Source organism: Cololabis saira, chromosome 2 (assembly GCF_033807715.1).
Source record: "Cololabis saira isolate AMF1-May2022 chromosome 2, fColSai1.1, whole genome shotgun sequence".
NCBI lineage: Eukaryota > Metazoa > Chordata > Actinopteri > Beloniformes > Belonidae > Cololabis > Cololabis saira.
In genome coordinates this window covers 46,910,056-47,054,234 of record NC_084588.1, presented here as the reverse complement: position 1 = coordinate 47,054,234, position 144,179 = coordinate 46,910,056, and the positions used below count along the sequence as shown (strand labels likewise).

Genomic DNA, 144,179 nt, shown 5'->3' with positions numbered 1-144,179 from the left:
TTGTTGTGGGGTCTGTGTGTTGATGTGTGTGTGGAGGAGTGAATGTGTCTAGATATCTACAGGACTGTCTCAGAATATTAGAATATTGTGATAAAGTTCTTTATTTTATGTAATGCAATTAAAAAAACAAAAATGTCATACATTCTGGATTCATTTTTATTAGGGCCCGAGCACTTGCAGTGCGAAGGCCCTATTGTATTTGCAGGAATTTTTATTATTATTTTCCTGACAAAAGGAAGGCCTTTTTTGCCCCCCTAAACATGCCCAAAAAGTCACCAAATTTTGCACCCAAGTCAGGCCTGGCGAAAAATTTGATATTTAATGGTTTGCATTAATGGGCGTGGCAAAATGGCTCAACAGCGCCCCCTTGAAAACTTTGTGCCTCAAGCCCCACGATACGGTTTGACGTACATGGACGAAAATCGGTACACACCTGTATCATGGGACAACTTAAAGAAAAGTCTCTTGGCGTCATGCCCGAAACCGAACAGGAAGTCGGCCATTTTGAATTAGTTGTGTCATTTTGGCGAAATTTATGCCATTCCTTCGAAAGTTAATTCAGCCCGAACCGTAACGTGCACCCAAGTGTGTTATACATCAAAATGTGCGTCTCCATCCTGCGACTACACGCATTACTTTTCTCTTTCAAAAGCGTTACCGTGGCGACGCTAGACGCCAAAAAGCGCGGCCACCCTTCATCTGGTTGGTTCAGACAGAAAAAACTTTGCGCCTCAAGCCCCATAATACGGTTTGATGTACATGAACGAAAATTGGTACACTCCTGTATCATGTCGCAACTAAAAGAAAAGTCTCTTGGCGCCATGGCCGAAACCGAACAGGAAGTCGGCCATTTTGAACATTCTGAATTAATTGCGTAATTTTGGAGCAATATATGCCATTCCTTCGAGAGTTAATTCAGCCCAAACCGTATCGTGAACCCAGATGTGTTACACATCAAAATGTGCGTCTCCATCCTGCGACTACACGCATTACTTTTCTCTTTCAAAAGTGTTACCGTGGCGACGCTAGACGCCAACAAGCGGACCCCCCCTTCATCTGATTGGTCCATATTTGATAGTTCCCCAAAAGGCACCAAATTTGGCATGCAAGCCAGGCCTGGCGATAAATTTGATCTTTCATGGTTTGCATTAATGGGCGTGGCAAAATGGCTCAACAGCGCCCCCTAGAAAACTTTGTGCCTCAAGCCCCACAATACGGTTTGACGTACATGCACGAGAATCGCTACACACCTGTATCATGGCACAACTAAAAGAAAAGTCTCTTGGCGCCATGGGCGAAACCGAACAGGAAGTCGGCCATTTTGAATACATTGTGTCATTTTGGCGAAATTTATGCCATTCCTTCGGCAGTTAATTCAGCCCGAACCGTAACGTGCACCCAGGTGTGTTATACATCAAAATGTGCGTCTACATCCTGCGACACCACGCATTACTTTTCTCTTTCAAAAGTGTTAACGTGGCGACGCTAGACGCCAAAAGGCGCGCCCCCCCTTCATGTGATTGGTCCATATTTGATAGTTCTCCAAAAGTCACCAAATTTTGCATGCAAGCCAGGCTTGGCGATAAATTTGATATTTCATGGTTTGCATTAATGGGCGTGGCCTAACGGCTCAACAGCGCCCCCTAGAATACTTTTTTCTGCTATAACGTTTTAATGGTTTGACATAGGAAGTCGTGGGTGGTGTCATGGGACTCTGTAATGAGTCCTTAAGCTTCGTTGGCCTTAATTAGCCCCGCCCCTTCTTCTGATTGGTTGTCCCTTTTTTCTGCTATCTCTTGTACATACTCTTTTTCTACTTTTTATATTGCTCTTTTTATTATTTAATTATTTATTGGTTATTTCTATTTTACATTTTTTGTATAAAGCGTGTGTGTGTTTTGGCTGCTGCACGACTGAATTTCTCCTCTGGGAGATCAATAAAGTCGTCTATTCTATTCTATTCTATTCTATTCTATTCATTACAAATCAACTGAAATATTGCAAGCCTTTTATTATTTTATTATTGCTGATTATGGTTTACAGTTTAAGATTAAGATTCCCAGAATATTCTAATTTTTTGAGATACAGTAGGATATTTGAGTTTTCTTTAGAAAAAATAGGAAAACTACTGGTCTGATACTCTTCTCTTGAACATCCTTGAGAAGAATCCCCTCTTTTTCTTCTTTGCAGGAAGCTCTTGGAGTTCTGTTTGTTTGTTCTCCAAGCATTCGTTAATTTCACTGATAAGATTTTTCCCCTTCTTCAAGTCCAGCTTCCTCTCCAGCCATTCATCCATCTCGTTCTTAACTCGCAGCTTCTTCTCTTCCAAAACTGCTTTTTGACGGTTGACGTGCTGCAGCAGCGTCTCCTCCTTCGTCTGGAGGCGTTGAAGCGCTTCCATCCTTTCAATCTGCACCTCGTTCATTTGTCTTTCCTCTTGGTCTAATGTCTCCATCTGATTTTCCAGTCGTTCCTTGTCATCCCTCAGTTTTTTCATCTGTGGCTTCAGACTATTGTTTATTAATTTTAATTGTTTCGGGAATTCCTCCAATTTTAGATTGGATTGTTCTCTTAGAGATTTCTCCATCTCCAAGGTTTTCTTCTCATCTTCCACACGTTTCATTTCCTCCTTTAAATGTAAGGATTCCTGCATCAGCGTTTCCTTCTCTGTCTGGAGGTCTTGAATTTCAATCTTCATCTCATTCATTTGTCTTTTCTCTTGTTCCAATTTCTTCCTGTCTTTTTCCCTGTCATCCCTCAGTTTTTTAATCTGTGGCTGCAGTCTTTTCTTTACTAATGTTAATAGTTTTAGATTGGATTGTTCTCTTAGAGATTTCTCCATCTCCAGGGTTTTGTTTTCTTCTTCCAATTGTTTCATTTTCTTCTCCAAATTGAAGATCTGCTGCAGCATCTCTGTTTTCTCTCTCTGGAATTCTTGAAGACCTTTATCCATTTTAATCTTCATCTCACTGATTCTCTGTTCTGTTTGCATTTCTATTTCTCTCTGATGTTTCTTATTTGATTTCACAAGTTCATCTTTCTCCAGGTCCAATCTTGTTTTCTGCTCCATCAAAGCCGTTCTCTCCTTCTCATTCTCCCGTTTAGTTTCTTCCATATCCCTTTCGGATTTTTCTCTTATCTCAACTTTTTCCTCCTCCAAGTTGAAGATCTGCTGCAGCAGCATTTCCTTCTCTGTCTGTAGTTCTTGGAGACCTTTATCCATTTTAATCATAGTCTCGTTGATTTCTCTTTTCTCCTGTTCCAATGTTTCCCTGTCTTTTTCCAGTTTTTCCCTGTCATCCCTCAGTTTTTTCATCTTTGTCGGCAGTCTATTCTTTACCAATGTTAATTGTTTCGTTAATTCCTCCAATTCTAGATTTGATTGTTCTCTTAGAGATTTCTCCATCTCCAAGGTTTTGTTTTCTTCTTCCAATTGTTTCATTTTCTTCTCTAAATTGAAGATCTGCTGCAGCATCTCTTCCTTCTCTCTCTTTAGTTCTTGGAGACCATTATCCATTTTAATCTTTGTCTCGTTGATTTCTCTTTTCTCCTGTTCCAATGTCTCCCTGTCTTTTTCCAGTTTTTCCTTGTCATCCCTCAGTTTTTTCATCTGTGGCGGCAGTCTATTCTTTACCAATGTTAATTGATTTGTTAATTCCTCCAATTTTAGATTTGATTGTTCCCTTAGAGATTTCTCCATCTCCAAAGTTTTCTTCTCATCTTCCACAAGTTTCTTTTCCTCCTTTAATTGTAAGGATTGCTGCATCAGCGTTTCCTTCTCTGTCCGGAGGTGTTTAAGGTCTACTTCTATTTCTCTCTGATGCTTTTTATTTGATTTCACAAGTGCATCTTTCTCCAGGTCCAATCTTGTTTTCTGCTCCATCAAAGCCGTTCTCTCCTTCTCATTCTCCCGTTTACTTTCTTCCATATCCCTTTCGGATGTTTCTATTATCTCAACTTTTTCCTCCTCCAAGTAAAACATCTGCTGCAGCAGCATTTCCTTCTCCGTCTGTAGTTCTTGGAGACCTTTATCCATTTCAATCTTTGTCTCATTCATTTGTCTTTTCTCCAGCTCTAATGTCTCCCTCTCCTTTTCCAGAGTTTTCTTGTCATCCTCCACTTTTCTTGCCTGCAGCTGCAGATGATTATTTTCTAATTTCAATTGTTGCTTGGCTTCCTCCACGTTTACCTCGGATTGCTCTGTTATAGATTTCTGCATCTCCAAAGTTTTCTTCTCTTCTTCCAGGAGATTTTGTTGTTCTTTTAATTGTAAGGATTGCTGCAGCAGCGTTTCCTTCTCTGTCTGAAGTGCTTGAAGAGTTTTCTCATTTTGAATCTTCATCTCATTCATTTGTCTTTTCTCCTGTTCCAGTTTCTCCCTCTCCTCTTCCAGCTGTTTCCTGTCATCATCCAGACTATTCTTTATTAATGTAAAATATTTGATGTTTTCCTCCAGTTTTCCATGCTGCTGCAGCAGCATTTCCTCCTCCGTCTGGAGGTGTCGAAAGCCTTCCTTCATTTCAATCTTCATCTCATTCATTTGTCTTTTCTCCTGTTGCAATGTCTCCCTCTCCTCTTCCAGCTGTTTCCTGTTATAATCCAGACTATTCTTTATTAATGTTAATTGTTTCGAGAATACCTCCAATATTAGATTGGATTGTTCTCTTAGAGATTTCTCCGTCTCCAAGGTTTTGTTTTCTTCTTCAGATTGTTTCATTTTCTTCTCTAAATTGAAGATCTGCTGCAGCATCTCCGTCTTCTCTCTCTGGAATTCTTGAAGACCTTCCTCCATTTGAATCTTCATCTCACTGATTCTCTGTTCTGTTTGCATTTCTATTTCTCTCTGATGTTTTTTATTTGATTTCACAAGTTCATCTTTCTCGAAGTCCAATCTTGTTATCAGCTGCATCAAATCCATTTTCTCTTGGTCATTCTCCCGTTTAATTTGTTCTATATCTCTTTTTGTCTCTTCTAGTTGATGTTTTTCCTCCCAGTCGGTGAATTGCTGCTGCAGCTTCTTTATCTTTCCCTCTAGTTCTTCACGGATTTCCTCCATTTCTGTTTTCAAGACTTTTGTTGCTTCTATTTCCAATTGTTTCCCGTCCTCTTTTATTGATTTCTTATCTCCCTCTATAGTTTTTCCTTCTTGCTGAAGCCTCTTTTCCTCGTTTTGCTCCATTTCCGTTTCAATTCCACAATTAAACAATTCCAATTCGAAGTCCGGATTGAAATCTGAATCCCAGTCCAGATTGTCTTGGTCCATCAAATAAATGTGTTCTCTGTCATTTGGTGGATTGCAGCTTGGATTCTTGTTTTGAACGTCAATGGGGGGATCGTAAGAGGAGAAGTACCTAACCTCTTCAAGTGGGGTCTTAAATGACACCTGTTTCTTCAGCTTCTTTTTCTGTGACTTAGTTTTCTTATAATTTTCTTCAATTTCTCCCTCAATAAAGTCCAACTCACTTTTCTCCAGATCCAGTTCTTGGAAACTGGATTCCTGGTCTTCCCTTTGCACGTCCAAGTTCCACTTTGATGATTGCAGTGTTTCTATTTCTCTCTCATGTTTTTTATTTGATTTCACAAGTTCATCTTTCTCCAGGTCCAATCTTGTTTTCTGCTCCATCAAATCCATTTTCCCTTCGTCATTCTCCTGTTTAATTTGTTCAATATCTCTTTTTGTCTCTTCCAGTAATTGATGTTTTTCCTGCTGCTGCAGCTTCTTTTTCTTTCCCTCTAGTTCTTCACGGATTTCCTCCAGTTCTGTTTTCAAGACTTTTGTTGCTTCTAGTTCCAATTGTTTCCCGTCCTCTTTTATTGATTTCTTATCTCCCTCTATAGTTTTTCCTTCTTGCTGAAGCCTCTTTTCCTTGTTTTGCTCCATTTCCGTTTCAATTCCAGAATCAGAGAATTCCAATTTGAATCCCAGATTTAAATCTTCATCAGAGTCCAGGTTCACCAAATAAATGGAATCCAGTTCTTGGAAACTGGATTCCAGGTCTTCCCTTTGCCCGTCCAAGTTCCACTTCGATGATTGCAGCGTTTCTATTTCTCCCTCATGTTTTTTATTTGATTTCACAAGTTCATCTTTCTCGAGGTCCAATCTTGTTTTCTGCTCCATCAAAGCAGTTCTCTCCTTCTCATTCTCCCGTTTAGTTTCTTCCATATCTCTTTCTGATGTTTCTATAATCTTATTTTTTTCCTCCTCCAAGTTGAAGATCTGCTGCAGCAGCGTTTCCTTCTCCGTCTGTAGTTCTTGGAAACCTTTATCCGTTTTAATCATTGTCTCGTTGATTTCTCTTTTCTCCAATTGCAATTTTTCCTTTTGCTCCTCCAGTTGTTTCTCGTCATTCTCCATTTCTTTGGAGAATGCCAATTTGAAGTCCAGATTTAAATCTGAATCCAAGTCCACCAAATAAATGTGTTCTCTGTCATTTGGTGGATTGCAGCTTGGATTCTTGTTTTGAACTTCAATGGGGGGATCGTCAGAGGTGAAATACGTAACCTCTTCAAGTGGGGTCTTAAATGACCGCTTTTTTCTCAGATTTAGTCTGGAAGTCATTTCTGTAGTCAAATTAATACGTTACTTTGTCTTGCAGAATAATAATAATTATTATTATTATGAATCCGTTACTGTGTCTTGCAGAATAATAATAATAATTATTATTGTTATTAATACTTTACTTAGTCTCTCAGAATAATAATAATTAGTATTATTGTTATGAATACGTTATTTTGTCTTGCAGAATAATAATAATAATTATTATTATTGTTATTAATCCGTTACTTTGTCTTGCAGAATAATAATAATTATTATTATTATTGTTATTAATCCGTTACTTTGTCTTGCAGAAGTGTGTCACTAGTTCTAGCTCCTCAAAGGAATGATTCTGAAGGGAAAAATCACCGTATTTATACGATGGTGCGATGATGTCACCCCGCGTCATTCTTTGAAGTTTAACGTTCTACAACGGTCGCCATGGCAACCAACGTCGCCGCCATATTGGATATGGCAAGACTGCGCTGTAAACTAATACAAGTAAAGTCCCACCCAGAGGCGGATCTATGGAGTGGCTATACTTGCGCTCAAGCCACGAATGTTTTTCCAAAAAACTAAACAAAACAAAAAAAATCGTCTGGTCTAAATGTTCAATTCGGGCGCATGCGCAGCGCAAACACCAGCGGCAGGTGAAGCGGTCGCTCTGAGCGCATGCGCAGACCGCTGCCGGTGTTCTGTCGATTTCTGCTGCTTCGTCTAAAAATGCTACCGCCGCATAAACCAGTAGCGTCTATCTGTCGAGTTTTGCTACCCTATCAGAAAATACTCCCTAATGGTTTTCTACCTTTGTAGAGCTACAATTTTACTGTGTTTTACTCCCTAAACCACTTCCTTGTCCTTTGCCAGGCCGTCATTGTAAATAAGAATGTTCTTAATGACCTGCCTGGTTAAATAAAGGAGAATGACTGAATGAATATCAAATAAAGCGATATCATTGGTTTTTTTTCCTCTTTGTCGTATAATGTTCACAAAATGTAATGCAATTAATGTCATGGGTCATGTATTTTGAAGGATCAAATACTCAACATCCCATATTATCAACTTTAAATCAATATTTCAGGGGTAGCAAAATTTGATAGTCCAGTAACATCCTATCAAATAATGCTCCCGTCACTTAATGCATTCATTCAGGTAAGATACTAATCACCTCACTGCCACTGCAGGATGAATCTCAGCATTCTCATACATCAATTCATCCATTTTAAATCAATATTTCAGGGGTAGCATAATTTGATAGTCCAGTAACATCCTATCAAATAATGTTCCTGTCACTTAATGCATTCAGGGCACGGGAAGCATCTAAAATGATCTCTGCTGGCCGATACTGCACCGCAAAATATCTAAAATTATCTAAATATCTTAAAATATTTGCCTGCGCCCAGAGGTGTCAAGTAACGAAGTACAAATACTTTGTTACCTTACTTAAGTAGAAATTTTGGTTATCTATACTTCACTGGAGTAATTATTTTTCAGACAACTTTTTACTTTTACTCCTTACATTTTCACGCAATTATCTGTACTTTTTACACCTTACATTTTAAAAACAGCCTCGTTACTCTATTTCATTTCGGCCTTTAAATAAAAACTATCCAGTTAAATTGCTCCATCCGGATAGAGTGAATTTGGTTGTGGTTGTTTCAGATGTTCTTGTCCAGTTTTGTTCTTACATCCGTTCCCTCAGATTCCTGCAACTAAACTTGGATGTACATTCCAATAAAGGTTAGGATAAATGATAACATGCCTCTGAAGTTTGGAAGCATATGAGGAACTTGAATATAGTTCCTCATATGCTTCCATACTGAAGTTTGACTTTTTGCACCTTTTTGGCTTTTCTCCTTAATGGCTTTTTCCCCCTTACATTACTTTTACTTTTATACTTTAAGAAGTTTTGAAACCAGTACTTTTATACTTTTAATTGAGTAAAACACTTGAGTTGATACTTCAACTTCTACAGGAGTATTTTTAAACTCTAGTATCTATACTTCTACCTGAGTAATGAATGTGAATACTTTTGACACCTCTGCCTGCGCCCAAATTGAAAATTTTTTAATTTCACCGTGCCGCGCTGTGACGACATCTCGGCGCGTCCAATAGGAGAGAAGGTGGTGGAAGGTGAAAAAAACTTGCAGGTTGTAGATCAGAGAGGATCAAGATGGAAGAAAAAATAATGACGGCTGTGAGTCCGTGTGAGGAGCTGTGGGATACAAGATGCAGGCCTGTTGTGACCTCAATAAAAAGGAACAAAAGTGGAGAGAAATCTCCTACAATTTGGGCATACCAGGTGTAAAGGACTCCAGTTCATAAAAGTTTACAGTTAAAAATTCATGTTTCTATTGTTATGCTGCTTTTATTTTGTTATATTCTTTCAACACGGAAGTGCTTTTATTTTGAAGAGACAGAAAACTAAACTGATGAAAAAGGAATGTAAACAGTAAAACGGTTCACGGTAAAACGGTCAAACATATAGGAATACAAAGACAATTAAAGCTGCGAGCAGCGATGAACGGGCCCTCGCACTCACGGCCACCGCCCCCATAAGCATATCAGACATGACACCACCCATGACTTTCTATATCAAACCATTTAAAAGTTATAGCAGAAAATAGGGACAACCAATCAGAAGAAAGGGCGGGGCTAATTCAGGCCAATGAAGCTCAAGGACTCAATACCGAGTCCGATGACACCACCCACGAGTCTTTATGTCAAACCATTCAAAAGTTATGGCAGAGAAAAGTTTTCTAGGGGGCGCTGTTGAGCCATTTTGCCACGCCCATTAATGCAAACCATGAAATATCACATTTTTCGCCAGGCCTGGTTTGCATGCCAAATTTGGTAATTTTTGGGGCACGTTTAATAATTAATAATAATAATTCATTTTATTTAGCGGCGCCTTTCAAGTCACCCAAGGTCACCTTACAGAATAAAACAAAAACAAAAATACAATAGAAATACAAATACAGGAAATACAATAGAAATACAATAGAAATTATAATACATACACATATACAATGGACAACCGAGGTGCAACAGTACAGATAACGCGACAGTATGGTGGAAAGTAGTGTGTGGTGACCGGTCAAAGTGAATGGGCAAGTTTAAACAGGTGAGTCTTGAGTTGCGTTTTGAATGTGGTGATGGAGTCTATTTGTCTTATGTGTGGGGGGAGGGAGTTCCAGAGTCTGGGTGCCGTACAACTGAAAGCTCAGGCACCCATGCTGCTAAGGTGTGAGGTGGGAGTGGAAAGAAGTCCAGCAGAGGTTGAGCGGAGGGTACGGGAGGGGGTGTATTCTTAAGTCACAGAGGTAGGTGGGGGCTAGGTTGTGAAGAGCTTTGTGGGTGAGGAGGAGGTTTTTGTAAATGATACGGTATTGGACTGGGAGCCAGTGGAGTTGGATAAGGACGGGGGTGATGTGGTCAGATGACTTGATGCGGGTGATGATTCGGGCGGCCGAGTTCTGAATGAGTTGCAGTTTGTCGGTGAGTTTGGTTGGGAGGCCAGTGAGGAGAGCATTACAGTAATCGATACGGGATGTGACGAATGAGTGGACCAGAATTTCGGTGCTGGATTGGGACATTGCTGGACGGAGTCTGGAGATGTTGCGGAGGTGGAAGAATGCAGTCTGGGTGATGTTGTGGATGTGAGGTGCAAATGAGAGTGTATTGTCCAGAATGACGCCGAGACTCTTGACGTGGGGGGAAAAGGGTACCGGGAAGCCGTCGATGATGATGGGAGGGGCGGGAGAGGGTTGTGACTTGGTGAGGGTGGATTTGGAGCCGATGAGAAGAGCCTCAGTTTTATTGCCGTTGAGTTTTAGGAAGTTATTGCTCATCCAGGTATTGATGTCGTGTAGGCAGGTGGTGAGGGAAGCGGGAGGAATGGCAGCGGTGGGGTTGGACGAGATATATATCTGAGTGTCATCGGCGTAAGTGTGAAAATGGACCCCATGGTGACGGAGAATTGAACCTAGGGGTAGGAGGTAGATGGTGAAGAGAAGTGGACCCAGTACTGACCCCTGGGGGACACCCATTGTGACACCCGTGCACCCGGATTTATGGTTCTTTAGTTGGACAAACTGTTGACGGTCAGTGAGGTAAGATGAAAGCCAGGAGAGTGCAACACCAGTGATCCCAATGCAAGCCAGGAGGTCCAGGAGTATTGGGTGAGAAATGGTGTCGAAAGCTACGCTGAGGTCCAGGAGGATGAGGATGGTGAGTAGGCCAGAGTCAGCTGCACAGAGGAGGTCGTTAGTGATTTTAACCAGGGCTGTTTCAGTGCTGTGATTGGGGCGGAAACCGGATTGGAAGGGTTCGTGGAGGTTATTTAAATTGAGGTGGGACTGTAATTGTGCTGCTACCACCTTTTCCAGAGTTTTGGAGATGAAGGGAAGGTTGGAGATGGGCCTGTAGTGATTGAGGTCAGATGGGTCTGCACCTGGTTTTTTTAGGGTGGGTGTGATGGCAGCTAGTTTGAGGATTGGGGGAACGGTTCCAGTGGTGAGGGAAGAATTAATTATTTTGGTAATCATAGGGGAAATGGATGGCAGACATGCTTTGACAAGCAGGGTGGGGAGGGGATCAAGCTGACAGGTGGTGGTTTTGGCTTTACGAATTAGTTCTGAGATGGTGTGTTCTGATACCGGAGTGAAATTGGTGAGAGGACTGGAGAGGGGTTGGTTGGTGGTGGTTATCCATGGTGGGTCATTTGTGGAAGAGCGTGTTGAGGCCAGTTGGTGGTGAATGATGTTGATTTTGGAGCTGAAGAAGTCCAGGAAGGCGGTGCACTGGTCAGTGGAGATGTCTGGAGGGAGGGTTTTTGGAGGCTGAAGTAAGCGGTTGACGGTTGAAAAAAGGACTCTATTGTTTCCTGTGGCAGAATTAATGAGGTTGGAGTAATACGATGATTTGGCAGTATTAAGAGCGTTTTTGTAGAGCTGAAGGTGATCGGAGTACATTTGGATGTGCACAGTGAGTCTGGTCCTTTTGTAGAGTCGCTCCAGTTGACGGCCTGTGGATTTGAGCTGGTGGAGGTCAGGGGTGAACCAGGGGGCAGAGTGGGTAAATGAAACTGAGCGGGTTTTAAGTGGAGCCAGGGCAGTGAGAGAGGAGGAGAGACAGTTATTGTAGTGTTGTACCAGATCGGCAGGGGAGGGGGATGAGGGGGGATTGGGGAAGGAGCTGATAAGGGTAGAGAGATCTGTGGGGTTGATGTGTTTGATGTTTCTGAAGGAGATGATCCGTTGTTCTTTGACTTTGTGCAAATGGGTGTGGATGTCATAAAGTATGGCTTTGTGGTCCGAGATGGGGAAGTCCATGATAGTGAGGTTGGCGGGAGTTATGTCTGTGCAGCAGATTAAATCGAGGATGTGACCTTTGCTATGTGTTGCGAGGTTGACGTGTTGTGTGATACCAAGGCAGTTCAGGAGTGATGTGAAGTCGTTTGCTAGGGTGCAGGATGGGTCGTCAATATGAATGTTGAAATCACCGTGGAGGATAACACGGAGGATTTAGGGGGAAAAAAGGCCCTCATTTCGTCAGAAGAAAGAAAGAAAGAAAGAAAGAAAGAAAGAAAGAAAGAAAGAAAGAAAGAAAGAAAGAAAGAAAGAAAGAAAGAAAGAAAGAAAGAAAGAAAGAAAGAAAGAAAGAAAGAAAGAATTCCTACAGATGCACTGTAAGTGCTTGGGCCCTAATAAACGGAAAAGGAAGGACAAAAAGGGGAGCGTTAGCTCCAGTCGAGAGGGCAACAAGGTAGTTTATTTCATTTATTTGTCTGTCAGTTTGAGTTTGTGAGAAGTTTTGGTACCAACGTAGTTTAAGTTAACTGTTATTGTATAGTTTTCTTTATTTTATGCAGCTCTTACGTTGGTCTAACGGTGGTTTATGGATCCCAGAAACGCGTAATAAACTACATGATGAGACCATCAGTCCAGACTTGCTTTGATTTCGACTGGGATGCTACACAATATATATCCCCCCTCACAAAAATAATACAAATAGAGAAACATATTTTCTTATCAACAAAGCACATTTTACATAAGCATATTTAAACATTTTCAAGTAACAAAATATTTGAACCATTTTTCAGATTTTTTCAGTTATTTTATTGCCTGAAAAATGGTTCAAATATATTCCGTTATTTATTACCCCTCCAAACCCACCCCTCGGACCTAAGAGTTTGATGAAAACAATTAAGAATTAATAATAAGGAAAAGAGACAAAAAATATAATACAACAATAAAAAACAAACAAACAAAAAGGACAAAATAAAACAAAAGCAAAATATGATAATATCAAAAACTGGACAAGGATAGCTGCAACAAGGTATTCTATATCAATTTTAAATACATCTCTCAAGTTTGGCTTTAATATGATCTGCTGCCATAAACCAAAATAACATATTTAGTTGTTTTGCATTCTGGATTTGGGCTGTAGATATTTCCAGATAGATAATATCAAGAAAAGTCAAACACCAATGATGTTAAGCGTGTGGTGGTTTCCATCTCACTGCAATTATCTTTTTTGCTGCTGTAACAACAGCAAGTAAGATTTGTTTTTGACATAGTGAAGCATTAATTTCAAATTTCTAGTGACTAATATGTACAACAAATCTTTTAATGCCTTTAACCTTTTGAGTAGTTGAGTTTTTATTTCAGAAATGTTTCTGTGGAGAGGAAACAACACTTCACGCTGCGGCTGCTTGTTTCTGAGCAGAGTAAAGTGTCGAAGGGGTGAAACTATGGAACCGCCTGGATGAGGAACTAAAAAAAAGTAGCTCAATTTACAAATTAAAAAAAAATGATAAATCTAAAATAATAGATAAATATAGAACACTAATATAAATTAAAGCTGCAAGCAGCGATGAACGGGCCCTCGCACTCACAGCCACCGCCCCCCATAAGCATATCAGAAATGACACCACCCACGACTTCCTATGTCAAATCATTCAAAAGTTATAGCAGAAAAAAGGGACAACCAATCAGAAGAAGGGGCGGGGCTAATTCAAGCCAATGAAGGTCAAGGACTCCATACAGAGTCTGATGACACCACCCACGACTCTCTATGTGAAACCATTCAAAAGTTATAGCAGGAAATAGGGACAACCAATCAAAAGAAGGGGTGGGGCTAATTTTCACTAATTATGGTCAAGGACTCAATACCGAGTCCCATGACACCACCCACGACTCTTTATGTCATACCATTCAAAAGTTATGGCAGAGAAAAGTTTTCCAGGTGGCGCTGTTGAGCCATTTTGCCACGCCCATTAATGCAAACCATTAAATATCAAATTTATTGCCAGGCCTGGCTTGCATGCAAAATTTGATGACTTTTGGAGAACTATCAAATATGAACCAATCAGATGAAGGGGGGCGCGCTTTTTGGCGTCTAGCATCGCCACGGTAACACTTTTGAAAGAGAAAAGTAATGCGTGTAGTCGCTGGGTGGAGACGCACATTTTGATGTAAAACACACCTGGGTGCACGTTACGGTTTGGGCGGTATTAATTGCCGAAGGAATGGCATAAATTGCGCCAAAATTACACAATTAATTCAAAATGGCCGACTTCCTGTTCAGTTTCGGCCATGGCGCCAAGAGACTTTTCTTTAAGTTGCGACATGATACAGGTGTGTACCGATTTTCGTGCATGTACGTCAAACCGTATTGTGGGGCTTGAGGCACAAAGTTTTCCAGGTGGCGCTGTTGAGCCATTTTGCCACGCCCATTAATGCAAACCATTAAATATCAAATTTATCGCCAGGCCTGGCTTGCATGCCAAATTTGGTGCCTTTTGGGGAACTATCAAATATGGACCAATCAGATGAAGGGGGGTGCGCTTTTTGGCGTCTAGCGTCGCCACGGTAACACTTTTGAAAGAGAAAAGTAATGCCCGTAGTCGCAGGATGGAGACGCATATTTTGATGTATAACACACCTGGGTGCACGTTACGGTTCGGGCCGTATTAATTCTCGAAGGAATGGCATATATTGCTCCAAAATTACGTGATTAATTCAGAATGTTCAAAATGGCCGACTTCCTGTTCGGTTTCGGCCATAGCGCCAAGAGACTTTTCTTTAAGTTGCGACATGATACAGGTGTGTACCGATTTTCGTTCATGTACGTCAAACCGTATTATGGGGCTTGAGGCGCAAAGTTTTTTCTGTCTGAACGAATCAGATGAAGGGTGGGCGCGCTTTTTGGCGTCTAGCGTCGCCCCGGTAACGCTTTTGAAAGAGAAAAGTAATGCGTGTTGTTGCAGGATGGAGACGCACATTTTGATGTATAACACACTTGGGGGCACATTACGGTTCGGGCCGTATTAACTGCCGAAGGAATGGCATAAATTGCGCCAAAGTGACACGATTAATTCAAAATGGCCGACTTCCTGTTCGGTTTCGGCCATGTCGCCAAGAGACTTTTCTTTAAGTTGTGTACTGATACAGGTGTGTAGCGATTTTCGTGCATGTACGTCAAACCGTATTGTGGGGCTTGAGGCACAAAGTTTTCCGGGGGGCGCTGTTGAGCCATTTTGCCACGCCCATTAAAGTAAACCATTAAATATCAAATTTTTCGCCAGGCCTGACTTGCATGCAAAATTTGGTGACTTTTTGGGCACGTTTAGGGGGGCAAAAAGGCCCTCCTTTCGTCAGAAGAAAGAAAGAAAGAAAGAAAGAAAGAAAAATTCCTACAGATACAATAGGGCCTTCGCACTGAAGGTGCTCGGGCCCTAATTATCTTCATATTAAATTATGCAACTTTCCTCCTGCAGCTGTCCTCAATCGTGAGTGACCACATTTATTTTCTTCTCTTCTTTGTTCATTTTCTTTGTTTTGTTCGTTCGTTTCGTTTTCTTCTTATTAGCATCTTTTTTTTTCTGTAGTCTGCCTTTTGTTGAAAAGGATTGGCAAAATAAGCCATGAGGCTTCAGCTTATACCTTTTTAGTCAAAAAAAAATGACCTGTGTGTATACATATACAGTGTGTGTATGCAAACATCTTAAAATGTAAATAACCAAAACAAAAAAAATAAACTAAGCTAACTAATCTCATCACCTTTTTAGTCTCTCTCGGTGCAAAATAACAGTAATTCCCCCCTTTTCTTTTTTTTTAACAATCTTCCCTACAAAGTACTGCTTCTTACCTTATGTCATTCAATGTTATATGAGTTTAAAAAGGTCTCCAATGTAAACAAGTGTAATGCTTTCTTGGAATAATGCCTTTTAGTTGACTTTGTATCAGCAAATCTGTACTGTCATGAAACTGTACCTGATCCTATGCAATTCTTCTAATAAATTATTCAATCAATCAATCAATCAAGCTAAGCTAAGCTAAAGAGGATGAGGATGAAACCTCTTCTCATCCTTCCATCGCCAGAAACAAACACGTGAGTGAAGAACCCGGGTTGCCAGATCCTGCAGTTTCCAGTCTAAAGTTCTGCAAAACTCCCCCAAAACACACAAACAGCCCAAAAACACACAAACAGCCCCCATTACAAGTTGATTTTTAGGTTTGAAAACAGGTTATGAAACACTCAGAGTCTGATATTCATCTTTTTAGAATAATGTTTCTTCATTATTGCTCATTAACAGAAAATACATCTTTTAATTTGTACAAACATTCTTTAAAACACAAGAATCTTCAAATGTCTTTAAATGAACCGGAAAGTCGGGCTCGTCTTTGTTCAACTGGACTCCTGGACGTTTCAGGTACAGAAACTATTTTATCTTTTATCTAATGACTGAGTGCAGATGTGCAGATGTTCTGGTCCGTTTGCTCGCTGGACGGATGGAACTACTCCGTCTCCACTCGGCCCTGGAGCAGAAGTAGACGCTTCTCCAGGGTTTACGCCTTCAAACGACGTGGTTTAAACAGCGTTTCTGGTCCGTGGAGGGATGAAGACGTCAGAGGAGCAGCTTTAACGGACCGGAGACATCGGAGTGGGAGGAACCTCAGCCTGGTTCTGATGGATGTTTTCCCAGGGGTCGGTCGTTCGGGCCGTAGAACCACAAACACTCAAAACATTTGTGTGTGCCAATTATTAGATTTGTGAGTACCGTATTTTCCACACTATAAGGCGCACCTGTAAGCCTTTAATTTTCTAAAAAAACGGCAGTGCGCCTTATATATGATCATTACGGTCATTTCTGTTACTGTAGTCAGGGGGATTGTGGGTAATGTAGTTGGTTTTGCTGAAGTAAAGGTGCTAAAAACGTCAGGAATCGTCACAGAGCTGGTTTTTATTTTGTTAATAAAGTTTGACATACGTTACTTTTTATTCTTGTTTTTTTTTGCATTTGCTGTAGGATTTTGTAGCATTTCCTGTAGCAGCTCCATAGGGTAGATACGTAACTCAACCCCAGCCACTATAGTACGGTATTTTAACATATATTTAGTGCGCCTTATAGTGCAGAAAATACTAGGGGCGTAACAATATATCGTGCCACGAAATTTCGCGATACAAAAACGTCACAATACGTGTCGTGGAGGTGACAACCTGTATCGCGATATTGGGTTATTAATATTAATCTATTGTGTTGATTAGAAACGCGCATCCGACCGCGACCGCGCGGACCAAAATCTTACTCCGCTCAGAAGAAAGTAGTCCCGTTTTGCGGTCCTGTTTTGAGCTCTGAACCTTTACTTATTTAAGTCTGGTGTAGAGTTAAGCCTTACCTTATTAAATTAAACCTTTTTGGGGTCGTGAGTAGGATAAACACGGGGAAACTTCTGCTGAGTTCCAGTGTACTTCAATGTCCGCTCAACAGCGTAGGATTTTAGAACATCAACACAGCACCTAGTGCCGTACTGTGGCGTATCACTCCGCCCAATCTAAAACATACTAACAACTGATATACTGACTAGTGTAATTATAGTCCCTGATTTACAGAATATAAAGAATATATTTATAAAATAATGAACCCTGAATTACCAAAATAACCTTCTTAACAAAAATAAATATCCTCTTACACTTATAAGGTGAGCAAGAATCAATCTTTTTTATGATGTAAAATTGTATGTATTTATTTACTTGTATTTATTTATTCAATTTTAGTAAAATCATACATGAGAGAAACTATTCAGTTTGTGGCTAAATATTTTTACTTCTATGAAACTGAAGATACATAATGCAAACCTGACATTTACTTTTAGTTCAGTTTGTGGAAAATGGTTGGCCTGGCTTTCTCTTTAAAACTTAAACAGTTAGAAAGCATTACAAACTGTAACAATAAGGCAAACGCACAGCATTGTTTTGTATTTTGTGTCTTTCAAATAAAAGACAATTTTTCCAGTCATATATCCCTCTATCAAGGTTGTTAAAAAATACTGCTATAATATCGTATCGTATCGTTATCGTGACCTCAATATCGTGTATCGTACCGTATCGTGAGATTAGTGTATCGTTACACCCCTAGAAAATACGGTAACTTGCTGGAAGTTACACACAAAACTATAATTATGAATTAAAAAAGCCTCCTACACACAAATGGTTAAATACACACCAATCCCACAAAGCTGCAGATACGTAGAAATGGTTTTGAGACTCTTTTCCTCCAAAAAGCCTCACAGATTCTTCCTACATGGTGCGTTTAAGGACTGGTGGAAAGCTGGGACATCTGAAGCAACGACACAAACGTTCACTCATTCACATGCACACATGAGCAGAGCTGTGCACTAACACACTTATTTTATCAGGAATTAATATATTTCATCCAGCAAACTGACATTTTTGCTAATTTGACTTGCGTTTTTTCCTGAACTAAATGTTTCTACCTGAACTAAATGTTTCTACCTGAACTAAATGTTTTTACCTGAACTAAATGTTTTTTCCTGAACTAAATGTTTCTACCTGAACTAAATTTTTCTACCTGAACTAAATGTTTTTTCCTGAACTAAATGTTTCTACCTGAACTAAATGTTTTTTCCTGAACTAAATGTTTTTTCCTGAACTAAATGTTTCTACCTGAACTAAATTTTTCTACCTGAACTAAATGTTTTAACCTGAACTAAATGTTTCTACCTGAACTAAATGTTTCTACCTGAACTAAATGTTTTAACCTGAACTAAATGTTTCTACCTGAACTGCTCATGTGAAACACGTAACTGATGGTTGAGGAGCTGGATGGTCCAAACGATTTAATTTGCTACATTGATCCAACGCAAAATAATTAAAACCTGTGCTTATTAATCACAAAACACAGTTTAAACATTATGACCAAGTCCGCTCCGACCCGGTGTGTCAGTGTTCACCACAGACAGACTGCAGCTTCACCAGGACCAACGATGATGGTTGATGTTGATCCAGGACCGACCTGGTTAAGGAGCATCAAACTCACTCTTATCTACACGGAAATAACACTAAAATATAAAGAAGGCTTCCCAAAGAAGGAAACTGAAGATGTGCAGCTATATATAGATATATGTAGACTATATGCACTTTGTTCCCTCCAGTTCTGCAGCTTTAGCCCCGCCCACTGCAGGCGTCGACAGCAGCAGCTTCCAGTGTGAATGTTCCATAATGGGAGGTAACCAAGTATCAGGGAAATAACTCAGATGACCCAGCTTTCCACCAGTCCTTAAACGCACCATTTAGGACGAATCTGTGAGACTTCTTGGAGGAAAAGAGTCTCAAAACCATTTGATTGTGTGTGACCCTGCACGTGTATTTAATTATTTGTGTGTTTAGGAGGCCTTTTGAATTCCTAATTATTGTTTTGTCAGTAACTTTGAGCAACTTCTGCACACAAATGTTTTGAGAGGATTTTCTCTCCGTATATCGTATTAAGTCGGCGTCCCAACACACAGTGCCTAGATGGTTCTGCAGAAACAACATTTGGTCCCTTTTCAGCCAAAAAAACCCTCCGATCGGCTACAATGCCGTCATGGCGTCTTTCAGCTCCTGCAGGACCTCGGCGCCGCTGCTCCAGGGCACCACCCTGGCCCTGAGGGGGGCGCCGTCCTGGGCCCCCTGCTTGTTCTGCTGGTCCTGCTGGTCCTGGACCTCCTGCCGGGCCAGCAGCTTCTCCAGGGAGTAGCCGCGGCGCGGCAGGGCCACGTCGTGGCCCCGCAGGGCCGCCGTGGGGCAGAGGTCGTTCCCGCCGTCGCCCACGTACAGCACCCGCCCGTAGCCGGTGCCGGCGGCGGCCCGACGGGCCAAGAACTCCTCCAGAACCGCCCGCTTGCACAGGTTGACGGGGCAGGAGGGGCAGGCGTGGTCGTGGTGGGGCCGAACCTCCAGGGCCCCCGAGGGCCCGAACTCCGCCGGGTTGGTGAACACCTACACGAAAATAAGTTCCTGGGGTCAATAATTGATTATAAACTTTGCTGGAAATCACATACAATTAAAGCTGCAAGCAGTGATGAACAGGCTCTCACGCGTGCAATATTCACCAATAAAGGTCAAGGACTTGAAACTAAGTCCGATGACACCACCCAGGGGCGGGGCTAATTTGCACCAATTAAGGTGAAGGAGTCAATACCGAGTTCGATGACACCACCCACGACTCTGTATGTCAAACCATTCAAAAGTTATGGCAGAAAATAGGAACTATCAAATATGGACCAATCAGATGAAGGGGGGCACGCTTTTTGGCGTCTATCTTCGCCATGGTAACGCTTTTGAAAGAGAAAAGTAATGCACATTGTCGCAGGATCGAGACGCACATTTTGATGTATAACACACCTGGGTGCACGTTACGGTTCGGGCAAAGAAGCGGCCAAAGAAATGGCATAAATTGCGCCAAAATTACCCGATTAATTCCAAATGGCCGACTTCCTGTTCGGTTTGGGCCATGGCGCCAAGAGACTTTTCTTTAAGTTGCGACATGATACAGGTGTGTACCGATTTTCGTGCATGTAGGTCAAACCGTATTGTGGGGCTTGAGGCACAAAGTTTTCTAGGGGGCGCTGTTGAGTCGTTAGGCCACGCCCATTATTTCAAACCATGAAATATCAAATTTTTCGCCAGGCCTGGCTTGCGTGCAAAATTTGGTGACTTTTGGGGCACGTTTAGGGGGAAAAAAGGCCCTCGTTTCGTCGGCAGAAGGAAAAAAAAAAAAAAAACGAGAAAAACGAGAAAAGTTCCTACAGATACAATAGGGCCTTCGCACTGTCAGTGCTTGGGCACTAATAAAGACTATTCATTCATTCATTCATTCATTCATTCATTCATTCATTCATTCATTCACCTGGTCCACGGCGGACCCCAGCCCGGCCGCCGCCAGGATCCAGTGGATGAAGACAGAGTTGGAGTCGGAGACGACGATGCAGTCGACGGCGTTCTTGTTCTGGGCGATGAAGCTCAGCAGCTCCGGCATGCCGGCCGTGAAGGGGATGGTTTCCATGACGACGCGGATCTGCTCGGCGCTGACCCGCTGCTCTCCTGGGGGGGAAACCAGAAACCAGACCCGGAGGGTTGCAGGTTCAAACGCTCGGGCGACAAGACGGTCGCCGCGACGACGCCTCACCGATGTGGCTCATCACGCGGCCCATGAACTCCGTCCAGTGGCCCTTTCTGTACGAGAGCCTCACAGAGTCGGGGAGGGTCTCGCCGGGGAGGCACCTGGAACAGAAACACGATAACACATGAATAAACCTGGAGGGGCTGCTAGAGGGGTCGGTGTCAGGACCGGTCATGGTCTCCAGGCCACTTTTCTCTGGTCCTGGTCTCGGTCTCGGGTCTCTGGGTCTCTCCAGGTCTCGGACAACTGAGGCCTCGTTTACACGGAGCAAAAACGGTGGCGTTTTCATGCGTTTTTGGCCGTTCATTTACACGAAAACGAAGCTCAAAGTCACCTGGTGATCATTTCTGAAAACTCCGGCCAAAGTGGAGATTTGCAAAACCTCCGTCTTCACGTTTGCTTGTAAACGGAGGGAAACGGACATTTAGGCTTCAGAACGTCACAATATGCAACAGAAACGTCACCAGCGTCATGTGTGTGACCTGTGTTTACAATTTGTTTGGCCACCGTCAATATTTTCTTGTATTTTACCTGTTTTATATTCTAAAGTCACACTTAAAAGTAACTCCACTTCTCTGTCACTCCAAATGAAAGACTCTCGTTCCGTCTTGGAAGTAACTGGCAGTCAAGGCTGATTTATGGTTCCGCGTTACACCAACGCAGAGCCTACGGCATAGGGTACGCGGCGACACGCACCGTACGTAGGCTACGCCGTCGATTTAACGCGGAACCATATTATTCAGACTTCACACGTGTCATTTGTTGACGTTTTTTCCAGGATTCTGATTGGCTAGCATGACTTTATCTTCTCGTTACACTGCCCCCTGTAGGTTTGGCTGCTCATAGCACCTTAACAGCATATTCATGCGGGTTTGTGTAAACAAGGATATTTTTCAAAACGTAGAGGGGGAAATATCCGTTTTTGTAAATACCCGGCTATGTGTAAACGTGGCCTGAGAGTCCATTGCACCAAGGTGACAGAATCTGGTATCAGCAGTTCTTCCTCTGGTTCATTTCTTTCTTTCTTCTTCCGGCTCTCGGTGAAGGCGGACGCTTTTCTCCTCCCTCTCCCTCCCTATCTGCCCTGCTGCTGCGTTTGTCTTGTCTTTTAGAGCTTCTCTTTTTCACATCCTCCGAAACTCTCTACAATCATGGAGTTGGTTAACTGGTCTCTCAGTGCAATTGACCAAATTTTCTCGACGAGAAGTCGGGGGACAAGGGAGCCCTCCTGCCCTGACGTTTGCTGCTGGATATATGATGGACTCCTGGAAGACGTGGAGGATCGTGTTTCTGTCCAGACTGTCGGTGGAGGATGTTGAAGATGCTTCATAACTGGATTAATGATAACAGAATTTCTGCTTTTTGGAGCTGGCAGTTACCTGGGATATGGACTAATTCGGAAGTCGTAGACAGCTATTCTGTCCTTTCAGAGCTGCCTGACGGCTGAAGGAATCAGCTGTCACCAACACTCAAACGTTGGGGAGCAAAATCTCAAGCTGGATGTGATTCTTGAACAGAATCGCAGACTAGCTGCGGTTTTGGAACTCATTGGCGGGATGGAAAAGACCTTGGAGAAGTTGGAAGCTCGGCTTGGTGGGAATTGACCACAAATTAGTCTGTTTGGAATCGCCATGGAGACGAACCAGAGACTTGAGGCAGACGGATCATTACTGGAGTGGAGTCTGACCCAAATACAGTCATTGATACTTCAATCTGATGTTGGGGAAAATGTTGAAAGACCAAAAACACAAAAAACAAATATGTCAGGAGCCGCAAAAAATGAAAAGTTTTGTATCAGCCTTAGAATGAAGGCAACACATGCTCCATGTATCTATATTAATTATAACTGGGGGAAGATTTATTTTTTCATTATGCACTTCGAGAAAAAAGTCTAAATGTCAAGAAAAAATTAAAAACTTTGAGATTAATGTTGAATTACAATCTTGAGAAAAAAGTCAAAATGTTGAGAAAAAAGTCGAAATGTCGAGATTAAAAAGGAAAGGAAAAATGAAGAAAAAAAGAGAAAAAAGGAAAAAGAAGAAAAAAAGGAGAAAAAGAGAAAGAAAAGGAGAAAAAAGGAAAAAAGTCAAATATTTTTGAAAAAGCTCCAGGAGCCACTAGGGCGGCGCTAAAGAGCAGCGGGTTGCCGACCCCCGGTCTAGTCACAACCTCCCATCTCCCTGGAGCAGGGGTCACCAATCCTGGTCCTCGAGGGCTGGTGTCCTGCATGTTTTAGAGTTTTCTCTGCTTTAACACTCCTAATTCTAATTAATCATCGTCATCAGCTTGTCATTGAGGTCTGCACAATTATCTTAATGACACAGTCACTTTTATCACGGTGCAATGAAGCAGTGAAACATGTAAAACATGCAGGACACCGGCCCTCGAGGACCAGGATTGGCGACTCCTGCCCTGGAGGAAAACAAGACGCTCTGCTCCCACTACCCCCCCCAGGACTCCTGTGGACCTGATCAGAGCTGTACCGAGCTGATAACAGCCCCCCCCCCCAACAGTCACCAGGTTGCAGTCGCCACACATATCTGATCTCAGCTGATGGATGGAAACATTTCTAGTGAGTTCAACATCATCATCCACTTCTCTGTTATTGAGCTGCAGTTGAAAACAAGCTCATATGGAAACTAGCTGAACCAGGATGATGTTCTACAATCACGCAGGATCAGGAAATAACCAGGTTTGGTTCTGGAGCTGAACTAGTCCTGGTCCTGGTCTGGGTTTAGGTGGTCCGGACTACAAGTCTAGCTTTTATAAATATCTGTTTTTGACCGGTTACGTACTTGATGACCCAGGTGTCGCTGTTGTCGTCCACCAGCGTGTGGTCGAAGTCAAACACCATCAAAACCCTCATTTTCAGCAGGTTTCACCTGAGAAGAAAAGAATAAAAGATAATTATGTTAAATACCTTAATCAGTTACTTTATTAATTAATCTTATTATTATTAATGATCTTATGTTTCTGTTTCGTTTTTGTCTATTGTACTTGTTAGTCTGTATCTTTGTGTTTTGCTTTGTGTTTTTCTACTAAAACAGGTTTATCTGGGTCTCAGTGAGATTTGACCTGTATGAATAATGGTTAATAAATACATAAATAGCAAGTTTCTACTGATCTAAAACTTTAAAAACTCTTCCCAACTTCAAACTTCAATGAATGGTTCATTATTTATATATGCCGATTCAATGCACCTCCTTCAGTCCTACTTCACTCTCTAGTTTTGCATTTCAATACATAAGTATTAGTGAATTAAATGATGTTTTTGGGATTATTATTCATTTATAGAGGAAGTTTGGTGTGGCTTTACCTGAACAGGTGACAGTTTAGACGAGACTGGTGAGGAACGACGGATTACCTCTGGAGGACGAACAAAACTGTAACAATAATAGCAATGATAATAGTAATATTAATAATCATAACAATAATTATAACATTAATAATAACAATAACAGAGGTGTATAATCCAGGTGCCATAAAGTAAAAATCCTGTCCAGCAGTTGTTTAAACCAAATACTGAACCAGCTCCTCTGCAGGTAGATGGTCCTTATTGAAAACACCTGTTAGTTAGTTAGTTAGTTAGTTCAAGGCAACAAGCAAGAAACACATTTTACAATTTGACTGAAAAAGGCTCAGGCAGAAGCAGCTTATTAATGCTACTATACAACTGAAGCTACACAATACATGGTGTTAAGGATGAAGAAAAAAAAAAGAAGAAAAAAAAAACAAACATAATATATACTAGGGCTGGGCGATATATTGAGATTTTAATATATATCGATATATTTTCAAACGCGATATGGTACGAGACAATATCGTTTATATCGATATAGCTTTTTTTTATGATTTTGATATAGCTTATTTTGTGACAAATTGACTTGAATGTTTTATTTGAGATTTGCACAAATGTTTTGTTATTTGCACAACTGTCAACCTCAGTGGAAAAGTCTGCCTGTTACTGTCTACATTGTATTAATTGTACAGTGTATTTTAATTTAATTGTTATGCAGGAAAGGGATATTTGTTTTATTTTATTCAAGAAGCATTTTTATTCTATACTGTATATGCAGGCAGTTTATTTTTATTTCATTTGTTTTATACATTTTGATATTGTGCAGACCTCTGTTAATAAAGGAACCTGTGTGACATTTGGCACGTGGCTTTGTATTAAAACTGACAGAGCTAATAGAGATGCTATGCTATAATGCTTTGGGGGAAACCCCAATTATGTCACAGAAAAAATATCGATATATATCGAGTATCGCCATTTAGCTAGAAAATATTGAGATATGACTTTTGGTCCATATCGCCCAGCCCTAATATATACATATACTGTACATACACTTGCATACATACATGTACACACATAGATACATATACACACACACATTCATGTCTCTTTTCCCCTTTTTTCAATTACAGCCATAACTCCCAAATATAAATGCACATAATGATTTTTTGAACATAACAAAGGAAGTTTATTGCTTAAGTTTGAGATCAACACTATTCCACAGCTGGACCCCTTCAAAAGAAATACATCTTTTAACTTATTTTATCGCTTTTGGTAAAAAAATCTGCATCCATCTCAGACGCTGTGAAAAACTGTCTGCTAGTGTTTTATTTTTTGATTTGCATTGTTTTATAATAAACCAAGACTCTAAACTTCAGAATATGATAATTTAAAAATAATGGATTAGTATGATCATAATATCCTGCTTTATTTATGATGCATATAGCTCGTTTTTGTAGTAAAACTATTTGATCAGTTATGGTTTTAAACGTAGATCCCCTTAGTTCCACACAGTAAGTTAAATAAGGAAGTATCAGTGAACAGTAAATTAATTATAAACTTTTATGATTTAGCATGTCTTTGGTTTTGTAAATGATTGCTATTGATTTTGAGATTTTCCCCTTTACATATTCAACATGTTTTTTCCAGTTAAACGTTCTAAATGTACATTCTGATCCAGAAACACAGCAGGGTTTTTACTTTATGTCATCTGAACTAAACACCTCTGCAAAAAACAACCAATTTCCCATGTTGCAAACAGCAGGAATTGCTGAAGTCTTGTCTTCACATGTTTCTTCAGAGGGTTGGAACAACTGCTGGACATGTTCTTTACTTTATGTCACCTGGATTAAACACCTCTGAACATTAATAATAACAGTAATGGCCCGGTTTCCCAGATCAGTTAAGTAGCTCTTAACAGCGAAAGACTTCTTTCACAGGCTCTTTAAGAAGGTTTGAAAGAAGTCTTTCGCTGTTAAGAGCTACTTAACTGATCTGGGAAACCGGGCCAATGTGTGTAAATGTGTAAACAGGCTGAAGTTCCAACTCACCGCTCAGCTGGATCAGCTGCTCCGTCTTCTTCTCCCCCCGTTTCTCTGCAGACACGAACCTGAGCTGGACTCACTACCGCCACCTGCTGCCGCCCGGTGGACGTGCAAGGAATTACGTCTATATAACCGCTAGTGTAATATTCACCCTGTGTTCACTCTGAAATTACAGAGCGTATCCTGACATTTGGCTTTTACTACAAAGACAATAGTACAAACATGAATAAGGGAAAATGAATGTAAACTGTACTTTGCGTCTCTTAAACTTATGTGTGAAAAAAATGATATTGTCAAATTTTATTTATACACTTCTCATAGCTTAAGTCAGTAAATGCATCTTTTTTTTCTCTCAACCCCCCCAAGTGTTGAATATCTGTGGATAATTGATTTTTTTGTTCCATGTGCCCTTAATTGTACACCCTACAGAAATTTGTTTAATCAGAATCAGAAAAAGCTTTATTGCCAGGTCAGACCTGTTTGAAAATAGTTTGAAAAAAAAAAAAGTGTAGTACTCACGTGTTCACTCTGACTCATGTTTCTGTTTTAAAAAACCCAATAAATATAGATTGACAAAAACAAATGATGCTGGTTGTTGCAGGTCGACTGTGGAGCTAAAACAATGTCAAAACACATCACAATTTATAATGTATTCTGTTTTTTTTTACTTTTTTGTAGTCTTTTTTAACATGCATGTTCGAAATAAAATCTTCAAATCAAAATCAAATCAAACTGTCATTGCATGATCATTTTTATGTCTAACTCTTATTTGTTGTTATTTTTATCTTTCTATTTTTCATTTGTTCTTACCATATCTATGTTTTTTACTGCTGTGAAGCAGTAATACACACTGTCACATTCACCTGCAGCTGCCACACTGTGATGGTTGTACTGTAAATTAGAGCTGCTCTATGATTCACAGTCACAACAGTGTGTGTGGTATGACCTACGACTCAGTGCAGTAATTTTACCTTTTTATATTCAACATTGCACCTAAATGTTTCTATATGATCCTTTTTATCTTTCATTTTTATTTGCTATTATTGATTATTTCTCTATTTCTCATTGTTCTTAACATGTCTATATTCCTACTGGGAAGCACTTTGAGCTGCAATTCTTGTATGAAAGATGCTATACAAATAAAGTTTATTATTATTATTATTAATTCAATTCCATTTTATTTATATTGCGTCTATTACAATATAATTATTACATAAACATAAGAAGCTACTGTCTGTATCATTAAAAAAGAATCAGGTTATCGGTTAAAATTATCCTACTTGATTTGACATGGCATTCATTCATTTCTCATGTAAAACGACCAACTATACAGTTTGACTTCAAATAAGATGTCTTGTTTCTATTTTTTTGTATGACCACTGTTGGGTTTCTTTTTTTGGTCTTATTACTTGTATAATGTGTTTGTTTGTTTTTTTGTATGTTTGTTTGTTTCATTTGTTGTATTATTTCCTGTTTTGAGGGTTTGTTTTCATGTTTCTGTTTTAAAAAACTCAATAAATATGCATTGAAGAAGAAAACTGATGCTACCTAATGCAGCTCTACTGTCGTTGCAGCGAGCGGCCACCAGGTGTCGGTGTGGCGCATGCGCAGCCGCCACAGAGACACCAGCGAAGAAGAAGCTTCAGTTCCTGCTTGTCTGAAACAACAAGAGAAAAACAGCTTGGTGTTTTTTCTCAGCGGGTTTTCTCTTCTCAACAGAATCATGTTTAAGGGTCTGGGGACGTGGCTGGGCTTCGAGAACCAGGCCTACAGCAGGGAGGACTGCGCAGGCGCGGAGCTGCAGCAGGAAGAGAAGGTGGTGGAGGCTCAAAATGAAGTAAACAAACAACAATCAGCTGATCTGGAACAACAAACACCTGATCCGGACCAGAACACTCCTGGGGAGAGGGAGCAGCACTCACCTGGAGGGATGGACGGACCTGAGGACGGCAGAGGACTGGGGGGTGAGTGGGACAACATTACAGTGTCTGGATGGTGGTTGTTGTTGTTCAGTCTCCACATCTGTTTGTAACTGTTTCCGGGGCTGATGTGACCGAGAATGGTAGTCCAGACCTCCTAAACCCAGACCAAGATCAAAACACTAAACTGTAATTAAACACATACTCAGATTCACCAAAACATGAAATCAGATGCAAAATATGAATAGTTTAGAAAACTGTAACATGAACCAGAGGAAGAACTGATGATACCAGACTCTGTCACCTTGGTAACGGAGTCTCAATGATCCGAGACCGAGAGACCCCAGACAAAACCGAGACCAAAGACTGTCGAGACCAGAGACTGTCAGGGTTTGACACTTCCCCCCAGTTTGAGTTTCAGTTCTGTCCCTCCTGTGTCCCATCTGCCCTGATTGTCTGCAACTGTGTCTCGTCGTGTCTCGTTATCCCCTCAGTATATCTGGTCTTGTCATTCCTTTGTTCCCTGTTGGTCCGTACTGTTTCCACCTCCATGTCTCCTCGTAGTTTTTGTCCTTCACGTTCCTGGTTTTTTGTTGATCCTGCCACGCAGCGCTTTGTTTTTGCCTTTTTGTAAATAAACCTTTTTTGTTGTGAACTCCTGGCTCCTGCTCTCCTGCGTTTGGGTCCTTAACTAAACCGAATCATAAGAGAACAGACCGACCGGGAACAAAGGAATGACAAGACCAGATATACACAGGGGATAACGAGACACGACGAGACACAGGTGCAGACACAATCAGGGCAGATGGGACACAGGAGGGACAGAACTGAAACTCAAACTGGGGGGAAGTGTCAAACCCTGACAAAACCAAGACCAAAGACTGTCGAGACCAAAACAAGACCAAGACCACAGAAAAGTGTTCTCGAGACCGGTCTTGAGACCTACAAGTGTAACGTAACCATCATTCTCTCCCTCCTCCCGCTCCAAGGTTACATCTTCAGCTTCGCCTCCAGCGCCACCAAGAAGATCTCGGACTCGATGGTGGAAACGGCTCAGAGCATCAAGAAGACGGTGGAGGAGGGGAAGATCGACGGCATCATCGACAAGGCATGCTGCTCTTCTGGTTCTGCCACAGCGACGAGTGTTTCCCGCCTTCGGGGGCATTCCTCTGCTGGGTGGCTGTTGTCATGACGACAGATGTTGGGCTGAAACCCTCCAGGTTGTCACTGTGTCTGTGTCTGTTTGCAGACGTTCCTCGGAGACTTCCAGAAGGAGCAGGAGAAGTTTGTTCAGGAGAAGAAGTCGAAACGATCAGGTAAAATCAGAAATCACATGTTACACTCTTGTCAGGTGTTACGTCACCTCCTGCAAGGTGTTACTGGGTCTTCCCCGGGGTCTCCTCCCGGAGGGACATGCCTGGAACACCTCCCTAGGGAGGATCCATCCGATACAGATGCCCAAGCCACCTCAGCTGACTCCTCTCAACGTGAAGGAGCAGCGGCTCGACTCCGAGCTCCTCCCGGGTGACCGAACTCCTCACCCTATCTCTAAGGGAGCGTCCAGCCACCCTGCGGAGGAAACTCATCTCGGCCGCTTGTATCCGCGATCTTGTCCTTTCGGTCACTACCCAAAGTTCATGACCATAGGTGAGGGTAGGGGCGTAGATTAACCGGTAAATCGAGAGCTTCGCCTTTCGACTCAGCTCCCTCTTCACCACAACGGTCCGGTACATCGACCGCATAACTGCGGACGCTGCACCGATCCGTCTGTCAATCTCCCGCTCCATCGTTCCCTCACTCGTGAACAAGACCCCGAGATACTTGAACTTCTCCACCCGGAGAAGGAACTTTCCCGGTGGAGAACCATGGCCTCGGTCTTGGAGGTGCTGATTCTCATCTCTGCCGCGTCGCACTCGGCCGCAAACCGCCCCAGCACATGCTGGAGGTCCCGGTCTGATGAAGCCAACAGGACAACATCATCTGCAAAAAGCAGAGATGAAATCCTGAGGTTCCCAAACCGGATCCCCTCCGGCCCCTGGCTGCGCCTAGAAATCCTGTCCATAGAGATTATGAACAATCCCACCCTCCCCCCTAACAGAATGGTACAAGGAACACGGTCAAATGCCTTCTCCAGATCCACAAAGCACATGTAGACTGGTTGGGTAAATTCCCATGAACCCTCGAGCACCCTGCGGAGGGTATAGAGCTGGTCCAGTGTTCCACGACCGGGACGAAAACCGCATTGTACCTCTTGAAACCGTCCGACGATGTCCCCAGTCGAGGTCAACAGCTCCCCACCCGCATCATAAACGGTGCCGGCAGAGTACTGCTTCCCCCTTCTGAGGCGCCGAACGGTCCGCCAGAATTTCCTCGAGCCCGACCGGAAGTCTTCCTCCATGGCCTCATCGAACTCCTCCTAGAACGACAGTCCGGTACACCGACCACATAACTGTGGACGCTGCACCAATCCATCTGTCAATCTCCCGCTCCATCTTACCTTCACTCGTGAACAAAACCCCGAGATACTTGAACTCCTCACCCTGAGGCAGGACTTCTCCACCCACCTGCCATCGTCATAAGACATGTTTATCTTTCAAACTGAGGAGAATGTGGCGTTGATCAGAAGCGTCAGAGTCGTGGGACCTGGACAGACGATACAGTGACGTTATGAGCTCGTATCAGCTGGTGAACAGGCGGCTCCAGAGTCGGACCAAGGCATAAGCGAACTTAGCACCTACTTAGGGCCCCTTGACCACTAGGGGGCCCCCAAGAGTTAAAAAAATAAATAAATATATACAATTATTTTTACATAAATACACATATTGACAAGATACTGTTTATATAAGTTGAGTGAGTTTAATTATAGTTCTAGTTTTTGTAGTATTTTGTTGTTGCACATTGCTGTTGCAGTTTATTTAAAACCAAAAATAAAGTAGATCACGTGTTTACAGTAAATGGTTTATAAATGATCTATGTGATTGTTTTGTATATTTTAGTCGGCCTACACTTAGACGACACTCAGTATCACACTTAGTACTATATCAATTAAATATTAGGTGTAAATCAACTCCAGGCCGCTCTTGTAGCTGAATTTACTCCCATTTCAGATTAAAAACCATAGATGGTAAAAACCTGCCAGGCTGACAGTAGGATGATGGAAACAACACTGCTGCAACTGTGACCTTTGACCTTTGACCTGTTGCTTCTCTGTGTGGCCAGTAGGGGCAGTTGCTGACTTTGATCAATATTAATTGAAAGATTTTTCTACGAGTTTGTTAATCTGTTGTAGCAAGTAAGAACAAAAAGATACATCTTATATCTAGTTTTACAAGTGTATTTGTATGGAGTATCAGGGCCAGGCAGGAGAAATAATATTTTAGAGGAGAAGATTTTTTTTTATTGTGCACTTCGAGAAAAAAGTTTCAATGTTGAGAAAAAAGCCGAAATGTAGAGATTAATGTTGAAATACAATTTCAAGAATAAAGTGGAAATTTCGTGAATAAATTCGAAATTTCGCCTTTTTTCTCAACATTTCAACATTAATCCTGACATTTCGACTTTTTTCTCGACATTTCAACTTTTTTCTCGAAGTGCACAATAAAAAAAAATCTTCCTCCTCTAAAATACTATTTAAATTTTTTTCCTGCCTGGCCCTAATACTCTTCCGTAGCTTCCATGGTCTTAATCCCTGTGGATTACAATCTAACTACAAAAAAAAGTCCTTACATCTAGTTTTACAAGTGTATTTGTAATGACAGGGAAGAACATGAAATAAGTTTATAGTGGGTGTGTGAATGATCATAATCAGTATTATTGATTATTAAACGTGTGCATGTGTGTGCAGAAGCAGCGGTTCCTCCGTGGGTCGGATACAACGAGGAGGAAACCATCCAGCAGCAGATCCTGGCTCTGTCTGCCGTAAGCTGCTCCTTCTTCACCCCCCTAAAGCTGAGTCTGTCCCCGTCACTGCTGTCCCGTTTGAGACGTGTCCTCTGTCCCGCCACTGCAGGACAAGAGGAACTTCCTGCGTGACCCCCCGGCCGGAGTGCAGTTCCACTTCGACATGGAGACCATGTGTCCTCTGGCGGCCGTGATGCTGGAGGAGGATCAGCTGCTCAACCGCATGCGCTTCGACCTCGTTCCTAAGATGTGAGACGGTGTTTCTGTTCTACCATGTCCAAACATCAAACATTTACCAGCTTAAAAACTAATATAAGAACAGGATTTTCACAAGGCACAAAGAGGAAGGGCTTTAGCCTTTAGGGGCCTACAGATAAGATTATTGGATGAACGTTTATATTCATGTACAGACTGGGCAGCTATGTATGTGTGTATATATTTGATTTTATTTGATTTGATTTGAAGATTTATTTCGAACATGCATGTTAAAAAAAGAGTACAAAAAAGTAAACAAACGCCCAGCTTTTAGTTGTGTTACTATGTATGTATGTAATAATAGAAGTAATTATAATGCATAGTATTAAATTATCAGTACTTTACTATAATAAAATAGACAGCAATGATATAACAATATACTTGAATAACTATAGAAGAGTAGATATGCTATATATATATATTATATATATACTAGTTCATATATTTACCTTCAATTATATACATAAAAATGACTATAAATCTATATATTGACATATCTACATATAACTATAAATCAATATATATTAATAGAGGTATAGATATATAAATACTGTACGTATAATTTTAATCAATATATCTATATACATATGTACATATAACATATCTATATCCATAATATAAATCAATATATCTATATATATTAATACATGTACATATCTATATATATATATACAGTATATGTGTGTATGTAGATATATATAGATATAGAGCAGGTGGAGTTAATATAGAGATAGTATGGTGTAAATAAGTACATTTATATAAACATTTATATGGGCATGTGTGTATAAATATATAGAAATACTCAACTATGTGTATGTATGTATAAGTAAGTGTGTGAGTATAATTATAGTATAGTTATTTGTTATAAACACTTGTTAATAAATGATTAGTGGGGGTAGGATTAAATAAGTTTACACTTCTTCCTACTCCTTTTTGCACATGTAAATTAAGATATTAAGTGTTAAAGGATGAAGTTATTTGTATTTCTTTGGTTTTGTTTTCTTATCTTCTCATTTAATTGTTGTCTTTTTACATGTACAAAATCAATCCCTCCCTGTGGATCTGAGCGGTTCTGACGGTGTTGTGTGTTCAGGGTGAAGGAGGACGTGTTCTGGAGGAACTACTTCTACCGGGTTTCTCTCATCAAGCAGTCGGCCCAGCTGACGGCGCTGGCGGCCCAACAACAACAACAACAACAACAACACCAGCAGGACCAGGGCGACGCCGTGGACAACGTCTCACCCGAGGACGTCGTCCTGACCGGTACGTTGGGGTTAGAGGATCTACGGGAAACACGGCAAACAGGTACATGAAGGGGGTTAAAGCCTCGGCTGAAGGCCGCAGCGGGTCCTTAAAAAGTCTTAAAGGGGACCTATTATGACATGTAATACCTATTTTAAACAGGCCTTGAAGGTTTTAAAAACAAGCTTTTGATTGTTTTTGCTAAATAAATTAGAAATTCAGCCTCTAAACCATGTCTTTATCTTCCCATTCTCTAACCTCATTATCTATGCAGGAGTCTGAGTGGGCGGGGCTATGATAATGAGGCTCTGTGCTGATTGGCTGCCTGAATGACATGTAGCAGAGGGAGGGCACAAAGCCTCGCTCTGGCAGAAGAGCAGCGGCTGCGTACACTATTAAACCGTGTCATAACTGCATGCGATGCGAGCGTCAGCGACAAAATCAACTCCATTGCTTTATTTTCTATTGGACTGTCCTAACTGGCCGCAGCGACGCGGCGCCGTTTTGAGCTGAACATTTGTCGGACGCCCTGCTTCTATTTTCTTCCTGTCGCTCGCGTTGAAAGCCGGTTGAAAGCGCTGTTGGAAACAGTCACGGATGAGGAACGGCTGATCCAGTTAGTTGAAATGAGAAGTTATCTCTATGATTCCTCCTCATTTCACTACAAAAACCTCAATAAAGTGGCAGCTGCTCAGGGAGATGGACAGAGAGACGATGTCACGCAGTGCGACGCGATAGTCAGACGCTCTCATGCAGTTACACGGTTTTATAGTTGTGGGCGTGGTTTGCATTTTGGTTCCGTAAAGACGGGAGCAGAATCTGAACGGCTCGTAGATCCACATGACACTGGACGGCTCATCCGGGCGGCTGTACAGACACTGCAGAATTTGGTTGCTTTCCTCCTTCTCTGAGTTGGCAGACTGAGGGGAGACCACTTTATATATGATAAAGCAACAAAAAACCTGTTTTTCAGAATAGGTCCCCTTTAAATTACATTTTCCTAAAATAAAGCCTTTAAATGTCGTAATTTGTCTTAAATCTCCATCCAAGGGTCTTAATTCTTGAATCTTAATTTTAGAATTAATTTATCCAGTCGTCATTAAAAAGTTCTCTTACATTTTGAAAAGGGAAAAGAGAAATAAATGTGTTTACAGGTCGTTAGTCAGGGTTGCCAGGTTGGGCGGGTTTCAGCCCAATTGAGCTTCATTTGACTTTGGGCTGAAAAATCTAGGACTGGGCGGGTTGATAAAGTCTGGGCTGCTTTTCCTGGTTTTTACTAAATATTTAGGAGAAATTATGAACAAAAAAGTTTCCATTACGGCAGAGAAAAGTAGAAACGCACACAATAAACTCATTGATATTATATTTGCTTTAATCTACTCAATTTATTTGTAGTCTTTGTTTGGAGCCTGAACTTTTTTTGGCTTCATTTGCTTATGACTTAATAATAATAACAAAACATGAAAATGTTTTAAAAATATATTTAAAAACACAGCATATAAAAGATATATTTAGCTATAAGCTTTCTTAAAAAGGTGAGTTTTCACGGTTTTAACATAGAGACAGTATATGTATATGATTCGGGCTGGTTTTTCATTATTTCGGCTTTTACATCTTCAGGTTTTACATGGCGTTTGGGCTGGAATCTGTCAGATCTGGCAACCTCGACCTCAGCGCTGGATTTCTTAGTGACTCGTCTTTTTGGTCTTAAATTTAGTTTGAAGATGGGATTAAAAAGTCTTAAATTTACCTCGGTCAAACCTGTAGACGCCCTGATTAATAGTTGCAGCCAGAGGTTTACATTTTGATCAGAAGTCAAACTTTTCTTCTCTGCGATTGTAAAGTTGAGGAAGCTGTTAGGATTTCTGAGCCTTAATAAAAGCCAGATTACAGTTTGCAGATGCTCGTTGGGACAGAGATCTGTCGGATATTTGTTTTTAATTCCCAACAGGAAGTTATGTTGCAGACAAACATGAAACCGGAACTTGCTGAAAGATGTTTTGCATGTTCAGAGTTCACCGTGTTCATGGGAGAGTTTGTTGCCTGGCAACAGCTGTAGTGATGACATCACAGCAGCATCGGCTGGTAACGCCGGTGAACTCTGACCTCAGGGGTGGAAACAGCCGAGAATATCCTGGACAGTCCCAGAATTACACCGTCTCTTGTTAACATCCCCGCAGGAACCAGGCTGCTACAACTCTGACGTCTTAACAAATATTAAAGCGCCAGAATTTCCAGTGTGAAATTCTTCCTGGCAGGAAAACGTCTAAAACAACACAGATGCTTCAAAAATTATAGTTTCACCACCGCTTTCTCCACCTTTTCCAGTCCAGTCCATGTTTTATTGGTTCAAAAAGTTAGACTCGATTATTATACCTTTTTTAATTTGGAGTTATAAAACTGTTAAAAATCTCTAAAAAAAAAAACACCCATCAAAGCCAAAGAATAAGATAAGATAAGCAAGTTTATTTGCTATTGTACGTTATAGGTGCGGATGTTGATCCTTATCTGTGGAGCCGCTGCGGGGAAAGACACACAAACATGTCACTTTCAGCCTTATTTCTCTGTTGATTGTTTCCTACTTGAGGTTTCCACCCAGAAAACATCTAAGACTAAAACTTTAAGAAAAACAGGATGGGACCTATCAGTTTGGTTTTTTTTTACTTTTTCTTTGTTATGAAAATTCTGTCAACAATTAGTTTCAGGTTTTACATTTTCCAAAGCAATTATTCTCATATCAATGTCCTTATTGTCCAGTGGTGACGGTTGTGTCCTCTGTGCTCTAGAATCTGTCCATTTTTCCTAAAGTTGTGTCTCTTGTAATCGTAGTTTATACGTCATTTTTTACCGCGTACCAGTGGACGTCGCCCACCAGCAAACCTCCAGATTAGTAGCAACTTGTCTCAAAGGCCAGATAAAAAAAAAAATGATTCAAAGAAAACAGTCAATGCTGGATCTTATAAAGTCATAAAAGTCATTCTAGAAATGTTTCAGGTGATGTTATTAAGTGTTATCTGTTGCCATGGATACCAACCCAAACCCGGCGCTCGGTGGTGTGTGGTTGATTTGATTTGATTTATTTTGTACATGTAAAAGACAAAAATTAAAGAGGAGATAAGAAAACAAAACGAAACAAAGAATTTCATACTTTAACACTTAATATCTTAATATTTACATGTGCAAAAAGGAGTAGGAAGAAGTGTAAACTTATTTAATCGTACCCCCATTCACTAATCATTCTTAAACTATACTATAATTATACTCACACACTTACCTATACATACATACACATAGTTGAATATTTCTATATATTTGTACACACATGCCCTCATAAATATTGATATAAATATATGTATTTACACCACACTATCTCTATATTAACTCCATCTGCTATATATATATATATATATATATATATGTGTGTGTGTGTGAATATGTATGTAAGTAGATATAGATATACACATGCATACATACACATATAATAATAATTAGCTGCCCATTTCTGTACATAAATATAAACAAATCTACCCATTCACCCGCTAAAGCCCTTCCTCTGTGTACTTTGTGAAAATCATGTTTTTATATTTGTTTTTAAACTGGTTAACGTTGTCTCGTGATCTGAGGACTAACTTGTCTTATTTCTTTGCAGATATCAGACCAAAGACGCCCCCGGTGTCCATCGCTGACAAGCAGAAGGTGAGAACAGGCAGGTTTCCACCTGTCAATCATCCAGGGGTTCAAACATCTGTCTCTAGGTGCTACGGAGCAGCAGCAGCAGCTGCGCTAACTGGCCAGTAGGGGGCGCCAGGGCGCCGCTCCCATCACATTAGAAAAAGGAGAATGAAAAATAAAATAAAAAACATGCCGTAAGATGCATATAATGATTAAAAGAAGGTGTTATTTCAGCCTCTGGGTGACTGTCAACAGTAATTAAATGCTGTTTAAATATTTATTTGGTTCCAAAATGTTTTTTATTTTATTTTATTTACTTCTGGAAGTAAAGGGCGCCGGTCAAACAGAATCCAGTGTAAACTCTCCAACATTTGATAAACACGTGACCTGAGGATCTTTTGAATGGTTTAATTAGATTGGTCAAGAAATGCAGTCGTGTCCCAGAAACTCAGTAATCAGCAATAAACTACGCTAAAAATGAAATCTCCTTAGTTCAGTGTCTAAAACACATAAATATTCTGATTACATCTGTCAATTTATCCCCTCGTACTTGTCAATATGATTTTCCTTCCTTATTTGTTATTTAAATACAAATTTTTCATTTATTTATTTATTTTTATATTCATTTAATTATTTTCTTTCTTTCCCTTTATGCAATCTCAATTTAATAGGAGGTGTAATTGTTCTCTCAATTGGATGTACTTATGTTTACATCTGAGTTTGTCATTGTTCTTGTTAAATAAAGTAATTAAAAAACAAACAAAAAAAGTTATCAGCAACGAATCAGCGATCAGCATCGTGACTCGTATGTTGTTTTAATCTAATGTGATTAATGGACAATTCATCCCCGCCCTTTTTAGAAAATCAAACTAAACGACACAAACCAGAGTTTGTTTTAAATAGATTAAATAACACTTGCTTTTGAAATAATATTTGTTGATCAAATATGTGAGAGAAAGGAATGTTATCTTTTCAAATACGGTAATATAAATTCCAGACAGAACAATGGAAATGTTCATGTTTTTCTTCTCTGTAATGTGTAAAATAAACTGAACCCAAACCAGGAAGAAAAAAAACAATAAAAAATACCAGTGGACTTGTTGAAACGTTAAACCCCGACTTTATGTCCAGTTTTCTTTTCCACTGCAGCAGAACTGAACTGCTTCACTAAAACTTAGGACCAATAAGCCATTATTGTTGGATGGTTACATTTTTCTAAATTAAAAGACCAAAATATTATTTTCTACCTTTCTTTTTTCCCCGTTGTACCAAGCTGGAACCTAACCGTGTTTGTTTAGTTTAGTTTAGTTTATTCGTCCTTTCAATTTCCACAACACAAATAAGCCAAAGTACACGTGTAAGTCGCCAGTCGTTTTTATACAAAACTATTACATATATCATTACATATATCATTTAAATACAGTATGAAGAGTTGGGGGCCCAGGATAGATCCCTGTGGAACCCCGCAGGTTTCCCTCAGCAAGTCAGAGTTGACATTGTTGAGTTGTACATATTGTTGTCTATTTTCAAGATAGCTGCAGAGCCAGGAATGTGCTATACCTCTTATGACATATCTTTCAAGTTTATTCATCAGTAGTTTGTGATTTATTGTATCAAAAGCCTTTTTTAGGTCTATGACCCCAACCGTGTAATCCTTGTTGTCTATTGCTGTTGATATTTGTTCTGTTAGCTCCATCACTGCCATTGCTGTTGATCTATTAGATCTAAATCCATATTGGCAGTTACTTAATATGTTAGATTTTTCAATCTAATCGTATTACAAAGAGTTTTTCCAATATTTTAGAAAACTGTGATAATAGAAAGATTGGTCTGTAATTGGAAAACAGGTGCTTATCTCCATCTTTGTATATTTGGGATGACCTTTGCTATTTTCATTGAGTTATTCTCTAATATTCTTTACTAGCGCCATATCAATATCAGTTGAGTCAGTAGACTTTTTATTCATGAATTTACGAACATTAACAAGTTCGCTTATTTCAATCTTTTTCAGAAAAATTGTATTTTCATTTGTGTTAATGATGTCCTCCTGTACAGTAGAGGAGATGGAGTAGATGCAGTAGAGGCTCTACTCCATCTTTATTGGTAGGATTGTCTATTTGCTTTGACAGTGATGCCAAGTTCAATTGCGCCTCCCAAAACTTGTGGGCCAAACCAGCAGGAAGTGAAGCAGCTCTGAGTCTGTTTGCTCCAAAAGCTCCAAATGTGAAGCTTTAATCTCTGATGAGACTCTAAAACGTTTGATCCATCTTTTATCTGGAGGTTTTCCCTCTTTCCTGAGGAATAAAGCTGGTTGTTTTCCTGGGATGTTCCTTTTAAAAGAGTTTTAAAAGAGTTTTAAAGGAGTTTTAAAGGAGTTTTAAAGGAGTTTTAAAGGAGTTTAAAATAGTTTTAAAGGAGTTTAAAATAGTTTAAAAGAGTTTAAAGAGTTTTAAAGGAGTTTTTTGTCCTGAGATGTTCCTCTGAGACAGATATTAGACTCTTCTCCCCGTGTGACCCCCAGTCCCCCCCTGAGGACGAGGAGGACATGTCCACGAGTCCCGGCGTCTCCGAGTTCGTGAGCGACGCCTTCGACCCGACCGGCATCAACCAGGAGGACCTGAGGAAGGAGATGGAGCAGCTGGTGCTGGACCAGAAGGGCGGCGGCCCCCCCGAGTCCCCCCCCGACGGTGAGTCTCCTTCACTTCTCTTCTGCTTTTAATACCATCCAACCCCATATTTTAATAGAAAGACTTTTAGACCAATTTAATCTGGGCAAAAACCTTGTGGGCTGAACTTTTTAGCTGATAAGACACAAGAGTGCGGGTCAACGGGGTCAACGGGGTCAACGGGGTCAACGGTGACGTCTGACCAGATCTGAATCCCCGCTGGATCCCCTCAAAGCTGTCCTTCCCCCTCTTTAGTTTTGGATTCTCTACACTAATACGTGCCAGAGCAGCAGGGAGGACAGATTCAACTTTAAATATGCAGATGACGGGGCACGGTGGGGCAGCTGGTAGTGCAGCCGTCTCACAGCAAGAAGGTCCTGGGTTTGATTCCCGCCGGGGGACGCTGTGGGCGCTGAAGTGCGTGTTAGTTCCCCCATGACTTCAGTGCCCACACCATGGGTGGGGTTGGAGAAAGGATCTTTCTGTGTGGAGTTTGCATGTTCTCCCCGTGTTCCCTTGGGTAGCTAATGGGAGCTTCCCTCACAAAAACATGCACACAGTCCTGGGCTATACTGCCCCCTCTGGCCAACCGATGAGATGGGGTGGGGAGGATCCGGCTGGAATAACGTGATCCTTCCACGCGCTACGTCCGGCCGGAGAATCCCCACCCTGTCTGGTGAAAAGATGCGGCCTGCTCACTCCTCAGGTTAAGGAGGAGACCTGAGCTCAGTGTAGGGCCCTCCTGGGGTTGGTAGAGGATGGCAATGCCCAGGACTGTCAGGTAGGAGCACTGAGTGATAAAATGGGTAAAAGATTAGACAGGCCTTGGTCTAATCGTCCTTCCTTCAAAGAAATATCTCAAAAACAAGTTTTAAAGAGTTTAAAGAGTTTTAAAAGAGTTTAAAGGACTTTTAAAGGTGTTTAAAGAGTTTTAAAGAGTTTAAAAAGAATTTAAAGGACTTTTAAAGGTGTTTAAAGAGTTTTAAAGAGTTTAAAGAGAGTTTAAAACTGCGTTTATAAACATGTTTTAGCGTGCATGCATATACAGCCACTGCATTACTAAACTTTCCAAGCTATAGGGACTGCTGTGGTGTTTGGGCAGATATCTAAGATTGGAACACTAAAAGGCCAATGTCGCTTGGCTCTAAACACAGTGTTCAGTGTCCTATTGGCAGGACATCCTGTGTACCAATATTATAAGGAATTGACCTCATTAATATTCTGAAATGCATCTGTCATTTGTCTTTGTTTGACTGATTCTACATACAATCTCCCCTGCAGTTTTAGTAAAAAAAAAAAAAAAAAAAAAAAAAGTTTAAAGGACTTTTAAAGAGTTTTAAAGAAGTTTAAAAGAGTTTAAAAAGAGTTTTAAAGAGTTTAAAGAGTCCTGTGTTACCCCCCTAATTGGTCCCTGTGTTCTGATTGATTAGTTCCTGTGTTTGTGTCCCCCCCCCCCTAAAGACGAGTCTGCTGACTGGGAGAAGGAGCTGCAGCAGGAGCTGCAGGAGTACGAGGTGGTGACGGAGTCGGACCACAAGGACGAGCAGTGGGACCAGGAGATCGAGAAGATGCTGCAGGACGAGAGCTAGGGGGGTTTTCTGAGAGGGGGCTTGTCGCCACGGCAACGGCCTCGTCGTCACGGCAACGGCCCTGTGACGTCAGCAGCACCGGAGATGATGAAGGAGGAGAAAACGGTCCAGGCTCCACACACTAGTGATTACTACTTTCCTAATTAGTAACTTTCCTTCCAGCCTCTGTGTTTTGATGGGAGCGGCTTCTCGAGGGGAGGGGGGGCAGCAGATACTGGGGGGGGATCTGGTCTCATCTGGTCTCGGTTCCAGTTGTTCCAGCTGCTTGTACAGTCTTGTCTTCACCAGACAGTAAATCCAGTTCTATGTAAATAAAGATTGTCTAAACACGTCGCTGTAACTCCAACTCCTCCTTCACCGTCAGCCGGAATATTCTGCATTTCTCTGCTTTGTTTGTTTGACATGCACACAACACACAAATGAACACTTAATACATAACAGACACACATTATACATGACAAACAAAACAATAATAGACACAACTCCCTTAGTCACAAACAACACAGAGGATAAAACTAAATCACCATCATTCTCAGACATAAATACATAGAAATTAAATCAAATAAAACACCTTCATAAACAAAACCTGCCTGAAATGACCTTATCTTAGAATTCTTGATCACTTTTCACCTTTATTGTGAAAGGGTTTACACTTCCTGTAATTCTATTCAAACTTCATTCTGTTCCTTCTAAATGTCAAATCATAATTCATTATATTTTAAAAGATATTGTTTCAGCTGAATCTTAAAACCAATCTTTGCTACATGAGAAAAATGAACTGTATAGAGTTCCAGCCAACCATGGCTCTGGAAAATGTACTTTAGTTAAGCTTTATTTACTTAACTTTCTTTAACAAATAACCTCTTTATGCAGCTTATAAGTTATACGTTGTGTTTTTGTCTGATTTTAATTGAAAGACCCGGAACGTCGTCTTGTTTCCAGCTCGTCTTCCAGCTCAGATAAGACAGGAAGTAGAGGAAGTAAATGTTTGCTAGTTCAGTAATTTCCTCTCTGATGTGGATCCAGAAACTTCCCGTCATCAGGAGGACGAGCCGTCTGTTCTTCACTTCTTCAGGGGGGGGTTTAGACTTTATTGATCCCTTCGGGAGGTTCCCTCCATCTCACTCAGCACTGTCGTATACAAGAACCAAGAAAGGAGAAATAAAACCCCCCAAAAAACAAACACAAAGAAAAATAGAAAAAAAGATAAATAGAATTATATGAATAGAAAAGAATTTTTTTTAAAAATGGAAAAAAATATATGTGTGTGCATGTACCGGAAACATGTATAATATAACATATATAATAATATACATATATACTTATATATAGAATATGTATGTAAGGCAAGGCAAGTTTATTTGTAGAGCACAATTCAACACAATGTCATTCAAAGTGCTTTACATCAACATTAACAGCGCCAAATCACAATTAAACATTAAATAAAAAAATAACATGAAATAAAATGGTAAGAAAAGAGGTAAAATAATAAAAAGCACAAGTTGTTAAAAAGTAAGGGCAGTAGAGTACAGCAGGTACATCTCATTCTTACAATGGCAAGAATTACGTTTCTATACGGTCAAAACGTACAAAGACTGGGTCAAATACAGTATAGTATATAGTATAATACACTATTACAGTATACATTACATACAAAATATATATGTATGTATATATATATATGATATATACAATATATAACAATTAAATATATAAGTAATACAAAAGCCAAAAAGACAGATCGTATGATAGCAAAGTAAAAATTGCAATATATAATTTACTCAGAATGCTATAGTTATATAATAGTAGTATAATATAATATGATTCATGTTTTCTGTACACCAGAATATCTGTTATGAAAATATTACACAAAGTTATTATTGCATAAAGTTATTATTGCACAGTCCGGTTTGTTGTTGGTCAGACTGTAGTCGTCATCAAGTCCCTTCAGGAAAACGTGAGGGAAAATAAAAGAACAGAAATTAATCTCCTTTAAAGGTTTAGCTCCTCCCCTTCTATCTTTCTTTGATTGGTATCATCTGTGTTTTTCATAGAGGATATTTGTATATTATTTTAGAGTCCTAGATGATGTTAAAAGTTAGAAGAAGTGCATCTTACTGGTCTTTCCTCGTTCTGACGCCCGTCGTTGGTCACCTGCGGTTAAGAAACCAGTTTCAGTGTCCAGGAGGTTTATGGGTCACATGGTTCCAGCGGAAGGACCGAAACGGGCCTGAAACGGGTCAGCAGGTCACGATAAGGGCCAATCCCAATACACCCCCTTCTTTCTACCACTACCCCTAAAAAAGAAGCCAGAGATTTTAGGGCACTTGAAATCTTCCCAGGGCCCTGTCCCAATACTCCCCCTACTCCTACTTTTCAACACCACCCCTAAATTTTGCGTGCTACGTCACTGTGTGGTTTACGTTCGGGTACGTAAGCGACTGCGTAGTTACGTTTGCACATACGTCACACCATATCAGGAAGTTTTAATTTCCGCTGTAGCGCTGTTAATATGCCATTTTATTAAGTTTTAATATTTTTTCAGGCGTAAAAGTAACCGTTAAGATCCCCAACCTGGGCTCAGTTTATCCAAATAACGCCTGTTTGATCCGATGTTTTCGGAGAAGCAGCAGCCTGGAGCAGCAGCAGCTCACGGCCGACCCAACCTGTGCCGTCGTCCGGGGGGAGAAACCTGCAGCTCTGTGGAGAATTACCGCTGGCTGAAATAAATCATTTAGGAAAATAAATGTTGGTTTAATAGATGAAATCTAACAGTTGTAGCCTGTTAAGAAATTTGCTCAGAAAATTTCTGGATGATGATGCCTGCCGGCTCGGGAGCTGATTTATGGTTCCGCGTTAAATCGACGCAGAGCCTACGGCGTAGGGTACAGCGTACGGCGCGCGTCGCCGCGTAACCTACGCCGTAGGCTCTGCGTTGGTGTAACGCGGAACCATAAATCAGCCTTTATTTTGGCGAGATTTGAAAAAGACTTTGCAACAACGGGCAAGCGAGTGATTATATACATTCACTGAGTGAATATTATGAAAGTAAAATATATATTTCTCACTAGAAATGTAATCAAAGCGCATTTTTATGCAGAAACTAACTCAAAATATTGATTTTTTTCACTAAAAAATAAGAATTGTCCGCCATGTTTTTTTTTTGATTCAGTCTGCAAATGACAAGGAAAAGCATTCTGGGAAATGTTTCTGGCCCAGATTCATACACACTACCCCTCGTTTTCAGCACTCCCCCTAGATGAAAAGAGGAATTGGGACACCACTACCCTCACGGGAACGCGGAAAATTTAGGGGTAGTGATGAAAAGTAGGGGTAGTGGGAGTATTGGGATAGGGCCTAAAACATCTCAGGAAGGAGAAGCTGAAGGAGAAGCTGCAGGAGAAGCTGCAGGAGGTCAGGTAAAGCTTCCTGCAGCCACCAGGTGGTGCCAGCAGGGCTCTGCCAGGCCTCATGGGTTTGGTTCATTTTTAAGGAGGTTGAACTTGTAAAACCTTGTTTTCGGGTGTAACAGAAGAAAGAAAAGAGGAAACAATAAGTGTGAGAAGTTTTTAAACCAAACTAACAGCTGTTTGCTTCTGAGTTCACGAGGACACGTCTACGTCATGGAGCTCCTTCGCTTGGAGAGTTTGTAGGATCGTTTTCTGATAAATACACATGGAAGAAGTTTATTTTCCTTGCTTTTTACTTTCCACAGAAAACTTTGACATAATTTAACGTTATAATCCCAAATTACCGACAGCTGTTAATTCTCTTTATATAGTAGAAAAAATTAACTGTCAGGGTTTGACATTTCATGTTGACATTTCCTGTTTTATTTTGAAGGCCGTGTCTTTGTGTTTGAGTTCTGGTTTGACCTTCCCTTGTTCCCATCTGCCCTGATTGTCTGCACCTGTGTCTCGTTATCCCTTGTGTATATCTGCTCTTGTCTTTCCTCTGCTCCCTGCTGGTCCGTGCTGTTTCTACCTCCATGTTTTTCCCATCAGGTCTTGTCATAGTTTTGGATTCTTGTTCACAGTTTGGTTTTTGTATCCTGCTTAGCAGAGTTTTTGGTTTTGTTTTTAAGTTAATAAATCACAGTTTTTGAGAACTCCTGCCTCCTGCTCTCCTGCATCTGGGTCCTCATTACAACCTCCCTGACATACACTGCTTTTGTCTTACGTCGTCGGTAATATTTCCATAATGATACAATTTATCCATAACCACCCTTATCCCATTTTACACACTTTTTGTTTCAACACTAGGATATCTGAATGACACCAGGGAGTTAAGCTTCATAATGGCCGCGGTTACATTAATTAATTATTCTGAATTAAATATTTCAGAATTAAACTATTTTCCTTCGAGTTTAAATGGAAATAGTAATTCCGAATTGAGGTTTATATGGAAAAAACGCTTGATCGGCTTTATCCAATTCCTCTTACTGTAAGGTCTGGGGGTTGGGAAGGTTCTGATTGGATAGGGGGCGGACCGGAAGATATGTCTACCGGAAGAAAAACAAACTTAGCCGCTACAACTTTGAAAAGCTCACAATTTTGATGTTTCCTGCCATCTTTTCTTTTAATTATTTCCAGGTCCTCCAAGCTATTTATTAAATAAATGGTCTCTGCTCTTGACCAGCGTTTACTGCGTGCTGCCATCTAGAAACTTTGTTTGGAAAACCAGCCCAGCGTGGAATATAAGCGTCATGGAGACAGACGGTCGAGAGAACGAGCAGAACGAAAGACCGGAATTAATTTAAAGCGGAATGAGTGTATACATGATCGCAGAATTATTCTATTCGGATTTAAAATCGGAATAAACCAGCCACTTACTTCGGAATTAAGTTTAATTCGGAATGGCCATTTTCATTTGGAATTAGGTGTTTACATGGTCATTTTTACTCATTTTAAATCTGATTTAATTCTAATTCTGAATTAAAGAGGAATTAAACTTCCCATGTAAACGCACTCTATGATACCAGAGAGTTAAGCTTCATAGGATCAGCTCTCACTTTCAGACCAACTTCACTCCTCAGATCCGAGGTGGCAACGAGGGCGGCGCTCAGACGGGGAAAAGGAAAAACAAAAGCGTTTGCGGGGGTGAATCAGCCCGTGTGGAATGAAGGCCCTCATGTTTAGCTAGCAGAGAGTCTGTAATCAACCAGACGACACGTGTATTTGCTCATGGGCCCCCGGCCAGACGGGCAGGCGTGTCCCAGCATGCACCTGGAATGTCCCCAGGACTCCGGCGATGGGAACGAATCGCAGGATAAACTCATCTACATTCATTCATTATGTAGATTTGTGTTACGTTGTCCTTTTAGAACACATCGTTTTATGTTTGATTCATTGAACTGGTTGCAACCCAAATCTAGACGGCAATTTCACTGGCTTCACTTCCTTTTTAAATGTGTTCATTTTCACTGTCCTCCATATTTAAAAGAACTCGTGATTCTATATAACTCTCCATACTCACAAAAAGAGAATTTTCCTTTTCTCTTTGTTCCTAGAATTTCAAAAGAGGTTGGTAAAAGATCATTTTATTTTAAAGCTCCATCAGATTGGAATAATCTTCCTCTCTTTTTGTGTTCTATTACCTCTTTTCATTGTTTTAAGTTGTCATTATACTCTCATCTTAAAACAAATTGCCTATCTTATTAATTTATTTCTGTATTTTTTGTCCTTTTTTTCTCTTTTTGTCTTCTCTCTGTTATGTTATGTTCATTTCATTGTTCCGGTTATTCAGTTTGTCTATTTTGTAACTAGACTTATGTGGTAGGGGTTGTTTTATGTCATGTATGTCTGTACTGTAATGTGATGGATTGTAATGTATGTTTTCTTGGGACCCCCTTCACATCTCAAGGGACAAATCCTTTAATACATTCTGAAACCTGCAAGAGCTGATCGATACGTGGATCAATACATGTATTGATGCCCCCCCCCCCCCTGAGGGTTAGACCTTTGTTTCTCATCCATATTCACACACACTCTTCACACACACACTTCACACACTTGACAGCTTCACAGCGAGGGTCCTCCGGCTGGTCTCCGCGGTAACCACGGCAACGGAGCCCGGCCTATTGTCGGTGCGTGATGCAGGTTTAATAGTGTTTTAATAATGCATGGAGGTCGACCTGTGTGTGTGTGTGTGTGTGTGTGTTTTGTGTGTGTGTGTGTGTGTGTGTGTGTGTGTGTGTGTGTGTGCGTGTGTGCGTGTGTGCGTGTGTGCGTGTGTGCGTGTGTGTGTGTGTGTGTGTGTTGTGGGGGTGGAACTGCTGCAGGTGGAGCAGACGAGGGGAAACAAAGCTTTTATATTTGCACCTCCTGAGAACATGAGGGGGTTAGTGTTGTTTCTGTCAGTCTGTTTCCATTTTAGTTTCAGTCCAGTCTTCGGGTCCAGCTATCATTTTAGTTTTTATTAGTTTTAGTCACATTTTCCTTTTAATCGTGTCAAGTTTCAGTCGACTAAAAGTCTGAGATTTTAGTCTTTTAGTTTAGTCTTATTTTAGTCAGAATTGTCCAGAACCATTTTAGTCTAGTTTTAGCCAAACCCATTTTACAATTCAAACAAGGTTATTGTCACACTGTGGTGATGTTGTCTTGTCTTGGGTTTGTTTTGTCCTGTCATTTCTTGTTTTATTTTGAAAAGTAATTCTCCTCTCGTTTCAGAAAAGATAAGATAAAGGATAAGAAACAAATCACACATAGTAAGCCATATGTTCCTCGTGACGCGTGATGTTTTGTTTGTAAATTTTCTACCATAGCTTAAATTCATAGCCCTTTGGTATTTCCTCGTTAAAGAGTGTTTTTTTTGTTTGTTAACTTACAGTATATGCTAGCTTAGATTGATAGTTCTTGGTTTTTTCCTCTTTAAGAGTGATTTGTCTTTGTAGCCAAATTATTTTATATAGGCAGTTTTGTGTTTTCTTGTTTCTTTTTATTAGTTATTTTTCCCTTCTCTTGGAGTGTTTATTGTTCTCTCTATCGTCAGAGTTTAGAGTCTAGTTTTGTTTATAGCCATTTGTTTGTCCCTCGGTCCGAGGTCTCCGGTGAATTCAATGAAAGCCTTTTGTGATGTCTAACATCTCTGCTTTGAGTCTTGGCCTGACAGTTATCTTATCATTATCTTATTATTATACCAAGTTCTGTGTGAATACTGGATTCTGATTGGCTGGCTAGATAACCAGTTTGTTCAAATTGCCTGATAACTTTAATATCATTACACTGGATCAACTGCCAGGTGGTAACCACGGCAACGGAGATTCAGAGAAGAAGAGCCGGCTACCACAGGACGGCGACTTGAGTGATTTTGAAATTTCTTTTAATTTATTTGGTGAATTTAACAATTTTGATGACTGGGATGCAGAAGAGGAGAGAAAAGAAAATAGCTGAGCGGACTAGAATATCTCTATATCATATTATAATATATAAGGAAACTGAGTTATGGCTTGTTAAAAAACTTACCAGGTTCCAACGGCTGCAGACGAGAGATTAAATAGTCGCTCAGCCGCTCAGCTGTGGCTTGTTATAAAAACTAATGATTTCAACTGAAAACACATTAAAACATGAATAACTAATTTAATATTTATGTTTTTTGGTAAGTGACTGTGGTATAAGCGGGATAATGCCCTTCAAGGTGACATTAACATAAATATATGGACGACGCGGGGGCGGGAACCGTCCGACGCGTCCGACTTATCTTATCGTTACCTTATAGACTCAAGAATACATTCTTTCCAGATAGACTCTCATTTGGGTTTACAACACATTTATTTTTCCACATTTCTCCCCATCTTTTTCTTTTTCAACAACACATTGGGTTTTCTTTTCCACATCTATGTAGGAAAGTGTATCCAAAGATGGATCTTCTTCTTCTCCCCCCCCTCGGCCATCGGCCCCTTTCTCCATGGAACTTTGTTTTTAATTGAGGTTGACTCTGGTTCTGGATTCACGTTACATCTCAAACCTGCACCTTTTCCCCCCGCAGCCTGAAACCTTCCACCAGGGAGCTGATGTACTTGGTCCTGCTGTGATGGGAGATGGCAGACGTCCTCCCAGCAGCCTCTCTGGTGCGACGCTGTGGTCGAGTCTCTGCTGCTCGAGGGTGAAAACACGGCGGCCGTTAATCTTCCTGCTGTTTCTGTGCGTAACTCTGGTTCCGGTCCGTGTTCGTACCCGCGCGTTTGTCCTCGCCGCGGTCACATCTCTCCTCTACCAGACACGGATCGTGCTCTTCTCACCAAAAGATGTCACGGGTTTTGGTTTCTGCAGATATCGGGTTTCTCTTATGTGTCGTCTCTATTTTTATTATTGAACTTGAGGTTTTCTGTTGAGCTGAGTCTGGCCTCGGCTTCCTTCCTGTCTCGTCTTCTTCTCGCCGCCGCGACCCTGTAATTGAGCCGAACTCCCATCAGCCCCTGCGTGTGCAGCCGTAATCCCGTTCCTTCTCCTGCCGGTCCGTCTGTTGTTCTACTCCACGGTTCCCGCCCCTCCTTTTTATTATTTTACCTCTTTTCTTATCATTAGGGCCCGAGCACTGACAGTGCAAAGGCCCTATTGTATCTGTAGGAATTTTTTTTTCCTCCTTCTTCCGACAAATTTAGGGCCTTTTTTTCCCCTAAACGTGCCCCAAAAGTCACCAAATTTTGCACCAAGCCAGGCCTGGTGATAAATTAGATATTTAAGGGTTTGCATCAATGGGCGTGGCCTAATGGCTCAACAGCGCCCCCTAGAAAACTTTGTGCCTCAAGCCCCACAATACGGTTTGACGTACATGCACGAAAACCAGTACACACCTGTATCATCTTGCAACTTAAAGAAAAGTCTCTTGGCGCCATGGCCGAAACCCAACAGGAAGTCGGCCATTTTGAATTAATCGTGTAATTTGGCGCAATTTATGCCATTCCTTCAGTAGTTAATACGGCCTGAACCGTAACGTGCACCCAGGTGTGTTATACATCAAAATGTGCGTCTAGATCCTGCGAATATGCGCATTACTTTTCTCAGTCAAAAGCGTTACCGTGGTGGCGATAGACGCCAAAAAGCGTCTATAGTCTAAGCGTGATAGTTCCTACTTTCTGCCATAACTTTTAAATGGTTTGACAGTGGCTGTGTCCCAATTCAGGGGCTGCATCCTTCTGAGGACGCGGTCTTCGTAGGCCACACCTTCGAAGACCGTGAAGGCCTTACCGAAGGCTGGACGGACGCTAGTGAAATGAGACGGTCTAGCCTGTGGGATAAACAGACAGCAAGATAGACAGAAAGAAAGAAAGAAAGAAAACACGATAGATAGAAAAGAAAGAAAGAACCAAAAAAAAAAAGAAATGGAGCCAGTTTTGTTTTTGTTTTTTTTATTTTTTATTTTGTTGGAGGAGGAAGAGAGGCGTGTCCGCTGGCGCCGACGGAAATATTATATTTTTCTGAAAAAATTTGAATCTGAAAATATTTTTCTGGAAATAAATATTTTTCTGACTGTGCGCAATGAATCTTGGGATATGGTGGGCCGCGGAGGATACAACGACGGATCCTTCAAACAGCGGGAAAAGAAGGCTGCATTTGTGGGCTGCATTTGAAGGAGCCTTCGAAATGGGACAGCCTTCGGCGCCGCTGTGATGTAATCGGCCTTCAAATCCAGCCCTCGAAGGACGCAGCCCCTGAATTGGGACACAGTGATAGAGACTCATGGGTGGTGTCGTCGGACTTAGTTTTGAGTCCTTGACCTTTATTGGTGAAAATTGCACGCACGAGGGCCCGTTCATTGCTGCTTGCAGCTTTAATTTAATTTGTTATTTAAGCGTACTCTTAAATTAAATACTTATGATTTTTGAAAACCGTGCGAAGTTATGGATCACTTCACAACACTTTATTAATTTGTCCCTTGAAGGGCGATTAGGTTTGTAGCAGATATAATCATTCAGCACATTCATCATACAGCCACGTTCAGATATAAAAACATACATGATGCCAGCAGAGAAAAACTACATCAGGTGCACGAGTTCATAGAAAACAGAACACAAGGAGGGAGAAACAATAAAAAGGGAGACTTTTTCAACAGCACAGGTGGCAGCATGGACCAGGTTCTAAACCACAATCACCTCCTCTTCTCTGCAGCGTTCAAAGCATTAATGGAGAAAGAGAGGCACAAAGGGACATTTGTATCTATTTCTTGTAGCTGGAGGAACAGTTATGAAGGCCAGAGGGAAGAAGCTTATATTCTTGGTTAAGAGGGTGAGGATCATTCCTGCGAATGGACTTTGCTTTCTTAAAGACCTGAGAGTTAAACATTTGGTCCAGACTGCTGAACTTCACCCCAGCAACTTTAGAAGCAACACACACAATTATTCTCCCCAGGGAGTTTCTTTCCTTGCTGGCAAGATTTCCGTACCAACAAATGATACAAAATGAAATAACAGATTAAATAAAAGCACTATTAAACGTTTTCATCAGGGTTTTGTCTACCTGGAACTTAGCAAGCTTCCTCAGACAAAAGCGTCGTTGTTGACCTTTTTTGCAAAGCAAAGTATCACAATTCACATCAAATTTGGTTTGGTTTCCCACCACCTTGTTTCTCATCTGAGTTACAGCCCCGTATTATCAGCTCTGCTTAACGATGTGATTGTTATTATGAGAGATTATCCTTCAGCAGCTGCTTTAGATGCAACCCTGTAAATATTCTTTAATTTCTTTGAGAAAAACTTCAGAAAAACCTCAGAAAAACTTCTGAAAAACTTCTAAAAACTTCAGAAAACGTCCCGTCTGACGGGAGATTGCAGCGTTTCCTGCCCTTTGCCCCGTCACGCCTTTAATGGCTCATCTATTGAGGACGGAGGTGGAGGAGGGTGAGATAACAGATGAGTGTTTACTCCCACTCTTCTTCTGTTCTTCCCTTTCTCTCTCTCTGTTCGCTGTCTGCTCTCTCTCTCTCTCTCTCTCTCTCTCTCTCTCTGTTTCAGGTCAGCGGTCGTTGTGGTGTTTTATGGTGCGTGTGTGTGTGTCGTCTCCATCACACCTGCAGGTACAGTCGGCCCTTTATTAGCCAACCGCCAGAGCCTGCACACACACACACAAACACACACACACACACACGCTGGCACGCACGCACGCACGCACGCACGCACGCACGCACGCACGCACGCACGCACGCACGCACGCGCGCACACACACGCACACACACACACACACACACGCACACACACACACACACACACACGCACGCACACACACACACACACACACACACACACACACACACACACACACGCACACACACACTGGCGGTTGAAGAGTAAACACAGTAAAAGCTGAACCAGGAACCAGGAACCTGAAGAGTTTCAGACCCAGGGCCTGTGTTGAAAAGATCGATTTTCCGATTCTAAATCGATTCTCATATCAATTCCTAAAAATCCATTCATATGTCTAAACATCGATTGAACTTTTTTTTTTTTTCTTTTTTTTTTTTTTTTTATTCTGAATGACAATTTTTTATTATTATTATTAAATTGTTTTTATTAGTTTTTTCAATAAAGCAAAAACATACATACAAACAAGACTACAAATGGACAATACAGTAAAACCCTTGAAATCCATTAAAAATAAAAATAAAATAAAAGGTACTAGACGACAGACAGACAATAAAAATAAAATAAAAATAAAAAATAATATTTTCATGTTGCGTTGCGCTTAAGCAGATCTACATTTGTCATACCGAATTGGTTGAATTTACGAGAATGGTAACTCACACTTGAGCCCCTTCAGCCTGGAATTTGTAACTGAAATAATCCAGAAACGGCTGCCAAACTTTATAAAACTTCTGGATTGAGCCCCTGGTGGAATATTTGATCCTCTCCAATTTTAGGTGAGCCATTACGTCACCGACCCATCTTCGATGTGACGGGGGAACCGCTGATTTCCAGTTGAACAGAATTAGGCGTCGGGCCAACAGGGAGGAGAAAGCTATAGCATCAGATTGGGGGACAGATACTGTTATTTCACCAGGGACCACTCCAAACACAGCAACAAAGGGGCAAGGGCTGATCTCCCTGCCACAGATGTAGGAGAAGGTCTCAAAAACGGAACACCAGAATTGTGATAATGATGGACATGACCAGAACATATGGTTGAGAGTGGCTGGAGCCTGGTGGCATCTGTAACAATTTGGATCCACATCTGGGTAAATTTCGGCCAATCTACTTTTGGAGAAATGTAGTCTATGGAGCACTTTGAATTGAAGCAGCCCGTGCCTGATACAAACAGAGGATGAATGAATTCGTTTAATTGCCAATTGCCAAGAATCGTCCGGAATCTCAATCCCCATATCCTCACTCCACGACTCCCTGATACGATCCAGAGATGGGGATGCCATCTCCTGAATCTCACTATAAAGCATGCTCACCAGCCCTTTTTGATGCGGGTCTAGCTCCAACCACTCATCAAGCCAACCATCAGCATGGAGTAGGGGAAATGTAGCAACATATTTCTTAACAAAATCCCGTGCTTGTAAGTACCTGAAAAAATGTGAGCGAGGAATGTCATATTCCTCTATCAGTTGATCAAAGGACATAAATGACCCATCTTTAAACATATCCCTCACCCGCTTTAACCCCTTCCTAGCCCATAATTGGAACGCCGTGTCCATAAGTGAAGGTGGGAAAAGGGCATTAGATATTAACGGGAGACAAGATAGAGCTTCCCTATATCTGAAGTGCGTCCTAAACTGCGCCCAGATACGGAGTGAGCCACTCACTAAAGGGTTATTCGTGCGGCGTTTTTTACTGAGTGGAAGTGGAGCACAGATCAGAGAAGACAACGACACAGGATGAGCGGAGTGTTGTTCCATGTCAACCCATACCATCCTCCCACCCCCATATGATGCAGCCATCCAATATGTCAGTTTATGAATGTTTGCCGCCCAGTAGTATTGTAGAAAATTTGGTAGTGCTAAACCCCCATCCTCCTTCCGTCTCTCTAAGAATGACCTTCTAATACGCGGTGTGGTCTTATTCCAAATAAAGGTTGAGATGTATTTGTCTAGCTCTTTGAAAAAGGATTTTGGTATGAAAACGGGCACAGTTTGAAATAAAAATAGGAACCTAGGCATAATTGTCATCTTGACTGAGTTAACCCTGCCGGCCAACGACAGGGGTAACGTCGACCAACGCGCCAGGTCCTGTTTAGCCTTTTGCAGGGCTGGCTTAAAGTTCGATTTAAACAGGTCTCCATATTTCCGAGTCACATTCACCCCAAGGTATGTGAAAGAGTCAGAGACTACCTTTAGTGGAAATGACCCGAGTGACAACTTCTGAGCCAGCTCATTGGCAGGAAACAATAAGCTCTTTGGGAGGTTAATTTTGTAGCCTGAGAATCTGCCAAATTTGGAGATAATACCTAACGCCTTTGGGATGGAAACAAAAGGGTCAGACAGATACAAGATCAGGTCATCTGCATAGAGTGATAATTTATGTACTTGGCCGCCCCTAGTAATACCAGCGAGATCCTCATCAGCCCTCAGGGCAACTGCCAATGGCTCAATGGCGAGGTCGAACAACAGGGGGCTCAGTCCACAACCTTGTCTGGTGCCTCTACCTATCTGAAAGTAGTTGGAAATCAACTTATTAGTGCAAACCGAGGCCTGTGGTGAAGCGTACAAGACTCTGATCCATGATAGAAAAATGGGGCCAAACCCGAACCTCTCCAGGGCCGTGAAAAGAAATTTGTATTCAATTCTATCAAAGGCCTTGTGATTGAATTTTTTTTTCATCACTACATTACAAGTTTTAGTATTCTTTTGTTTATGCCGAAAAAAGGAATGTTTTGTTGGACACAAGAATAACTACTACCATGTTTTTGCCTTTAAATATGTTTAAAGGTATGAAAACATTAGTTTTCAGTTATAATTGCATAAATTGTTTATATTTTTTTTACTATTCTGTCTTGGGGTTACATTTACATAAAATGCTAAAAAAAAAAAAAATTCTCATAAATGGGGATCGTCGGTGTCTAAAGCCTCTTTCTTCTTAATACTAATAATAATAATCCTCTTCTTCTCCTTTGGGGTTTTCCCTTCAGGGGTTGCCACAGCGAGTCAGTTTCCTCCAATCTGAGCTTGTCTTCTGCATCCTCTTCTCTTACCCCGACTACCTTCATGTCTTTCACTACATCTATAAACCTCCTCTCTGGTTCCTCTGGGCCTCCTGTCCGGCAGTTCAAAACTCAGCATCCTTCTACCAATATATTCACTCTCTCTCCTCTGGACATGAACCATCTCAGTCTGGCCTCCCTGACTTTATCTCCAAAGCCTCTAACATGTGCTGTCACTCTGATGTCCTCATTCCCGATCCTGTCCAATCAGGTCACTCCTATAGAAAACCTCAGCATCTTCATCTCTGCTTCCTCCAGCTCTGCTTCCTGTCTTTTCCTCAGTGACACTGTCTCTAGCTCAGCGGTCGGCAACCCAAAATGTTTTAGAGCCATATAGGACCAAAAACACAAAAAACAAATATGTCTGGAGCCACAAAAAATTAAAAGTCTTGTATCAGCCTTAGAATGAAGACAGCACATGCTGCATGTTTCTATATTAGTTATAACTGAGGGAAGTTTTTTTTTTCATTATGCACTTCGAGAAAGTCCAAATGTCGAGAAAAAATTTGAAATGTCGAGAAAAAAGTTGAAATGTTGAGAAAAAAGTCGAAATGTCGAGATTAATGTTGAAATACAATCTCGAGAAAAAAGTCGAAATGTCGAGAAAAAATTCTAAATTACGAGAAAAAGTCGAAATGTCAGGATTAAAAAGGAAAGGAAAAAGGAAGAAAAAAGAGAAAAAGGAAAAAAGAAGAAAAAAGAAAAAAGTTAAAAAAAGAAGAAAAAAAGAAAAAAGAGGAAAAAAGGAAAAAAGGAGAAAAAGAGAAAAAAGGAAAAAAATAAAAAAAATAAAAGAAGAAAAGACAAATAAAAGGTCAAACATTTTTGAAAAAGCTCCAGGAGCCACTAGGGTGGCGCTAAAGAGCTGCATGCGGCTCTAGAGCTGCGGGTTGCCGACCCCTGCTCTAGAGACCAAACAACATCGCTGGTTTCACCACAGTTTTCTACACCTTTCCTTTCATTTTAGCTGAAACTCTTTTATCACACATCACACCTGACACTTTTCTCCACCCGCTCCATCCCGCCTGCACACGTTTCTTCACCTCTTTTCCACACTCTCCATTGCTCTGAACTGTTGACCCCAAGTATTTAAATCCTCCACCTTCTCTATCTCGTCTCCCTGTAACCTCATTCTTCCACTGCTGTGGCTAACCTTCATTCCTCTTCTTTCCAGGGCAAACCTCCACCTCTAACGTCTCCCCCACTTGTTTCCTGCTCTCACTACAGATCACAATGTCATCTGCAAACACCATAGTCCGTGGTGATTCCTGTCTAGCCTCGTCTGTCAGCCTGTCCATCACCATAGCAACAAGAAGGGGCTCAGAACCTTGGTGCAGTCCCACCTCCACCTGGAACTCCTCTGTCACACCTACAGCTCACTTCACCACTGTCTCACAGTCCTCATACTTCATGTCCTGCACTGCTCTAACATACTTCTCTGCCACTCCAGACTTCCTCCTACAGAACCACAGTTCCTCCCTGTCATAAGCTTCTCCAGATCTACAAAGATACAATGCAGCTCCCTCTCAACCTCTCTATACTTCTCTATCAACATCCTCAGACCAAATACTGCATCTGTAGTGCTCCTTTTTGGCATGAAACCATACTGTTGCTCACAGATGATCACTTCTGCCCTTAGTCTAGCTTCAACTACGCTTTCCCATAACTTCATTGTTTGGCTCATCAGTTTTATTCCTCTGTAGTTGCCACAACTCTGCACATCTCCCTTGTTCTTAAAAATGGCCACCAGCTTCTCCTCCATTCCTCTTCTCACTATCTAAGACCCTGTTGATAAACCCTGTCAGAAACTCTACTGCTATCTCTCCTAGACACTTCCAGACCTCCACAGGTACATCATCAGGACCGAGTGCCTTCACACACTCTTCATCCTCTTCAACGCCCTCCTCACTTCATCTTTACTAGTGTTTGCTACTTCCTGGTCCACAACAGTCACCTCTTCTACTCTTCGTTCTCTCTCATTTTCCTCATTCATCAACTCTTCAAAGTATTCTTTCCTCACATTACTGGCATCTGTCATCTGGCATCTTTAGTTTTATTTAATGACTCCTTGTACTCATAGATGCTTCCACAATCGTATGAGTCAGAATATGTTCACCTATGCACAGAATATGTTCACCTATGCACAGCCAAGAGATTAAAGATACGTATTTCCTACTGAGGTCAGGCAGGCGCCTTGGTGACTGGAAAAGTCTTGAGTCCCTTTTGAAGGCATGAGGTGACTGTGGTGCTCTCATCTTATTCTTCTTCTTCTCAGCGAAGGTTCAAAGCTGTGGTTTTGTGGTTGTAACTGAAACCGAAGAATGTTGCACCTGCAGTGTCGCAGAAGCAGCTTCTAGGACGTCCTCGCTAGCAGGGAAACACCACAATCACCCACATTAGAATAAACAAGTAAAAGGTTCTGGGTCGGAGGTTCTGGGCTGGTCTGGAAGTTCTTACAGCCACAGGTCTCTTAAGGGCCATGTGAGAGTTTCCATTTGAGAGTCTCCAAAGTCGACCTCTGACCTCTGAACACCAGTTCCAGTCCATGTAAACCGGATTAGAGGCCGAGGGAATGATGGAGGTCGGAGGTCAGCAGGGAAACGAGGGTCGTAACATAAACACGAGGCTCGACTTCTGCAGGAGCTGAAATGACTGATGGTCCTTTAACCACACTGAATACGTTTCCATGCATCAATCACCCTTTTAAAACCGGAATATTAGCAATAACCCGGTTTTGCACGGCCATGTAAACACCAATAACCGGAGTTTGCTCATATTCCGGTTTTGAAAAACTCCAATATGACCCCTGGGTTACTCCTTTTCTAACCCGAATATTTGATCATGTATCATCTAACGGGATATTATGGAAGAGTATAAGGGCCAGGCAGGAGAAAAAATAAAAATAATATTTTAAAGATTTCATTATGCACTTCGAGAAAAAAGGCGAAATGTCGAGAAAAAAGTCGAAATGTCGAGAAAAAAGTCGAAATGTCGAGAAAAAAGTTGTAAATTTCAATTTTTTTCTCAAATTTGTATTTCAATATTAATCTCGACATTTCAACTTTTTTCTCGACATTTCGACTTTTTTCTCAAAGTGCACAATAAAAAAAATCCTCCTGCATGGCGCTGATACTTTTCTGCGCATGTTATTTTTGCAAGGAATCTTGGTCTTTTGAGTCCAGGAAGTTCTTATAAACACAGAGAAACGCAAGACCAGGAGGAGACTAATCACTTCATAAATGTAATGAAAGATATGAACATTTCTGCATTTGTAGACGGTAGAAAGTACCGGGATAGAAAATTTACAAGAAGGTGAATCAAAAGTTGCGCGAAGTGGTGGGTCAGAACCAGCACCAAAGCGCAAAAGAAGGCGACTTCTATTATCCTCCGTGCTGCTGTTATTGTTGTTCTAGATTTGGATACAGGAAGAAGAAGCAGAAATGACGGGAATTGCGTCATGACGTTCTCCTTGCGTCGCTGGTTTGATCCAGATATCCCCAATGATTAATCACCATGTAAACAGGGATAACTCTGTTTACTCACGCATGGAAACACATTATTCCCAATGTTTCAGGAACCGCAATATTGACCTTAACCCCAATTTTGACTGAATGTAAACGTAGTCACAGTCTCCCGAAAACCACCAGAATGACCCATTTATGAAAGCTCTTGTTTAAAACAATAACACCATGACAAAATATTTTTAGTTTAGTTTTATTTAATGACTGCTTGTTCTCATAGATGTTCCTACAATCGTATGAGGGACACGGCAGAATCGTCTACAGAATGAATCAAAAATAACTCTGAGATGGTAAATATGGTTCAGGTGCATCATGTCTTAATGATTAAACATTTGTAATGGAAGCTCAAAATATCATTATTTTACATGAAATCGAAAATGAATGTGGGAATCTACGGAAGAGTATCAGGGCCAGGCAGGAGAAAAATAATAATACTAAAAAATAATATTTTAGAAGATTTATTTTCATTATGCACTTCGAGAAAAATGTCGAAATGTTGAGAAAAAAGTCAAAATTTCGAGAAAAAACGTTGAAATGTTGAAATACAATTTCAAGAATAAAGCCGAAATTTCGTTAATAAAGTCGAAATTTCGAGAATAAAGTTGAAATACATTTCGACTTTTTTCTCGAAATTTTGACTTTTTTCTCGACATTTCATCATGTACAAAGTGCATATGTGCATAATGAAAAAAAATCTTCCTCCTGTAAAATATTATTTGGATTTTTCTCCTGCCCTTATAATCAGACCGGGACCTTCAAAGGCACTTCATAGTAATATTGACCCATGTGTTTGTGTGTGTGTGTGTGTGTGTGTGTGTGTGTGTGTGTGTGTGTTCGTGTGTGTGTGTGTGTGTGTGTGTGTGTGTGTGTGTGTGTTTTCACCTTACAAGGCACGTGAAGTCAAACCAGGAAATGACGGGAATTTTAAATAATATCTCTTTTTTAAAGCTGCGATGTTTAGTTACATTAGAACATTGTGGGATGGATAAAGGCGCCCTGCTTGTATTTATGATAAGAATGTTATTTGAATCATTTCTATAACAGTTTTGGGTTTTTGGGTGTTTTATTGTGAAGGGCTGCGTCGGGAGCGCGCAGCGCGCGGCCGCGGTCTTTATTCCTGCAGTCGTCGCGGCTGCAGCGCGTCCTGGAATAATAGACTTTTATTTAATAAAACACGTTTATTCATCTGGTTATTTATCTCGCAGCTCGTCCTTAAATAAGACTTTTATTCAAACACGGACTTTTATTTACCCGTTTTCTCCTAAAGGACTTATTTAAAAAAGGGACGTTTATTCATCCGTTTTCTCCTGAAGGAAGAGACGGAGTTTCTCCGAGACGGTCTGTGCGGTTCTGGCTCGGAATTAACAAGTTCGGGGGTTCTGAAGAATCCGAGTGCTGCAGGTTTCTGGAGGTTCTGCAGGTTTCTGGAGGATCGGAACATCGGAACATCTCTGGACTCAGAAGTCAAGGTGAGAACCGAACCGAACTTGCTGCTACAGAACCTGCCGGTACCGAACCTACCGAGCCTGCTGGTACCGGACCTGCCGGAGTGTTTTATTCCTCATCGGATCATTTTCATACCTTTTCCTTCACCTGTAAAGTCTGAGTTTATTTGAAAGTCTTTTTTCTTTATTCTGAAGGAAAACTCTTTAAGAATCAGAGTCTGTTTTTCTTGTAGTTTAATTTAATTTAATTTCAGCTGTAAGTTGTAAGTTAGTTAAAGTTTATACGTGTGTGTGTTTATATACATATGTGTGTGTGAGTGAGGGTTTTTATATACATAGGTGTGTGTGTGGATATATATGTGTGTGTGTGTGTGTGTGTGTGTGTGTGTGTGTGTGTGTGTGTGTGTGTGTGTGTGTGTGTGTGTGTGTGTGTGTATATGTATGTGTGTGTGTCCGTGTGTGTGTGTGTGTGTGTGTTTTTATATCAGACTGTGTAGTTTAGTTATTACAAGGAGAAATAACTTGTGATAAAAAAAATAATAATTGAGTATATATATATTCCTGTAGATATTTTACCCCAGCAATAAGGTGCTTGAAGATTTTTTTAAATGACCCTTGAAAGTGCTTGAAAAGTGCTTGAATTTGACCTTGAAAAATGTGTAGGAACCCTGTTAATGGATCAGATTCTGGTTTTCTTGTAGTTTAATTTAATTCCAGCTGTAAGCTGTATGTAATAAAACATGTGATGTTACTGAGAACTGAGTTCTTCACCACAACACACCGGTCTTGTTGTCAGGTTGTTTGTCAGGTTGTTGTCTGGTTGTTGTCAGGTTGTTGCCAGGTTGTTTGTCAGGTTGTTGTCTGGTTGTTGCCAGGTTGTTGTCTGGTTGTTGATCTGCAGGTTGATCTGCAGCTCTGTGGTTTTCCTGGAAGTCGAGGTGCTGAATCAAAAACCTTCACTCAGAAACACTTCCTGTACCGGGTCTGGTGGTTTCTGTTCCGGTGGGCTCTGGTGGCGACTTTGTTTCATAACGAGAAAAGAAAAGAAGTGTGTGTGTTTATATGTGTTAGTGTGGATATATATGTGTAGAATACAATACTTTATTGTCATTATTCATGGGTACAGTGAGATTAAAAGCAGCATCACCTCTCCAGTGCAAGACAGTGCAAACGGATAAGAAATATAAATAATATAAAAAGGTTAAGGTGCATTTTTGAATAGTGAAATCAAGACGTAAGATCCTAATACAGATAATTACATGTAACTACACATGTGGTGGAATATTACACAGATGGGCCGGGAAAAAGTTTTGCACTGTAAAAAACAGTAATGAAGACATTCACATTCTGTTCAGGGCGAATATGGCTGTGTGTGTGTGTGTGTGTGTGTGTGTGTGTGTGTGTGTGTGTGTGTGTGTGTGTGTGTGTGTGTGTGTGTGTGTGTGTGTGTGTGTGTGTATGTGTACTGTATATGTGTGTATATATACGTGTGTGTGTGTGTGTGTGTGTGTGTGTGTGTGTGTGTGTGTGTGTGTGTGTGTGTGTGTATGTGTACTGTATATGTGTGTATATATACGTGTGTGTGTGTGTTAGTGTGTATATGTGTGTGTTAGTGTGTATTAGTGTATATATGTGTGTGTTAGTGTGTATTAGTGTGTATGTGTGTGTGTATTAGTGTATATGTGTGTGTATTAGTGTATGTATGTGGGTATTAGTGTGTGTATATGTGTGTATTAGTGTGTATTAGTGTATGTATGTGTGTATTAGTGTGTATTAGTGTGTATTAGTGTGTATATGTGTGTGTATTAGTGTATATTAGTGTGTGTTAGTGTGTGTTAGTGTATATATGTGTATGTGTGTGTGTATTAGTGTGTATTCCCCCCTGAAGCTCATATCTCCAACATTCCACCTGCTCCTCCAATTTCCTCGCCGGGATTCAGAGCAGATAGAGCAGCTCACGTCGCCACGGCGACCTCACCAAGAATGCAGCCTGAGGAGGATTCCAGCTCGGCGCTGGGATGGACGTTGCCACGGCGACGACGTCCATCCAGGCGGCAGAGTCTCGCCCTCAGAGCGGGCACTAGCCGTAGCCAGTCGTAGCCAGTCGTTTCCACGGAGACGTGTTCGTCCTGCGAGCCGCGACACGCAGGGAGACAAAGTCTTATCTGGTTACCACGGTGACAGACCTTAGACAGCTAAGACACACTGTACACACACTTCTGGGAAAACTCAAACAGAGCTCACACACATGTTCTGTGTGCATGTGTGTGTATGTGTGTTAGTGTTTGTATGTGTGTGTGTTGGTGTGTGTATGTGTATGTGTGTGTGTGTGTGTGTTGGTGTGTGTATGTGTGTGTGTGTTAGTGTGTGTTGGTGTGTGTATGTGTGTTGGTGTGTGTATGTGTGTGAGTGTGTGTGTGTGTGTGTATGTGTGTGTGTGTGTTGGTGTGTGTATGTGTGTGTGTGTTAGTGTGTGTTAGTGTGTGTATGTGTGTTGGTGTGTGTATGTGTGTGAGTGTGTGTGTGTGTGTGTATGTGTGTGTGTGTGTGTGTGTGTTGGTGTGTGTATGTGTGTGTGTGTTAGTGTGTGTTAGTGTGTGAGTGTGTGTGCATGTGTGTGTTGGTGTGCATGTGTGTATATGTGTTAGTGTGTGACTGTGTGTGTGTGTGTGTGAGTGTGTATGTGTGTGTGTGTGAGTGTGTGACTGTGTATGCCTCAGCCTCAGAATCAGCGGTGACCTCTGACCCTCATTCAAGCTGCCGTCACTTCGGCTCCAGAGCTGAAGTGACGGCAGCTTTTGTTCCTCGGATTACTCGCTGCTGCACTTCCCCGCCACGGCGCTACGCTGCTGGTCTGTGGTTTCACACTGTTTTTCAGACTGTTTCAGGCAGTTTAGATGGTTTCAGGCTGTTTTGTAGGCTGTTTCAGAATGTTTCCCACAGTTTCAGACTCTTTCAGACTCTTTCAGACCGTTTCCGACCGTTTCCGACTGTTTCACACTGTTTCACACTGTTTCACACTGTTTCAGACTGTTTCAGACCTTTTCCGACCGTTTCACACTGTTTTACACTGTTTCCGACTGTTTCCGACTGTTTCAGACTGTTTCAGACTGTTTCAGACTGGTTAGTCTGTTTCAGACTGTTTTTCAGACTCTTTTTCAGATTGATTTTCACACTGTTTCAGACTGTTTCAGACTGTTTCAGACTGTTTCACACTGTTTCAGACTGTTTCACACTGTTTCAGACTGTTTCAGACTGTTTAGTCTGTTTCACACTGTTTCAGACTGTTTTTCAGACTGTTTTTCAGATTGATTTTCACACTGTTTCCGACTGTTTCAGACTGTTTCACACTGTTTCAGACTGTTTCACACTGTTTCAGACTGTTTTTCAGACTCTTTTTCAGATTGATTTTCAGACTGTTTTAGACTTTTTCACACTGTTTCACACTGTTTCATACTATTTCAGACTGTTTTTCAGACTGTTTCACACTGTTTCAGAATGTTTTAGACTGTTTTTCAGACTGTTTCACAGTATTTCAGACAGTTTTTCAGACTGATTTTCAGACTGCTTTAGACTTTTTCAAACTATTCACACTGTTTCCGACTGTTTCACATAGTTTAGACAGTTTAGACTGTTTCAGACCGTTTTTCAGACTGTTTTTGAGACTGTTTTTGAGACAGTTTTAGACTGTTTTAGACTGTATTTCAGACTGTTTCAGACTGTTTTAGATTGTTTCAGACCGTTTTTCAGACTGTTTTTGAGACTGTTTTTGAGACAGTTTTAGACTGTTTTAGACTGTATTTCAGACTGTTTTTCAGAGTGATTTTCAGACTGTTTTAGACTGTTTCAGACTATTTCAGACTGTTTCAGATTGTTTCAGTCTTGGGGTTCGTACCAAAGCGTAGTTGACCCCTAACGTCTGGCTAAAGTAAAAGGGTTATTAGACCAGAACAAGTCCGTCACCAGCTGCGCTGCGTTCATGCCGTCATCGTCTCGGTTGAGCTCGTCCTCTGAGACCCGCATGCTTCACCAACCAGACACTGCGTTGGTGTCATGAGGGTGTGGTGTTAGCATGATGGTGCTGGTCGTGTTCCAGCACGACTGAGACCAGGGTGAGAGTTGGGGAGTCGACTACGTGGTGGATACAATAGAGCCGGAGTGAGGGAACCTTCAGGACTGGATCATACTGTAGACATGAACATGAGAGGCTGCTGCTGAAGAGTGAAATTAAACCCCTTTTCAACAGTTGGACCAATGAAGTGTTTGCAGAGAGATGCAGATGTTTGAACTGTATTTCTGTAGTTCTGGTCACCAGAGGTGATGAGAGGGCGGAGTCAGCCGGTGGACTCTCCTCATCCCCCATTACCCCTTTTCCACCAAACCGGTTCCAGAGCTGGTTCTGGTCCACAACTGGTTCAACTTGGGAACCAGCTGAGAACCGGTTTGCTTTTCCACAGCTCGGTGCTAAGGGGAGCTACGTCATTACATCATTGCTAACGTCAGTTACGTCGCTGCATTTGCGTGAAAGTTGCAGCAACAACCAGGTATCTGCTCTAACAGGACTTGGTCCACGTAGCTCCTCCGTGGACACATCTCTAAAAGACAGGTTGTCTCCTCCTCCTCCCATGATGCTTTGCTGCATCCAGATTCATTCTTATTGAAAATGTCTCCGTCTCCCAGTCTTGCTATTGCCGTTGGTCTTAATAACTCCACCCCCCCACCCCGCTGACGTAAGCGGTTCTTTCTTCTAGACCAGCAAAGAGTTGGTGCTACCTTGGAACCGGTTCTTCTGGCCCAGGGCCAGTTCTTAGTCAGTGAAAACAGAAAGCCCAGTTCCAGAACCAGCCCTGGAGCCGGTTTGGTGGAAAAGGGGTATGAGTAGTACCATGCCATGTTGGACGTCGCCCGGATCAAAACATGGGCACGATCCCTCAGTTACCTCTGAGATGCCACTGCAACCCTCATTCTGTGCCCGGTGGAGTCATCTGGAGGAGCCGGTTCTTTGTCAGTGGAAACAGAAAGCCCGGTTCCAAACTGGCCCAGAACCAGCCTGGAACCGGTTTGGTGGAAAAGGGGTAAAAGTGGACCCTTCCAAGGTGACAACTTGACAACTTCCAGTTGTCAAAACTAACAGATATAAACATTCTTTTGTACCTTCTGCCATCTCCCTTCTCCATTCCATGAGGAAAAGGTAGCTGTTGTGGGGCTTGGATTTTTAGATTTAAACTCGTTGTCCTTTTTTTACTATGTTACTATGTTAATTGCCCCATTGGGGACAAATAAAGTTATTGATTGCAGGTGCAGAGACTGCAGTAGGAGGTGAAACCGGCTCTGAATTTAGTGGTGACACCGACATGAGCAGCGTGACCTCACTGCCACTCCGCCGCCACCCTTCCGTCACCCTTCCGTCACCCGCCGCCACCCCGCACCCCCATCATGCACCGCTCCGACCTTTGTATGGTTGAGTGAACCCCGTTGAGATGATGAACTGAGGACTGAGTCAGACCCGTCAGATGACCGGGGGGTGGGGGGGGTTTACTGGAACAGCATCGTCAGGGACCAGCAGGCCAGGATGTCTCATGTGTTTGTAGATGGTGGGAGGATATGAGCCTGCAGCCGAGCATCATGGGAGATGAGCGCCAGAGCAGAGCGGAGGTTTCAGAATGAGTGTGAACCAGGAGGGTGAAGGCAGCGTTTCACACTCTCTCTGCTGCTAGCGTGCTAGTGCTCTCACGCCCTCGTTACAGCCGCCCCGGCGCTGGGAACTGAAAGAAAGGGGGAAATTCTTGTGTGGTTCGGGGGGCCGGCGGCTGCCGGGACAATGGAGCAGGCGGGAGGAGGGACTCCGGAGTTTACCGGTCGGGCCGGTTCCTGAAAAGCTCAAGTGTTGCGTAAGAGAAGAAAGAAATGAATAGAGAGAGAGAGAGAGTTAATAAAGAATGAAAGGAAGTGTTTGAGTTGAGCATGTTAGTGCCCGCTCTGACCAGCGGGACATCGTTGGTAGTTTACTTTAAAAACTGTCCCATCTTTAGTTTTTTTTATAGATATTTTTATTGATTTTGGTTTTAAAGTAAACAAACATGACATAAGGAAACATAAGAACACCATATTCTACACAGAAACACACTGAGCAGGAATTCACACACGATGATGAAGCAAAATGAGTAAATACATATAGAGAAGAAGAACAAGAAAAAAAAGGGGGGTAGATAAAAAAGAAATAGATGTACAATGGTAAACAGAGAAACAGACAAAGAAAACAAAAAACAAAAAAAAGGGAGGGAGGGGAAAGAAGACTGTTACACACTGTTTAACACTGTTTTTCAGACTGTTTCTTGTTTGGTTTGATTTAGTTACTGGTTTGGTTACTGGTTTGGTTACTGGTTTGGTTACTGGTTTGGTTACTGGTTTGGTTACTTTTCCTCCAGCTGAGTGATTAGACGTCTTATTCTTGGGCGGGACCACGTGACACGGGGGCTGCAGATCTTCATCAGCTCCCCGTCCGTTATAGGATCAATTCTAAAATTCTTCTATTTAGGACCCGAGCACCTCCAGTGCGAAGGCCCTATTATCTGTAGGAATTTTTTTTTCTTTCTTTCTTTTTTTTTTCCGACGAAAGGAGGGCCTTTTTGCCCCCCCACACGTGCCCCAAAAGTCACCAAATTTTGCACCAAGTCAGGCCTGGTGAAAAATGGTTTGCATTAATGGGCGTGGTAAAATGGCTCAATAGCGCCCCCTTGAAAACTTTGTGCCTCAAGCCCCACAATACGGTTTGACGTACATGAACGAAAATCGGTACACACCTGTATCATGTCGCAACTTAACGAAAAGTCTCTTGGCGCCATGGCCGAAACCGAACAGGAAGTCGGCCATTTTGAACATTTTGAATTAATCGTGTCTTTTTGACGCAATTTATGCCATTCCTTCGGCAGTTAATACGGCCCGAACCGTAACGTGCACCCAGGTGTGTTATACATCAAAATGTGCGTTGCCATCCTGCGACGACGCGCATTACCTTTCTCAGTCAAAAGTGTTACCGTGGCGACGATAGACGCCAAAAGGCGCGCCCCCTCTTCATCTTATTGGTCCATATTTGATAGTTCCCAAAAAGTCACCAAATTTTGCACGCAAGCCAAGCCTGGTGATAAATTTGATATTTATTGGTTTGCATTAATGGGCGTGGCGAAATGGCTCAACAGCGCCCCCTAGAAAACTTTGTGTCTCAAGCCCCACAATACGGTTTGACGTACATGCACGAAAATCGGTACACACCTGTATCATGTCTCAACTTAAAGAAAAGTCTCTTGGCGCCATGGCCGAAACCGAACAGGAAGTCGGCCATTTTGAATTAATCATGTCATTTTGGTGAAATTTATGCCATTCCTTTGGCAGTTAATACGGCCCGAACCGTATCGTGAACCCAGATGTGTTATACATCAAAATGTGCGTCTCCGTCCTGCATTACTTTTCTCTTTCAAAAGCGTTACCGTGGAGACGCTAGACGCCAAAAAGCGCGCCCCCCCTTCATCTGATTGGTCCGTTTTTGATAGTTCCTACTTTCTGCCATAACAAACGAATGGTTTGACATAAAGACTCGTGGGTGGTGTCATCGGACTCGGTTTTGACTCCTTGAACATAATTGGTGCAAATTAGCTCCGCCCCTTCTTCTGATTGGTCAATATTTGATAGTCCCTATTCTCTGCCATAACTTTTGAACGGGTTGTGATAAAGACATGTGGGTGGTGTCATCTGACTCGGTTTTGACTCCTTCACCTTAATTGGTGCAAATTAGCCCTGCCCCTTCTTCTGATTGGTCGATATGTGATAGTTCTGATTTTCTGCAATAATTTTTGAATGGTTTGACATAAAGACTCATGGGTGGTGTCATCGGACATGGTTTTGAGTCCTTGAACATAATTCCTGCAAATTATCCCCGCCCCTTAATCTGATTGGTTGATATCTGATAGTTCCGATTTTCTGCCATAACTTTTGAATGGTTTGGTATAGAGAGTCGTGGGTGGTTTCATCCGCTAAATGTCCATACAAGCTTCCACTGCAGCCTGAACGTGCACAAGGGTGGAGGGCCCGTTCATCGCTGCTTGCAGCTTTAATTGTTTTTAAATCTTTACATGGTCTTGCACCGTCTTCGATCTCAGGTTATTCAAATGTCCGCAAACCTTCTGTTGCGATTCGGTTTTGTCGCGGACCCAAACGCAGGAGAGCAGGAGCCAGGAGTTCACAACAAAAAAGGGTTTATTTACAAAAAGGCAAAAAACAAAGCGCTGCAGAGCAGGATTAACAAAAAAACAGGATCATGGAGGAAAAAACTACGAGGAGACATGGAGGTAGAAACAGTACGGACCGACAGGGAACAAAGGAATGACAAGACAAGATATACACAGGGGATAACGAGACACGACGAGACACAGGTGCAGACACAATCAGGGCAGATGGGAAACAGGAGGGACAGAACTGAAACTCAAACTGGGGGGAAGTGTCAAACCCTGACACCTTCTGGTCCTGGTTCTGGACCGAGCCCGGCTCCCTCTATGGCTGTTTTTAAATCTCCTTTTTACTCACTTGCATTTAACTCACCAGGATTGTTTTATTTTATTTATGTTGTATTGCTTCATAAATAAAGATAACTTTTCCTTATTGGGTCTTAGTGAAGTTGTTGCTTCTGACCTTATGTGGTGTTTTATATCAGAAGCTAAATAAGGATGCAAAAACAGCCCGATTGGTGCTTTTATATTATTATTATTTTTTTTATTTTTTTTATATGCTTTTATATTAGAGTATAAAGGATTATAGCAGGGTTTGTTGGCCGATCAGAACCAGAGTAAATATCCCTGGTTATTGTTTGAACCAGAGTCTGGTGTCTGTTATATTTCACTAGTTAATGATTAAAACACTGACTGTTTATTGAGTGGATTGATAAAAGGTTCCAGGTTGGCGTGAAGCCCGGAGAGACTCCATGACGATACGAGGGCGTCTCAGTTCCTCAGTTCCCCCAAACACTGATGTCAGGTGGATGTTTGAAAAGAGGAAGAGCTGAAACCACAGAGAATATGAGCCGCTAGAAACCTGGTTGCAGTTTCACAAGGATGTGGGGGGAGAGGGATCACCTCCATGATTCAGTCCTTTCTGGGCGGACACTCCTGCACCGGAGCGCCATTCTCATCAGCTCGGCAGTATCACAACTTTATTTATATCTATAAGTATTTAAAGATATAAGTGTAAGGATGATGCACGAGTCGGTTAGAAATACAACTAGTCGTGTTTGGAGGAGAAAGAAAGCTGCATCCAGAGAACACCAGACCTACTGTGAAGCACGGAGGTGGAAACATCATGGTCTGGGGATGTTTCTCTGCAAAGGGACCAGGTACGACTGATCCGTGTAGGGAAAGAATGAAGGGGAACATGAATTGTGAGATTTAGAGTGAAAACCTTCCATCAGCAGGGCATTGAATTAATGGTTGAATGAATGAATGAATGAATGAATGAATGAATGAATGAATGAATGAATGAATGAATGAATGAATGAATGAATGAATGAATGAATGAATAGTTTATTTTGGTTCCATTACATTATATGCAACTTAACTTGCGTGCATGTAACTGACAAATCGTTATCATACATATTTACACTAATCAGTTTCACACAATAAACAATAAAACACAAACTCTGTGTAAACTCTGAGTCGGCTGATGCCGAAGCTTATTTTTGCCTCCTGTACCTTCCAAAACATAACCCAGTTTATCAGTAATACAAAAGAAAAGAAAGAAAAGAAACTTTACTCTAAATCGCTATGCATAATGAAATTATATTCAAATCATTTTGCATTGTAATCCAATATTTCTTTAAAACTCAACAGAGATCAACATAATTTCAGTTCATCACAAAGTCCATCCCATAATTTGACTCCCAAAAATGAAACACATGTGTATTTAACATTAGTCCTCACATAACATGTTTCAAAGAACCATAGCCTTCTTAAATTATAATTTGTTTCTTTTAATCTAAAGAAATGTTGATTACAAGTAGGAAGGCTTTTATTGTTAACGCGAAATAATATTTCTAATGTTTTTAAATAAACAATATCTATGAATTTTAATGTGCCTGACTCTATAAATAATTTATTAGTAGTATCGTGATAAGAAACTTTATTTATTATTCTTAGAACTCTTTTCTAGAGTTTAACTATAGGGTCTATGTAAGATCTGTATGTGTTTCCCCAAATGGCTGGGTCTTTCAGCATGACAATGATCCCAAACACATCGCTGGGCAACGAAGGACTGGCTTTGTAAGAAACATTTCCAGGTCCTGGAGTGGCCTAGCCAGTCTCCAGATCTCAACCCCATAGAAAGTCCGTGTTTCCAGCGACAGCCCCAAAACATCACTGCTCTAGAGGAAATCATGGAGGAACGGGACAGAATACCAGCAACAGTGTAGAAAACCTTGTGAAGAATCACAGAAAACCTTTGACCTCTGTCATTGCCAACAAAGGGTATATATATATATATATATATATATATATATATATATATATATATATATATATATATACAGTGTTGTGCCTGAACGCGTTCAATGAACGATCGTTCATGAACTCGTTCATATTTTGGGTGAACGTGAACTGAACGTACTGTAATTCCGCTTGATGAACGTGAACGTGAACGCGTTCATTCTGGTGTATGTGAACGGCGTTCTTTCACAGTATAACTTCATTCAAGAGGTTGCCAGATTTCCTTAGAGCCTTCCAGGTGGAAACCCAGCTAAAACCCGCCGTAAACAGCCTTAATATGTTGCGGAAAAACCACCCAATCTGGCAACCACTGTCATACCTGTCGCGCTGACAAATACGTCATCAAAACACGGAGCAGCGGGAGCATGGACTTTGTTGTTAACAGTATACTGCAGTTTATAATGGTCTTCTTTGTATTTGTATGCCTGGTATATTCTTCCAGTATTGTTTTCTTTAGGTTTCTTTTAAGTATGACTGAAATGGAATTAGATGTGAATTGTTTACAGGTTTGGAAAAGTAAAACAATTGCACCTTAAGGACTACGGTCCTGTTTTTTTTTCATAATAAAGACCATTCAAGCAGCAAGTTTTTCCTCGTGTTTTTGATAATATACTGTAGGGGTGAAAGCTGCAGCTGCTACTACTGTGGACTGAATAGGTGGCTACAAAGTGTTGCCAGTATTATGAGGGCTGTTGCCTCAATGCTAATGTAAATCCTGGTTGTATAAGGATTCAAAATTGGATAAGAAGATGAATCTGACACATAGTTTCAATGTTAAAACTGATAAAATAATTACTGTCTCTGGTTCTCTATGGGCTGTGAAAATAATTGACAAATACTAGCTCACAGTAACGTATTGGGGAAAAAAAGAACTATGAACTAGTTCATTTTTGGAACCATGAACTTAGTTCAAAATTTTGAATTATGAACTATGAACTGAACTAGTTCATTTTAAAATTTGTGAACTGAACTTTGAACTAGTTCATCTTTAAAGTGAACTTTCCCAACACTGTATATATGTATATGTATATGTACAAACAAATTACTGAGATGAACTTTTGTTATTGACCAAAAACTTATTTTCCACTATAATTTGCCAATGAATTCTTAAAAAATCACATAATGTGATTTTCTGGATTTCTTTTTTCCATTTTGTCTCTCATAGTTGAGATAAACCTGTGATGGAAATTACAGGCCTCTCTTATCTTCTTAAGTGGGAAAACCTGCACAACTGGTGTCTGACTAAATACTTTTTTGCCCCACTGTATGTCGCGATAGCTTGCCGGTTGATTCAATGATCAAAATTTGAATATCCTTTTTTTTTTTCAGTATGACTTTATCGGATCCGTGGGCTTAAACAACCTTGTTAATGTTAATTTCATATGATGTAAATATAAGTGACCCCTGTTTCACACCTGGATGTCTGTGTTGTTTCTTTCCGTCTGTATTTCTTCCTCTCAGACGTCTGTCTGTTTGCGGTTGGAACCAGTTTCTGGTTCAGTTTTGAAGTTGAACCATATTGTGTTTTTTTTCTTGTTTCACCTCGAAAAATCAGCGCCTGCATCTCTTTTTCAGTCGTGCTCAGAGTCACGTTCAGGCGGCTCAGAGGAAGTGATTTTAGTGCCGACGCTCGCTAGTCCAGGCTCCGCTGCTCCCGCCGGCTCTTTAACGCTGAACTCAGTGTATTGGGTGCTGGGTGACGTCCAGTACTCGAGTTGTAAAAAAAAATCAGGGGGGATGGTGGATTTTATCATATGGGGACAGATAATTTGTGCTGGTTACAAATAATATAATATATTACAAATAATAGCAGTGACCAAAACACCTGCAGAAATACTGCAGGAATGACATAGCAGCAGTTAAATGCAGCCTTCTGTAAGCTTTAAATATCCACTGGGCTTACATCAAATACATCAAAACACAACAATAAAAAACACTTTTCTGAACTTATCAATATGACTCTGTCCTTCACAGGATAAGTAACATGGATCACTGTAAAAACTCTAAATGTTAACAAGAATATTTGTCTTATTTCTAGTTAAAATGTCTAATTTTAGTAAAAACATCTCATTACACTTAAAACAAGACTCATCACTGGAAAAAACAACAATTTTCACCTGTTTCAAGTAGATTTTCACTTAAAATAAGTAGAAAAATCTGCCAGTGCAACAAGATTTTTTTACTTGTAATAAGAAGATAAATCTTGTCCCACTGGCAGATTTTCCTACTTATTTCAAGTGAAAATTTACCGGAAACAGGTGAAAATTGTCACATTTTTCTGGTGTTATTTTTCTGGTGATGACTCTAAATGTTGAAATAGCAGTAAAACCACATTCATTGATGAAATAACATAAGGGATGGAAAGGGGGGATGGCAGTTTTACAGGGGGGATGATTTTGACCGTTTTTATTTCTGGGGGGGATGCCATCCCCCCTCATCCCCCCTCAACTCCAGGACTGGTGGTGACGTCACGTCCATATGTTGTAAACTCAAATGAGCGTCTTCTGTATCTGGAATGAATGTATTCTTGAGTCTATAATGTAACAATAATATAATAATAAGATAACCTTGTTTGAATTGTAAAATGGGTTTGGCTAAATACAATCTTTGACTAAAACTCGACTAAAATGGTCCTGGACAATTCTGACTAAAATAAGACTAAAATGCTCAGACTTTTAGTCGACAGAAACTTGACACGACTAAAAGGAGAATGAATGAGACTAAAACTAATAAGCAGCCACTAAACCAGAGGAAACTACCGAAAACATGGACATTAAGGATCTTTGGTAGAACATTTCGTCTCGTTTAGGTCAACGAAAATGAAGACACATTTTAGCAGAGTTTTTATTTTGTAATCTACATTTAAGTCTGGTTTTTATTCCTCTATGATATTGTATCATATATTTAATTATCGTTATCGTCACGACCTGCATTTTCATTGCGTCTTGTTTTCTTAAGGTGATAAAGGTCCGTTGACGACGATGTTTAGTCATAATTTTTGTTGACGAAAGCAACTTTACCAACCAGCATTCAGGAGTGTATTCAAGTGGCTGTGAATGTGAAATGGCATGACGCTGAAACACCGGTGTGTTATGTAAAAGTCCGACTTGTGAAATGTGTCTGGCGTTGGCGCTTCGTCTGGGTGAAGTGTGGTCGATCTGCATCTCGTATGTCGCACTCACATGATTCTCCGAAGTTTTGAAGTGGTGCAAACTTCTGTTTTCTTTAGCTTTTGGTTTTGTTTCTGAGAAGTTTTGGTGTCTTTATCTGTCCGTGATGCTGAGGCGGTGAGAGTCCGTCGGCCGGAGGGAGGAACCAGAAACAGAGCTGGTAGGCCGGAGGGGAAGACTGGTGCCATTGATAAGAGAACATAAAGGTCCCTGTGTGTATTTTGGGCCTGAACTCATTTGTATGCAGCGATATGAGAAATGCAGATAAGGAACCAGCCGACTGCAGGAGAATAGTATCATTAAAAAAAGGTCTCGTTCTGTCAGAAATGTGCTGAGTCGGGGGGTTGTGTATCGTTCAGGATGTGTTTCTGCACATGTAGACGGGGAAAAGAAGCAGAACTTGAAATCTGCCTCTCGTAGGTAGAAACTGCATGATGTGACTGTTTATGGTGCTTCTTCGTCCTCGAGTCTGCAGAGCTGACCTGTGATTGTTTCCTTTCTCACATTCCTCATGTTGCGTTTCTCTGCTGCCGTTTGTTACAGATGGAGGTCCGGCTGGCCGACAATCTGAAGACGGTGCTCTTCCTGATCGTCCTGCTCTCCCCCGGTAAGATAATCACACTACAAACATCACAAACTAGAGATATAATCACACTAAAACCATCACTAACTAGAGATATAATCACACTACAACCATCACTAACTAGAGAAATAATCACACTACAACCATCACTAACTAGAGATATAATCACACTACAACCATCACTAACTAGAGATATAATCACACTACAAACATCACTAACTAGAGAAATAATCACACTACAACCATCACTAACTAGAGATATAATCACACTACAACCATCACTAACTAGAGAAATAATCACACTACAACCATCACTAACTAGAGATATAATCACACTCAGTGCTTTAAGTGGGCCGGTACGGAGCGGTACGCAGTACCGGCACTTCTAAATTTTACCCATCAGCGTACCAGAAGTTATTTACTGTGTGCGGCGCGTACCGGTACTGTTCTTCCCAGATTCCCCATCAGTCAGTAACTCCCCCCGAAGTCTACAGGTTGGATTTGTTGATTAAGGTGTTTTGATGCTCAAAGCTTGCCGTACAGACGTAAAGGCGCGCTTGGCCAACCCGCGGCTCGCGAGCCGCATGCGGCTCTTTGGCCGGTGTCATGCAGCTCTTTCAACTTAATTTGATAGGTGCAGTGAAAGACAGACTCGTAGGAAGTGGGTGCAAAATATAACGCGACTGGAATCGAACCCGCGTTCGCTGTACGCAAGTCGCCTGCTCATTCCGTTGAGCTATACGGGCGCGCTCGTGGTTGTGACGGAAGTAAGTTGGAGGGACAAAATGTACGGCCACACACAGGAGGTTTTTTAACAGAGTGGGAGAGTTTAATATATGTATATATATATATATATATATATACAAATTTACATAGTCCCATATTTGTATGACTGGAGGGGGAGAGTACCGGCACTTATTTTTTCCACTTAAAGCACTGATCACACTACAACCATCACTAACTAGAGATATAATCACACTACATCACAATAGAATTGAATAGAATATAATACTTTTATTGTCATTATACATGGGTACAGTGAGATTAAAAGCAGCATCACCTCGGGCCGCAGGTTCATGTGTCGGTTCATGTGTCCATTTCCATTTTGTATCCATTAAGAGTATTGATTTTGAAAGATTTGTTTAAACTTACTTGGTGATTTGCATGATTTCATTTCATCTTTGCAGTTCACAATAAGACATTAATCTTGTATAAGAGAATATGCCTTGTTCCAGGTTGTAACAGCTATTTTCCACCTGTAGTCCCTGGGCAGGTCGATGGAATAATACATAAAAATTAGTGTAGAAAAAGAAAAAATAAGTAAAAGCTAGAGATGCACCGATCGATCGGCAACCGATCAATATCGGCTGATAATGGCCCTATCGGTTTTGATCGGAGATCGGAAAATGAAAGTTGAAAGCAGCCGATCAGATGATATTTACAACAAACCACCGCCAGCGCTGCGTTCCCACGTCTTTACCCAGGTCTGCTAAGGGGGCGGGAAAATGGCGTCGCTGTTATGGGAGTTTTACAATGTCCGAAAACAACAACATATTTGCAGTTTGCAAGCTGTGTGCAAAGGAAATACCCCGAGGAGGAATGTTACAAAAGAATTTCAACACAACCAAGCTGATAAGACATTTGAAAGCTTTTCACACGAAGGACGTCGTTAGCTGTTTGGATCCGCATTATGCGCTGCACAGTTTTACCAGAATATATACAGTCGTCTCTATGAGTCTCTAGAGGGTGAAATATTGCACATCAGCCTGAAATAAAACGGTCAATTCATGATACTTTCTCATCTCCTCATTTTTATGCCTAATAATACAATGTCAGTGTCGTGTACATGAGACAACACTATTGAAGAATTTATGGATTTCACTCTGTGATCGGTGATCGGCAGATACTGATTTCTGAGATCGGTGATCGGCCCTCAAAATCCTGATCAGTGCATCTCTAGTAAAAGAGCAGAACAAAGCCAAGAGACAATAGATAAAATAGATAAATAAAAACATGGAAGCAGATCATCTGGAGCCGTAACGCCAGGTCTTTATTTTAGAGAGCCGTTTTATTATTTCAGTCTGATGCCGTCTTTTAGTGGTTAAGATGTGTTTGTACGTACATATTACAGACGTTTTACCCCACAACATTAAGAAAATAGTATTTTTTAACTTGAGAGAACTTGCTCGTCTTGATTTTATTCCTTCGACTGGAGTCATCCGTGTCTTTACCTCAGCAGGAGGTTGCTCCAGGCTGCAGGCTTTTACTATTATTATTATTATTGTATTACTATTATTTTGTTACTTTTCAACCTCTTAGTCTTTGTGATCCCTCCACGTGAGAACGTTCTGCAGGCTGGGCCCGTTTCAAGTGTTGCAACTTGTTATCTCAGAATGCTTCAGTCCTTTTGACCTTGAAGGCTGTGAACCTGTTGTTCCTACTAATCTATTCCTCCAGTGGAAAACATTCCAGTATGTCTCCTAGTCTCTCCTAGTCTCTCCTAGTCTCTCCTAGTGTCTCCTAGTGCCTCTTAGTGATTCCTAGTGTTCCCCAGTGCCTCCTACTGCCTCATAGTCAGTGCTTCCTATTGCTGTCTAGTGATTCCTAATGCCGTGATTCCTAATGTAGTGATTACTGGGGATTCCTAGTGCTTCCTAGTGTCTACTAGTGATTCCTAGTGCCTCATAGTGATTCTTAGTGCTTCCTATTGCTACCTAGTGATCCCCAATGCTTCCTAGTGATTCCTAGTGCTTCCTAGTGATCCCCAGTGCCAACTACTGCCTCCTAGTGCTTCATAGTGCTTCCTATTGCTGCCTGGTGATTCCTGGTGATTCCTAGTGATTCTTAAGGATTCCCAGTGATTCCGGTAACCCTCTATTGTACAGTACAGTAATAACCAGGTAATACCATGGTAATTACACTGTAATTACCTAGTAGTACCTTGTATTTACAAGGTAATTACATGGCAACTACCAGGTAATTTACCCAGTAAGTACTAGGTAATTATTACGTATTTTCTTGTACCAATTTAATTATGTGTATTTACCATGTAATAACATGGTAAATACCTGGTTGTTTAAACTAAACATTACTAGGAAATTACAAAGACATTAGATGGGAACTATGAGGGAAATTACAGGTATTTACTAGGTTAATATTGGTAACTACCAGTCAATTTACCATGTAATTACTCTGAAATTACATGAATTATTTCTAAGTAAATACCAGGTAATTACTAAGTATTTTTCTGCAAACTACCAGGAAATTATAACCTATATTTGAGGTAGTTACCAGCTAATTACACTTCAATGACCATGTAGTTACCTTGTATTTACTATACATTTCATGGATAACTACCGGGTATTTACCCATTCATTATTGATTTATGTATTATCAATGGATTGGTGCAGGTACCCCTGAGGGTGTAAATGACTCTATTGACCTTGTAATTAACCTGATAGTTACCATGTTTTACCTGGCAATTGGCAGGTACTTACCTTGTAGTTACTTGCCCAGTAATTCTATTTCCTAAGTATTTACCCAATAAGTACAGACATTTTTACCTGGCTTTTACTCAGTAATTAAAGTGAAACTGGTCTGTAAAAGAAAGCGTGTGTTGTTTCCATAATATTACCTGGTACTTTCTCATTAAGTACAGACATAATTACCTGATAATTACCCATTAATTAAAGTGAAACTGGACTGTAAAAGAAAGCGTGTGTTGTTTCCATATGATTAGCTGGTAATTGCAGATTATAATTATAAAGATTTGAACAATTGGCAAAACGTCTGATAATTACCTCCCCTTTACCCCGCAATTAGAAAGTTGGACCACACCCCCTCACACACCACCACCACCTTGTAACAAATACGCCAAAACAAGTGATCTGTCAAAGACTTTTTTTTTCTTCAAAAGGATAAAGAAAAAAATACAAAGTTCTGTATAAAAACATATTGTACAGTGTAAAACGTATTGCATAGTGTAAAACATAAAACTAGGCACAGTGTTGAAAATATAGGCACATTCAGTCAATCAATGCAACAAATAAAAAATACAGTGCATTCAATAACGATATAACAACATATTTAGATCTCAAACTGGCAAGTCAAGGACCCCAGTATTATCTGCATTTGGCCATCACCCTTAATCTCAATATTTTTTCCAGAGACCCTCACAGAAGCAAAGATTTGAGACATGTAAACAACAAAAACACGGGGCGAACCACAATAAAATAACTTTTCATAAGTTTCAACACAAAATATGACAAGTTAATCATTAACTCGTTATTGACGAAGTTAAGCTTCATCAATAACGGAAGTAACAGAGGAAGAACGGTGCTCTTCAAAATAAAAGCATAAAAATAAAACGTAAAATGACAGAAGTGCTTAATTCCCGCTGCACGTAATCTGCTGCAATTTACACGCACCACCAGCTGAAAAATAGCAGATCTACAAACTTATAGCGCAGCACTCTGCCCTGAGTGCAGCGATATGAGCTTGTAGATCTGCTATTTCTTTAACACCTACTTTAAATATTGTAAAGTAGCTGTTGAAAATTATTTATTTGTATTAATTATTTTGAAGAGCACCGTTCTTCCTCTGTTACTTCCGTTATTGATGAAGCTTAACTTCCTGTTCCCGTCCGAGCGTAGCAGCATGCTAACGCTGCTCCAGAGTTGGTAAAATATGCAAGCAAATTATTAGCTTGTCATATTTTGTGTTGAAACTTTTATTATTATTTTATTGTGGTTTTATTGTGGTTCGCCCCGTGTTTTTGTTGTTTACAGGTCTCAAATCTTTGCTTCTGTGAGGGTCTCTGGAAAAAGAAAATTGAGATTAAGGGAGATGGCCAAATGCAGATAATACTGGGGTCCTTGACATGCCAGTTTGAGATCTAAATATGTTGTTATATCGTTATTGAATGCACTGTATTTTTTATTTGTTGCATTGATTGACTGAATGTGCCTATCAACACTGTGCCTAGTTTTATGATTTACACTATGCAATACGTTTTCTTTATAATTATAATCTACAATTACCAGGTAATATTATGGAAACAACACACGCTTTCTTTTACAGTCCAGTTTCACTTTAAAGGAGCATGAGGCTCCTTTTAAGAAATGAGACTCTCTAGCGCCACCCTTCACCACGACGGCCGTTGGGGGTACTGCAGCCAACAGTGAAGCCGGCACGGGAGAACGGGGAGAACGTGCATGCAGCGTCATGTGACGTCACATCCGCAGAACGGCGCGGGAAATTCTGGCCCGGAATTGCAGCACATTTTGCAGCACACAGCCTGTTCAAGGCAACAGAGAGATTCGCTAGAGGGCTCATTCTTTTTGGTTTGGAACGCTTCATCTGACATTATTACTAGAAAACTTAAAACGTACAGAAATTTTTTCATAAATCCTGCCTCAATCCGGCCTCAAGCTCCTTTAATTAATGGGTAAATATCAGGTAATTATTTCTGTACTTAATGAGGAAGTACCAGGTAATATTATGGAAACAACACACGCTTTCTTTTACAGTCCAGTTTCACTTTAATTACTGAGTAAAAGCCAGGTAAAAATGTCTGTACTTATTGGGTAAATACTTAGGAAATAGAATTACTGGGCAAGTAACTACAAGGTAAGTACCTGCCAATCACCAGGTAAAACATGGTAACTATCAGGTTAATTACAAGGTCAATAGAGTCATTTACACCCTCAGGGGTACCTGCACCAATCCATTGATAATACATAAATCAATAATGAATGGGTAAATACCCGGTAGTTATCCATGAAATGTATAGTAAATACAAGGTAACTACATGGTCATTGAAGTGTAATTAGCTGGTAACTACCTCAAATATAGGTTATAATGTCCTGGTAGTTTGCAGAAAAATACTTAGTAATTACCTGGTACTTACTTAGAAATAATTCATGTAATTTCAGAGTAATTACATGGTAAATTGACTGGTAGTTACCAATATTAACCTAGTAAATACCTGTAATTTCCCTCATAGTTCCCATCTAATGTCTTTGTAATTACCTAGTAATGTTTAGTTTAAACAACCAGGTATTTACCATGTTATTACACGGTAAATACACATAATTACATGGTACAAGAAAATATGTAATAATTACCTAGTACTTGCTGGGTAAATTACCCAGTAGTTACCATGTAATTACCTTGTAAATACAAGGTAGTACTAGGTAATTACAGTGTAATTACCATGGTATTACCTGGTTATTACTGTACTGTAAAAGAAAGGGTTACTGTGATTCCTAGTTCTTCATAGTGCCTCCCAGTGCTTCTTAGTGATTTATGGTGACTCCTATTGCTTCCTAGTGTCTCCTAGTGATTCCCAGTGATTCCTAGTGTCTCCTGGTGATTCCCAGTGATTCCTGGTGACCAGGTCACGGGTCCCACCAGAGCTACGTGTAGCTGAGGTTACGAGTAGCATCGCTGACGCAGCGCTGATGAGACACATCTGCAGATTAAACTTCTGTAAACTTGTGAAACTACTCTGTGAAAAAAAAGTCTTTGTGACTCAAAACGGGACGACACATCATAAATAAGCAGAACGGGCGTGAGACCTGAGAGGGTTATTTGAGTCCCAATGTTACGAAACTAATGTTGGAAAAACAAAAACAATCTTAGAAATATGGTTATTTAAAAATGTGGTCCTGCCTCTCGCCTGAAAATAGCTGGGATAGGCTCCAGCAGACCCCCGTGACCCTGCAAAGGATAAAGCGGGTATAGATAATGGATGGATAATAAAAATGTGGTTCCTTTTGTGGTTTCATGTCTGTCGATCTGTGTTTTATTGCCTTGACGGCTGTTATTTCCACTAATTGTGGACTTTGCTTCATCAGGTTCAAGTGAAAATGACCTGTACTTCAACTTCTGTGGTACCTGGCGTCATGGCAACGGCCCGCTCCGGCTGGAGGTGGAGCTCACGCCGGGCTGCAGCGGGCTCTCCTTCACCGCCAACGAGAGCGTCCTGTCGGTCCGCGGGCAGCTGACGGCCGAGTGCAACACGGACAAAGTGATCGAGCTCCACGAGTTCGGACTCGACCCGGCAAAGGACGTCGACTTCTGCGTTTACTGGGAGCCGTTGCTGGACCAGTTCAAGATGGAGGTAAAAACACGTTTCTGTTAGCTGAAACGATGTTGGCTGATGCTAATTATTGATTATTTCATTAATTCAATCGTTTAATTATCAATCGATTAACTGATAAGCAGGGTTTTTCTTTTAAATCTGAGAATCCCTCAATAAGGTCTAACAAACATTACTTTTGTTGACATAGGCAAGGCAAGTTTATTTGTAAAGCACAATTCAAGACAAGGTAATTCAAAGTGCTTTACATCAACATTAAAAACGGAAAGACACAATTAAACAGTAAATAACAAATGAAATGAAATAAAATAAGAAAAGAGGTAAAATAATAAAAAGCACAAGTTGTTAAAAAGTAAGGGCAGTAGAATACAGCAGGTACATCTCATTCTTAAAATGGCAAGAATTACGTTTCTATACAGTCAAAACGTACAAAGACCGGGTCAAATACAGTATTACAAAGGTAATTTGTGCCAATTTGTGCGGTGAATCAGACCAATTTGACAATTCTATGCCACAATGCCTGCATTCAGGGCTTATTTCACACAACTGACGAGAATTACGTTTCTATACGGTTAAAACGTACAAAGACCTGGTTAAATACAGTATTACAAAAGTAATCTGTAACTATTCGTACGGTGAATTAAACCAATTTGACAATTCTATGCCACAATGCCAGACATACAGAATACACAAGGCCTATTATATTCCTTAGTCAAATATTGACACAAACATGACAACCATGGCAGTGACACACACAGTAAAACAAATAATCCAATTACAAGTAGGCCTAGCCTATGTGGAAAAAGTTCAAAGAAAATGTGTTTTAAAAGAACATGTCACTGTTTTGAACTTGTATGTACAATAGTGTCATGTTATTGACACTACATATGTAACTTTCTGTTGTTAAGGAAGTCTGTTGTCAAAGCTACTTTTTTTGCTTATGGGCATCATGTCTTTTGCAACAATGTTGCGGTTAGGCTCGCCACCCGTCCTTTGAAATACGTAATTGTTACGTAATTGTTACTACTGCAAGGCTGCAGAAGAAAGTTTTCAATGTCTCTTGGAGTGTGTCAGACAGCAGCTGCAGGGGAACCTCCACAAACGTAATATAACATCCCAGTAGGAGCCAGGCATCCGTTTTACAGTTATTCATAACTGAAAAAGGTGGCAACCCTAGTCTAAACCCTCTGTCCCGGCCTCTGTTCGTTTGAATGTGTGTTTTTTAAATGGTACATTAACGAAGTGGTTGAGTGTTTGTATTTCAAAACAGCGCCACATATTTTACACCTTACTTCGTCGTTGTTTTTAAGTTAGAAGTGTTTCCACACAGGACTCTGCTTCATGGTTTCTGTGTTGAGTTTGCGGGACGACAGACAGAGCCGTTGCTATGGCAACGGCGCCATCCTGTGGGCGGGACGAGACATTGAATCAGTTAAATTACATTCATGGAACACAGTCCAATGATAAAACGGCAATTAACTGTTAATTGATTCATTTCAAACAGTAGGAACTATGTATTTTTAATCTCTTAGCTGTGCATAAGTGAACATGTGACATCTGACTTTGTTTTTTTCTCTCAATTTTAGTCCATCTTATTTTTGCTGTTCTTTCTTAAAACTTGTTTTTAGTGTAGCACTTTGAGATTTGATTAAAATATAAAGTGCGTTATAAATAAAATGTATTATTATTATGATTATTATGATTATTATTATTATTATTATGATTATTATGATTATTATTATTATTATTATTAATTTAATCAAGTTTAATTGTTTAATTAGGATCCCCATTAGCTACAGCATGACTGCAGATTTTTCCTGGGGCTGCCAACATTTTAAAATAATACAGTACATAACATAATAATAAGCATAATAAGCAAAGCAAATAAATTTACACTAGAGAAAGAGAATATCAAATGAAAAATACAAAAAAAAAAAAGCAGAGACATTCCACAAAATGAAGACAGTGAAATGAGAAGAAAGCGCATACTATTGAGTACGTACTAATGTTTCGGACGCACTAAAACATCTCACATACTGTTTTTGACCAGGTGGGGGGCAGGAACCTGACACTGTGCTACCCCGCCGTCCCGCTGGAGTCCTGCTGCACCGACCTGAGCGACGGCCCCAACGCGGCGGCGGGAACCTTTGGCATCGTCAACGCCATGATCAGGGAAGATGTCATCACCAGCGAGACTCGGACCGCCTTCCGGTTCAGAGCCGACGCCACAGGCTGCAGTAAGAACCGCCTCCGTTCTAGTGTGTTTAAACAAATGTAAAGTAGTCTTGAAACCTAAAGATAATATAAAGTCGTCTTTAATTACATCTCCATGGTTCTGACCTTTGACCCCTGTGTTTGTGTATGCAGAGTCTCTGTGTGACCAGGCGGACCAGGATTACCTGCGCAGGTACGTCTGCCCTGAACCTCAGGAGCGCGACTCCCTCCTCGTTTGTCTTCATGTCATCAGCTGCTCTGACTGCAAACAGGAAGCCGTCGTTTCCACGGCGACCGGGCGTGTCGCCAGCCCGGCGCAGCTCCCTCTAATCTTGCTTCTGTGTTCAGCCTGCAGTCCTCCAGCGGCCCCAGCGGTCCGCCCAGCCCCGGACTGCCCTGCGGTCACAGATCCACCATGGAGATGGAGGACGGCTTTGGAGGCTACAACATCTCCTCGCTTGTGAGTTCCCAGGGTGCACTGCAGCTGCAGCAAAAACACATTCATGGTCGTTTATCTGGAGGGAATCAGTCTTCTGGGTCCTGCAGGTTCTAGATGGGGCATGAACAGACCTGGATGACGAGCTGGTGATGAATAAACAAATATAATAAAAAAAGTTAATTCCAACCAGGAGACGCTGCAGGAGAGAGACATTAGTGGGTTCTAGTCAGGGATGATAGAGAGAGAACCAGCACCAAATTCTGATCGGTGGGACTAAACAGGTGTTTGAGACGAACTTAGAGACCTTAAAGCAGCAGAATCACCTGAAAGTTTCCTCCAACCTCCTACAAACCAGGACTTTCCTTCTTATAAATGAGTTTTTGCAGCGTTGAAGTCGACCTGATGGCAGGTTTCAGTCCCGCTGCAGGACGGAGCCGTCGTGCACGGCGGTCTCACTGAGGAGAAGCTGCTGGTGGCGTCAGCTGAGGCCGCTCCGGTCTCACCGAGCCCGCCGGTTCTGCCTCGTCTCTCTGCTGGAGCTGTGCAGAACCGTTTCGCTGGTTCGTGACTTCGGTGTCGGACGGTCGTTGTGGTTTACAGTAGTCCTGTCACGATTGGTTTTGGTGACGACCCAAACGCAGGAGAGCAGGAGGCAGGAGTTCCAGAAAACTATTTTTCTGGACTATTAAAACTACTTTACTTATTTGTAAAGTCAAACCAAAAACGCTGCTGAGCAGGATTCAAAAGGCAGAAGAAAAACGAGGAGAACATGGAGGGAGCAAACAGTACGGACCAGCAGGGAGCAGGGGAAAGACAAGACTAGATATACACAGGGGATAACAAGACACAGGTGCAGACAATCAGGGCAGATGGGAAACAGGAGGGGCAGAACTGAAACTCAAACTGGGGGAAATGTCAAACCCTGACAAATCCCTGGTTTTTAACAGGGGTTACGTTCCAAAAAGGACCCGTGATAGGTGAAATATGTGAAATAGTAACCGTTTTTTTCATTACAATTATTATACAAGGCTTCAAATTGCAGAGATCAGCCCCACCGCGACCCGATTAACTGGATCTGAACGGGAGAAAATGAAAAATGATTATGGAAAAAAATACAATAAATACAGTAGGACAAACAAGGACTCTGCATCCTGACTCGCTCTGTAGCGTCTTTTTCTTCTAAAGCCAGCGGTTCAGGTATGTTTCTTCAAGAGAGGAACATAGTTATGGGCAAAAGATTCTTATAAGCCGACATGCCAACATCAATTAGGTCTTCCTGCCGGGCATTTCTGCTTGACGCACCTCCTCCAGTGCCTTTTGGAAATGGACCAACTCTTCAACGTGGGCTAACTTTGGGTCATCAGCTGGGGACCACCGGTCATTGATGTTTCGCTCCTTTAACCTCAGGACATCGATCGGTGGTGGAGCGATGGCTGGGATTTCTCCCTGCCAACCCCACTGACGCCCTAGGTGTTACTTGGCCCCCCGCTCCTAATCTTCCTCCGTAGCCACAGCCAGAAGCTGCCTTTCTAAGCCTCCTCTGCGATGGCCGGTCTGCGATGGCCGGCTCCTGTGCACCCCAGGTCTCGCAGCAGACGGGAGGTTGAGGAGCCAATGAAACCCCTGCACCTCTACAGGACATATTGTGGCTTTCCAGCCAGCCTCCCTGCACTCTGCTGCCAGGTCTGAGTACTTTGCCCTTTTCCTCTCATGCGCAGCTTCCAGACCCCCCTCCCACGGAACAGTGAGCTCCACCAGGAGGACCGCCTTGCTGGCCACGGACCAGAGCACCATGTCTGGCCGTAGCGTTGTATGGACGATCTCTCTGGGGAACTGCAGCTGCCTTCCTAGGTCGATCCTCATGCTCCATTCGCTGCCGGACGAGAGGAGCCTTCCTGCGTTTAGTGGGCGGGGGGGGCATTGATGGTCTTGCCAGCCCTTGCAAACTGGATGGTGCGTCCCTCTGGGGCAGCTGGCAGGCTGTGTGCCTTTTGTCTGCAAGACTCTGCCACCTCGGCCAGCTTCTTCAAGACGGCATCGTGCCGCCATCTGTAGCAGCCTTGGGACAGAGCCGTCTTGCATCCTGACAGGATGTGCTGGAGGCTGAAGGAGAATCGAAGGCTGCGAAGAACTATATTTGAGAACTGTAGCGGGGAAACTGTTTAGCCAATCAGAATGCAGAACCCAATGCAAATCCGTGAAGCAGCGACACTGTACTTGTTTATTGATTGATTTATTTATTGCTGCTGTAGCAGGAGGTGGAGACGTCTCCTCGGCCACTTTCCCTCCAGAGGAACTGCAGCTTCACTTCTCGAGGCGTTTATAACTGGGGGGGGGCAATGATAGGTGAGAGTTAAGCCACATGAAAGGAGAAGAAGCTGCAGTTTACTGGGAGTTGGACAGAGAGAGAGAGAAAGAGGTGACACCCAGCAATCTCCTAGCAGATGTGGTCATTACGGCGGCGTGCCTCCTGGGGGGGGCTCGGACCGCCTCCCTCTTTAAGACTAGAAAGCACTTCTGTCCCTTTCGTTGCTATCGTGTGGTGTCCCTGTCGTTGTCATGGTAACCTCTCATGTCCCCCCCTGTGTTCCAGGCCAGGGCGGGCTCTGGTTCTGGTTCGGGGTCGGCGGTCCGGGTCTTCGTCCCCCCGGCTCTGAGGAGTAGCTCCAACAGCAGCAAGGTGGTGTTCACCTTCTTCAACGGCAACCCGCTGTTCCAGGTATGACTCCCCCCCCCCTCTGCACCGTGATGTCTGCTGAGGTGGTCAGGCCACGCCCCTCGCCATCCACTAAAGTGTGTCCACATGTGTGTGTGTCCAGGACGGCCTCCAGAACCTCCAGAACCGCCAGCTCCTCCAGGACGTGGTTGACATCACCGTGGAGAACCAGGTTGTCACTAATCTGTCGGAGCCGGTGAAGATCGGCTTCCACCACGACGCCATTCCGGTAAGACCCGGTTCAGTTTCTTCAGAACCGCCGGAGAACCGGTCTGGACGCCTCATTAGAGACGGGTCAGACCCGGGTCACTCAGGCCTGAGTGACCCGGGTCTGAGCCGTCTCTGATGAGGGGCCTGTGATGTCACCTGTGTTGTCAGAACCAGCACTAAGTCCCGTTTCCCCCCAGGACCAGAACCGGAGGACCTGCGTGTCCTGGGACGTCCACCGAGGTCAGTTACCCTCTCACACGCTGCTGCTGCTGCTGCTGTGTTTGGTCCCGCTGAAGCTAACTGAGCTAACTGTTCTGCTGCAGACCCGCTGCAGGTGCGCTGGCTAGCGGACGGCTGCGCTACGCTAGCGCGGGGCGACGCCCACACCGAGTGCCTCTGCGACCACCTGACCTACTTCGCCGTGCTGGTGGTGAGTCCCGACCTCCGACCTCTGACCCTTGACCCGTCCATGGAACCCACCCGGCTATGCTAACCCGCCCCTGTCCCACCAGGACCTGGAGCCCCGCCCTGTGCGCCACCTGTTAGCGCTCACCTGCATCAGCTCGGCCGGCTGCGCCGTGTCCTTCGTCAGCTGCGTGGCACTGCTCGTCTTCCTCGCCAGGAAACGGTGAGGTGGCGATTCTGGGGGTTCTGATGTGTGTATGTGTGTATATATGTGTATAAATATACATATTTATATATATACATATTTATATTTATATATATATATATATATATGTGTATATATGTATATTAGCGCTGTCAGTTAAGCGTTTGTCAGTGCATGACTACATGACTGTGATATGGGAGGAAACAGTCCGGAACATGATATGGTAGTTGTTCGGACCCAAATGTAGGAGAGAGCAGAAGGCAGGAGTTCTCAAAAAAGCAGGATTCATTTTTAAGTAATAAAAGGTGCTGCTTAGCAGGATACAAAAAACTAAGGATTTACACAGGGATCAAAAACTACAAAACTGGGCTCGGGAAAAACACAGAGGGAGGAAACAATACGGCCCAGCAGGGAGGAGGGGAACGACAAGACTAGATATACACAAGGGTTGACGAGACACAGGTGCAGACAATCAGGGCACATGGGAAACAGGAAGGTCAAACCAGAACTTAAATACAAGGACACGGGCTTCAAAATAAAACAGGAAGGGTGAAACACTGACATATATGTGTGTATATATATATATATATGTATATGTAATTGGATTATATTCTATATGACAATGTAAGGGGGGTTGAAGGTTGAACTTGATAAGCTTTGCTTCCTTCTCGAATTTGCACTTCATTGCAATGTGCTGTTTTTTTTTATATTATTATATACACCCTCCCCCCTCCAGGAGGCGCCCCGCCGACAAGTCCCTGCCGGTGCACGTGGGCGTGGCCGCCTCCCTGGCGCTGCTCAGCCTGCTGTTCTTCCTGACGGGGGTGATAGCTAACGCGGGCCGCGAGGCCGCCTGTGCCTGGGCGGCGCCGCTGCTGCACTACGCGCTGCTCAGCGCCTTCGCCTGGATGGGGGTCGAGGTATTCCACGCATTCTGGCTGATGTACGAGGTCTTCAGCCCCCCCCCCAGGGCCTACGTCTGGAACCTGGCGGGCTTCGGTGAGTGGGCGGGGCCACGGGCAGGGGGCGGGGCCACGGGCAGGTGAGGTCACACCCGGCCCACCTCTGACCCTCCATGTCTCCCCAGTTCTCCCGGTGCTTCCTGTCGGCGTCCTGGTGGCAGTGGGCGACGTGTACGGGCTGAGGGAGCTGGAGCAGGAAGGGACCCGGGACCCCTACCTCATGTGAGTAAATGCACCTTTATCACCTGGGGAAAACGAGACGAGACGCAACGAAAATGCTGGTCATGTGACGATGACGATAATTAAATATAAAATGAGACTAAAATGTAGATTACAAAATAAAAACTCTTCACGTGTCTTCATTTTCGTTGACCAAAACAAGACGAAATGTTCTACCAAAGATCCTTAATGTCCATCTTTTAAGTAGTTTCCTCTGGTTTAGTCTTTAAACCAGTTCAGTCTTTAGATCTTTTGAAAAACGTTCCTACATAGACGTGGAAAAAGAAAAAGATGGGGAGAAATCTGGAAAAATAAATATGTAAACTCAAATTAGAGTCTTTTCTATCTGGAATGATTGTATTCTTGAGTCTATAAGGTGAAAGATACATCCTAGGATGCACTGGGACACATCATCAGTGATGTGCCTGAGATCATCGGGGGTTTAAGGTCTTTCAACAATCATACCCTCCTTCAGGTGACCCAGCCGGGGTTGATCAAGCCCCGGCTTGTGTCCCAGTAGCATTGGCCCACATATTGCTCCTCCTGATCCAAAGCCATCTCGAGGCTCTCTCTGCTGCCTCCATGGTGGACTTGATGGCTTTCCTTGTTGCAGCCCCCGTAATGCCAAGTAGCGTGAACACCTTGCACAGTGAGCGGCCAGCAAACCCTCTACAGCCTACTTCAATGGGCTCACAGCCTTCCAGCCTTTCCTTTGGCATTGCTCGACCAGCTCCTGGTACTTCGACCGCTTCCGCTCGTTCTCCTCCTCTATGCGGTCCTCCAGGGAACTGTCAGTTCTATCAGTAGCACCTGCCTTGAAGACACTGATGAAAGCACAATGTCTGGCCTCAAAGACATTGTGACATGGTCTGGAAACTTCAGCTGCTTGCCCAAGTCCACTTGTAGATCCCGGTCAACTGCTGAGGTGAGGAGGCCGGCTGCTGGTTTGGGCTTTGACTGCGGCTGCTCTCCAGCCCTGATAAAGGCAATGTTCCTCTTGCCTGGTTGTTGCTTGCTGCTGTTGCTTTTGGCCACAATGGTGAAGATGGCTTCAGCAATGGTCTTCAGCACTTGGTCGTGCCGCCAGCGGTAGCGGCCCTCCCCCAGGGCTTTAGAGCAGCTGCTTAGGATGTGCTCAAGAGAGCCTTTCCTGGAACACAGCGCACAGGCAGGAGAGTCAACCATGCCCCAGAGATAGAGATTGGCTGGGCTGGGTAATACGTCATAGACAGCTTGGACCATGAACTTGATGCGCTGGGGTTCAGCCTGCCTGAACTCAGACCAGGTCACCTTCCTCTCCAGCGGTCCCTCCCATCTTGTCCATGCTTCTTGCTGCTGCATGCCCACCATCCTGCTGGTCCGTTCCTCCTCAACCCCTGCCCGCACCTCCTTCAGGACTAGCTGGCGTTTGTCCTTACCTCGAACCTTCTCGTAGTGAGGTTGAGGAATGGCTCCCAGCCCTGCAAGGCCTGTTGCAACCGTGCCCACCAGAGCCGTATGTCTCAGCCGAGACTCAGCTACCTCCAGGCCTTCCTGAGCCCTCCACTTCCTGCCGGTTCGCACCACTGATGCCACTTTCAAGTCTTTGGAGTCCCGGCAGAGCAAAGCCTCTCTTGTGCGAGAGACCCTGAACTCCTCTTCAAGGCTGCTGAAAGGGAGCTGGAGTTTGTTGGTCTTCCCATACAGAGCTGCACTGCATAGGCTCCGTGGAAAGCCCATCCAACGACGGAGGTGGCTGCTGATCTTCCTCTCTAGAGTCAACACTGTAGACAAGGGCACTTCATACACCAACAGAGGCCAGAGAACCCGGTAGGATGCTATGCTGATAAATCCATGCCTTAAACCTCCCAGGTAGGCCAGACTTGTCAACAGCCGATAGCCACGTCTCAAGCTCCTTGATGGTTGTTCCGCTTTATTGACTCTCAGTGACAACACAGGGATGACGGACTGCTATTTTGCGGGCTGGTGTTACGGTGTAAAGGGTCCGACTCTTGTTCCTACGCTCTGCGTAACATCATTACAACACAGTGACAGAAAACTATAACAGCCGCCATGAAAAGCTGCTGCTATTCACTTCATGCTGTTGAGAATTTGCACTAAGCTTAAGCCAAAATGTATTTTAATTTTCTTATTGATTGTGAGTTTGACTGGATGTCATTCAACTTTTGAACCCAGTAGGTAAACTAGCTAAACTACCGTCCTGCTTCCCCCAGGTGCTGGATGAAAGTGAACCCCAAGGCCCGACTGGCCCACTACCTCACCAACCTGACGCTGCTGGCCGTGCTGGTTCTGTCCGGGTCCGTGTTGCTGGTCCTCATGTACCGGAAAATTCGGACCCGGGCCGAGTGGAGGCAGAACCGCGTGACAGCCCTCAGCATGTGGGGGCTCATCCTGCTGTTCGGAACGTCCTGGGGTCTGGCCTTCCTGGACTTCGGCCCGCTGTCCGACTTCGTCCTCTTCCTCTTCTGCTTCCTCAACTCCTTCCAAGGTGGGTGCTGGTCCTGGTCCTGGTGCTGGTGCTGGTCCTGGTCCTGGTCCTGGTCCTGGTCCTGGTTGGTCCTGGTCCTGGTCCTGGTCCGGGTCCTGGTCCTGGTCCTGTGGGGGTTTGGGTTTGGGGGGTATAACTACTTCCTGGCCAATCATTGAGTCCACACTTCATACTGATGTTAATAAAGTGCATTTATTTTCCTTGTCATGATGTTTAAGCACCATTGAACACCATGAAAACTAAAAAAGGAAATGAGATGAAAATCTCAATGAATATTTGTCCTGGGGCGGTTCAGGGTGAGGACGTGTTGGACCCGGAGTTCCGTCCTATCAGCGTGGGAGGGAGATAGCAGTGCCGCCGCCGCCGGCTAATCAGGGCCTCCCGCTGGCTTCCATCAGCGCCACTTCCTGTCACACGCTGACTTGTTTTTGATCCCAGAACCGGATCCAGTTCTGGTCGGTCCTCCAGAACCGGAGCTCCGGTCTCACCGCACGGCTGCTGGTTGTTTCACAACTGATGGTTTATGTTAGTTGTGTTTACTTTCAGATAGTGTTGCCAACCGTCCCTTGAAAAACAGAATCGTCCCGTATTCATAAACTAAAGTCCCGTATTGAGCTGAAAAGGGAGGCACTTTGTCCCGTATTACTGTGAGAGTCAGAAAATAGTCACAAAATGCCAATGGAAAATGGCATTGAGCTGTTGAGTTCATGAGTTATTTTTTTCTGTTTTTCTCTCCAGGGTTCTTCCTGATGCTCCGGTTCTGCCTGCTGGACTGGATGAGGAGGCGCTCGGACCGCAGCAGCTCCAGCACCAGCAACACCGGCCAGCCCATGCTGCCCTCCCAGGAGAAGAGCTGACCCCCCCAGGAGAAGAGCTGACCCCCCCAGGAGAAGAGCTGATGCGGCCCGGCCCAGACGCGGCCCGGCCCAGACGGGGCGGTCATGGGGGGGGTTCGGGTTCGGTTCTGTGTCGGGGCTCCGAGAGCACTGAGCGGATTCTTCATGTGATCTTCAAACTTCTGATGTTTCTGACAGAAAACAAGCACATTCCCCCAACCCCCCCCCCCAGACCTGAGACCTGAAACCCGAGACCCAGACCTGAGAACTGAGACCTTGTGGTCCCGGTACCCCGTGGCCCCGGTACCCCGTGGTCCCGGTACCTCGTGGTCCCTGTGACCCTGTGGTCCTGGTACCCCGTGGTCCTGGTACCCCGTGGTCCTGTTACCCCGTGGTCCCGGTACCCTGTGGTCCCGGTACCCTGTGGTCCCGGTACCCTGTGGTCCTGTTACCCCGGGGTCCTGTGACCCTATGGTCCTGGTACCCCGCCTTGTGGGACTCTTCCCGAGACTCCTTTGTTCAGCTAAAAACAGCTGAATAACAGGAAAACATTACAAAGATAAATAGAATAAGATCAGTAAAAAATACAAGAATACAATTAAATAAAAAAGAGGAGTGAAATAATTAAAATTGTATATAAAGCTGTTACCAGGACGCTTGGTCGTGGGCGTGGCTTATGTTTCCAGGATACTCTGGGATGTTGAGGGTCTTGTACAGAAGAGAAGGAGGTGCTGAGCTGCCTCCCTCTCACTCATCTCCACAACTGCAGGGACTTTGTTCTGAATTATGTTTTTATTTATTTCAGAAAATGTTTTTTTGTTCATATTTCCAGAAAAATTCACAACAAAACAGAGAATCTCTCAGAGAGTCTCTGTTTCACTTTTCGTTGCTGTATTTCCTTCTGGCCGGTTTCTGGCCGTGATGACGTCATCACGCACCTGTGATGTCATCACCCACCTGCTCCCAGGTGGGTGGTGATGTCATCACATGTGGTCGGCCCCCCCCCCCACCCAAGGGTCCCGAGTGGGCGGAGTCTGCTGCACAAGTCTAGACTGGCTCTAGTCAAACTCCTCCAAAGTTGTTATTTTGAGGATAAAATTCTTCTTTATTCAGGGAAACGACGGGAAGCTAAAAGCTAAACGACTGCAGATTTGCAGAAACGATTGATTTGATTGTCGTTTTGTGTATAAAGGAAACAACGTGCTGTTATTATTATTATTAAAGTACGGAAGAGTATCAGGAGCATGCATAAGAAAAAATATTTGAGAGGGGAAGATTTTTTTTTATTGTGCACTTCGAAAAAAAAGATTAGATTAATGTTGAAATACAATTTTGAGAAAAAAGTAGAAATGTTGAGATTAATGTTGAAATACAATTTCAAGAATAAATTAGAAATTTTGCCTTTTCTCTCAACATTTCTAACTTTATTCATTCTCCTCTAAGATATTATTTTTATTTTCCTGCCTGGTCCTGATACTCTTCCGTATTAAAGAGCCGCACAGACCTTAGATAAGCTTTTTATTTGAAACGTTTCACTGTTTATCTGTGCTTTTTTATAGCTGATTTTTAATTCCTTTGATGTAGCACTTTAGCTTGTGGCTGTCGTAGCCTCTGCTAGCCTGCTAGCACGTGATGCTAGTTCTACTTGTAGGCAGAGGAGAAGAGAACCGTTTATATTTCCTTTATTTTTCCTTCAAGCGCATTAAGATATTTGCTGTTTATTGGCTTCCAAATGAAATAGATCTGATTAAGCTGTAGCGTAAATAAATGTGGTTAAATATCAAACAAATTGAACATGTACGAGGAGAACAGACAAATGATTTTTTTTTATGCTGTGATTTTTGCACTTTTTTAATTTTATTTCATAAAAAATGTTTTTGTCACTCCTTTTTCTTTTTCTTTTTTTACATATTTGACTTCATGTATATATCATATTTAATTAAATAAAAAAGACCTTTGATATAAAGAAGAACTGGTCTCATTTTCTCGCTCGTTCGCCCTCCGTCATTTTTATATATATTTTTAAGGGTTTTTTGTTTTTTTGTTTTTTTATTCACAATTTAAATGACAAAATCCAGCATTACATAGTCATGTAATGCAACATGTAACTAACATGACCGAGCAAATATTACATATAAAGATTAAGGTGATAAACAATAAAAAAAAATGTGAGAATTAATCTGGAATTAAAGTAATTAAACCTTCATATACACATATGTCTTGTTTAGTTTTTATATGTTTTAAGGATTTTTTGAAAGTAAGAATTTCATTAAAAGAAAAAAAAAACTGGAGTTTTATTTGAAAATGTCTGTGGATTAAATATTTTGCAGAAATTAGTATTATAAAACATATCCCTCTTTGTTTTCTGCAACAAACCCCCTATTTTAATAGTGTGGAAGTTTAAGATTGTGTCTTTCTCTGAGGTCCAGGTTTGAAAACATCCCCGAAAAGTTCGGATATAATGACAATCAATAATTCCTGTTCAATAGTTTTAATATCTGGGTCACAGAATTTACAGTTATTACAATCTACATTAAATATTTGTCTATGAAAAGCATTGCAAGGGTTGATATCATTTCAAATCTTAAAATGAGTTTCTTTAGCTTTTGGAGCGACCGGGAGAGAGAGGTATTGGTTCTGATCCGAGCATATCTACTCTTATATAGTTAATCAAGAATATTGTTATATCATTGCTGTCTATTGTTCTCAATTATATTGTAGTATTATAGTAATGTAATGATAATGTAATACTATGCATTATAATTATGGGCATGCCAAGTAATGGCATGACCATATTGCAATCGTCCAGAATGGCCCAAAGGGCAATGTCGCTAGCATTTTGCTAACAAGCTAAAGTCGAAAAAGTCCCACGTCACACCAGCGGGTGTACAGCATGACCCCGCTCTGATGTGGAAAAAAAAAATCCCCAAAAAATAAAACACGCCCTAAAAAATGAGGAAAAACATGAAAATGAAGGCGATATAATGGTATACAGAAAAGGTTTCCCTTTTCTTATTATTCCGCACTTTTTTTCGTCCGTTAATACGGCCCGAACCGCAACGTGCACCCATGCATGCCATACATCGTTGGATGCGTCTCCATCGTGCCTCGATGGGCATTACTTTTCTCAGTAATAGGGGTTACCATGGCAACGCTAGTTGCCAAAAAGCAAAAAAAAAAGGCGAAAATTCGGACGCTTATTGCTCGGCCGAACTTTATCGTAGAGACATCGTTCAAACTTTCAAACACTCGGCCCGATTGGCACTAACCGACCGTTCAACCTCATTATGCCAATTATTACAGTTTTTGCGATATTGAACTTTCTTTTTTTTTTTTTTTTCAGTTCGAATTTGGATGCTTGTTGCTAGGCAACAGGTTATCGTAAAGACATCGTACAAATGTTCCCCGACTCGGCACGCTGTGGACCTCAACATATTCAAATTTCATGAAGCTGTAATTTAAGGAAATTTTTTGTCCAAATCCAGGCCAAATGGCTCCATTAAAAAAAAACCTATCCATTAATGTAGGCTGAACCGTAACGTTTACGGATACATGTCATACATCGTTAGATGCGTCTCCATCGTGCCTCGATGGTCATTACTTTTCTCAGTCAAAAGTGTTACCATGGCAACGCTAGATGCCAAAAAGCAAAAAAAAAGGCGAAAATTCGGACGCTTATTGCTCGGCCGAACTTTATCGTAGAGACATCGTTCAAACTTTCAAACACTCGGCCCGATTGGCACTAACGGACCGTGCAAACTCATTATGCCATTTATTAAAGTTTTTGCGATACTGACCTTTTATTTTTTTTAAATTTTCATTTGACTTTGGACGCTTGTTGCTAGGCAACAGATTATCGTAGAGACATCGTACAAATGTTTCCTGACTCGGCACGCTGTGCAACATATTCAAATTTCATGAAGCTGTGATTTAAGGAAAATTTATGTCAAAATCCATGCCAAATGGCCCCATTCATTCGGATGGGTTTTTTTACCATGGTGAAAAAAAACCTATCCGTTAATGTAGCCTGAACCGGAATGTGCACCCATGCATGGCATACATCGTTAGATAGCATATATATATATATATATATATATATATATATATATATATATATTGTATATATATATATATATATATATATATATATATACATTTGTATTCAAATCAAATCGAACTATGATATCATCAGGATTTTCTCTTCTGCGATAAAGGAAACATCACAGAGGTGAGAGCCGGTTTTATAGGTTTGTTTGTACATTTTTTCTCCTTGAAGTTCAGTCTCGGCGGTTGTTTCCTCCGTCATGTCTGAACTTGTTCCTCCTCTCCAGAACTCTCATGCTTGTCATCGTTTTCCTGCCAAACCCGCGGCGACAGTTTCAACCGAGACTTTCACCGTGAAAATAACCAACTGGACCGTTTCCTGAAGTGGTTTCTATTCATTCATGTCATTATTTTTAATTTTTTAATTCTTTATTTAGGTATGGCAGTACATATCACAAAGTAAAAGCAGTAATATTCTTATCCGCCATCCAGTTTTTTCATTTTAAGTTTTGTGTATGTATATCTCTATTAATATATACTGATTTATGATAGATATGATATGATAGATATATGTAGATATGTTGATATATAGATTTATAGTATTTTTTATGTATATAATTGGGGGTAAATATATGAACCAGTGTATATAGCATATCTACTCTTATATAGTTATTCAAGTATATTGTTATACCATTGCTGTCTATTGTTCTCTATTATATTGTAGTATTATAGTAAAGTAATGATAATGTAATACTATGCATTATAATTACTTTTCTATTAGTACATACATACATAGTAGCACAACTAAATGATGGGTGTTTGTTTTGTTTTTCTTTTGTTTGTCTTGATTTGCTTTGATTTTGACTATATTTATATATACATATAATTGAGTATTATATCACTGTATTGAAGAGTTATTGAAAGTTGTCTTGCTATATGTAAGAATGTTATATGTAAGAATGTATCTAAGATTCAGGGGTAGGTCTGGATAAGTGGTTACTTCATCCCTACTCCGTTTCTAGCATGTTGGTGGATCTGTGATGTCTTATTATATGAAGTGCTGTACATATATATATATATATATATATATATATATATATATATGTATATATACATATGTATATATATATATATATATATATATATATATTTATTTATTTAATCTTTTTCCACTTTTTTGTACGCTTTTTTATCATGCATGTTCGAAATAAAATCTTCAAATCAAATCATATTAAGAGATAAGAAAAGGAAAAAAGAAAGAAAAAAACGAAACTACAAAGAACTCTATACAATCTGGGAGGGACGGACTATTAACATAAAACCTCCATACAGAAGAAAAATAACCTGATTCTCAGTTGGGTGTGTAATGGTTTTCAATAACTCCACACAAGTTGTACGATCCGATAGTTTACTCAGAACTTCGATAGGCAGGTGTAAAACAACAGGCAGCCGGTAGTAATCAGTTATAACCGCTACGTCACCCGTTGGATCTGTTACAGCACTGCAGTGACGTAACCATGGCAACGCAGTACTGCCCAAAGGTGCAGCAGCATACTGTAGCGTCCGCCAGGACGTGTCGGAAGGACGAGCAAAGCGTTAGCCAGTTTAACAGTTTATCACCTGTTACAGAATGGGTTACTGTTGGCCGTAACCACGCCAAAACAACAAAACCCCCCGCTGAACTCACTCAACTGTTGCTCAACATGCGTGGTTCTCCCCGCGAGCTCAGCCAACTGCCACAAGCACGCGCACACTCACAACTCCGGTGCTTACCCCACCCCTACCTGCTGTCTACCCCCAGGCATAACATTCAACAGAACATTTGAACATGACAACATTATGCAGGAACATTACTGCAGGGTCGCTACATTGGAGCCTCCTGACGTATTCCGGTCCCGGTGGGACTGTCGGTGTGTCTGGGGGTCTGCCAAGAGCCATTTCCGCTGGTGTCCTTAGCTCTCGCCCCAACATGAGCAGGGCTGGTGTGCATGAGGTGGAATCCTGCAGAGACGATCTGTAGGCCCATAGGACGAGAGGGAGGTGCATGTCCCAATCACGCTGATGTTCCGCGGTGAGGATAGCGAGTTGTTTTGCCAGAGTCCTGTTCAAACGTTCGACCAGTCCATCACTCTGCAGATGGACACACCATACGGTGTAGGTTCTGCGTTGGTGTAACGCAGAACCATAAATCAGTTTACGGAGGTCCCAGGAGTCGAGAGTGTGCCAGAAAGCAATACAAAGAACGCAAAGAAGAACATATTTTAATCTTTCTTTAAAAGTGGAGAGGAGGAGAAGTATTCAAGGATTTGGGGAATACAAGGAGCTGAGGGGATCCCGGACACCAGAAGCTCTGAAGTTTCTGCTAAAAGCTGTCCATCAAAATCACCCCCCCTACCCCCCTCCTGAAATAAAAACGGTCAAAATCATCCCTCCTGAAATAAAAATGAATGTGGTTTTACTGCTATTTCAGCATTTAGAGTCATCACCAGAAAAATAACTTATTTGACAATTTTCACCTGTTTCAAGTACATTTTCACATGAAATAAGTAGAAAAATCTGCCAGTGGGACAAGATTTATCTTCTTATTACAAGCAAAAAAATCTTGTTCCACTGGCAGATTTTTTTTTACTTATTTTAAGTGAGAATCTACTTGAAACAAGTGAAAATTGATGTTTTTTCCAGTGATGAGTCTTGTTTTAAGTGTAATGAGATTTTTTTTTACTAAAATGAGACATTTTAACTAGAAATAAGACAAATATTCTTGTTAAGATTTTGAGTTTTTTCAGTGATCCATTTTACTTATCCCGTGAAGGACAGAGTCATATTGATAAGTTCAGAAAAGTGTTTTTTATTGTTGTGTTTTGATGTATTTGATGTAAGCCCAGTGGATATTTAAAGCTTACAGAAGGCTGCATTTAACTGCTGCTATGTCATTCCTGCAGTATTTCTGCAGGTGTTTTGGTCACTGCTATTATTTGTAATATATGGTAAATGGTAAATGGTAAATGGCTTACACTTATATAGCACTTTCCAGCTGTACTCCTACAGCCCCAAAGCGCTTTACACTGCAAACATTCACCCACACACACACCGGTTGTCGGCGGAGCTGCCATACACAACGGCGCTGGCCTGACAACCGGGAGCAACCGGGGGATTCAGTGTCTTGCCCAAGGACACTTTGGTGGACACAGGCGGAACTAGGGTTCAAACCACTGACCTTCAGGTTCATGGGCGAACGCTCTACCAACTGAGCCACCTTCCCCCATAATCTATATTATATTATTTGTATTCAGCACAAATTATCTGTCCCCATATGATAAAATCCACCATCCCCCCTGATTTTTTTTACATCTCGAGTACTGTCTACCAGTGAATGTGAGCGTTTTCTTGTGTACACATAATTTGTTTGGAAAATTCAATAAAACAATTTTCTTTTTAAAAATCAAGATAATGTCCTAGTATTTAAATATATCACGTAATCATCTGCTGTTACCCACCGCCTAATTTACCTGACATCAGTTGAATAAGGGGAGTACCGGCACTTATTTTTGTCCACTTAAAGCACTGTTGACCAAAATATTTATCTGACTATGTAATGTTGGATTTTGTCATTTAAATTGTGAATAAAAAAACAAACAAAAGAAAACCTTAAAAAAATATATAAAAATGACTGAGCGAACGAGCGAGAATATGAGACTGCGCTAGCACTTGAACAAACACGTGACCAGCTCTTTTATATCAAAGGTCTTTTTTATTTCATTTATTAAATATGATATATACATGAAAAGTCAAATATGTAAAAAAAGAAAAAGGAGTGACAAAAACATTTTTTATAAAATAAAAAAAATTGCAAAAATAACAGCATCAAAAAAAAACATTTGTCTGTTCTCCTCGTACACGTTAAATTTGTTTGATATTTAACCACATTTATTTACCTTACAGCTTAATCCAATTTATTTAATTTGGAAGCCAAAAACAGCAAATATCTTAATGCGCTTGAAGGAAAAATAAAGGAAATATAAACGGTTCTCTTCTACTCTGCCTACAAGTAGAACTAGCATCACGTGCTAGCAGGCTAGCAGAGGCTACAACAGTCACAAGCTAAAGTGCTACATTAAAGGAATTAAAAATCAGCTATAAAAAAGCGCAGATAAGCAGTGAAACGTTTCAAATAAAAAGCTTATCTAAGGTCCGTGCGGCTGTTTAATGCGGAAGAGTATTAGGGCCAGGCAGGAGAAAAATAAAAATAATATTTTAGAGGAGGAAGATTTTTTTTTCATTGTGCACTTCGAGAAAAAACTCGAAATGTCGAGAGAAAAAAGGTTAAATTTCAACTTTAATCTTGAAATTGTATTTCAACATTAATCTCGACATTTAAAAAAAAAATTGTATTTCAACATTAATCTCGACATTTCGACTTTTTTCTTGAAGTGCACAATAAAAAAAATCTTCCCCTCTCAAATATTTTTTCTCCTGCATGGCCCTGATACTCTTCCGTATTAATAATAAAAATAAGAATAACAGCACGTTGTTTCCTTTATACACAAAACGACAATAAAATCAATAGTTTCTGCAAATCTGCAGTCGTTTAGCTTCCCGTAGTTTCCCTGAATAAAGAAGGATTTTATTTTTAAAATAACAACAATGACGTCACACGTGCGTGATGACGTCATCACGGCCAGAAACCAGCCAGAAGGAAAAACAGTAATGAAAAGTGAAACCGAGACTCTCTGAGAGATTTTCTGTTTTGTTGTGGATTTTTCTGGAAATACGAACAAAAAAAGATTTTCTGAAATAAACAAAAACATAATTCAGAACAAAGTCACTGCAGTTGTGGAGACGAGTGAGAGTCTCGCCTGCTCAGCACCTCATAGGAAACATAGGCCACGCCCACGACCAAGCCCCGCCCCCAGCAAGTCCTGCCCCCGTCAGGTGTCCTGGTAATACCTTTATATATTTATATATTTGTTATTGGGACCTGGTCGGCTGTCAGACTTCCAGAACCACTTGAGTTTTTTTTAATCAGCTTTAATCAGCTTTCTCCCTGCTCTTGATTAGTTTAAGTGGATTTTGGAAAAATTTTATTTCAAACATATTCTAATTTTCTATTATTTTACTCCTATTTTTTATTTTAGTTTAAGTTTGAATTGAGCATCAAAACAAAATCACTGTTTCCAAAATCCAACCTTTTCTTCACTCGGTGAAAACAACAAGCTGCAGAAGGAAAACTCCAGAATGACTGAAAGAAGGAAACATTAACAGCACGTTAAATACCAGAAGCTGCAAAGGATTGTTCAGCTTTCAGAGGGTGGGGTACCAGGACCACAGGGTATAGGGACCACGGGGTACCAGGACCATGGGGTACCAGGACCACGGGGTACCAGGACCACAGGGTACCGGGACCACGGGGTACCAGGACCACAGGGTACCGGGACCACGGGGTCCCAGGTCTTAGGTCCGAGTCTTGGGTCTCAGGTCTCAGGTCTGAGGGGTCTGGGAGAGGGTGTGCTTGTTTGCTGTCGGAAGCATGGTGCTGGTGCTGGTGCTTGTGCTGGTGCTGGTGGTGGTGCTGGAGCTTCCGCGGTCCAAGCGCCTCTTCATCCAGCCCTGCAGCCAGAACCCGATCATCAGGAAGAACCCTGGAGAGAACCGGGTCAGAGGTCAGAGGTCAGCTGCCGGGAACCGGCTGGTAACCAGCCGGAAACCAGCTGCAAACTAGGAGGAAACCAGCCGGAAACCAGGAGGAAACATGCCGGAAACCAGCTGGTAACTTGTGCTTACTTTTATTTTACCTCTTTTCTTATCATTTTATTTCATTTTATTTGTTATTTATGTTTTAATTGTGTCTTGCCGCTTTTAATGTTGATGAAGCACTTTGAATTACCTTGTGTTGAATTGTGCTCTACAAATAAACTTGCCTTGCCTTTTGTTTATCAGTGACCCTCTAACCCAGATTTTGAAGTCCGCTAGGTGGAAACAGTTTAAACTGTGTCAAAACACGGAAGTTGAGCAAAGAGAGACAGCGTGACAGAGAGACAGCACAAACTAACTTTCTGTTTGATGTTAATAATACAGAGTGGTTGTGTGAAACGTTAATTTGCATAACAATAGTTCGGTTGTATTTCATTACGTACAGCTAGCTATTTTGCATTATAAGCTTTTTAAACATTAGCACATGATCCACTTTAAATGCCATTTGTGCGCTACTTGAGAAGTTTAGGTTTGTTCATTATTCACTATAAGAGTTGAATGTCACTGCAATTGATCTAGTGAGCTAACAGTGTTTACAGTATGTTTACAATTTGAATTCTTACTGCTTACTAGGACAATTGTATTTTGTATTTTGAAAAGGAGTAACAGGTTACAGGATTTAAATTTGTAGCCTATCTGTTTAATTTGTGTAACTAAAGAAAGTAAACTTAGAGGTTAATCAGTGCGTTTACATGGGAAGTTTAATTCCTCTTTATTTCAGAATTAAAATTAAATCTGATTTAAAATGAGTAAAAATGACCATGTAAACACCTAATTCCGAATGAAAATGGCCATTCCGAATTAAACTTAATTCCGAAGTAAGTGTCTGGTTTATTCCGATTTTAAATCCGAATAATTCCTCGATCATGTAAACACTCATTCCGCTTTAAATTAATTCCGGTCTTTCTTTCTGCTCGTTCCCTCGCCCGTCTGTCGCCATGACGCTTATATTCCGCGCTGGGCTGGTTTTCCAAACAAAGTTTCAAGATGGCAGCACGCAGTAAAAGAGGCTAAGAGACACAATTGGTTACTGTGTTCCTGCAAAGAGCCACATCAAATACCCATGATCCCTTCCCCTGCTCTCTCTGAGACATAAAAATACCATTAGAAAACGGAATGTTGAAATCCTGCAATCTGATTGGTTGTTAACTGTGGTATAATGATCATGTAGCACGGCTTCTAATCTAAAACCTTATCACAGCAGATCATTCCGCGTCAGGGAAGCAACAATGTATCCATGACAACAACCAACTGTCGGTTACAGCAGGTAGCAAAAAGTAGCTGGTCTTAAAGTTTATTTTTTATTTCTGTTAACAATTAATTAGGCTGGGCCGCTCGGTGGCGCAGTGGGTTAAGCAGCGGCTCATATACAGAGGCTACAGTCCTCCTCCTGCAGCGGTCACGGGTTCAAATCCAGCCCGCTGCGTGTCTTCCCCGTTCTCTCTCTCTACCCCTTTCCAGTCTGCATCTCCAATAAAGGGCCACTAGAGCCCAAAAAAACCTTTAAAAAAAAAAACAATTAATTAGGCATGTTGACGGTAAACTTTGATCTCCGGGGAGGAGCTAACGATGGATGAATGGATTGAGGAGTTCCTGTCTCCGAAATAAAAGACAAGCAAAAGGTGACATGCGGAGCTACATCTGGAGAGATGGGACTATTTTTTTCCCACAGTGGGGCTATTTTTACTGGATAATATGTATTTCTGATTAATTAAAAACTACATAAAATAGATTATGTATTCCTCTTTTATATTTACATTATTGGTAACCATTTTATAAAAGCAATACATCACTTGACGTCGGGCCGGAGACGCCCCTCAGCTGTGATATAATGAGCTTATACCACGGCCTGCCGTGATGTATTGCTTAAATATTAATATTTAATGTATATTATATATATTAAACTCTCCCTCTCTGTTAAAAACGTCCTCTTTTCCCTCAAGGCTTATCTCCGGGGACAGATTATATCCTACACTGCTAGGGTGAGGCAAAAATCTTATAGAGAGCGATCAGACCTTGCCCGCCAAATTAAAGAGGTCGATGAAGAATATTCTCGGACTAAATCCCCAGATCTTTACAAAAAGCGGCTAGAACTTAAAACTAAATTTGACCTGCTTACCACTCACCCAATTGAACAGTCACTTCTGAAAAGTAAAACCAGGTTTTATGTTTATGGAGACAAATCTGACAAATTATTAGCCAACCAACTTAAAGGCTCTAAGGCTAAACAAAATATTTCTAAGATTCGATTACCAAATGGCCATGTAACTACAGACCACTTACTCATAAATGAAGCATTCAGGGACTTTTATACCCAGCTATACACCTCGGAATCTCAGACTGATCGAGATGATATTGCGGACTTTTTAAATAGTCTTAGTATTCCCAGTCTTTCACCAGATCTAAGGAAGACATTAGAAGAACCGATATCCCTGATGGAAATTACTCGAGCCATTTCTTCACTGCAGTCGGGTAAATGTCCTGGCCCTGATGGCTTCCCGGCGGAATTTCTAAAGAAATTTTCTACTTTGCTTTCCCCATTGCTATCTTCAGTTCTTTCAGAATCCTTCAGCCACGGTTCCCTCCCTCCTTCTTTTTCGGAGGCCTGCATCACCCTCATAGCTAAAAAAGGGAAGGATCCTACTGAATGCGCCTCCTACAGGCCCATCTCCCTCTTAAACACAGATGCTAAAATCCTAGCTAAAGTCCTAGCCCATAGGCTGGAGAATGCCCTCCCCACAATTATATCTGAAGACCAAACTGGCTTCATTAAAGGTAGGCAGTCTTACTTCAACACAAGGCGACTGTTCAATATTATCTACTCTGCCTCTGAGGCTATCCCTGAATGCGTTGTCTCTCTGGATGCGGAGAAAGCATTTGATCGCGTCCAATGGGATTATCTCTTTGCTGTGCTGGACAGGTTTGGTTTTGGTCCGAACTTTGCTCTGTGGATTAAACTTCTCCATTTACACCCAACAGCCTCAATTCGTACTAACTCTCAACGGTCAAAACCATTTAATCTGCATCGTGGAACCCGTCAGGGGTGCCCCCTTAGTCCCATGCTTTTTGACATGGCTATCGAACCGCTTGCCACAGCGCTCCGATCTTGTGAGGATGTGTCCGGTATCTGGAGAGGTGGCAGGGAACATAAGGTCTCGCTTTATGCCGATGACCTCTTGCTTTTCATCTCTCACCCTCTGGCCTCATTACCCCCTGCGCTGTCACTTCTCAGTCAGTTTGGGAAACTCTCAGGCTATAAACTGAATCTCAGCAAAAGTGAGCTTTTCCCTACCAATCTCGAATCGCATTTTTTAGACCTTTCCAATTTTCCCTTTAAAATCGCAAATGACAAATTCTCCTATTTAGGCATATCTGTGACAAGGAAACACAAAGACCTGCTCCAAGAGAATCTTATCTCATTGTTAAATGAGACCAAACAAACCCTTACACAATGGTCACCCCTGTCAATGTCCCTTGTGGGTCGCATCAATTCAGTCAAAATGACCATTTTACCTAAATTTTTGTACCTTTTCCAGACCTTACCACTCTTTATTCCTGGTTCTTTTTTTCAGTCCCTTGACTCAGTTATATCTTCATACCTATGGCGAGGTAAACGGCCACGTTTGAACAAAACTCACCTTCAAAAAATTAAGTCTGCAGGTGGTCTGGCCCTCCCAAACTTTCGTTATTATTATTGGGCTGCTAACCTGCGCTGCCTTGCATTCTGGTCCTTCTACTGCGACGGCGCTGACCGCCCTGACTGGGTTAGCGATGGAGTTACATCCAACTGATGACCTGTCAATTCCTGCCCTACTCGGCTCCTCACTTCCACTTCCTTCACTTAAATCAATCAAAAACCCAGTGGTTAAACATTCTCTTAGAATTTGGGCCCAATTTAGGAAGTTTTTTGGTTTTCACAGCTTCTCTCTTCTTAGCCCCATTGCATCAAATCACTCTTTCAAACCATCCCTTGAGGACCCCACCTTCCAGGAATGGCACAGGAGGGGTATGATTCGTTTTAGAGATATGTTCATAGACGGCACCGTGGCATCTTTTGAGCAGTTAAGTAGTAAATTCAGCCTTCCAAAATCACATTTCTTTAGGTATCTTCAGGCTAGACATTTTGTTCTTTCCCAGACACCCAGTCCTGGTGCATCGATAGGCTTGACCACAGTTGACAAAGTTCTTGCCACAGACCCATTCAAAAAGGGGCTCATTTCGTCTTTCTATGGCATGTTGCTGGATCTTAAGAGTGCCCCTACAGATAAACTCAAAGCAGCATGGGAGCAGGACTTAGGGCTTCCCTTATCAGAGGATACCTGGGAGTCTATACTCAAACTGGTTAATACAACCTCCCTGTGCGCACGTCACTGCTTAATTCAGTTTAAAGTGGTACACAGGGCTCATATTTCCAAAGCAAAGTTATCCTCCATGTACCCAGATATTAGTCCATACTGTGTAAGATGTAAAGTAGCAGAAGCCTCTCTCATCCACATGTACTGGTCCTGCCCATGTCTAAACAAGTACTGGATGGAAGTATTTCATACTCTCTCTCTGGTGCTTAAAATCAGATTAGAACCAAACCCTCTGACTGCCCTGTTTGGGGTCATGGAGGGAGGAAGGAAGTTAACCACTGCACAGGGGCACACTTTGTCTTTTGCCTCCCTTTTGGCTCGTCGGGCAATTCTGTTCAGGTGGAAGGATCCCTTCCCTCCTACTCGTGCACAATGGCTGGAAGACATCATGTCCTGCTTAAAACTGGAGAAAATTAGATACTCGCTTCAGAAATCAAATAAGTTCCAGAAAGTGTGGGGACCTTTTCTAGAAGCATTCCAGACCCTGTGAACTATACTTCATATTTCTTTTGTATTCCTAGTGCAGGCTTTTGATGATAGAGTGACCTCATATTGTGATTAGTATTCTGGCAGTGACAGGGGAGGGATTAGTTTGGTCTGTAGTTTGTTTTTGTTACTATTTTATATTTTTTCATACTGTTTAATTGTTTTTTATATTTTGTACACTGGTGTATGCTATGATTAACATGCCCATGCCTACTCAAAATATTTGTAATCGACATGCAGCATTTCACCTTTTTTACTTTGTGAAAATTCCAATAAAAAGATCTTGAATTAAAAAAAAACGTCCTCTTTTCGCTTGGCCATGCTGAGAGTTATTTCCGTCACAAACACAAGCACTAGCGCCCGTATAGCTCAACAGGTTGAGCAGGCGACTTATGTACAGCGATGCGGGTTTGATTCCAGTCGCGGCATATTTTGCCCCCACTTCCTACGTCTGTCTTTCACTGCACCTATCAAATAAAGTCGCAAAAGCCGCACGACACCGGGAAAAGAACTGCATGCGGCTTGTGAGCCGCAGGTTGGACACCCCTGCAGTAAGCAGTGGTCAAGAGCAGAGACGATTTATTTAATAAATAGCTTGGAGGACTTGGAAATAATTAAAAGAACAGATGGAAACAAGAAACATAAAAATGGTGAGCTTTTCAAAGTTGTAGCGGCTAAGTTTGTTTTTCTTCCGGTAGACGTAACTTCCGGTCCGCCCCCCTATCCAATCAGAACCCTTCCCAATCCCCAGACCTTAAAGGAGCTTGAGGCAAGATTGAGGCAGGATTTATGAAAAAAATTTGTATAAGTTTTAAGTTTTCTAGTAATAATGTCAGATGAAGCGTTCCAAACAGTGGCGTAGCTATAGACAGTGCAGGCAGTGCAGCTGCACTGGGGCCCGGCACGCCAGGGGGCCCGTCACGGGCCCATGATGAGTGCGAGCGGGCCCCGTAAATAACTTGTGACTAGAGAAGTCCTACATGAGCCCCATTCACACGTCATTAACAGCTTGTCATAACTGCACGCGAGCGTCCGACTGTTGCGCCGCACTGCGTGGCACCGGACGCGCTCTGTCCTGTAACACTGAACGCGTTATCGGCCCCACGTTCTACCACGTTCTTTTGATTGACAGCTGAGACTCACCTTTTAAATGGCTGATTTATGGTTCCGCGTTACACCACCGCAGACCTTGCGGCGTAGGGTACGCGGCGCAGTCACCGAACGGCAGGAAGAAAATAGAAGCAGGTCTAACGTCCGACCAAAGTGGGGAAAAAAACGAACAAAATAACGGCGTGTGGTGACGCAATCAAACAGCGAACAGCGTGGAGTGACCGGCGTGTTCGTGGTGTTAAAGCAGCAAACATGTCAGCATGTCAGATCATTACTGGGATGTGGGAAAAAGCAGAGGACACGAGAAATGATCAAATAGGTACCAGATCTTGTTGGATCCGGCACAAATTAAGCCATAATAAGATTAAGATAAGATTCTTATTATATCTTATTATTTTATCAGAACCTTCCAGCTCCCTGGTGATCTCCCTCCAGCCGGCTGCCACTTTATTGAGGTTCTTGTATTGAAATGACTGTTTCCTACAGCGCTTTCAACTTTTTTTTCAACTTTCAACCGGCTTTCAAAGCGAGCGACAGGAAGAAAATAGAAGCAGGGCGTGCGACAAAAGTCCAGCTCAAAACGACGCCGCGTCGCTCGCAACCAGTGTAGACAGTGCAAATAAAAAATAAAGCAATGGAACTGTTTTTGACGCTGACGCTGACGCTCGCTCGCGTCGCATGCAGTGTGGACACGGTGTAATGTAACCGCCTCAATGGGAGGACAGCCAACACTCGCAGTAATTTATACATCATCTCCTCTAATATGTATTGTACACGTCCATCTGGGTCATGGTGTCACCATTCGGTTGGAGAAAAAGTCAATGAATCACAGTATTAGTGTACTTTATGTTATTTTTATATAGAGAAAATATAATAACACTGACACAAACTCAAAACGTGATGAAAAAAGATATATCACGTTATGCAGAGATGAATTATGGGTAATATGTGTATGCTGCATGTCGAGTCGACCAATCAGGATTGATCATGTGACAAGACGAGATTAACCGACGGGAAATTCAGAAATTTGAAATGTAAACATAGAGCGGAGCGAGAGACGAGAGCGAAACAGACAGAAAGAGTGAGAGAGAGAGAGAGAGAGAGACATCCATTGGAGAACGAGAACTCAGAACTAATTTAAAGTTAAAAATATATCTGTAAGAATCACTTCTTACAGCAGCAAAGACGCTGGTCAATACAGCACAGCTGTATAATGTATTGAAGGTGGAGAGGCGGAGCTCCCAGCATGCAACGGGTAATTGAATGAGGTTTTATTTTATATTACTTTTTGTTTTCTACTGATTGTAAAGTGAATGTGCAGCGATGTATTAATGTTGATATAAACTTTTACTCAGCAAGGGAAGGTTTCAGTGGATAAGAGTCACCGCACGCTTATGATATTAAAGTCTAGTCTAGCCACGTGAGTGAGTAGGTCTATTCAGTTAAAGACGTTGTCCTGCAGTTTGCGTCTCAATGTACAGTGCGACATACTAAAGGGCCCGTACATCGGTCTTGCACTGGGGCCCGTAGACATAATGTTCCGCCACTGGTTCCAAACCAAAAAGAATGAGCCCTCTAGTGTATCTCTCCGTTGCCTTGAACAGGCTGTGTGCTGCAAAATGTGCTGCAATTCTGGGGCCTAATTTCCCGCGCTGGGCTGCGGATGTGACGTCACATGACGCTGCATGCGCGTTCTCCCCGTTCACCCGTGCCGGCTTCACTGTTGGCTGCAGTACCCCCAACGGCCATCGTGGTGAAGGGTGGCGCTAGAGAGTCTCATTTCTTAAAAGGAGCCTCATGCTCCTTTAAGCAGAATTGGATAAAGCCGATCAAACGTGTTTTCCATGTAAACCTCAATTCGGAATTTCTATTTCCATGTAAACTCAAAGGAAAATAGTTTAATTCGGAATTATTTAATTCTGAATAACTAATTACAAATTAAAAAACATCATGTAACCGTGGCCAATGATTGGCAAGGAAGTGGTTATACCCCCCAAACCCAAACCCCCCAGGACCAGAACCAGCCCCAGGACCAAGAACAGGAACAGGACCAGGAACAGGACCAGCACCCACCTTGGAAGGAGTTGAGGAAGCAGAAGAGGAAGAGGACGACGTTGGACAGCGGGCCAAAGTCCAGGAAGGCCAGACCCCAGGACGTCCCGAACAGGAGGATGAGCCCCAACATGAACACCGTGCCCCGGTTCTGACTCCACTCGGCTCGGTTCCGAATCTTCCGGTACACGAAGACCAGAACCACGGACCCGGCCAGCACCAGGACGGCCAGCAGCGTCAGGTTGGTGAAGTAGTGGGCCAGCCGGGCCTTGGGGTTCACTTTCATCCAGCACCTGGGGGGGGCAGGACGGGGGGGTCAGGGACACAATCACAGGACCCGGGTACCAGACCCGGGTACGAGACACGGGTACCAGACCCGGGTACGAGACACGGGTACCAGACCCGGGTACCAGAGGAGGGAACACTGGTGTTGTTAAGCTTCATTGCTAATGACCCTTATTTCACTTATCTGAAACCCCCCTAAAATATTCCCAAGACCCCTAAACAATTTTTTTTTTTTTTTTCAGAATAATATTTTATAATTTTCAGTATTAACATAAAAGGTATAAATCAAAAACAGAATATAATACAAACAAAAACAAAAGAAAAAAAAGAAAAAGAAAAGGGCAATCGACACATCTATAGATACAACACAGTTACTATGTAAATATAAAAAAGTGATATTGTGTAGTACACACAGCACACACCAAGCACATCAGAAGGTAAACTGCAAGAGTACAGCTGGGGGTCTAAAATCCAAAGAATCGCTTCCTTTATAAATCAAGGCAGATAGATCCCTGGGCAAATGGTCTATGAGAGGCCACCAAATTTTCATGAAGTTATCGTCTCTATTTTTTTATTTGGCACTGAGTCTTTCCATCGGAAGAACTCTGTAGATTTCTCTATACCATTGGGTTACTGATGGAGGTTTCTCACGAATCCAATTGAACAGAATGCATTTTCTAGCTACGCAGAGAAGCCTACTAAGTAGCTTGGCACTACCAGGATCCAATACTCCAAATTTTGATGGCAGCCCTAATAGAAACTGTCCAGGATCTTTACAGATAGTAGACTTCATAATTGAACTCAATTCTTTACCCGCATAGGACCAAAATCTAGCAATCTTGGGACATTCCCAGAAACAGTGTATGTAGGTACCAATCTCCTTTTTGCATTTAATGCATAATGGGGACCTGCTGGGATCGAATTTGTTTAAGATTTCAGGTGTTTTATGTTGCCTGTGAAGAATCCTATACTGCATCTCTTTGTATCTATTACTTATGAAAATAGAGTGGGAGTTTTGGATGCATTGAGACCAACATTCCTGTTCATACTCTGTTTGGAAGTCCCTTTCCCATCGCCTTGCAACACTGTCCACGTTGTGTTTTTCATGACTCAGAAAAGTGCCATAAAAGTATGAAATCAAGCCTTTTTTCTTAGTAAAATGCATAATAGTCTTTTCCAAATGCCCAAGACGAGATCCATCTTGAGGAAACCTAATGTCATTGTTTATAAAGTGGCAAGCCTGTAAATATGCAAAGAAATCTGTTTGTGGGATTCCAAATGAATTCTTAACCATTTCGAATGACATTAAAATACCATTGGCATCAAACAGGTCTCCTATAACCTTAATACCTTTATCATACCATGACCGAAAAACGGCACTCCTTATCCCCGGGACAAACTGTCTATTACCGATGAGAGGTGTCAAGTATGAGGACATATTTTTCCTACCAGTAAAAGCTACAATATCTTTCCAAATCTTGCTTGAATTCAAGAGTACTGGGCTATCTGATGATATGGAGTGTAATTTGTGTATATTTGTAAGTTCAGCTAGAAGTACATAGGGAGTACACTCCCATACTTCAAGGGGCTCTGGCTTACCAGTAAGAAAATCATGAACCCATCCATGCATAGTACGACAGTGGCAGGCCCAATTGTAATATAAGATATTTGGAAGTGCCAACCCCCCCCTATCCTAAGTTGTAATGTCCTCATACTCAGTCTAGGTTTTTTACCATGCCATATGAATTTTGAAAGGTCCCTTTCAATTTCTCTGATTACTTTCTTGGTTATGTATAGTGGTAACATTTGCATGTGATAAAGAAGCCGGGGTAGCACATTCATCTTAATTAGATTTATCCTACCCATCCAAGAAACCGTCAGGTCAAACCATCTTACAAGATCTCTTTTAACATTTTGTAACACATTGGAGAAATTTAACCTCAACATATCCTTAACATTGATGGTGATTCCTAGATATGTGAAACCAGTAGTGGACCATGGCCCTAATTTTTCTTTTTCGACGACACATTTGGATTTCTGGTTTAAAGACTAAACCAGAGGAAACTACTTAAAAATGGATATTAAGGATCTTTGTGAAAGACAACCAGGAAAGACTGGATGACCGCAGGAAAGTCTGCAACGGGAGTGGGGGGCTAGTTACCCTACCCATTAGTTCTGCAAAGGACACCCTACCCTACTACGAAGTCAAATAAAGAAAGACAACCCGGCAGCCCTCCAAGAGGCGGGGTGGAAGAAGGGCCAAAACGGACAGACCCCACGACAACGACTGGAACCGAAATGAACAAATAGTTAAGAATAACAAGGAAATACAGGTGTGGGTGGGAGAAGGTGACAACTCTCAGGGGTCTACGAATCCACCAAGGGAAGATGAGGTGTACAGCAAAGGGTCAGCAGCAACAGTGCACTGCAACCGCAGGTCAGACACTAGGAACCAAAAACCAGGTCTCAAACCACAGAGCAGAAGGATTCAACGCAACTGACGGGAGGCAGGAGGGCCGGTGGAGGAGAGCAGTCCCGTACAGAGTGGTGCAGTCTGGTGGAAGCTGGACAACAACATCACGGTCCTCCTTGAGCATTCTCTCCGCGACCGGGTGGAAACCAAGCTTAACTCCATGGATGACATCCTGTGCGAGGAATGCAGGAGGCGTTTCGGAGTGGTAGCTGAGAGGCGAAGAGCAGCACCCAAGCAGAAAGGAAGGAGAGAGCGAGAGATCAAGCAGTTGGTATGGAGGCAGCGCCAGCTCCGAAAGCAGTGGAGGAAGGCAAGCCAGGAAGAGAAAGAGGGCCTGAATCCACTGTGGGAGGAGGTGAAGGCCAGCCAACCTGAGGAGGGCAGAACGGATCCGCCAGCGCAGGAGGAGGAAGGTGAAGGAGATGAGCAACTTCTTCAAGAACCCCTTCAGGCACGCAAAATAGCTGGTAGAGGACAAGAGGAGCGGGAAACTGGAGATAGAAAAGTCAGTGCTCGAACAGCATATAAGGGAGCAATACAGCGACCCAGCAAAAGCCACCCCGCTGAGATCCCACGGTTATGTTCCTCATCCTGCCCCTCCAGTCATCCCTTTCAACACGGCTCCCCACAAACTCAGCGAGTTAGCAGAGGTGGTGCGGAAGGCAAGAGCAGCCTCCGCCCCGGGCCCCAACGGCGTACCGTACAAGTTGTACAAGTACTGCCCGGGGGTGCAGAAAGTCTTGTGGAAACTCCTGAAACTGGCGTGGGAAAAGGGCATCATCCCTTCAGAATGGCAGAGAGCTGTCTCAGTCTTTATCCCGAAAGAGCAGAACTCTAAATGCATCGGCCAATTCAGGAGCATCGTACTACTGAATGTAGAGGGGAAGATCTTCTTTTCCGTCATGGCCAAGAGGCGGACCAGCTACCTCACAAGCAACAGCTACGTCGACACCAGGTGCCAGAAGGCTGGTGTCCCATGATTCCCAGGGTGCGTGGAGCACTCAGCTGTTATTTGGGAGCAAATCCAGAGGGCAAAGAGAGAGAAGAGCGACCTGCATGTCATGTAGCTGGACCTCGCCAACGCATATGGGTCCGTCCCGCACCAGCTGATCGACTTTGCCCTGGAGTTCCACACTCCACACTCCACACTCCCAAATGCATCCAACACCTGGTGGCCAAGTATTTTGCAGACCTACAGATGTGCTGTGCCCATCAGGACTTCACCACAGGCTGGCAGCAGCTCGAAGTGGGCATAGCAATGGGATGTTCTATCTCTCCCATCCTGTTCATCGCAGCCTTCGAGGTCATCCTCATTGGGGCAAGGAAGATGGTCTGAGGAGTGAAACTGCCATCTGGTCAGAGGCTACCACCGCTGAAAGGCTTTATGGACGACGTCACCTCCATACTCCAGACAGCAGCATGCACAACGAGACTGCTGAAAACCGTCCAAGTCACGAAGCCTGTCTCTCAGGAAAGGGGTCCGAATGGACCACACCATCTTCATTGCAGGGAGAGAGGAGATCCCGTTGCTGTCTAAACAACCCATCCGGAGCCTGGGGAGATCATACACAGCAGAGCTCTCTGACAACCAGATGGGGGAGGCAGTGAGGAAGCAGCTCGCAGACGGCCTGGTCAGGATCCATCGGAGCCAGCTCCTGGGCAAGTATAAGGTGTGGTGCTACCAGCACATCCTCTACCATCGGGTGATGTGGCCGCTGAAGTTGAGCGAGGTCACTTCCTCAATGGCAAGCAAGCTGGATGGACTGGCAAACTCCTTTATCCGGAAGTGGCTGGGACTGTCGAGATGCCTCTCAGACGTGGGCCTCTTCGGTCATAACACACTCCAACTCCCGCTGCACTCCATCAGCCAGGGATACAAACAGGAGAAGGCTCGGATGGCCTTAGAGCTGAGAGAATGGGGCAGCCAAGTGTGAACAGGAAGGAGGTGGAGAGCAGAGGAAGAAGTCGACCAGGCAATCAGCAGGCTAAAACATTGTGAGGTGGTCGGCAGAGTCCAAGTGGGGCAAGCAGGTCTCGGCCGAAGTGAGACCCCCCCTCTTCTGGTCGAAGGCCTCCAAGGAACAGAGGAACGCCATGGTGGTGTCGGAAGTGGCAAGGTAAGAGCAGGAACACTATACAATCAAAGTGGTGGTCATCATGGGAAGGCGTAATGGTCAAGCAGATGACATGGCCTGACCTGTGGAAGATCCGCCTAGCCAGGATCAGCTTCCTAATCCAAGCAACGTATAACACCCTACCTTGTCCCCAAAACGTCCACCTGTGGTTCGGCACATAAGAGATCTGCCCCCTCTGCGACACCGTCAATGTGAGCCTCCAGCACATCCTGTCGGGATGCAAGACGGCTCTGTCCCAAGGCCGCTACAGATGGCGGCACGATGCCGTCTTGAAGAAGCTGGCTGAGGTGACAGAGTCTTGCAGACAAAAGGCAAACAGTCTGCCAGCTGCCCCAGAGGGACGCACCATCCAGTTTGCAAGGGCTGGCGAGACCATCAATCATTTTTGTTGTCTCGTGTTCCTCATGTGATGAAGGTTCGTTTGAAAGGTTCGCTGAGCCCCCCCCCCCCCGTTTACTCACATGAGGTAGGGGTCCCGGGTCGCGGCCTGCTCCACCTCCCTCAGCCCGTACACGTCGCCCACCGCCACCAGGACGCCGACAGGAATCACTGGGAGAACTGGGGAGACATGGAGGGTCAGAGGTGCGCTGGGCATGACCTCACCTGCCCGTGGCCCCACCCACTCACCGAAGCCCGCCAGGATCCAGTCGTAGGGCCTGGGGAAGGGGATACAGGGCTTGTACGTTATCCAGAATGCGTGGAACACCTCCACCCCCATGCAGACGAAGGCGCTGAGCAGCGCGTAGTGCAGCAGCGGCGCCGCCCAGGTGCAGGCGGCCTCGTGGCCCGCGTTAGCTAGCACCCCCGTCAGGAAGAACAGCAGGCTGAGCAGCGCCAGGGAGGCGGCCAAGCCCACGTGAACGGGGAGGGAGTTGTGTAGGGAATTGTTGGTGGAGCGTCTCCTGGGGGCGTATATAATAAACGCACATTAGGATGAAGTGCAACTTCGAGAAGGAAGCAAAGCTTATCAAGTTCAGCCACCCCTTACATGTACATTGTCATATAGTATATGATACAATATATATATATATATATATATATATATATATATATATATATATACACACACACACATGTCTATATATACATACATATAAATATATACACATATTCAGTCATATACCAAAATCCATTTAAATGCGATTAATTGCGATTAATTAATTACAAAGCCTTTTTAACCGAGTCCCACCACTAATATAAACATATACATGTGTATATATATATATATATATATATATATATATATATATACACATGTATACACATATACACATATATACATATATACATATATACACACACATACCCAGAACCCCCAGAACCCTGAGAACCCCCAGAACCGAGCCGCCGCCTCACCATTTCCTGGCAAGGAAGACGAGCAGCGCCACGCAGCTGACGAAGGACACGGCGCAGCCAGCCAAGCTGATGCAGGTGAGCGCTAGCAGGTGGCGCAGGGGGCGGGGCTCCAGGTCCTGGCGGGACAGGAGCGGGGTTAGCGCCGGGTGGGTTAGCACCGGGCGGGCGGGTTCCACGGACGGGTCAGGGGTTTGAGGTCAGGGGTCAGAGGTCGGAGGTCGGGACTCACCACCAGCACGGCGAAGTAGGTCAGGTGGTCACAGAGGCACTCGGTGTGGGCGTCGTCCCGCGCTAGCGTAGTGCAGCCATCCGCTAGCCAGCGCACCTGCAGCGGGTCTGCAGCAGAACAGTTAGCTTCAGTTAGCTTCAGGTAGCTTCAGCGGGATCAAACACAGCAGCAGCAGCAGCAGCGTGTGAGAGGGTTACTGACCTCGGTGGACGTCCCAGGACACGCAGCTCCTCCGGTTCTGGTCCTGGGGGGAAACAAGACTTAGTTCTGGTTCTGACAGCGGACCCGCCTCATCAGAGACGGGTGGGTCTGAGCCGTCTCTGATGAGGCGAACGATTTTCAAAGGATCTAAAGACTAAACTGGTTTAAAGACTAAATCAGAGGAAAGTACTTAAAAATGGATATTAAGGATCTTTGCTAGAACATTTCCTCTGGTTTTGGTCAACGAAAATGAAGATAATCTGTAATCTACATTTTAGTCTCATTTTATTCGTCGATAATATTGCATTTTATATTTAATTATCGTTATCGTCACATGACCAGCATTTTCGTGCGACTCGTTTTCCTCAGGTGATAAAGGTTCGTTGACGACGATAATTACTCATATTTTCATTGAAGAAAGCAACTTTACTGTGTATCATTCCTTTTTCAAAATAAAACCAAAAGTAAGAAAATTGAAAAACAACTCATTTTCTCAGTACCGTATATGTTTCCTAACTAAAATGAAAAAAACGGATAACGACAGTTTCCCGTTGGATCCATTTTTGATCTGAAGTTCTGTGAGTCTGAGTTTTTATTTTGTAATCTACGAAAGGCGTCCGGACTGGTCTGAGGAACTGAACCGGGTCGGGACCCAGAACTTACCGGAATGGCGTTGTGGTGGAAGCCGATCTTCACCGGCTCCGACAGATTAGTGACGACCTGGTTCTCCACGGTGATGTCAACCACGTCCTGGAGGAGCTGGAGGTTCTGGTGGCCGTCCTGGACACACACACACACACACACACACACACACACACACACACACACACACACACATGGACACACACACACGTATACACACACTTTAGTCTAGAGTCCTGCTATAGCAGGACTTTTTTCTTCATCCCGCCTGCATCTGCTAAACTCTGAGAGTTCATGCCGCACAATAATAGAGATGCATTGTTTTAGTGTCTTCTCCCATCCCGCAAGAGAAATGTTGTCCAAGACAAATCTGTCTGATTTAAGGTTAACATGATAATTGTGAGCTTGATGGATAATTGACAGTTCATACACCACCTGACTGAAAGTTATGCAAATCCATCATTGTCATCATCCACAAGCTTTTTCGCCTTTCGCGCTGCATCAATTATGTGATTGAGGTTATAGCAACGAGAGTAGCTGTGAGTGGCTCAAATAACACTAATAAATAACATAAAATAAACAAAGTTAACAAATTAATTTAACAAATGAATCGCTTGGCCATTCCATTGCAGTGGAGGAAGAGAATGTTGCTGACCGACAGCGGTCCCGCGCGTCTTTCGTCCAAGATGCTCCACAGACACTAAACACAGCTTCTCCAAATATCTGACTTTCCTTGCTTTGTCTTTGTTTTGTAAAGACCTTATTTGAGGTTTATTTTCCACCTCATTGATTTCCACCTTGTCGCTAGGCTACATCCCGATCCTGCATTGTTTTTAGGGCCTGAGCACTGAGGGTGCGAGGACCCTATTGTATCTGTAGGAATTGTTATTTTCCTTCAGACGAAAGTCTCCATCCTGCAATGACGCGCATTACTTTTCTCTTTCAAAAGCGTTACCGTGGCAACGATAGACGCCAAAAAGCGCGCCCCCCCTTCATCTGATTGGTCCATATTTGATAGTTCCTACTTTCTGCCATAACTTTTGAATGGTTTAATATAAAGAGTCATGGGTGGTGTCATCAGACTCAGTTTTGAATCCTTGAACATAATTGCTGCAAATTAGCCCCGCCCCTTCTTCTGATTGGTCGATATCTAATAGTAGAGAGTCGTGGCTGGTGTAATCCGCTAAATGTCCAGGCCTGAAGAATCTACATGAAAGTCATACAAGCTTCCACTGCTGCATGAACGTGCACAAGGGTGCGAGGGCCCGTTCATCGCTGCTTGCAGCTTTAATTTTCTTTGTTTTTCGAGAGTTCAAACCGCCCACTCCTGCCAGATTTGCGTTGGGTCCCGCGGGGATCCGGCAGGACCCGATCCCAATGCAGCCCTCTAGTTTAGAGTGAATGCAGCAACACGACCCGCAGGAGCGTGGCCAGAAACAGCAGGGGCGTGGCCTGACCACCTCAGCAGACATCACGGTGCAGGGGGGGGGGGGGGGGGGGTCGTACCTGGAACAGCGGGTTGCCGTTGAAGAAGGTGAACACCACCTTGCTGCTGTTGGAGCTCCTCCTCAGAGCCGGGGGGACGAAGACCCGGACCGCCGACCCCGAACCAGAACCAGAACCCGAGCCCGACCTGGCCTGGAACACAGACACGGGACATGAGAGGTCACCATGGCAACCACATGAGAGGTCTCCATGACAATGACAGGCCAGAAGTGCTTTCTTATCTTATGGCGCTTTTCTACTAGCACCTACTAGCGCCTACTAGAACCTACTAGAACGTACTAGCACCTACTAGCACCTAAAAGAATGTACTAGCACCTACTGGAATTTACTAACACCTACTAGCACCCACTAGCACCTACTAGCAGGTGCTAGCACCGACTAGCACCTACTAGCAGGTGCTGGTGGGTGCTAGTACCTACTAGCACCTACTAGAACCTACTAGTACCTACTAGCACCTACTAGAACGTACTAGCACTTAGGTGCCAGTAGGTGCTAGTAAACAACCATGAATGTGTTTTTGCTGCAGCTGCAGTGCACCCTGGGAACTCACGAGCGAGGAGACGTTGTAGCCTCCAAAGCCGTCCTCCATCTCCATGGTGGATCTGTGACCGCAGGGAAGTCCGGGGCCGGGGGGGCCGCTGGGGGGTCTGGGGGAGGACTGCAGGCTGAACCAGAACCAGAACCAAGATTAGAGGCAGAAATTAGAGGGAGCTGTGTCGGACAGGTGACACGCCCAGTCGCCGTGGAAACCACGGCTTCCTGTTTGCAGTCAGATCAGCTGATGACATGAAGGGAGTCGCTCCTGAGGTTCAGGGCAGACGCACCTGCGCAGGTAGTCCTGGTCCGCCTGGTCACACAGAGACTCTGCAGACACAAACACAGAGGTCAAAGGTCAGAACCGTGGAGATGTAATTAATTTATATTATCTTTAGGTTTTAAGACTACTTTACATTTGTTTAAAAAGAACAGAGGCGGCCCTTACTGTCTAACCTCTACGACCCTAAATGGAGGTTCTTACTGTCTAACCCTCTATGACCCTAAACGGAGGCGGTCCTTACTGTCTAACCCTCTACGACCCTAAACGGAGGCGGTTCTTACTGTCTAACCCTCTATGACCCTAAACGGAGGAGGTCCTTACTGTCTAACCCTCTACGACCCTAAACGGAGGTGGACCTTACTGTCTAACCCTCTATGACCCTAAACGGAGGTCCTTACTGTCTAACCCTATATGACCCTAAACGGTGGAGGTCCTTACTGTCTAACCCTCTACGACCCTAAACGGAGGCGGTCCTTACTGTCTAACCCTCTACGACCCTAAACGGAGGCGGTTCTTACTGTCTAACCCTCTATGACCCTAAACGGAAGTCCTTACTGTCTAAACCTCTACGACCCTAAATGGAGGCGGTCCTTACTGTCTAACCCTCTATGACCCTAAACGGAGGCGGTTCTTACTGTCTAACCTCTACAACCTAAACGGAGGCTGTCCTTACTATCTAACCCTCTATGACCCTAAACGGAGGTGGACCTTACTGCGGTCCCTCTATGACCCTAAACGGAGGCGGTTCTTACTGTCTAGCCTCTATGACCCTATACGGAGGCGGTCCTTACTATCTAACCCTCTATTACCCTAAACGGAGGCGGTTCTTACTGTCTAACCCTCTATGACCCTAAACGGAGGCGGTCCTTACTGTCTAACCTCTACGACCCTAAACGGAGGCGGTCCTTACTGTCTAACCCTCTACGACCCTAAACGGAGGCGGTCCTTACTGCGGTCCCTCTATGACCCTAAACGGAGGCGGTCCTTACTGTCTAACCTCTACGACCCTAAACGGAGGCAGTTCTTACTGTCTAACCCTCTATGACCCTAAACGGAGGTGGACCTTACTGTCTAACCCTCTATGACCCTAAACGGAGGTGGACCTTACTGTCTAACCCTCTACGACCCTAAACGGAGGCGGTCCTTACTGCGGTCCCTCTATGACCCTAAACGGAGGCAGTCCTTACTGTCTAACCCTCTACAACCCTAAACGGAGGCGGTCCTTACTGCGGTCCTTCTATGACCCTAAACGGAGGCGGTCCTTACTGTCTAACCCTCTACGACCCTAAACGGAGGCGGTCCTTACTGTCTAACCCTCTATGACCCTAAACGGAGGCGGTCCTTACTGTCTAACCCTCTACGACCCTAATATGAGGCGGCCCTTACTGTCTAACCCTTTATGACCCTAAACGGAGGCGGTCCTTACTGTCTAACCCTCTACGACCCTAAACGGAGGCGGTCCTTACTGTCTAACCCTCTATGACCCTAAACGGAGGCGGTCCTTACTGTCTAACCCTCTACGACCCTAAACGGAGGCGGTCCTTACTGTCTAACCCTATATGACCCTAAACGGTGGAGGTCCTTACTGTCTAACCCTCTACGACCCTAAACGGAGGCGGTCCTTACTGTCTAACCCTCTACGACCCTAAACGGAAGCGGTTCTTACTGTCTAACCCTCTATGACCCTAAACGGAAGTCCTTACTGTCTAAACCTCTACGACCCTAAACGGAGGCGGTCCTTACTGTCTAACCCTCTACGACCCTAAATGGAGGCGGTCCTTACTGTCTAACCTCTACGACCCTAAACGGAGGCGGTTCTTACTGTCTAACCCTCTATGACCCTAAACGGAGGCGGTCCTTACTGTCTAACCTCTACAACCTAAACGGAGGCGGTTCTTACTGTCTAACCCTCTATGACCCTAAACGGAGGCGGTCCTTACTGTCTAACCTCTACAACCTAAACGGAGGCGGTCCTTACTATCTAACCCTCTATTACCCTAAACGGAGGCGGTTCTTACTCTCTAGCCTCTATGACCCTATACGGAGGCGGTCCTTACTGTCTAACCCTCTATTACCCTAAACAGAGGAGGTCCTTACTGTCTAACCCTCTATGACCCTAAACGGAAGTCCTTACTGTCTAAACCTCTACGACCCTAAACGGAGGCGGTCCTTACTGTCTAACCCTCTATGACCCTAAACGGAGGCGGTTCTTACTGTCTAACCCTCTATGACCCTAAACGGAGGCAGTCCTTACTGTCTAACCCTCTACGACCCTAAACGGAGGCGGTCCTTACTGCGGTCCCTCTATGACCCTAAACGGAGGCGGTCCTTACTGTCTAACCTCTACGACCCTAAACGGAGGCGGTTCTTACTGTCTAACCCTCTATGACCCTAAACGGAGGTGGACCTTACTGTCTAACCCTCTATGACCCTAAACGGAGGTGGACCTTACTGTCTAACCCTCTATGACCCTAAACGGAGGTGGACCTTACTGTCTAACCCTCTATGACCCTAAACGGAGGTGGACCTTACTGTCTAACCCTCTATGACCCTAAACGGAGGTGGACCTTACTGTCTAACCCTCTACGACCCTAAACGGAGGCAGTCCTTACTGTGGTCCCTCTATGACCCTAAACGGAGGCAGTCCTTACTGTCTAACCCTCTACAACCCTAAACGGAGGCGGTCCTTACTGCGGTCCTTCTATGACCCTAAACGGAGGCGGTCCTTACTGTCTAACCCTCTACGACCCTAAACGGAGGCGGTCCTTACTGTCTAACCCTCTACGACCCTAAACGGAGGCGGTTCTTACTGTCTAACCCTCTACGACCCTAATATGAGGCGGCCCTTACTGTCCAACCCTTTATGACCCTAAACGGAGGCGGTCCTTACTGTCTAACCCTCTACGACCCTAAACGGAGGCGGTCCTTACTGTCTAACCCTCTACGACCCTAATATGAGGCGGCCCTTACTGTCTAACCCTTTATGACCCTAAACGGAGGTCCTTACTGTCTAACCCTCTATGACCCTAAACGGAGGTTCTTACTGTCTAACCCTCTATGACCCTAAACGGAGGCGGTTCTTACTGTCTAACCCTCTATGACCCTAAACGGAGGCGGTTCTTACTGTCTAATCTCTATGACCCTAAACGGAGGCGGTTCTTACTGTCTAACCTCTATCACCCTAAACGGAGGCGGCCCTTACTGTCTAACCCTTTATGACCCTGCACGGAGGAGGTTCTTACTGCAGCCCGTGGCGCCGGCTATGAACTGGAAGGCGGTCCGAGTCTCGGTGGTGATGACATCATCCCAGATCATGGCGTTGACGATGCCGAAGGTTCCCGCCGGCGCGTTGGGGCCGTCGCTCAGGTCGGTGCAGCAGGAGTCCAGCGGGACGGCGGGGTAGCACAGCGTCAGGTTCCTGCCCCCCACCTGGTCACATGACCACAACACACACCTGGTCACATGACCACAACACACACCTGGTCACATGACCACAACACAACACCTGGTCACATGACCACAACACACACACACCTGGTCACATGACCCCAACACAACAGAGCTAGTTCCTCCTTCCTCTCCTTCCACATCCTGGCGTCTAAATACTAGGGGTGTCAAGTTAGCGATTAGCGATAATTGCGATTAATTAATTGCAGGCATATTTAGCACGTTATGTTTTTTAATCGCTTAATCTATTTTTTAATCTCTAACTTTACTTTACTTCTGTGAATGTTAAGCTGATTTAATGTCTCGCTCTGCCCACACGATGGCGCCGTTGCCATAGCGATGGCTCTGTCTGTCTTTCTGTGAACTCAACACAGAAACCATGAAGCAGAGTCCTGTGTGGGAACTTCTAATTTAAAAACAACAAGGAAGTAAGGTGTAAAATATTTGTGCATATTTGGCGCAGTTTTAAAATACAACCACTTCGTTAATGTACCATTTAAAAAATACACATACAAAAGAACGGAGGCCATTATTACCCAGAGGGTTTAAACTAGGGCTGAACCTTTCAGAAATAGAAATAAGGGACATCCCGATTTCAGCCGCAAAGTCTGCCTGCATTGGGCAGAACTGCACCTAAATTAAATGACAATACAACACTAGAATATTCTGTAAATGTAACATGTATAAACACTTTCAAAAGGGAAAACAATACAATTTAACACACTTATAGACTGAAATAATAAAGTGCTGTAACAGCTGTAACAAAGCCTTCCTTAAAATCTTTTGGTTAGAAAACTAAATAAAACTAATAAACATAAAAAAAAATAAAGCGCATAGCTTCCTTCAATTCCTTTTATGTCCTTTTTTTGGTCAGGCCAGGTTTAAAAAGTTCACTCTCTATCTCATTTCTTCTTGCAGGATTCTTGTTACTTCTTGCAGCTGAGCAGCTCCTTCAAATTTTTTGCGATTTTTTATTTGGGGTTTTCTTAAACTGTGAGCCATAGTCATCAAAATCATAACAAATAAAGGATTGAAATATCTCACTTTGCATGTAGTTGGAAAATTAGTTTCACCTTTAGTTGAATTTACTGAAACAAATTAAGTTTAGCAATATATTCTAATTTTCCAACCTTCATCTGTATATTATGACATCAATAATTAATATATGTCTCGTATCGTACCATATCAAGCTCAGGGAGGTTTCAGGAATGAAGAACTGCGCAACAGATACCTGGCTCCTCTGGGATGTTATATTACATTTGTGGAGGTTCCTGCAGCTTCTTCTGCAGTCTTGCAGCAGTAACAATTACGTAACAATTCCATATTTCAAGGGACGGGTGGCGAGCCTAGCCGCAACATGGTTGCAAAAGACATGATGCCCATAAGCAAAAAAAGTAGCTTTGACAACAGATTGTTGGACTTCCTTAACAACAGAAAGTTACATCACAATAACATGAGACTACATACAAGTTCAAAACAGTGACATGTTCTTTTAAAACAGATTTTTATTTTAAAACACATTTTCTTTTAACTTTTTCCACATAGGCTAGGCCTACTTGTAATTGGACTATTTGTTATAAGCCCAGGACACACCAACCCGACGTCGCCCGCTGTCCGCCGACTGCTGTGTCGCCTCGCGTCGCCTGTGTCGGGCTGGGTGGGGCTCAAAAAGAGCACTTGAACACACCGCAAATACGACACTTGCGGCGAACTAGCACGTACGTTCTGCGCATGCGTGAGAGGTAATTCCCCTCCATACCAGCAGACAGCGGTAGTCTGTATTCAGGGGCTCAAGGAGGAGGGCAGCGCTTTTTTTTTTTTTCAAAGCTTTATTGAGAAAACACAAGTGCAACACAAAACAGTGGCGACCAGACGGCAAACCACCTGCAGCTCTGTGGAGAATTACCGCTGGCTGAAATAAATCATTTAGGAAGATAAATGTTGGTTTAATAGATGAAATCTAACAGTTGTAGCTACGCCTGTTAAGAAATTTGCTCTGAAAATGTAGAGATTTCTGCCTGCCGGCTCGGGAGCTGATTTATGGTTCCACGTTAAATCGACGCAGAGACTACGGCGTAGGTTACGGGGTACGGCGCTCGTCGCCGCGTAACCTACGCCGTAGGCTCTGCGTTGGTGTAACGAACCATGAATCAGCCTTTATTCTGGCGAGGTTTGAAAAAGACTTCGCAACAACGAACAAGCGAGTGATTATGTACATTCACTGAGTGAATATTATGAAAGTAAAATATATATTTCTCGCTAGAAATGTAATCAAAACGTATTTTCTATGCAGAAACTAACTCAAAATATAGATTTTATTCACTTAAAAAATAAGAAATGTCCGCCATGTTTTTTTTTTTTATTCAGTCCGCAAATGATGACGAAAAGCATTCTGGGAAATTCGGGGAACAGCCAATCACAGAGTGAGCTGTTGACCGACGTCCCGACGCCGATTCGACATGTCGAATTGGCTGAAAAGCTCCCGACGGGAGGCCGACCTGTGGCGACGTGCGGGACACACCGGGGAAACTATGCCGACAGACGCACCGACGCTCATCGACGGCCCGACGGCCGACAATCGGCTTGGTGTGTCAGGGCCTTTACTGTGTGTGTCACTGCCATTGTTGTCATGTTTGTGTCAATAAATATTTGACTAAGGAATATAATATGCCTTGTGTATTCTGTATGTCAGCAAAAGTAATTTTTGTTAGACCTTATTGTGGGATTCTCAGATTTAAAAGAAAAACATTGCTTATCAGTTAATCATTAATCGATTGATAATAATAATAATTAAAGCTGCAAGCAGCGATGAACGGGACCTCGCGCGTGCAATTTTCACCAATTGAGGTCAAGGACTCAAAACTAAGTCAGATGACACCACCCACGACTCTCTATGTCAAACCATTTAAAAGTTATGGCAGAAAATAGGATCTATCAAATATCGACCAATCAGCTACTAGTATCACTTCCTGTTTAACGTTGAAGTTTGACGCGGCGCCACGGCCACGCCATTTCACAAAAACGTACGATTTTGATAACTTTTCATCGTTACCGTCTTTTGTGTCTCCTGAGCGAGTTTTATGTCGAACCGACAATCCTGCTAGGAGGAGTTTGTCAAAGTACGACACGTGAAAATGGCATAAATTGCGCCAAAATTACACAATTAATTCAAAATGGCCGACTTCCTGTTCGGTTTCGGCCATGGCACCAAGAGACTTTTCTTTAAGTTGTGACATGATACAGGTGTGTACCGATTTCCGTGTATGTATGTCAAACCGTATCGTGGGGCTTGAGGCACGAAGTTTTCTAGGGGGCGTTGTTGAGCCATTAGGCCACGCCCATTAATGCAAACCATTAAATATCAAATTTTTCGCCAGGCCTGGCTTGCATGCAAAATTTGGTGACTTTTGGGGCACGTTTAGGGAGGGGAAAAATAAAAATAACGAGAACAATTCCTACAGATACAATAGGGCCTTCACACTGTCAGTGCTCGGGCCCTAATTAGCATCAGCCAACATCGTTTCAGCTAACAGAAACGTGTTTTTACCTCCATCTTGAACTGGTCCAGAAACGGCTCCCAGTAAACGCAGAAGTCGACGTTCTTTTCCGGGTGGAGTCCGAACTCGTGGAGCTCGATCACTTTGTCCGTGTTGCACTCGGCCGTCAGCCGCCCACGTACCGACAGGACGCTCTCGTTGGCGGTGAAGGAGAGCCCTCTGCAGCCCGGCGTGAGCTCCACCTCCAGCCGGAGCGGGGCGTTGCCATGACGCCAGGTACCACAGAAGTTGAAGTACAGGTCATTTTCACTGGAACCTGATGAAGAAAAGTCCACAATTAGTGGAAATAACAGCCGTCAAGGCAATAAAACACAGATCGACAGACATGAAACCACAAAAGGAACCAACCATATTTTTAAATGACCATATAGGAATCCCTACAAACCCCTAGGAATCACTACGAAGCAATAGGAATCACCAGGAATCACTAGGAGGCAGTAGCAAGCACTAAGAAATACCAGGAATCACTAGCAAGCAAAACGAAGCACTAAGAATCACTATGATGCACTAGGAAGCAATAGGAATCCCTACAAATCCCTAGCAATCACGAGTAATCACTAGGAATCACCAGGAATCACTAAGAGGCACTAGGAATTAGTGGTGGGGAAATAAATCGATATTGCAATATATTGTTGCGCTCTCTGTCGCAATAAATATTTATAAACTGACGACAAATATCGATATTTTATTACAACACACATAATGGATTTATGCAGTTGTCACTGCACTATTGTTCATGCACTTTAATTTGTCCAGCTGTTCAGTGTTTACATTTACAACCTAGGAGGCAGTGAGGTTTATACAAATGCACTTTCTTTGTACATTGTAGTTTTGGCATTGAATAAATGCATAACTACAGACATTTTCCTTTTCATGGGTATTTTTTCTTTTTCAGTCACATATATCGTGATATATCGTTGATGAAGTCTCTCACAATATATCGAATATCGAATATCGTGTATTGTGATATTATAGTTATCGTGGGCCACATATCGCCACAGTATTGAATCGTGAGTTACTGTATCGTCCCACCCACTAGCAATCACATGACGCCAGGTACCACAGAAGTTGAAGTACAGGTTTTTTTCACTTGAAGCTGATGGAACAAAGTCCACAATTAGTGGAAATAAAACACAGATCTACAGACATGAAACCACAAAAGGAACCACATTTTTAAATTACCATATTTATTTATTTTTTAATCTTTTTTTATTGAATTTTTGGCACGACAAACATTAACAGTATAAATGCACATATGAATTATAATGCTTAAGTAAAGTGTGAAAGCAAGTAAAACATACATAAATAAAAAATAAAATACTAATAAAAAAATAAAAAATAAAAATACCTGCACACAACTAGGAGAAATAACATTACTATGGAACCGCAACGAAATCAAGCTTCTTAATATATGAGAAAAAAGGGGCCCATGTAGCGTAGAATTTGTCTGTGAACCCATTCAATGTGCATCTTATTTTTTCCAGTGTTATACAGTGTAAAATAGATTTGATCCAGGAGACATGATTTCCACATAAGTAAAATTAAACGTCTTGCTAATAAAGCAACAAAGGCAATTACATCCTTCCTTGCTCTGGAGAGTTGTCTAAACTACCATATTTCTAAGATTGTTTTTGTTTTTCCAACATTAGTTTCGTAACATTGTGACTCAAATAACCCACTCAGGTCTCACGCCCGTTCTGCTTGTTTATGATGTGTCGTCCAGTTTTGAGTCACAAAGACTTTTTTTTTTACATAGTAGTTTCACAAGTTTACAGAAGTTTAATCTGCAGATGTGACTCATCAACTCTTCACACTAGAATCCAAATGTCACTCGTGAAGCGACTGACACGACTGTCGTCCTGCGTGAGACTTTGGATGTATAATGACTCTGCAGTGCACACCGCGGATCCAAGCAGCTAACGACGTGTTTAAACCCGACGTCTTCTACAACAGAAAGCGGCTGATGATCAAAGCTTATGTATTCATCATCTTACGATGTAGTTCTTTATTTTTCTCGTGACACAACACGCACGTCTCCCTTATAAAGCGGAAGAAGACGTGCCGCGCTATTCGTAACGTCTGTGCACAGTTTAGCTGACAACAGTGATAGCAACAGTGAGAAAATGCAGCGAAGCGAAAGTAATAAGATGAAGAGAAAGAATATGTCGAAGGTGTGGGATTATTTTAAATAAAAAATAAATAAAAAATATATAAAAATAATAAAAAAAGGTCCCGGTCCACAGCCAAGCATTTCTGTTGAAACGTGTTGGTTCTGAATGTGAAGTTGCAAATTTTAAAAAGCATTTTTTATTTTTGATACTTGAAGAAAATACGTTTTTTTTTTTATGTTTCAGGAAATGTTAAGTTTAAAATAATTGTATTTATTTTTATTGGAAAATTTAACAAACAGTTTACTAGTTTGCATAATATGTAAATAAATGTCAATTATTCTCTTAAAAGAAACAAATTGGTTGTTTTTGATAGAATACGTTCAGCGTTAGCAGTGTTGCTCCTTTTCTTTCTCTTAGCGGCAGCCAACTTTAAAAACTCAATATCCTCCTTCGTGTGAGAAACTTTCAAATGTCTTATCAGCTTCGTTGTGTTGAAATTCTTTTGTAAGATTCCTCCTCGGGGTATTTCCTTTGGACACAGCTTGCAAACTGCAAATTTGTTGTTCTTTTCGGACATTGTAAAACTCCCACACCGGCGACGCCATTTTCAGTGTTGATGTTTTGTAGAGACGCCTCGGTCTGAGGTGTGTTAACAAGCGCTGGCAGCGGTTTGTTGTTGTAAACGTCATCCGATCGGCTGCTTTGAACTATTATTTTCCGATCTCTGATCAAAACCGATAGGGCCGTTATCAGCCGATCGATCGGTGCATCTCTATCTTTTACTTATTTTTTCTTTTTTTACACTATACTTATTGTGCACTGTCCCTGTTTTGAAATAAATAAATGATGAATGAATGAATGAATGAATGAATGAATGAATGAATGAATGAATGAATGAATGAATGAATGAATGAATGAATGAATGAATGAATGATTGGTCTTAAGCCTTGTACAAGTTATTTTACAAAACAAAATAAAAAAAGTAAAATAAACATTGCATTTGCTGAAAAGGTGCAGCTGAAGCCGAAGCTTCTACCCTTTTTATCTGGTGATCAACTTAAACATGAAACAATAGCATTAATCCATGGAAACAAACAATGCATAAAGAAAAAATAAATAAATAAATAAGACAAAATCTAAAATTGATGTTTCACATTCTAGAATGTTTTTGATAATATACTTTATAGTTATAGTGTTTTATATTTACTTGAACTTGTAGATAGAACTGCACATTTTTAGGTCGTTGTCACAACTTTTCCATATTTCACTTGCCTTAATTGATGTCCATCTCTTTTTAATATTTGTTCTAAAGCTGGGCATACACTGTGCGATATTTTAAATCGTATGATTCAGCCCCATCTCACACTGCACGACTAGATCGCTGAGTTCAAAAGTTCACAGCCCACGATTTATGGTCTCACACTATACGACCCGATGCTCTGATGCGACCCGTCTGCTCTCACTATACGTTCATAATCCTCCCGTCAGACTTCTGTGTTCTGGAACTCGAGGCCGGTTCTGGGGCAGGGGTGGGCTGTGCAAAAGGCTCCAAACGTCTCCAGCTTGATGAGAAGCTGCTCATCTCTAGTTAGTGATGGTTGTAGTGTGATTATTTCTCTAGTGATGGTTGTAGTGTGATTATATCTCTAGTTAGTGATGTTTGTAGTGTGATTATATCTCTAGTTAGTGATGGTTGTAGTGTGATTATATCTCTAGTTAGTGATGGTTTTAGTGTGATTATATCTGTAGTTTGTGATGGTTGTAGTGTGATTATATCTCTAGTTAGTGATGTTTGTAGTGTGATTATATCTCTAGTTAGTGATGGTTGTAGTGTGATTATATCTCTAGTTAGTGATGGTTGTAGTGTGATTATATCTCTAGTTAGTGATGGTTTTAGTGTGATTATATCTCTAGTTTGTGATGTTTGTAGTGTGATTATCTTACCGGGGGAGAGCAGGACGATCAGGAAGAGCACCGTCTTCAGATTGTCGGCCAGTCGGACCTCCATCTGTAACAAACGGCAGCAGAGAAACGCAACATGAGGAATGTGAGAAAGGAAACAATCACAGTTCAGCTCTGCAGACTGGAGGAGGAAGAAGCACCACAAAACCTCACCTCATCCGTTGTGTAAAAGTCACATCATGCAGTTTCTACCTACGAGAGGCAGAAGTTCTGCTTCTTTTCCCCGTCTACATATGCAGAAACACACATCCTGAACGATACACAACCCCCCGACATTTCTGACAGAACAAGAGCTTTTTTTAATGATACTATTCTCCTGCAGTCGGCTGGTTCCTTATCTGCATTTTCGTATCGCTGCATACAAATGAGTCCAGGCCCAAAATACACACAGGGTTCCTACGGGGGCTTGAAATCCTGGAAAGTGCTTGAATTTCAATGTTGTGTTTTCAAGGCCTGAAAAGTGCTTGAAATTAAAAAATGTAAGTGCTTGAAAGAAAGTGCTTGATATTATAACTCTGTGTCTTTCACAAAATTGGGATCAGACTGTACAGTTTAGTTATTACAAGAAGAAATAAAATCAGTAAGATGAAACCAGGGTTCCTACACATTTTTCAAGGTAAAATTCAAGCAATTTTCAAGCACTTTCAAGGGTAATTTTCAAAATCTTCAAGCACCTTATCGCTGGGGTAAAATATCTACAGGAATATATATATACTCAGAATTATTTTTTCCGCTTTTTATCACAATTATGTACATTGTATCGTGCTGTAAACATCTAGTTGTGTTTCTTCTTACTGATTTTATTTCTCCTTGTAATAACTATAAACTAGATACTATTGGACCCCAGGAAGACTAGAGGCACATTTGTGTGCTTCTAATGGGGATCCTTTAATAAACTAAAACTAAACTATATATTCCTGTAGATATTTTACCCCAGAATTTGACCTTGAGAAATGTGTAGGAACCCTGTACTTATCAATAGCACCAGCAAAGAAAACAGAAGTTTGCACCATTTTAAAACGTGGGAGAATCATGTGCGTGCGACATACGAGATGCAGATCAACCACACTTCAGCCAGACGACGCGCCAACGCCAGACACATTTCACAAGTTGACTGATGGTTCCTCGTACTCGCTTCCGGACCAGAGGAGACCGATCCTTCCAGGCCGTTGCTCCCAGGCTTTGGAACGATCTTCCGCTCTCTCTGCGTTCCATGGAGTCTGTTGACTCCTTCAAAAGGCAACTAAAGACCTTTTTATTTGTGCAGGCTTTTGCCTAATTGTCTTGGGGCTGTTATGATCGTAAATGTGTTGTCTTGGCCTTTTAATCTTAAATTTGTATGGATCTCTTAACTGTGTTTTTATTTTAATTGTGAAGCGCTCTGTGACCATAGTCTGTGAAGGGCGCTGTATAAATAAAGTTTACTTACTTACTTACTTACTTACTTACAATTTGCACATTCACAGCTACACGTCCACTTAAATAAGTGTTGCATCCATCACGGCTGCATCTATCAATGTCAGGAACAGCAATAGAGCAGGTCAAGAAAACCAAACTACTTGGTGTAACGTTGGATGAACTGTTGTCATGGTCTGATCACATATGTGTCCAAAACGGGAAGAGGCTTAGCATTGATTAGAAAGTGCTCTCCCCTGTTTCTTATTTTGTCTGTTTCTTATTTTGTCTGTTTCTTATTTTACTGTTTCTTATTTTATTGTTTACAGTCTTTGTTTACATAGTCTTTGCATGTGTGCACTTTACGGAGCTGCTGCCTAATCGCATTGTACCATTATAATGATAATAAAGGCTTTCTATTCTATTCTATTCTATTATTTGTCATATTTGTAATAAAGCAAAAGTACGTTTTAATCGAAGGAATATTTCGACTTTTTTCTCGACATTTCGACTTTTTTCTCGAAGTGCATAATGAAAAAAAAATCTTCCTCCTCTAAAATATTATTTTTATTTTTCTCCTTCCCGGCCCTAATATACTCTTCCTTAAGAAAAACATGGGGAGAAATGTGGAAAAATACGCCTGTGAGTCTTCTGTATCTGGAATGAATGTATTCTTGAGTCTATCAGGTAACAATAATATAATAGTGAGAGTTCAGAGTTAAAGAGCCGGCGGGAGCAGCGTGACGGCGCTAAAATCACTTCCTCTGAGCCGCCTGAACGTGACTCTGAGCACGACTGAAAAAGAGATGCAGGCGCTGATTTTGGAGGTGAGACGAGAAAAAAAACACTAAAGGGTTCAACTTCAGAAGAGAAGCAGAAACTGAACCAGAAACTGGTTCCGACCGCAAGCAGACAGACGTATGAGAGAAAAATACAGACGGAAAGAAGCGACACAGACATCCAGGTGTGAAACAGGGGTCACTTATATATTTACATCATAAGAAATTAACATTAACAAGGTTATTAAAAATGACTTAACTTAAAAATCTTTAATACTGAAATGAAAGGGTTTGGGAGACCAAATTCCTCGGGGTTGTGATCGATCATAAACTTAATTGGAAAAAACATGTTGAATATGTAAAAGAGAAAATCTCAAAATCAATAGCAATCATTTACAAAAACCAAAGATATGCTAAATCATAAAAGTTTATACTTAATTTACTGTTCACTGATACTTCCTTATTTAACTTACTGTGTGGAACTAAGGGGATCTATGTTTAAAACTGATAAAATAGTTTTACTACAAAAACGAGCTAAACGCATCATAAATAAAGCAGGATATTATGATCATACTAATGCATTATTTTTAAATTCTCATATTCTGAAGTTTAGAGTCTTGGTTTATTATAGAACAATGCAAATCATGTTTAATGTAAAAAATAAAACACAGTGTGCAGAAGTTTTTCACAGCGTCTGTGAGTAAATGTGAGTTAAGAGATGGATGCAGATTTTTGTTACCGAAAGCGATAAAAAAAGTTAAAAGAAGATGTATTTCTTTTAAAAGGGGTCCAGCTGTGGAATAGTGTTGATCTCAAACTTAAGCAACGTACCCCCTTTGTTATGTTCAAAAAATCATATGTGCATTTATATTTGGGAATTATGGCCGTAATTGAAAAAAGGGGAAAAGAGACATGTATGTGTGTGTTTATGCATCTATGTGTGTACATGTATGTATGCAAGTGTATGTACAGTATATGTATATATTAGATGTTTTTTTTCTTTACACTTAACACCATGTATTGTGTAGCTTCAGTTGTATAGTAGCATTAATAAGCTGCTTCTGCCTGAGCCTTTTTCAGTCAAATTGTAAAATTTGTTTCTTCCTTGTTGCCTTGAAAGGTATATATGACTGAAATAAACTTAAACTAACTAACTAACTAACTAACTATTGAAGCCCACGGATCTGATAAAGTCGTACTGGATTTACAAACGATTGAAACATGATTCATTATTTGAAAAAAAAAATTGGATATTCAAATTTTGAATATCGGATCGGCAAAAGTATCGCGATATACAGTGGGGCAAAAAAGTATTTATTCAGACACCAGTTGTTCAAGTTCTCCCACTTAAAAACATGAGAGAAGCCTGTAATTTCCATCAATGAGAGACAAAATGAAAAAAAGAAATCCAGAACATCACATTGGGTGATTGTGGCAGGGTGGAGGAGCAGCCACTCAGCAGATTGGGCACAGGTGTGCCCAATCAACCTCTCCACCCTGCCTGCCTTCATAAGGAGCAGCTGCACTCCAGAGAGCGGCGGCTGCTGGGAGAAGGTTCTGCTTGTTCACGTGTGGCGGTGTGAGAAAATAAAGAGTTCCTGCACTAAACCCCGTGTCCTCCGTCCTGCCGGTCGGCCCCCGTAGCACTAGCCCTGCTACACTGGCGCCGACGTGGGGCCCGACAGGATGGAGGCGCTGGCACAGGAGCTGGCAGACCTGGCAGCCCTGATCCAGAGCCAGGCGGAGCGGCAGACCGCAGTGCTGGAGACGCTGGCAGCGCAGCAGCAGGCAGGGTGCCCTTACGTGAGGCGAGCGGCGCGGGACCGTCTGGGGGCGGTTCCCTCGGCGGTCCTGGACGCACCGGTTCCTGAGGCGGTCCCGGACAACAAATAGAAGAATTTTAGAATTGATCCTATAACGGACGGGGAGCCGATGAAGATCTACAGCCCCGGTGTCACATGGTCCCGCCCAAGAATAAGACGTCTAATCACTAACAACAAGCCAGCTGGAGTACAAGTAACCAAACCAGCAACCAAACCAGTAAGTTCTTTCAAAAGACAACTTAAAACTTATCTCTTCACTCAATCATTCAAGCATGAGATATCCAGGTGATTCTGATTGATTTTTACTGTCTGCATTACTTTTATACTTGTATACTTTTAAATTTTTTTATATGATCATTTTTAATCTTGTACTCTTATTTGTTGATATTTTTATCTTTTTCATTTTCATTTGCCTACGACTCAGTGCAGTATTTTTATCTTTTTATATTCAACATTGCTTTTATCCTATCTTTGGAATTTGGAACTGAATTTTGTCAGGGTTATGTATTATATCAATGCACTTAAATAATTGTGTTTTTTGTTTTTATTTGCTGTTGTTTGTTTCTCTATTTCTCATTGTTCTTGACATGTTTGTATTGTTACTGTGAAGCACTTTGAGTTGCGATTTTCGTATGAAAGGTGCTATAGAAATAAAGTTTATTATTATTATTATGGGTTTTTTTGGTTCCTCCCGCACATTTTCTGATATATTGTATTTCTTTTTTATTTCCTTTTTTTTTACATACTGTTCGTCTGTACTTTTTAAAGCTGTTGTATATTTTTATGTGCAAATAAAAAAAAGAGGTGATCCCTCTCCCCCACATCCTTGTGAAACTGCAACAGGTTCCAGCGGCTCATATTCTCTGTGGTTTCAGCTCTTCCTCTTTTCAAACATCCACCTGACATCAGTTTGGGGGAACTGAGGAACTGAGACGCCCTCGTATCGTAATGGAGTCTCTCCGGGCTTCACGCCAACCTGGAACCTTTTTTCAATCCACTCAATAAACAGTCAGTGTTTTAATCATTAACTAGTGAAATATAACAGACACCAGACTCTGGTTAAAACACCAACCAGGGATATTTACTCTGGTTCTGATCGGCCTGCAAACACTCAGACTATAATCCTTTATACTCTAATATAAAAACCCCAATCGAGCTGTTTTTGCATCATTATTTAGCTTCTAATATAAAACACCACGTAAAGTCAGAACCAACAACTTCACTAAGACCCAATAAAACAAGTCAAGTTTCTTTACCTTAAAAACAACAACAGTTGTTGCAGCTGTAGGATTTTTTTTTTCTTCCTAGTTTTTCTCGTTTTTATTTTTTTTACGAAATAAGGGCCTTTTTGCCCCCCTAAACGTGCCCCAAAAGTCACCAAATTTTGCACACAAGCCAGGCTTGTCAAAAAATTTGATATTTAATGGTTTGCATTAATGGACGTGGCCTAATGGCTCAACAGCGCCCCCTAGAATACTTTGTGCCTCAAGCCCCACAATACGGTTAGACGTACATGCACAAAAATCGGTACACACCTGCATCATGTCGCAACTTAAAGAAAGGTCTCTTTGCGCCATGGCCCAAACCGAACAGGAAGTAGGCCATTTTGAATTCATCGTGTAATTTTGGTGCAATATATGCCATTTCTTTGGCCGCTTCTTCGCCCGAACCGTAACCTGCACCCAGGTGTGTTATACATCAAAAACTCAATTTACAGTCGATAATAATCTACGTTTGACAATAACTGTTTAGTCTACAACTCTACATAAATGATTCCCCTGACGTGAGTCATGTGGATAATGTCAACTTTCAGGAATTGGTTAATAAGGTTAATAAGGTCAAAAGTTATTATAAGCCAGGCTTAAAACTTGACACATTAAAAAAAAAGGGAAAAAATAAGAATTACAAGCAGGGGTCCCTGCTCTGTTTTTCTCTCATCCAACGGCTAAAAAAGGTTGAAGACCCCCCTTTATGCGGCAGGACCGGGATCACAAACAGCCCCTGATCCACATCGGTTGGACGGCTGACGGGTGAAGGATCCAGGTTCTGGTCTGGTCCAGGGGAGGTCCAGGTCTTACTGGGGTACTGTCAGGGGCGCCTCCAAAAGTGTTTCCTAGGGGGGGCCAGAGGGGGCCGCTTAAATTCTTGGGGTGGAACCAAAACTAAAAGACATCATTACAGGACTTTATTATACTGTTGTAGTAAACAGGCTCAGAAATACTTTTTTTTTGTACTTTCTAACTGCATATATATTAATCGTTAATACCATGTTGGTAAAAACCTAAGGCATATGTATATATGCATTTTTAATATATAATATATATCATATATTTTAATATGTCATATATTTATTTTATTAAAGGGATTGTGACATGAAAAACACATTTTCTTGATTTTTTGTGTTTAGTTGGGTGTCTTGACATCAATTACGGCGTATCTGGTTGGGTGGCGGACCGTTACGTATAGACCCGCTAAATCACCGCCCCCTCCACCCAGCTCCCTGCCCATCAGCACTGAGCCGCGGGCTGGAGGGAGAGAGACGTCTCTCCTCTCCACCCGCGCTCTCCTTTTTTTTCGCCTACGACCTCAGATCAGACGAGACAACCCGCTGAATTTAAGCATATTACTAAGCAGAGGAAAAGAAACTAACAAGGATTCCCTCAGTAGCGGCGAGCGAAGAGGGAAGAGCTCAGCGCCGAATCCCCGTCCGAGTGGCGGGCGTGGGAGATGTGGCGTACGGAAGACCGCTTGCCCAGTGTCGGTCGGGTGCCTGAGTCTTTCTGATCGAGGGGGGGCGGGTGGGGGGAGCGGGGCAATGATTGACAGGAAAGGGGGAAAAGGACGCGTTTTTCACTGCGCAAAAAAACACCGTCATAAAAAAAGCCAGGCATGGAGTACTGGAGTGAAGTTTTTCTTGTTACACCCTTTTATCTTTTATTTATTTACAAATCAAGCCAGAAATCTTCAATCAAAAAACGTATTCATGCATTCATTTTCAGTAGGTTGGATTATTGCAATGGCATCTTTACAGGCCTTAACAAGAAATCCATCAGGCAGCTGTAGCTGATCCAGAACGCTGCCGCCAGAGTCCTTACAAACACCAGGAAACTGGACCACATTACACCGGTCATGAAATCACTACACTGGCTTCCAGTGAGTCAAAGGATAGAGTTTAAAATCTTACTGCTGGTCTACAAAGACCTGAATGGTCTTGGACCAGAATCCATGCTGGATCTGTTAGTTCCTATGAAGCTCCCAGACCCCTGAGGTTCATCTGGATCTGGTTTGTTGTGGTTCCCAAGAACCAGAACCAAGCAAGGTGAGGCAGCGTTCAGTTATTCTGCTCCTCACCGGTGGAACAAACTCCCTGTAGACCTGAGGTCTGCTCCAACTGTCAGCTCCTTCAAATCAGGGTTAAAAACATTACTGTTTACTCAAGCGTACTCCTAAATTAAACTTACCTGCTGTACTATACTGACCTTATTTTTAACAGCTTGTGCTTTTTATTATTTTTATATTATTTTTTGAATTACCTTGTGTTGAATTGTACTATATAAATAAATTTGCCTTGCCTTGCCTTTTAGACACATTTGAGGGATATTGGCCAAGACTTTCAATAGTGTTAAAAGCATGTTAAAAATTTATTTTATTATTAGGCTCAGAAATACTTAAAGAATAAAATAAATTTTTTTGATTTTTGATTAAAACTGTGCGTCGGTTTATCCACTTTTTGTGAGATACCCATTGATTCTAGAAGAGAATCGAAAGCTAATTTAAGATTATCGCTTTCAACATCCATATGAATAGAATATTAAAATCACCCACTATGATGAATTTATCTGTACTGATCAATAATCCAGAAAGGAAATCTGAAAATTCAGACAGAAACTCTAGATAAGCACCAGCAGGGGGCCGATACACTACCACTAACACAACTGGCTTCTCTGATTTCCAGCTCGGAAATTTCAGACTAAGCTTGAGGCTTTCAAATGTATTATAATTGCACTTAGGTTAAATTTTTGTATGGAGACTGGAGTTATAAATTGCTGCGACTCCTCCGCCTCGGCCCGTGCTTCTAGGAATGTGATGATTAAAGTAGCCGGGCGGAGTCGATTCATTCAAACTAACATACTCTTCCTCCTGTAACCATGTTTCTGTTAAGCAGAAAATATCACTCCTGCTCTCTGTAATTATATCATTTACTAACAGAGACTTAGAGCTTAACGATCGTATATTTAGTAATCCGCATCAAATTTTTCGGTCTGTAATACGTCCCAAATGTGCATTGGTTTTAATTTTTACAAGATTATTTTGGTTAACGCCTCCAAAACGCCGCACCTGGTGAACTTTTGGAGGGCGGGGAACTGCAACCACTTCTATTTTGCTAGGCACCTGGTTAGAGTCGCCATCATGTAATCCTACAGTTTTAGAGTCGCTAATTACATAATGCAATCCTACAGTTTTATTGGCAGGCGTTGGTCCTCAGGAAGCAGCAGAGAAGCGTGTAAGACTGCAGCACTGCATCCTGGCCTGGACCCTGGATTGTCAGGGGGAGTGTCTAATAACACTGGCCAGATTTCTAGAAATAAGAGCTGCACCATCCCGGGTGGGATGAATGCTGTCTCTTCTAACCAGACCAGGCTTTCCCCAGAACGTCTCCCAATTGTCAATAAAGGCCACGTCGTTTTCTGAACACCATCGATACAACCAGCGACGGAGCGAGAGCATGCGACTAAACATGTCATCGCTGGTCAGATTGGGAAGGGGACCAGAGAAACCTACAGAGTCCGACATACTTTACTTTTGGCGTAGTTACACACCGAGACAATATTCATTTTAGTGACTTCCGACTGGCGAAGACGGGAGTCATCAGCTCCGACATGGATGATAATTTTACCATATTTACGATTACCCTTTGCCAGTAGCTTCAAATTTGCTTCAATGTCGCCTGCTCTGGCCCCTGGGATACACCTAACTATGGTCGCCAGAGTCGGCCTCACATGCCGGACTATGGGTGTGTCGCTGAGTGGGGAAAAACGGTTAGACACATGAAGCGGGTGGTGGTGTTCCGTGTGCCTTTTAGGACTACGCTTCCTCCGAACCGTCACCCACCGGCCCTGCCTGGCCGGCTGCTCGGGAGCTGCAGGGGAGCGGCTAGCAGCAGCTGCTACAGGCTGGTCCGCCGCTAGCTTAGCCTGGTTAGCTGACGAGTCTATTGGACTATGGTTTAGTTGGCCGAACCGGACCTCTAACTGACTTAGCCTCGCCTCCAGTCCTGCAAATAAACTACACTTTAAGCACTTACCGTCTTAACTAAAGGAGGCAGAGGAAAAGCTAAACATTTCACACACTGAGCAGCTAAGAGGAGAAACGGTGGGAGACGGGGAGGCCATGCTAAGATGCTAACAGAGGCTAATGGACAGAAAATGTATCGGTGATTGGTGACAGTGAAAGTTACGGAAGAGAAAATGAGCGAGTGTTGAAATAAAGACAGAACTGTACCAGATATAGTGCTATTTTACCAGAAAACAATCTAGGTTTTAAACAAAAAAGTCGGGAGAGATCAGAGCCTGCAAACGCCGTGCGACGGCAGCAGACCGCAACACCAGGAAGTGACGCGATGCGTGACGCAGTACGTTACCCAATGACAGCCTGCCCAAAGGTGCAGCAGCATACATATATTGCATATGACATCTCCCCTTTTAAACTTGTTTTCTCCTGTAACAAAACAACATTAAGCAATGCAATAGAACTTCTCAATATTCAACTGAACCGAAACAACTGAACTGAAACAAAAAACAGCATAGCATCAACAATGCACATTTCACATTTCTTTTTTTTTTTCAAAACATAGCACAATCGAACAACAATATAACTATTAATATTTAAAATATAGGCTGGAGCAGCGCGCATCACCGCGGCTTTAACCGGGGAATCTGACCGGTTCCGACCGGCCGGGACCGCAGGAACCCGCCTGGACTGGTAGCAGGGACTCCCGGGGACCGACCAGCGGAATTTCAGCCGGATCTACCCGGCGGATGCTGCGCGACGGGAGCCGCAACCCCACGGCGGGCGCACAGATCGGCTCCGGAGCGCATCCTGTGCGCATCGCCCGTTACCGGGGATCAAACCGACAGATTTGGCTGAAAATCTCGGAGGGTGAAGCTGGTCCGACCTGGGACGGACCCCCGAGGACCCAGCTCCCAAACCACCCGGGAACCTGGATGATTTAACCTGGATCCGGCCTCCGACTGGCTGAAGGAAGCACCGCTCCAGCCTGCGGAGAGAGCTGGTTGTGGGCGTGGTTTCAGCAGCGGAGGCCGAACCTATGGAAATCTGCTCCCGTCGTTACGTAACGACGGGAGCAGATTCTAATCGGCTCAAAAAAAAACCACGTGACACTGGGGGACTCTGTCCGGCGGGGGTCAGAGAGCTTGCAGAAATCCATGGTATTTTGTCTCCCCTGTGCTGGCAGGGTGAGGGGAGAAAACGTGTTTTTCATAATAGGTCCCCTTTAATTCCAGATTAATTTTCTGATTATTATTTTTTTTTAACTATTGTTTATCACCTTAATCTGGGGGATTTTGTTGCTGTTGTTTATATGTAATATTTGTTCGGTCATGTTAGTTACATGTTGACCAAAATATTTATCTGACTATAATGTTGGATTTTGTCATTTAAAGCAGCACAACGGAACTTTCAGCTTTGTTGAGTTTGGCGCCTCCTTTGGACAAAAATCGGTAGTGCTTTACCAGAAAGAACACTCCATTTCCCATGAGCACCAGCGCGTACTGCCGGAAAACCCCCGTCCCCGCCGCTGCATTTGTTTTGATGAGAGAAGACGGGACGGACTTTCAAAACGACTTTTCTGTTTTCAGCGGTCGTTTGCAGGATGGATAATGAAGAGGTAATGTATCTATTTTTGGCTAAACAATATAATATGACGATGTTGAAAAACACTAAGTTCAAATTGGTTTTATTAAGTTGTTTCAGCGAGATAATGCGCCCTACAAACTCATACGCTCTGCACCTTTTTCCTGTCACGTTTTTTAGAGGGACTTCGTCATAAATTAGTAGTCCAACATACTTACTGACAAAATAAAAAAATACTTTATAACCTGTGAATAACTGAATGCCCATTCCTTATATTTTGCAGATCAGCCCTGCACAATTTTACAGTTCTCAGGAAAAATACTAGAAATGTTCTATACATTTTCTTCGCATTGCATTATTTCCTCTAGTGCTGTAATTCTATTCAATTGTATTATTATTTTATAAAGCTTCCTCATTGCGAATTACACATTTTTATGATCACTATTATTTCTCTGTCTGTTGTTGATATTGTCAGTAATTTTAGAATTACCAAAACCCAAGACGAATCCCCAGTATGTGAAAACATTCTAATTTTGATTCTTATTGATCATAGAATTCTACATTTACATTTGTATCATAACAATTCTGTCTCTTGTTTTATCAGGAATCTGCTGTTCGTGAGAACACCTCTACCTCTGCATCATCAGAGTTTGAACCCCCACAAAGACAGAACCGACACGCAGCATATATATCATATATATATGCATATATATATACATATCGCCAGTTTGTGCTCTGGCAGCATGATGTTTGGAAAATAAGAGACACCTTTCCAGACCCAATGGGACAGTACACTGGTTTCAGGGCTCCCTGTCTTCTGTAGAATGGAACCTTTATGAGGATTACTGCAAATATTTTGATATTGTTTTTTTTTTTGTTCCATTTTTTCCTGTACAGTTGTCTTTGTGTGTTTAAAATAAAGACATTTGTGCAAAACAAGACAGACTTTTATTTACACACCTTTCAGAAAATAGAAAAATTCTTGAACTTTGTTATTTGCATAGTGACAGCAGTTATCCCATACATACTTATTATAAACAATAAGTAATCTGTATCACAGTAGCAGTAATGAACAACTGTATGACAGGATAAATTACTGTGAATAAAGTAAACAAGTGTAAATAGAGTAGTAGAAAAATAAACTAAAAATAATGAACTGATAATAAAAACTGAACTATGAAACAGTGTAAGAAGTTACTGTAAATAAATACAATGACTATAGTAGCAGTAGCATCTTGTGTCCATCCTTGTTTCGTGCTGGGAGAGTCCGCGTGTGATTCACTGCTGGAGTGTAGGAGAACCTTCCCTGATGATTCACTGCTGGAGTGTAGGAGAACCTTCCCTGCATGAGGATGTGATTCTGGAAGTTTTCCAGATCTGATGTAGTCCTGCAGAGTGTGAGAATAAAGATACAAAAACATTATGTCTTTCTGATAATTACTGACCTATAAATCATTCAACATATTTTGTTGATCACAAGTTTGAATTTTTTTCTTTGTTGAATTCACTGTAATTATGCAGAAAGTAAAAGCAAGTAATGTATAGCTATAGAAAAATTAGAGAAATGTATATATTTATACACTCACAAGATAAAACGACACATTATAAACACCATATAAGGTTTCTTTTACTACTCTTGTTATTATTTTAATATAATTCCAACAAAGTAAATTTATTTTATATGCTTATATGGTGTTTATATTGTATTTTTTTCATCTGGAAGTGTATACTTTGCCTATATATTTCATTTTTCTGGCTATATTTTACTATATCTACAAATGTGTTGCTTTTACCATCAGTGTATAAGTATCTGTATATACAGACCTGAAGAGTCAAAAGGTTTACATAGATATTGACATTTGCTACAGTAGCAACACTTACACCAGCTGTAGTAGTTTCAGGATAATTGTTTTTGTAAAACACACTGACATAGGTGTTGACAAAAGTGCATACCTGGAGGTGATGAACGTCTTCACATCCTTCAACCATCTCGTCCAAGACGACGGCGCTACAAGGGCTTGTAGCG

The 144,179-nt window shown here is 42.3% G+C and overlaps 5 protein-coding genes across 6 annotated transcripts; 2 read left to right on the top strand and 3 right to left on the bottom strand.

The window, feature by feature from the left end:
• Positions 1-2,125: 2,125 nt before the first annotated feature.
• Positions 2,126-6,355, bottom strand: LOC133456687 (myosin-11-like). The gene is made up of 2 exons (XM_061735221.1): positions 4,313-6,355; positions 2,126-4,135 (listed from the first exon to the last, which is right to left on the bottom strand). Exons 1-2 carry the CDS (start codon positions 6,353-6,355, stop codon positions 2,126-2,128), a joined length of 4,053 nt encoding a protein of 1,350 aa, XP_061591205.1.
• Positions 6,356-16,084: 9,729 nt separating this feature from the next.
• On the bottom strand, positions 16,085-26,387 carry phospho2 (phosphatase, orphan 2). Of its 2 annotated transcripts, XM_061746685.1 has the most exons (6): positions 26,352-26,387; positions 24,322-24,388; positions 23,801-23,887; positions 21,012-21,106; positions 20,733-20,926; positions 16,085-19,822 (listed from the first exon to the last, which is right to left on the bottom strand). In XM_061746685.1, exons 3-6 carry the CDS (start codon positions 23,869-23,871, stop codon positions 19,415-19,417), a joined length of 768 nt encoding a protein of 255 aa, XP_061602669.1. In that variant the 5' UTR covers positions 23,872-23,887; positions 24,322-24,388; positions 26,352-26,387; the 3' UTR covers positions 16,085-19,414. The 2 variants fall into 2 exon arrangements, with proteins under 2 accessions (XP_061602669.1, XP_061602677.1); XM_061746693.1 differs by lacking the exon at positions 24,322-24,388 and having other exon boundaries at positions 26,352-26,381.
• Positions 26,388-27,968: 1,581 nt separating this feature from the next.
• On the top strand, positions 27,969-41,892 carry syap1 (synapse associated protein 1). Its single transcript, XM_061711443.1, has 9 exons — positions 27,969-28,309; positions 29,254-29,372; positions 29,514-29,580; positions 32,109-32,182; positions 32,274-32,413; positions 33,513-33,682; positions 37,311-37,357; positions 39,855-40,020; positions 41,461-41,892. The coding sequence occupies exons 1-9, from the start codon at positions 28,069-28,071 to the stop codon at positions 41,586-41,588; spliced, it is 1,152 nt and encodes a 383-aa protein (XP_061567427.1). The 5' UTR covers positions 27,969-28,068; the 3' UTR covers positions 41,589-41,892.
• An 18,452-nt stretch (positions 41,893-60,344) lies between these two features.
• On the top strand, positions 60,345-94,712 carry adgrg1 (adhesion G protein-coupled receptor G1). The gene is made up of 15 exons (XM_061746673.1): positions 60,345-60,713; positions 74,929-74,992; positions 81,826-82,091; positions 84,121-84,307; positions 84,438-84,477; positions 84,633-84,744; positions 87,317-87,442; positions 87,543-87,668; positions 87,847-87,889; positions 87,973-88,079; positions 88,162-88,277; positions 88,996-89,258; positions 89,347-89,443; positions 91,654-91,928; positions 92,667-94,712. Exons 2-15 carry the CDS (start codon positions 74,929-74,931, stop codon positions 92,783-92,785), a joined length of 1,941 nt encoding a protein of 646 aa, XP_061602657.1. The 5' UTR covers positions 60,345-60,713; the 3' UTR covers positions 92,786-94,712.
• A 5,847-nt stretch (positions 94,713-100,559) lies between these two features.
• On the bottom strand, positions 100,560-131,389 carry LOC133464579 (adhesion G-protein coupled receptor G1-like). The gene is made up of 14 exons (XM_061746651.1): positions 131,266-131,389; positions 127,201-127,466; positions 123,449-123,635; positions 120,214-120,253; positions 119,940-120,054; positions 119,390-119,521; positions 117,905-118,021; positions 117,242-117,284; positions 117,041-117,147; positions 116,812-116,927; positions 116,083-116,357; positions 115,917-116,013; positions 110,584-110,855; positions 100,560-102,447 (listed from the first exon to the last, which is right to left on the bottom strand). Exons 1-14 carry the CDS (start codon positions 131,327-131,329, stop codon positions 102,287-102,289), a joined length of 1,992 nt encoding a protein of 663 aa, XP_061602635.1. The 5' UTR covers positions 131,330-131,389; the 3' UTR covers positions 100,560-102,286.
• Positions 131,390-144,179: the final 12,790 nt, after the last annotated feature.

Coding starts and splice junctions, on each gene's coding strand:
- LOC133456687 (XM_061735221.1), bottom strand. CDS start 6,355: ATGGAGAATGACGAGAAACAACTGGAGGAGCAAAAGGAAAAATTGCAA. Junction 4,136..4,312: donor AAAATGAGAAAACTCTTCAA/GCACTTCAGACA, acceptor AATCATCTGCAG/CTGCAGGCAAGAAAAGTGGA.
- phospho2 (XM_061746685.1), bottom strand. CDS start 23,871: ATGAGGGTTTTGATGGTGTTTGACTTCGACCACACGCTGGTGGACGAC. Junction 20,927..21,011: donor CCGCGTGATGAGCCACATCG/GTGAGGCGTCGT, acceptor TTTCCCCCCCAG/GAGAGCAGCGGGTCAGCGCC. Junction 19,823..20,732: donor TGGGGTCCGCCGTGGACCAG/GTGAATGAATGA, acceptor ATTTTCGTGTAG/GTGTTCACCAACCCGGCGGA.
- syap1 (XM_061711443.1), top strand. CDS start 28,069: ATGTTTAAGGGTCTGGGGACGTGGCTGGGCTTCGAGAACCAGGCCTAC. Junction 29,581..32,108: donor GAAGAAGTCGAAACGATCAG/GTAAAATCAGAA, acceptor ATGTGTGTGCAG/AAGCAGCGGTTCCTCCGTGG. Junction 32,183..32,273: donor AGATCCTGGCTCTGTCTGCC/GTAAGCTGCTCC, acceptor CCGCCACTGCAG/GACAAGAGGAACTTCCTGCG.
- adgrg1 (XM_061746673.1), top strand. CDS start 74,929: ATGGAGGTCCGGCTGGCCGACAATCTGAAGACGGTGCTCTTCCTGATC. Junction 74,993..81,825: donor GATCGTCCTGCTCTCCCCCG/GTAAGATAATCA, acceptor TTGCTTCATCAG/GTTCAAGTGAAAATGACCTG. Junction 82,092..84,120: donor TGGACCAGTTCAAGATGGAG/GTAAAAACACGT, acceptor GTTTTTGACCAG/GTGGGGGGCAGGAACCTGAC.
- LOC133464579 (XM_061746651.1), bottom strand. CDS start 131,329: ATGGAGGTCCGACTGGCCGACAATCTGAAGACGGTGCTCTTCCTGATC. Junction 123,636..127,200: donor TGGACCAGTTCAAGATGGAG/GTAAAAACACGT, acceptor TCATGTGACCAG/GTGGGGGGCAGGAACCTGAC. Junction 116,928..117,040: donor CCTACTTCGCCGTGCTGGTG/GTGAGTCCCGAC, acceptor CTGTCCCGCCAG/GACCTGGAGCCCCGCCCCCT.